At 39.8% G+C, this 122500-nt stretch overlaps 4 protein-coding genes across 6 annotated transcripts in view; all 4 read right to left on the reverse strand.

Annotated features, from left to right (window-relative positions):
* Positions 1-15309, reverse strand: part of prtga (protogenin homolog a (Gallus gallus)) — a 46546-nt gene extending 31237 nt beyond the window's left edge. For both annotated transcript variants that reach the window (XM_053234715.1, XM_026927384.3), the window contains exons 1-2: positions 15125-15309; positions 11914-12216 (exon numbers count right to left, since the gene is read on the reverse strand). In XM_053234715.1, coding sequence (XP_053090690.1) covers positions 11914-12216; positions 15125-15185 — 364 coding nt within the window. In that variant the 5' untranslated portion in view covers positions 15186-15309. The remainder of the gene's footprint in view (positions 1-11913; positions 12217-15124) is intronic.
* A 7133-nt stretch (positions 15310-22442) lies between these two features.
* nedd4a (NEDD4 E3 ubiquitin protein ligase a) lies at positions 22443-72966 on the reverse strand. Of its 2 annotated transcripts, XM_053234888.1 has the most exons (30): positions 72725-72966; positions 70419-70492; positions 64035-64113; positions 63906-63944; positions 54511-54564; positions 49271-50326; positions 41420-41470; positions 40971-41032; positions 40648-40750; positions 38279-38442; positions 36337-36451; positions 36019-36171; positions 34625-34690; positions 34284-34403; positions 33564-33803; positions 32242-32319; positions 31990-32044; positions 31839-31897; positions 31363-31428; positions 30327-30556; positions 30049-30170; positions 29748-29818; positions 29459-29554; positions 28413-28486; positions 28227-28287; positions 26989-27048; positions 26765-26872; positions 25802-25898; positions 25571-25643; positions 22443-24134 (listed from the first exon to the last, which is right to left on the reverse strand). In XM_053234888.1, exons 1-30 carry the CDS (start codon positions 72782-72784, stop codon positions 24032-24034), a joined length of 3789 nt encoding a protein of 1262 aa, XP_053090863.1. In that variant the 5' UTR covers positions 72785-72966; the 3' UTR covers positions 22443-24031. The 2 variants fall into 2 exon arrangements, with proteins under 2 accessions (XP_053090863.1, XP_026783093.2); XM_026927292.3 differs by lacking the exon at positions 49271-50326 and having other exon boundaries at positions 72725-72961.
* Positions 72967-81266: 8300 nt separating this feature from the next.
* On the reverse strand, positions 81267-85840 carry LOC113534652 (uncharacterized protein PF3D7_1120600-like). Its single transcript, XM_026927600.3, has 2 exons — positions 84512-85840; positions 81267-82974 (listed from the first exon to the last, which is right to left on the reverse strand). The coding sequence occupies exons 1-2, from the start codon at positions 85487-85489 to the stop codon at positions 82948-82950; spliced, it is 1005 nt and encodes a 334-aa protein (XP_026783401.3). The 5' UTR covers positions 85490-85840; the 3' UTR covers positions 81267-82947.
* A 7928-nt stretch (positions 85841-93768) lies between these two features.
* pepd (peptidase D) overlaps positions 93769-122500 on the reverse strand; it is a 61343-nt gene continuing 32611 nt past the window's right edge. The window contains exons 9-15 of the mRNA XM_034305155.2: positions 121317-121363; positions 98788-98856; positions 97636-97713; positions 95633-95781; positions 94925-95109; positions 94564-94755; positions 93769-94415 (exon numbers count right to left, since the gene is read on the reverse strand). Coding sequence (XP_034161046.1) covers positions 94281-94415; positions 94564-94755; positions 94925-95109; positions 95633-95781; positions 97636-97713; positions 98788-98856; positions 121317-121363 — 855 coding nt within the window. The 3' untranslated portion in view covers positions 93769-94280. The remainder of the gene's footprint in view (positions 94416-94563; positions 94756-94924; positions 95110-95632; positions 95782-97635; positions 97714-98787; positions 98857-121316; positions 121364-122500) is intronic.

Below are 122500 nucleotides of genomic sequence, written 5' to 3' on the forward strand. Positions count from 1 at the left end.
AAAAAAAAATCTGTAAAAATATTAAAATTGACAAATTTACAAATTTTAAAATTTATGTTAAGTTTTAGCATCACACTAGTGTTTTCCAACCAGATTGTAATTATTAAAATAAAAATAACTATCTATAAAAAAAATCATAAAATCGTATTATGACATTATTTAGCAAGATATCGATCACCCAGCTCTACACTAATGCACAAAATGTACACTTTTACACAACATCATCAACTGCTTCCAGTCAGTTTGTAATTATTAAAATAATAATAAAAAAAAGATAGCACAATATCTCGTGTGTTGTTATATAATTTACCACGATATGGATATTATATCGTCATATCGTCCAGCTCTGCGCTGAATCCAAAAACCGTCTTTAATCCACGTGATAAAGTGCTTTTTAAAAACACACACACCTGAGAAACACGACTGCGGTTCAGATCCGTATAAAGAAATCCACTGGGTGCTTAAACCAAGCAATCGAGAAACACTGAATACCTGTGCAGGTGTGTTTCATAGCTGGAGGAAAAAATATGGTCCTTTTTGCTGTTTTTTTTTTTTTTGTAAGAAACACTGATTGATTGTTGCTGTTTAGCTACAATTTAAAGATGCCGCAAAGGCTGGCATCTGACACTTTAAAAGATGTCGTTTAACAACCAATTTTTACAAACAGCAGCTAATAAAGACGTCTTTAACTAGCAAATACGCGCAAAACTAGCAATAATCAGACATCACATACTTGTTTAATTGACGGCTGATTTGGCTAAAGGAAGAGAACGCAGACTTTAGAGTAAACAGATTCACCTGTGGCTAAGAGCTACTTCCTACTTTTAGCCTTATCAGGTTCGAGAGCTATAAAACCCCCACTAGCCATTAGGACCAGTGCCTCCCTGCACCACCTCCACCTCCACCTCCACCTCCATCCCCACCATCCCCATCCCCATCTCCACCTCCACCTCCACCTCCACCTCCATCCCCACCATCCCCATCCCCATCTCCACCTCCTTTTCCTGAGTCTAGCTGGTGTGACGGAAGCCCTGGTCAATGATTACTTAACACAAATCAATGGCGGTGCAGCAGCTGATAAAGACGACACTATGACTCACATTTGGAGATGAGTGAGATGAGTGAGATGTTTGCCTCGAGCTTTAGGATGTGATAAATGTAATCAGTGCTGCTAGCCGGGAATCATTACATAAGTTAAGAAATAAATTACTGGGTTTCATCAAGATTAAAATGGTGTTTTTTGCTCAAAGAGCCTGAAACTCGTGTTGAAGTCACAAGCAAGCAAAGCTGCGTGTGCGCAAACTAAGGGTGAGCGATGTGACAAAAATATCACATCACGATATTTAAAACCGTTTCTATGATACATGATATGCAGGATAGTATTTACTGAAGCTTTGCTAACAAACTACAAGTAAAACAGTGGCAATGTGTATTTTTTAAAAAACTGAAAAAAAAACCAAAACTAATCAGCTGCTTTCGGTCTGAGATTGTAACTGTTATAAAAAAAATTAAAATACAGTATGAAAAGATATCACGATATCACAGGAATGTGATGTGATTTATCACAACATCGATATTGTATCATATCGCCCAAGCCACGTTTATCATCAGTGAGTTAAATCACTAAAACTATATCCAAAAATATTATTTCTAAAATTAAGAGTGATTCCTGGAAAGGCATTTAGCTGGTCTAAAGGATCAGAAAAAGTGTTTCACGTGCGTGTTTCACATGTGTTTGTGTGTCTCACGTGTGTTTGCGTGCGTGTCTCACCTGTGTGCATTTGCATGTGTTTCACGTTTGTGTTTGCGTTTGTGTTTCACGTGTTTGAGTGTGTTTCATGTTTGTGTTTGCGTGTGTGTTTCAGCTGTGTGTGCTTGCGTGTGTTTCATGTGTGTGCTTGCGTGTGCGTTTCGCGTGTGTGTTTGTGTGTGTCTCACATGTGTTCGCATGTGTGTTTCAGCTGTGTTCATGTGTGTGTTTCATGTGTGTGTTTGTGTGTGTTTCAAGTGCGTTTGTGTGTGTGTTTCATCTGTGTGTTTCACCTGTGTGTGTGTTTGTGTGTGTTTGCGTGTGTTTCACCTGTGTGATTGTGTGTGTTTGTGTGTGTTTGTGTGTGTTTCATCTGTGGGCATTTGCGTGTGTGTTTCACCTGTGTGTTTGTGTGTGTGTTTCACCTGTGTGTTTGTGTGTGTTTGCGTGTGTTTCACCTGTGTGTGTGTTTGTGTGTGTTTGTGTGTGTTTGCGTGTGTTTGCGTGTGTGTTTGTGTGTGTTTCACCTGTGGGCATTTGTGTGTGTGTTTCACCTGTGTGATTGTGTGTGTTTGTGTGTGTTTCACCTGTGTGTGTTTGTGTGTGTTTCACCCGTGTGTGTTTGTGTGTGTGTTTGTGTGTGTTTCACCCGTGTGTGTTTGTGTGTGTTTGTGTGTGTGTTTGTGTGTGTTTCACCCGTGTGTGTTTGTGTGTGTTTCACCTGTGTGTGTTTGTGTGTTTAACGTGTGCAGGCGCAGACTAAACACAGCCCGGACTCTTAAAGGCCTGAGTGACGATGATGAATGTGTGTTTGTGTGTGTTTGCGTGTGTGTTTGTGTGTGTTTCACCTGTGGGCATTTGTGTGTGTGTTTCACCTGTGTGTGTTTGTGTGTGTTTCACCCGTGTGTGTTTGTGTGTGTTTCACCCGTGTGTGTTTGTGTGTGTTTGTGTGTGTGTTTGTGTGTGTTTCACCCGTGTGTGTTTGTGTTTGTGTGTGTTTGTGTGTGTGTTTGTGTGTGTTTCACCCGTGTGTGTTTGTGTGTGTTTCACACGTGTGTGTGTTTGTGTGTTTCACGTGTGCAGGCGCAGACTAAACACAGCCCGGACTCTTAAAGGCCTGAGTGACGATGATGAATAGTAAAAAGTTGGCGGATCAGGAAGATCAGTAAGATGCGTTGCTCTGTGCTGATATATGAACAAGAGGAACACGCTGACCTTTGACCCCTTGAGAAGGCATCAGGGCGTTAGACGGAGGGGGAGAAAGAGTAACGAAGTGATGTCACTACTTCTGAAGCATCATTTACCTTCGCAATCGTCTAATACACGAGTAAAAATACGACATGACTTGAACACTTGAAGACATGAGGTTTTGAAAACAAATCGCCAGCCACATTATAAAGATCTTTTTATTTATTTAAAGGTGCGTTAGGTGACATTAGTGGTGTGTTTTTTTAAAATTAGGTCTCAAACAGTTAGACAGGTTCGACATTTGAATATTTTTAAAATCCTTGAGCCCATTCCTGCCCATGTTCACGAAGCTCCGCCCCTCATATCCACGGTGGCCTGTAGAGTACAGTGTCGATAAAATGATTGACAGGAGACACGTCCGAACACAGACCAGCGTTCCGGTTTTCCAAACACGTTTTTTCAGCAACTTAACACACATTTCTGCTAAGGTCACGGCTTAATGCGTTGTTTTTTTTTTTTTATTATGATCTACGAACCTTCCAGGTTATTTGTACAACTAAAGATAAAAAACGACTATTGCACCTTTAATATTGTTACGAAAGCAGAGCTTGAGGAGTAGTGAAGCCCAGGAGCAGAACCCGGCTGTGCGGCTCTGACTGACTGAGTGTGTATGTTCTGATAAACGGATCAGTGAATCTCAGCTGCCACGTGTTAGTGTTTTAAGCAGCAGGGAATCTCTGCGTATGAAGCACGAGCAGCGCGGGGCGACCTGACGGCGACCTGACGGCGATCTGACAGACTCTCCGGGTCTGCACGAGACCTTCTGGTTTGGGTTTCAGCGCTAAATAAACCCGATCTCGCCGAACAGCACGCGTGTGATCAGGATTTCTCGGCATTGTATCTTGATATGATGATATAATATCGATATCGCGATACGTTACGTCACAGTACGCTTTTCTGAGAAAACATATCAGATATCAGATCCTGTAACCAACGGAACTGGACATGTTTCCATATAAACAGACTTCTTTTGTTAGGACTGACTTTATTATATTTACACTTTATTACATTTATTACATTTACAATATACATGATTTTTTTTTTTTGTTTAAATGTGGAATAAAAATAACATTTTAAATAGTAGTAGTTTATGAATAAAACATATTGATTTATATGAATATTGGCTGATACCCAAAGTTTTAGTATCAATACTGAAAAAAGTTAAATTGGTATCGTGCCATTTATTTATTTATTTAAATAATTAAAATCTGACTAGAAGCAGCTGACTTGATGGTAAAGTTTTGTAATAAAATTGTAAAATACAATGTTTGCTTTAAAATTTAAAAAAGTCCCTGATTTAGAGTTAAATATTTATTATTTTTCCTAGTGTTTATTCTCTTTACTTTTTTGAAGATATAAAATAAAAATATTTTTGTAGACATTAAAAAAATATCATCAAACTTTATTATGTTTTTGTTTGCTGGCCGTTTGTTAGTAAAACTATGCATCGTGATACATATCATATATAGTAGAAATGAGAATCGTGACGATATATTCATCACATCACCCCACTTATACGCGCACATGTGTGAGTGTGTGTGTGTTTGTGTGTGTGTGTGTGTGTGTGTGTGTGTGTGCGTGTGTGTGTGCGTGTGTGTGCCTATAAAACAAAATTTTATTTCTTCTCAAAACATCTTCAATTAAATTACGTCTAAGCAGCTGATCCACATGCTGGCGGAGCTGCAGTATATAAACTAAGGAAAAGACACTTCTGTGTGTGTGTGTGTGTGTGTGTGTGTGTGTGTGTGTGTGTGTGAGTGTCGTTAAACCCTGCTACTGTGAGCTTTTTCAGTGCTCTCAAAGCAGAACCCAGAGGAACTGGTATAGTAGAGACATGGTATACTCTCACTCTTTCCTCCATCCTTCTCGCTTTCTCTCTCTCTCACTCTCTCTCTCTCTCTCTCTCTCACTCTCTCTCTCTCTCTCACTCTCTCTCTCTCTCTCTGAGGGCTGAAAATGGCAGCGCTGTCCTTCTATTGATTGCTGGAGAAAGGCTGCAGTGAGAGCTGAAGCTGAGCTGCAGGGGGTTTGGAGCTGGCTGTGAGCTTTGTATATATGCGTGTGTGTGTGTGCGTGTGCGTGTGTGTGTGTGTGTGTGTGTGTGTGATGGCTTTGTGTTTCCTCCTCCCTCCTGGAGATTACATTTGAAATTGTATTGTGTTTAGTTTTAACACGACTCTAGTGGAACAGAACGTGCTGGAAATCAATTGAAAACACGATTTCGTTATCGTGGACGTTCTTAAAACCAATAAGCAGAAACTAGAAACCGTTTCGACCAACAAAAGATGCAGTTCCTTCATCCCTTTAACTTAGTTTAATATAAACGTTATATTTATTTACTTTCCCCAAACTATCACTGTATTGCGCCTTCACAGCTGCTCACATTGGCGATCTGGCCATCTGCCCCTTCCTTTGACCAGCCCCATGACCTCTGACCTCTTCCAAATCTAGGCCAGCACTCTGCGTATCCCAGGTTTGCTCAGTCATGGTCAAAACTGACCAATCAGTATCAACCGCTAGCGTAGCCTCGGCAAATCAGCACTAATTCTGCATTCGACTTACCTCAAAATTACAGAAATTCCTACCATCGTTCTTTCATGCTGCAAAGTTGAGAAAAAAAAAACATGGCCGTCTCCATGTTCGTCTTTTAGTTTTTATTAGCAACAAGCTGTGTACTGTATAGTCAGTGCTATAGATTTAACGGGTGAATGTGTCTGTATGTTGATCGTATATAAAGAGTAACTCATTTACAGGTGCTGCTGTGTTTACTGCTCATGCTGCGAGCGGCCATTTTGATTTGACGTCACTTGCTCAACTCGGGGTTGAGGAAACCGTCCTGTGTTCCTGAGCAGGAAGCTGAGGAGGTGTTTTCTTTGTTTTTTTCCTAGTCGAATGAAGCATAATCAACAGAACAGCATTTCTAACCTGGTACAAGACTAATTTTACGTCAATATTCGCCTAATCTAGCGTCGTAGTGTTTCATACATCCTGCATTTTGGTTTGCCAATCAACTCAACTCATCGATTTAAACCTGGAGAAAAACACCGACGTGGGCGATCCGGACAGAAATCAAACCACAGAGGAGCATCTGTAAAATAGGAAATTACTCCAGGACCCTATGTAGGTTTAATCGTGTCGGGATAGGGCTACTGAAAGCACAACTCAGGGCTAAGATCAGGCTGAAAATGTGCTGTGCTGTGGCAGGAATGGAGTCGGAGCGAGTGGACAGGGTGAAGAGTGAACAGTGCTGACTACTTCCTCTTGTGACACCTCATTAGCGTGATTGGTGTGTAAGACAGAGAAAGTGTGTGTGCTGAGAGACTGAGTGGGGAAAAGTGCACTTTGGATAATCCTGGGCTCAGTTTTCCTTAAACGCTGATCCTGGATCAGATTGCGTGGACTTGCCTCCACGTCTCAGGGAAAAAAAAACCTTTTTCACCTCTTTCTCTCGCTGAAGTAATGCCAGTGCATCCCTTTATGACCCCTTCATTTACTCTGTCTCTTTCTCTATCCCTCTTTTTTTCTCCTTCAGACAAATATAGTGGTGGAAGAAAAAGCTCTTGGGTGGAGGGGAAAGAATGCGGTGTTGAGAAGCTCAACAAATCAATCAGCCGATGGGGCAGTGAGCGTCCGAAGAGCCTCTCTCTGCAGCCAATCGCAGCCTCGACCCCGGCCCGCTCAACACACACCCTTTTGCCTTGAGCCTTATGGCCAGGAAAGGGGTGGGAGGGGGAGGGGGTAAGAGAAAGGGCAAAAGAATTCTCGGACCCTTATCTGTGTAAATCACTCGGTGTGTGCTCGCACACCCACAGTCAGGGACGAGAGTGTGATCTGCCCCTCTGGCCCCTCTGACCCTCTCAGTATTCAGGGATTGTAGAAGATTGAATTCTTAGCGTGACTCTCTACGCGGTAGGTCACTTTATTTTTTAAAGAAATGTAAAAAAAAAAAAAAAAACTATGCCAAACACAGAAACTATGAAAGACACAAATGTAACCGTGAGCCGAAGTAAAAAGGCAAAATTTCAACGGCACATTCACGTCTCTATTTACTGCCAGGACGGAAGGTTTAAGGAAATTGAAAATAATAATAATAATTTAGCCATCATACAGGGCATGTTGTCACACACGGTTTCTGTCGTAGATAAATGAAAAATGTCCTCAATAGTGTGTACATCAAAACAGCACATATTTCTAAAATTACAGTCACAGAATTTGTTCAAAACGTCACATCCATAACATCTGTAACCTGCTGCGTATCCTTAACACGTACACGAACGTCCTGCTTCAGAAAAGTGGGTTTTCTCAGACACACTTTATTTAACTGCCTACATTTATTTAAATTCATTAGGACACTGACTATTAAAATGACTATTAACATTTAAAACATCACTAAATCTAACCCAATATGTACGTATGATGGATGGAAGAGATACAGGCCAAAAAGCTCAAGCCAACATGCTGTTACTTCTTTTTTCCCCGTCAGTTAGTGAGTCTTTACCCGCTCTACCTCTCCCTCTCTCGTCTCCCAGCACACAACCCCTTGAGCAATTTGCGGTGACCTCTGACCTTTCCGACCGCTGCCTGAGGAAACCATGGAAACCTTTCATGTCCGGCACACAAGGAAATAAAGTGGAGAGCTGCCTGGAGGTCCCGTCCACTAGGAATTGGTCAGACTTTTCATCTAGAGCACAAACTGGCAAGCTTTATCCCTGTTATTACACAGCGTGACTTAAATATCACTTGGCACACACACACACACACACACACACACACACACACACACTGACAGCACAAGCACTGACACTGATGGAACTTTTTCACTCAATATATACATTGAATAACAGTTTCTAAACTAAAAATGTTTCAGGTTTCACCCCAAATTGTGCCTGAAAGTTTTGGCACCCTCTTTCAAACTTTTTTTTTTGAACTTCTAAGTAGTCTTCCTGCAATGTTCCTAGCTAGAGAACTACAACACTGACACGAGTCACACCATTTCCTCAGGAAGTAAACAGAAAAGTTGGAAAGAGGAAAGAGGTCCCGCACGTGACACCCGAGCCCCCGAGCTACAGTTTGCGTAGATCAGGATCGGGGAATGCAGCGTGTTGCTTATCGTACGCCATGACTAGCGCTTTGTCCCGCTCCTCCGTCTAAACTAAGCACGGCCTGTGTTTGTATAATGTAGCTATGTGACCCCTGACTCGGCTGTTTTTATTTAACACGTACAGAAGGACGCTGGTTCCTGGTCAAATTAAAGTGGTATCTTGGGTTACAGATTGTTTTCAAAGAATAAATGTAATACGTTAGAAGTTTATTTAAGTAAAACAGAAACAAGATAGATGTTAGTCTGTCTTCTTACAACTCCTGGTTTAACTTCCTAACTTCTAGTTTCTTTCTGTTTTACATAAATTAATAATAAATTAATAATAAATTAATAAACACATTGGAATAAATTATAAATGAATAAAAGTTGTAATATAAACCACAAGTTTAGGAAGGCAGACTGATTTCTATTTTTTTTTCTTTATTGTAAAGTTTTACCAACTTTTTGTTCACATTTTACTAAATCACTAGAACTGGAAAAGCAACAGCTCTGAGAAGATATCTCTGGTCAGAAGAGTGTGTGTGTGTTTGTGTGTGTAGATGTGTGTGTGTGTGTGTGTGAGGGCAATGGTGACAGATATTTCTTTTGGCTGAAGGTGAGAAGACAGAGGGCAAAAGGTCCAAAAGGTCCACACATGTGGAACCATTAATCTTCCTGTCCCCCTAACACCCCCTACACACACACACACACACACACACACACACACACACACACACACCCCTATACACTCTCAAACTTGTTTACAACATTCCACCAACACTCTTGAAACACAAACTCAGCCCAGATTTGCACTCAACACTGATCTATTCAAATTGTAGTTTGATTTCAGATGAATTTTTCAGGACTAAAAGACGCAAAAACGTCAGTTTAATCCGAGAGAGACGTGTCCAGACGTGTTCTAATCCGGCTTTTAACGTTTCACTTCTCCTAGATCCTTTCAAACGTTCATCGAGGTTTGGTATCGTTTGCATAATTGGCCTTCGGTTGATGAAAAAAAGGCCAGATGTCCCGGGTTTGGTCACTCATCTCTGGCCAAACAAATACCCCTTTAAGAAGAGCTTTTCTTTAGCCGTGGCGGTCAGGGGGCAGTTGAGGGCAGTTGGGGGGCAGCTAAGGGACAAAAGGCTGTGGAGAGAAAGGCTTTTCATTTGTTCTGCTGAGCAGCAGAGCAGAAAGCAATTGCATGGAGACCAGTAGCTCCTTTCACTCCAGGAGCACAATAAAGTTAGGCATTCGGGGGCAAAGACACACAAGGGAGAAAGAAATCGTGTGTTTCTATTTTAGTGATCATCTCTACGATCTTCTGCCACCAACTTCGTCTTAAACTTCTTGAGCATTTCTCAGGTAGCTGTCAATTTTACGAGCACTCAGCGAGATAGCGGTTCCGCTCTAAATGTCCCTTTAAAACAAGCCAGTAAACAGCGCTGAGTGTCTTTACTGCAGCTCCACCTCATTAATAAACTGCAGCTCGCTCAGGTAAGGTGATCACTCAGCACACGTGAACAAGAGCGGCAGAATCGCTCCACTGTACTCCACCGTACTCTACTGTACTCTACTGTACTCCACCGTACTCTACTGTACTCTACTGTACTGAGAGGGGATGGGAGTCGTGTCGTTGTTTTTAAACATTTGTTGCTCTCGCTGAACTGTTACGCAATCAGAGTCTCACTGCTCCTGTTTTACAGCTTCGACTCCCAACAGGACCTGAGGGTCTGAGTGTGTGTGTGTGTGTGTGAGGATCACCCAAGAAAACCATACACTCAAGAAAGAACACACACACACACACACACACACTATGGATGAGTGATAAACCAAACTTATTACATCGCTATACATGTATCGATGTAGTTTACTACGTATTTTGCAATTTAACAAGATGGAGCACCAAAACCCGCCAAAGAAAGCCATACAGCCAAGAAAGGACACACACACAAATACACACACACACACTATGGATGAGTGATAAACCAAACTTATTACATCACCATAAATGTATCTATGTATTGCAATTTAACAAGATGGAGCACCCAAACACCTAAACTGAAATAAACAGGAATAAAATCAAGCAAAGGTTAAAATAAAGATAAAGATATCGTTTTAGCCTAATCCAATCAGCTAATTCTTAGCCTGATATTCAGCAATGTTGTTATTGTGGACAAATATCAGGACGATTTTTTTGGGAGATTTGGGAGACGTGTTTCCAGAGAGGGTTTTATTTTATTTTTTTTAGAAAGTCTCGAGACTTTCATTAAAGACACGACGTAGGGTTCTGACGTCCGCTTCGTATCGGGCTATATCGCTCCACATCCCGAAGTGTTTCTTAAACCACAGCAATCTGCCAACTCTAACAATCTTATTGTTTTGTTGTCATGTTACAGAGAAGCTCCTCTATCCTTGGAAAACTTACAGCTTTAGCATTGACACTGGAGACTCCTTCCATCATTGCTTAATAAACATCTTCTCAGAGAATCTGTTTAGGTGGGTTTAAGTTCCTGTGAAGGAACAGCTCCACCCGTATCTTAAACTGTTATAGAAGGTGAAGTAATTAGTGCCACATAGTTTGTCATCACTTTGCATAAATGGCCCTGGAAAGCACATTCATAAGTTTTGTGAGAATGATGTCACATCACACACACACACACACACACGCTCCTAAAAGCAAGGAAGGATGACCATGCAGCAGTGACTTAAAAGGCTCTAGCTGCTGAATAGCTCCTAACCAAGCTCCCAACCTTTCAAACCTGCCCACCTTCATTTACACACCAATGGAGGCTTTCTCTCAGGATCTACCCCGGCTTTTAAACCGCTGAACTCATCCCTTCCCCCCCAAAACTCTGGTACTATCTGCAGTACCAGAACTAACAGAGACTTAGTTTTCAGATAAATTCTATAACAGACTGTGTTGTAAAGTGTTCTCCATGTTAGATTATAATGTGACTACATTCTGCTTACGTCAATCGGTATAAAAAAGCGATATGAAACATAGACGAGTGTTGTAGCAGCGCTCGCACTCTGAGATTTTAATTAAACGTTCTTTGGTTGGGGTTAGTCAACCAGAACTAGCCAATAGTGGAGCGTCTGTGAGCTCATGTATGCGGAAGAGGGCGGATAGCGAGTGTGTTACGCTGCCATGTGATGCAGCATGATCGGCAGTGCGTTTGACTGGCTTCACGTGTCTCGGAGGAAGCACGTGTTAGCCTTTACGTCATTGGTTACTAGCTGTTGTGTGACAGGCCAGAGCTGGCTGGGGGATGGGAATTGGTAGGTGACCAATTTGGGGAGAGAAATGGGAAAAAAATTCGGACTCAGTTGCCTTTGGTTGGTAAATTGGCGTAATGTGTTCTAAGACCACGGATCTCAATTTTTGTCTCTGGGCACAAATCCGTACAGTGTAAACTCGACTTTAACAGACTCTTACTGAATTTTACAGAAAACATAATCCTACAAGGTGCACTGTAATAATCGTCTTGGCTATTCTGCGCACAAGTCACAGATCATGTATATAATAAAACTCTCAGCAGGATACTAGGGTTAACATGGTGCAATGTTGCATAGTGGTTCAAAACTAATGTTCAAAACAATTTAAAAGCTTGCACTGATACTACACTCTTCTCCATGAAATCTGACCCACAGAAAGATGACACGGAGATAAAGAGGGACTTTAATAAAGCGTAATCAAACTGTGTGCATTTGGCGATTCAGGAAAATCTGGACTGACCTGATACGGTATCATTGATACTACAAGGATTTCAGAAAGGACCACTAAGGACCATCTCGAGGCCATTACAGCAAGAGGGCAAGAACCTGAACTTACTTGCGATAGTCAGGCGAGCTTTCTGGCTCAGGATAGCTCCATATTTGTTCTGAGCAAGGCACTGGTACAACCCTTCATCTGATTTCTCTCCTTTTCTGCTCTCAGTCTCTGATATGAAAAGCGATCCGTTGGAAAGTTGGTAGACACGGTCTGACTCGACGATAGGAGATCCATTTTTCAGCCAACGGATCTGGATTGGAAGCTCACCCTGAGCCTGGCAGTCCATAAGCACCACGTCCTTACGCAGGACCGTTGCATCCCGTGGCTCCTTAACGAAAAATAACTCACTGAAACACAACACACCTGAAAAGATAGAGAGAGAGGAGAGTTACATTGCTGAATGAGTGATTAGACTGAGAGGTTTCTATTCTGTTGTGAGGAACAGAGGTTCAGAGGAACATGGACATTCCTTGGAAAGAGAACTTCCATGGAAACGTCAATGGAAAGAAAAGTAACTCTGAGAAACATGATCGAAGAGGAACATAAATTTCAAGGCCGTGGTTCTCAGAAAAGTGGGGTTTGTAAAGATTAGACAAGATGATTTTTCACAACCCACCAGTAACACTTATTCTGTTTATTATTGACTTGTTATAGTTACTAGGTGATTACCTGGTCCCTTGATTTGAACAGATTTATCCCAAACTTCAGTACCTCAAAAACTAGTCACTTATAAATAACTTGGAAATTTAAAGCATTATGGCTTCAATAAACAGCTGAAATATTACCATATGCATTTAAATAATGTACCTAATATTTAAATAGTTCTGTTTTTAGGGGACGATGGAATTTATTTCACAGTTTAGGAGATTCCTGGCCGCGAAACCTGAAAATCTAAAGAACTTTGCAGAACTTGTTCTCAAAATAACATGGACTCAAAGGATCATGAACTCTGAAGCACTGATTTGGCCGTGTTTCTGTGATCATATGTCTTTGCGGATTACACTTCACGCTGGTCTAATCCGGTTATTCATGCCTCCTAATGTCGGGCACCTGGGAGGAGAGTGACTCTATCCGTCTTTAAAATGATTTATTATACTCTTTGCATGAAATCTGGTAAGCCACTGATCCTACACTAGCGAGACGCCCGACACAAACACACACAGACTGAGACCTTCACAATATTACACCATCGTCAGCTCCTGTAGTTTTGAAGAGTACTTTCTGCAAATGTTCATAGCATTCAAAATCCTAAAAAAAGTGAGACACCTGTCAGAGTAAGATGTAAAGTTAATGCCTCTGTAAATAATATCATAATACATCTATTCTGAGACATAACTCTGATTGGAAGCTGTTGATTTGATGATAAAATTGTGTACTAAATCTTGAAAATTGTAAACAATTTGTACAGATTTCTTTATTAATTAATTTACTCATTTTCAGTGTTAAGTAATTTATATTTGTAAACATTAAATAAACCATATCATTAAGAGTAAGAGTAAGTAAGATATTCCTTTATTTGTCCCGCAGTGGGGAAATTGCATTAAAGTATCACTACCGGTTTGTTGGCAGTTTATGAGCAAACTTATACACATACACATATATACTGTATATTTTGAACAGTGTAATGTCTTAAAGTAGTTTGATACGATATTTTTGCCACACCTGCCACCCTTGAAATACGCCTTGCCACCCCGAATGCCACCCCGAATCCCATATCTAAGAATTTTATCCATGTTACACAGACAATAAATCCTAACTAACACAAATATAGTTTATTTAAATAGTCACTGTAGGTGTGTACAGGTAGTTATTTCACCAATTAATCATTTCAGCATTACAAACTATGAAGTAGTTAAAAAGCCAATAATAATGTAATTACGTGGCCATTCACTGTATAAATTGGATATTCTGCAAATGCGAATTGGTCCTATATAAGCTTAGGTGTTGCCACACCTTAGCGAGCTATTTCTGCTTCTTTGCAAGATAGTTTTGGAACAAGGTTATGGATGGAAAAGCAAGTCTGCAGATAATGGGGCTTTTTTGAGGCTAGTTTAAAAATAGTCTATCAAAATCATATGTTAAAGCAAATTAAATCGAATCAATTTCAGCAGAGATAAGCTATGGCAAACAAAGGGAAAGTGTAAGTGGGGATAGTGTATCTACTGTATGGAGTACAGAACCATTTCTGTTGTATAGGGAACTCTATAGAGATTAGACTGAATGTTTTTTGTGTAGGTAAACAAATACATCTTTACATCAAGGAGAACATTTTAGTGAAATGAGGATGTGTAAATGGTGCAGGTAAAATTAAACATTTAAATAAAGAAACAAGCATTTCAAGGCAGGTGAGTAAAACAATTACTATATTATAAACTAAACTATACTGCCACTGTTCTCATATAAATGTCAATGTCAATTAAAATGCCAAAAGGGGATAGTTTCAGGTGTTTTTGTGTGGTTTCGAGATGTAGTTGGCTGGAGATTTGGGTCTTTGCCACCCCATGAGTAAAAATCTGGACATGTCACTGAATATGGATCATATTTTATATCAATTATGTGGTTTAGGATCTAAACAGAATAAAAAAAAAAACAAGCTGAGAAAACCCTGTCAAGTCCAGGAAATGTGGTACTAGCTATGGTAAGAAACAAGCTAACTCTAAATAAAGATACAATAATTGCAAAACTACTTCTCAACTATTTTTAAATAAAAAAAAAACATGTAGAAAGGTGAAACAACTTGATCGTTGTACTCTTGGTAATAAAAAAAATAATAATTCAATTAAGCAAATTAGTTGAAGGGGACATAAAAAGACACCTAGCGGCCTGAGGAGAGAAAAATGCTAGCGCTTTAGCACAACGGTTGTTTTGAGTCGCGCACGTGCGACGCGCGAGCGCTCAAAGAAAAATCCGTTCTCGCGGATGATGAGTGATGTCACGTCGAAATTCAGCACGCGCGCCTTCAAATTAAATTCAAACATCAACGGACAAAACGGTTCCTTTCACAGCTACGCTATAAACACTGTTATATTAAAGATTAGCAATTAAACCACTTATATATGTGAATTATGTAAATTATGTAAATCACATCACAGTAAACATCTTTGCTGAATTTGGTATCAACACCCAGAGTGCTGGTATTAACTTTTTTTTTCCTGTGTAAACTGTTATATGTTTTCTTTATTATTTTAGTCAAAGTTGACATTAACTGTCACGTGATTTAAACACCAGCATTAACCTCATGTGTAATACAGCAGTTATTAGGATCTCTTACCTGGCACAAACACTGCGAGAAACAGCAGCGGTTGAAATAATATCCTTTTAAAACGCGCCATTTACTGGAGTTGTTCGTGCATGCTAGCTAGCTCTACACAGCTCAGGCTGCTAACACAAGCTCCTCTCTTCTCTCTCTGTGATACACTGACCCTCCGTGTGAGCTGCTGACCAGAGAGCCTGGGGACTAGTTTCTCCGGCGGATGGACACTTCCTCCATTCCTCCATCCATTACACTCCCCCCCCCCCCCCCCCAGCAGAGTACAGTTACCTAGGTAACCACACGCCCCGCCCTTAAAACTCCTAATCAGCCAATCCCACTGACTCCTTTCATAAACCTTAAATAAACGTCTCCTTCCAGAAAGCAATTTGACTTTGTTAAATAAAACACTTTTTAATCCATTTTTTACCATTAGGATTAGACTCTGTGTTTACTCTGAATGAACTGTTACTATAGAAACTATCAAGCGCATTAATAAAAGGCTACTTATAACCTAACTGTCATAGAAAATTATTAACACCTTCCTGAATCTGACCAATTAGATTCAAGAATTCAGCCAATTGTGTAACTGATCAGGAAAAAACTAATTAATCTGAAAGTTTATTTGTTAAGAGAAAAATGCTAATTGATGAATAATTAATTAATGAATAATTAATTGTTAATGAATGATTAGTTAGTAAGTGATAATTAAGCATTTAAATCCTGTTTTTGAGTAGACCTTTAATAACAAACAAAATATCACATAAAAATAATGTTATTTGTGATTATACATTACGCTGAGCTGTTGCTATGGCTTAACTTCATACACTGATCTCAAACTTTTATTTTAAAAAAATGTAATTATTTTATTGCACCACAAATCTATTAAGTTCAATCTTAAGCATTTAAATCCTGTTTTTTAGAGTAGACCATGAATAACAGCAACAACAAAAATACAATTAAAAAATAATGTTTTTTTGTGATTATACATTACGTTGAGATGTTGCTATGGCTTAACTTCAAACTTCTTTAAAAACTTCTTTAAAAAAATCCTAAATATAGCATCAAGACACAAAAGTCAATAAGTAGTAGTATCTATTTTTTTAGTAGACCTTAAGACACACACATATAAAAATAATAATAATGATATTTGTTATTTTATATTACATCAAGCTATTGCTTTATTGTATTAAGCCACAAATCTATTAACATAATAATTATATACATATTTATATCCTGTTTGTGAACAGATCTTCAAACCTTAAAAAATCTGACAAAAAATATTATTTGTACTTTTACAGTACATCAAGCTGTTTATTACAGTTTTAAAACATTTAAAAGTCTTGTGGAAAATCCCACATATTGAATTAAGTCAAAAATATTTTAAGTTAGTAATTAAATATTTAAATCCTTTTTTTTTTGGGTTGACCTTCAAACACAAAACAACAACAACAACAACAACAACTAATTGTATTTATATTTTGTATCTTAGATCAAAAATGCTTTACTTTTAACATTTATCCAAAACTCTCCTTGAAAATCCTAATTATCGCATTAAGTCACAAATCTATTAAGTTAATTATTACGTTTTTTTTATAAGTACATCTTCAAACAAACAAAACAAAACCCCCAAATTATGAAAAGCAATGTTATTTGTGATTTTACAGTACATTAAGTAGAGCTGCTGCTTTATGTAAATATTTATCCCAAAGTCTTGTTGAAAATCCTAATTAGACAATTAATTAGATTTAATAATTATCTAATAACTGTTAATTAGATTTATTTATACACTGAGAATTAGGGTTGCACAAGATGAGCAAAATTAGCATATTGTGAATACACTGCTCTATTAAAACCAAGGATGATCTTACTTTTTCATTTTTCAATAAAATATAGATATATGATAAGAAAACAACAACAACAACAACAACATCAAACTACTGAACCAGTGATGCGTCATGGATAAAAAATTTTTCCAACAGTTCATTTGACCAAAACTGTTTTTTTGGATCATGTACATGTGTATATTATTATGCAAATGTGAATATTTTCTAATACACATGATTCTGAAAACTACAGAGTTTCATAAACTGAGATATGTTTCTCTTTTGCTTGTATCTCACTCAGAAGTAAAGTTCTATCACTTCCACTGAAAGACAGAGCACCTAACTCTACATTTATAGCCTGATCTACTGATGGAAAAACAACATTACTGACAAACTGTAAAGAACTTTAAGTTTACAGTATGAAAATGAGTTCTTATTTTGATCATCATCATCATCATCATCATCAGTAAAGTCACTAGTCACATCACTGGTGGAGTTTAAACACAAGCCTCATCGTCGTCTCTTCACTCCACCGATCTCTGTTCACGATAACATCAGTGACGAAATAATCACTGACTCATTCACTCACTTCTGTTCTTTTGGATCAGTCTTTTGTTATTAACATGTTTTCATTCAATCATGAGCACATTTTAAAACTTTGCCTGCTGCCGTCTGTTCAGAGTGTGTAAGTGCTCTTCTCTGTTTTGATGATGACGTGACGGTGTAGGAGCATCGCGGACATCAAGAAAATCATGCTAGCTAGCAAAGTTTTAGACGTCTTTATGCAGACTGACAGCTTTTATTGCTGTGTTTGTTAAACTGATTTCTTACACAACATGCATATTTACAGGAAGATGCTGAGGTGTGGTTAGAAGTGGTTAGAAAAACAAAATGTTGGTTAAAACGTGACCTTTCGCTTTTTGCATTTTTTTTTTTTTGCCTGTTTTCAGGAAATCAGCCACTTCAACATCCAAAGCGTTTTCCCAGACAACCACACAAATCTGATACCCATATCAGAGCTCTGAGTATCAGCTTATACTGCTCCGATACCAGCGTCCTCTTAATAGCCGAGCTTCTGCAAGCTTCTGATGAGGAGTCAGCATATAATCCTTCGAATAAAATACATCAGGGATTGTAAAATAAGTCAAGCCTGATCAGATACTGGTCCAGCATTGTCTCAGGCACCAGTACTCTGTATCAGATCAGTACAATCTGAATTAAAACAAAATCATGAACCTGCTGTGTATCGTAGGTAAAGACCATTGAGTTGACCATTTTTTCTGCCGTGATTGAACGACACACCCAATTCTAAATCCTCTCCAGAATCTCTGAGATTATCTGTGTGATTATCAGTATTACAGCGATGTCATGCAGACCGAATGAGAAGCTATATAACCTCATTTCAGTTGTAGCTATTGATATGAAACCTCTATAATTTCCATGCTTGAGTGTGGGAAAAGGGTGTTTTCCTCTCGTTTTGCTGAACAAACCTCACAGCTGGGCTTTTGTGTGGTGGGTCCGAGGGTCCGGTGGGAGGTCAGGTCACTCTCCTCCTCCATACGGAAAAAACACGAGGATCAATAATTTTGTGTACTGTCCAGCTGTCCAGCTCTCTCTTATCAATGCTCTGATTCAGAGCTGGTTAGTTTGCTGATATAAACACACACACACACACACACACACACACACGCACACAGTTTTCACGACCAGTTAGGCTTCTGTATTTGTTCGTGATGGGAACTGCTGAATTAAAGGCCAAATCTGAGACTTCTTTAAATCTTATGTTTAATGTATACGATGTTTTAAGTTCGTTTTATGTGTCGAGACTTAAGTTTTAAGTTCTGCTGTCGATAGTCTGATCTGGGTCAAAAACTCAAACACGACTAAACAAGCACGTAAATTGTGTACTTGTGCGCTAAAATGTTGCTGTAGCTAACATTACTTCCTGCCTTAGTTTACACGAACAAATCATAAACTTCAGCATTAATAAACTTTAAAACACAGCGCTCTTGAATTATCGAATCTGATTGGTCAGAAGGTGTTGATTAGTTTTCTATAACAGCAGCTCTGACAAGAGTGCAGCTGCAAATGACAGGTTTATATTAATGCGCTCGCTCTAATACGTTATTGATTAAAAAAAATTAACAGTATAATTGTTGATATGGTGAAGTTTTCTGTATGGAGGTGTTTATGTAACATTTATGGAAGGAGTCTCCAGTGTTAGCACTTTGTAACAGTCAGAGGTAAAGCTGTAACTTTAAGTAACTTTTTCTGGCATCTTCAAGACAGATGAGTTTATGCTTTACAGTTTCTTGGTAACATGACAAGCTACGTTTTTTGTCTTATTAACTTCAAGAGAAAAAAAAAAAAGAGAGGCTGGTGTTAGCTCCTGTTAAGTAGAACAGGAACTCACATGTTTCATGAATTTTCCACAACATTAAATGTAACTATAAATGGATAAAATATGATGTGTTGCTCTTTAATAAATAACAAATTGGAATCATTGGCAAATTGCTGTGGTATGAAAGGAATAAAACACTTTATGATGTGTTGTTATAGTGAATTAATCAGCTTTGGGGTTGTAACAGTGACTCTGCTTCATCACATCACCCCGTTCCTCAGTATTTTCCAATAACAGCGTGACATGGAGTGTCTTATTCTTCACGTATGAAATCTTCACAAAGTAATAAATACATTTACACATAAAGTGCTTTAGGTAATGTTTACGTAATCCATGACTAGAAATAAGTCTATATAAATTAAAATAAATTAAATCACGACATGTTGATAATCAGGTCCGTCAATATTTTCTAATATTTGAGAACATCTTAAACTGAAGAATATTTGAGAAATATTCATAACATTATAACACACCTGAGGGTTAATAATTAGAGTCATGCTGCATTTGACTAAACTCGGAAAGTGCTCCCTCAACCTGGAATTTCTAATCGGAAAGTCGGGAAGGTGTCCTCAACCCTGAGTTCAGCAAGTGACGTCAAATCAACATGGCCGCTCAGAGCATCATCAGTAAATAACACCACTTTAAATGTGTTTATAGTAGTATTTACTTCAGATCAATCAACATGGACACTTTAGTTGGTTCACTCTGTAACACTGACTGTACAGTACACTTAGCTGGCTAGCTTGTTGCTAACAAAACACATGCTTTCATGGAGGCATCAATGTTTTTTTCCCACTTTGTTGATTGAAAATGATGGATATTTGATTTTTGAGTTAAGTCGAATACAGCTTTCCAACAAAGTCATGTGTGGTAAGAATCTAACTGATGAAGTGAACAAATATTGCAGGTATTTAATCATTATTCATCACCGTTTCCCCTCTGTGTGTGTGTGTGTGTGTGTGTGTGTGTTTGTTTGTTCCACTCTGGCCTCTCGAACTGCCAATATGCAAATGGAGTCGGGTCAGAGGTCGCCTGTCGATGGCAGATCAATACAAGAAAAAGTCATAATCACGATAGGAAAGGAAAGAAGATCCGGCATTGGACAGGGATGATATCAATCAGCACACAAAGTTGTTCTGGAGCCCGGAGCCCTTCCCCCTTTGACCTTTCAGGGTCCGAGAGGCTGAATAGGATGGTGTGTGACCTGTCACCTGACTTCTGGGGTGGAGTGGAGGGGAGAAGAGAAAAAAAGAAAGGAGAAGGGGGATGGGAGAGGAGAAGAAGAGAAAACAAGATCTGTGTCACTCACTACTTTCATAAAAAGGGCCTCCTGCTGCTCTGAAACTTTCAGGTTTCACTGAAGTTACGTTCCTTAGAGCAGAAATTCAGCCAAAAATAAAGTGAACAAATGAATTTTATTTCCATTTTTTACCCTGAATGCAGTTAATTGTCCAAAACATGTACATTGTCTGACTTTAGACCAAAGACTTTGCATCCAGGTCAGCGTTTACGCTCCCTCTTTTACCTAAATCGCCAATTAAATGTGTTTGTGATTAAGGTTCTTTGCTATTTTTATTTGTTGTTAATTAAATATTCTACTTAATATACTTGCTCAATTGATTTTTTTTCAGGTTGTTTAAATGTTACCCTCACTCCAACCAGACGTGAGTTTGAGCATACAGTCACGCCAAAGATGAAACAGATGAACGAGGAAACTGACGATGGAAAATATATATGGAGTGTATGATTTAGACATACGAGTTTTACAAAACTAAACATAGAAATGTGCACTACATACATTATATTACTCATTATACTCATGTATTATTACAGATTAATTAATATCATGTATTGTTTTCCCCCAAATACTCAATCAAGTGTAATCATTTATTACTCATTTGTTACTTATTAATTAGCGTTATGTAATGCTTTACCCACGAATACTCAAACTATCAAGTGCAATCGTTTATTACTTATTATTATTTATTACTTACAATCTGATATGTTATTGTTTCTATAGTAACAGCTCATACACAGGGACTTTTACGGCGGACTCTCCTCTTAATAAAATACTACTAATAAATGGATTTAACAAAAAAAAAAAGTTGTTGAACAAAGAAATACATAATTGAGGACACATCTGTATCACATTTATGGAAGGAGTCTCCAGTGTCAGTGCTTCGTAACAGTCATGGTGCTTTGCAAAGGTTCTCAGCACAGAAAAGTCTTCAGGACAGAGAAGTTTATGCTTTGTGATTTCTCTGTAACAAGTGAAATCTTGTGTTTTTTTTGAGAGAGAAAGAGAGAGAGAGAGAGAGAGAGAGGCCGGTGAGGGAAGGACTGTTTATTGTGGCTATAATGTAAGTGAGAACAGGAACTAACTTGTCTCTCGGATGTCCCACAACTTTAAATCTAACTATAAACCGTTAAAATGTGTGATATTGCACATTAAATTAAAGATTGTAATCGTTGGTAAATCGCTGTGGTATAAGTGGAATAACACGCTCCAGACCAAGCTGTTATATGAAAATAATATTCCTCAGGCTGGTCCGCTTCGTATTCTGCCTCATCACAGCGTCCCGGTGTGGATTATTCACGTCTAACCCCACGGTGTTATTCCTTACTTAATTAACATCACACTGTTTCCCCAAAATACTCAACAGATCAATCACTTATTACTCAGTTGTTACTTATTAATTAATGTTGGTTTTACTGTGAAGTCCTTTATTACTATTTATTTATTATACAAAAATGGAAGTAATAAATGATAAATGACGTAGCTTTTTGTAATTTTCAGTGTTTAGCTTTGTACAAATCACACATTCACCTTCAAACACGCTGGCTGTTATACATCAAGGTTAAACATAATGACTACTGAATAAAATGATGGGAGATTCCAAACTTCTGAATGGTAGTATATGTGTGTGTGAGTGTGAGTGTGTGTGTGATTTAATAACCACTTCACTTAACATGTAAGGCATCTACAAACCACTGTAGTGCGTGAATATGCTGCAGTAAAGCGCCCTCATGTGGTGACACACTGTATTGACCGAGTCACTGTGAGAGGAAACATGAATCACCGGAAACAAAAAACTGCACAAATGAGGAGAGATATTTCCATTTCTCTTTATTTGTTTCCCCAAAATATGTTGCCAATAACACTGGCACATAACCCGATTAAACCATTATGATTTATATTCCAGATTAAAGGCATGTTTTCTTTTATAATAATTTTATCCCCTTATATTGCTGAAAATGGTGGACCAGAGCGGGAAAAAAATAAAAACAAAATAAAATTAATAAAGAAACTATAAATATATTAAGAAAAAAAATAAAAAAGGTGTATGTATTCCTAAATTTATTATTTATTATCAATTGTTAATTCATATAAAATATTTCTATTTATAAAAACTGATAGGCAAAAATACTACTCAGGATTTATATTTATGTAAATATAATTTTAATTTGATTGACTATTTATTAGCAACTAAGGACTATAATTCTTAAGATATTTATTTATTATTTTATTTATTTTCTTTTTTGCCCCCTGGTCCTCCACACAGTAATTTTGTACAAGTGCTGAACATTTGCTCCTCTGCATAAAGGGTGAATATTCTGATAAAATTCCTAATCAGTTTAAGAAAGAAAAAAAAAAAACTCTAAACAACATGGATTTGTTTTAACATGGAGCAACAAAACAGCTGATCAGCTGATCTCACAGATAGACGCGGGCACTGAAGTTTAACAGTCTGATAAAACTCTACAGTGAGAAAGAGAAAGTGCTTACGCTCAGCATGTAAACATATCCGAGAAACAGGCCAAGCTGAGGATTTCTTCCACAAATCAAACACGAGGACGAATGAGCTCGTTGGCCGAGACCCAGACGCAGATTAAGACTAATTCTGTTGTTATAAAAGACCCTCTGAAGGTGTTAAAGTACAAAATTTGATATGAAGAGAAAAGATTTTAGACCTTGCGTTTCCTGAAGCGAGCCGCTGGTAAACCAGGTTCACGTAAACGCCGTTTTAAAGCGTGTCGAAGGAATAAATCGAGAAAAAAAACCCAGAAAGGAAAGATAAAATAAGACAAAGACACAAGCGTCTATAACGAATACTGCCACCAAACCCTGAGATGGAGGCAAAACCGTGTCAACCCTTCTTCAAAACACCAAAACACTGCTGATGAGTATTAATATCAAGAGCGATATCGTGATTTATACATTTATAGGCAAGTTTATAATCCGTAGAATAACTGCAAATGATACAGTGCATTATACAGGCTGTTAATTCATTAAAAAAACACTGAATATACTGTCCGAGAAACCGCAGACAGTTCACTTCAAAAAGCTTACGCAATTGTGCAATATAGATTCTGTGTGCTGACGGTAAAACCTGCAGGTGTTCATTAAGTCTACATACATATATATCGTTTATTTGGATCGGTGTACAGAAACGTACATTTGTGTAAACGTCGTAGAAAGCCGCGAGCTCGTGATGCAGAGCTTTAAGCAGTGATAATAATAGCATTGTGGGATTTTCTGTAGATCAGGCTTCCTCGACACCTTGACTGCAGAAAAAAAGTGTCTTCTCTGACAGATATGTCACTGCAACACGAGCGTGACGTGAGCACCCGACGTGCCTCGTACGCCCGCTACACCCTCCGTGCCTTGTTGTCCATGGTAACACCGTCGCCGTGACTCCTCTAGTCGACTCCGTCGAAGCCCTGAGTGTTCTCAATGGCAATGTTCAGCTTCTCACGGAGCTCCTCGAACGACTCGTACGGAGGCAGATCCAGACGGTTAAAACTGAGACAGAGAAAGAGGAAGAGAAAATTATAAAATGTGTAAAAGTTTTTTTATGTGATTGCATAAGTATTCACCCCCCAACTGCTATCAAACCCCTACATTAGTTCTGGTGTAATCCACATTAATTAATTAGCTGAAGGATGCAACCGGCTCCGGATCCATTGCTACACTGACCAGGATAGAGAGCTTACTGAAGATGGATAAATTAATAAATTAGATGAATTTCATCGATCTGTGTGCAGTTAAAGCACCACATGATCTCAGTATAAATATACCTGTTCCTGGAAGAACTCAGAGTTTGAACATTCCTCAACAAACAGCATCATGAAGACCAAGGATCTATCAAAATAAATTCTTGAACTGTATCAAGCAGAGTTTGGGTTTAAAAAATATCCCAAACTTCAAACATCATACAGAGCACCATTATATCCACCAAAATGAGGCTGTCTACCAAAAGTCAGTGAACAAGTAAACAGGGGATTAGTCAGAGAATCAACCAAGAGGCCAAGGGCAACCCTGGAGAAGATGGAGAGATCCACAGCTTAGATGGGAGACTGGACTTTATGAAAGAGTGGTGAGAAGAAAGCCATTTTTAAAAAAAGCCATATAAAATCCCAATTGGAAACTCAGCAAATATGTGGAAACACGTGGCACAAAGCTATAAACTTGACACAAACCCAACACCCTGAAAACACTATGTCTACTCTGAAGCAGGGTGGTGGTAGCATCAAATTCTGAAAATGACTGTCCTCCGTAGGGACTGGGAAACTGGGTTTCATCAGCAGGGACTGGGACACTGGGTTTCATCAGCAGGGACTGGGACACGGGGTTTCATCAGCAGGGACTGGGACACTGGGTTTGATCAGCAGGGACTGGGACACTGGGTTTGATCAGCAGGGACTGGGACACGGGGTTTCATCAGCAGGGACTGGGACACGGGGTTTCATCAGCAGGGACTGGGACACGGGGTTTCATCAGCAGGGACTGGGACACTGGGTTTGATCAGCAGGGACTGGGACACTGGGTTTGATCAGCAGGGACTGGGACACTGGGTTTGATCAGCAGGGACTGGGACACGGGGTTTCATTAGTAAGCACTGGGACACTGATCAAGTTTGAGAGCAAAATAGATGCAGCCAAATTACAAAGCAATCCAAGAAGAAAACCTTTGAGTCTGCAAGAGACTTTAGACATAGACCATGTATTGACCTATTGATAGGCGAATATTTATGCAAATTTTTTTTAAATTACCTTTGCATCAATAAAACAAATGTTTTGCACCTTAGATGTTAGACATACTGTGAGAATCAAATGTTAATCATCCCAGTTTAGTCCCTTTTAATTACAGTACAATATGGAAAAGTTGGAGGGGGGTGAATACTTCTGTAAGGTATTGTATGTATTACACATGCAGGCTGAAGGCTGTGTGTTACTCACCATGTGTGAGCTCGGGGCAGTTTGTCTCGGGTTCCCCACTGCTCGATGGTGAATAACTGCGGCCCGTTGGACCCTAATCATCCACAATAAACACAACGACATTCAGCATGAAACATTTCACACACACGCTGTTCACTAGGAACATTTATTAACTCTCATCTCTGTTCCTTCACTCCTGCACTGACAGCACACCAATCACTGCTGTTAAAATGATGAAGGGGCGGGGCTTACCATAGAGCTCAGCAAAACCGTTCATCGGCACGCGAGACGTTCCCGTCACAAACTGCAGCAACCGGATTCGCTTCTCCGCATCCATCAGCAGCACAGCCTGGGAGAGAGAGAGAGAGAGAGAGAGAGAGAGAGAGAGAGGGAGAGGGAGAGGGAGAGAGACAGACAGACAGCCACAGACAGATGAATAGGAACAGAGAGAGAAAGAAGGATAGAGAGACAGAAATGATAAACAGACAGAAAAAGATAGACAGAGAAAGAACCAGAACAAACAACAGAAAGAGACAGAGAGAGAGAGACAGAGAGCACGAACAACAGAGAGAAAGACAGACAGCACAACCAACAGAGAAACAGACAAAGAAAGAGAAAGAAACAGAGAGAGAGCGAGAGAGAGAGACAGACAGACAGATGAACAGGGCCAGACAGAGAGAGAAAGAAGGATAGAGAGAGACAGAAAAGATAAACAGAGATACAGACAAAGATAGACAGAGAGATAGAGAGATAACCAGTACAAACAACAGAGAGAGAAAGAGAGAGAGAGACAGAGAGCACGAACAACAGAGAGAAAGACATAGCACAAACAACAGAGAGAAAGACAAAGAAAGACAGAGAGAGAGAGAGAGAGAGAGAGAGAGAGAGAGAGAGAGAGAGAGAGTTTAGTTCTGATGTAGCAGGCTTTCAATCAACTCTGCTCATTAGAATATTAGGCCACGCCCACTGGACAGTCCTAAGATCAGTCTGATCAGCGAGTTCAGCTTGTACTGGAGGAGAGTTTAACTTTTTTTTTTCATTTAAACTTTGCCAGATCAATTGTAATCTCATTGTCTAACAAGTGTTAAATACTTTAATATTTATTTTCTTCGACTTGATCTACTGCACAAAATCACTTACCCAATGTTAAACCTGTCAGTACAGTGAAGTCCTGATTACACATGGGCTTAATCAGTACAAACAATCCACACTCACCTTCCAGAACCACTGGATGACGGGCTGGTTGGGCCCGTAGCCGTTCTTATACTTGGTGTTTTCTCTCCAGTCGTTAACGTCCACGTCCCCCAAACCACACATCAGCAGCTGCGAGCAGAACAAGCGACAGGACACAGAAATTACAGACAGAAACACATGGATTTATCAGACAAATATAAGGATTTTTGAGACCATTATGATGTTTGAATGTAAATAAAACTCACCTCCAGCTCGTTCTCATCGAAGATCTTAATCAGATCCTGCGGGATGAGCTCGTAGAAGCCCTGTGAGGAAATCAGATACTAAATTAACATCAAGGCCTTGAAGGAGATACAATAATCTCCATCTGGCCTGGAAGTACAAGAACACTGTGCAAAAGTGAACACACACACACACACACACACACACACACACACACACACACACTGCATTACACAGCTCATGTGTTCCACAGTGTAGTGTTGCTTTTCCACTCTGTTCCCTAAGTAAGCAAAGTAACACTCAGTGTTGTGCTGTAAGGGTTTTATTCCACTTCTTCTACAGAAATTTACCAACAATTCTATAAACTGTAATTAATTAACGAATAATGTCATACTTTTATTCATTTATTATTATACTTAATATCCACGACTCAAGTTAGTTCCTGTTCTCACTTCCATTATAGCAGCTGTAAACAGTCTTTCCCTCACCAGCCTCTCTTTTCTCTCTCTTTTGAAATGAATAAAACAACAAAACTTTAAGTTACAGCTTTACCTCTGACTGTTACAAAGAGCTGACACTGGAGACTCCTTCCATAAATGTGAAATAAACCTCTCCTTACAGAAAATCACAGATTGCACAGGTTGTTTTTCTTCCAAAAACTTGTTTTTAAGATACCTAAGATATTAAAACGAGTGCATTAATATAAACCTGGGACTTGCAGCTGCACTACCGTCAGAGCTGCTGTTATAGAAAACTAATCAACACCTTCTGACCAATCAGAATCCAGAATCCAACAGCGCTGTGGTATAAAACAGATTACACCATGACCACAGTTAATGCTTGTTTCTGACTGGATGAACAGTGTGTTATTTTTTTATATTAGAATGCCTTTAATGTCAATAAAATTTAATCACAGCTGCAATTAAACATCTTGGAATGTAGCCATGACAACAAAAATAGATAATGGTTCAGGCTAAGTCTGTGTCTATGCCATCATTTCACTAAATGACCTGGGTTTACACAAAAAGTTGCAAAGAATAGAGCGAGATAACGTCTCCTGAGATGTAACCGTAACAATAACTGTGGTTGAGGGATGGGAAAATCAGCTCCTTAAAACGACAACGAGTTAGCAAAGCGTATACAAAGATAAGTAGCCATGCTAACAGTCCTGCTACACGTAAATGACCGGACATTACAACACAAAGATATGACATACAGCTGAGTGAAAATTCAATTCGTTGTGTGAAATGTTTGTGTTTACCTCCTTGAAGGCGGACATTTGCTTCTGAACCCGGTTCACAAACCTCCACTGCATCACAAGGCTACGAAACAGAACATAGTGCATTAAATACGTCTGAAAAAAACAAAGCAGCATCTTTAACCGCACTCACAATACTGCAGATTTCACATAACAGCGTTAAACGAAAACGTGCTTCTGGGAACTTACTGGATGTACTCTTTCTTGTTGGAGTCGGTGACGACGATGTCATCGCCGCCTGGCTTTAACTCGTGCTGGTGCGTCTACAAGAAACAAAAACACATAATACAATTAATTAGAAACACAGTCACTCGGAAAAAACTCAACCGTCAGTAAGTCTGTCTCTGTAACCACACCTGAGCTGCGCTCTTAAACCTGCGATCATACATGCATCCTGTTGCACTTGACAGTAAAATTCACATTTTAATTAAAATACAGATTGTTTTACATACTACATTTCTTTATTTCAATTTTAAGCTCAATATGCTTCCATAAAAGAGCAGGTATTCCCTGGAAAACACTTTCCAGTTTTCAGTTTTAAGAGTTAATTGTTACAGGGAAGTGTTGGTGCTCAACATGGACGCCTATCCAATCCTTTACAGACCTAAAAATATACGGAGATATATTCGTAAGCCTATATTCGTAAAAACTTTGTCATATTCTTGCCAATTATTAACTGGAAAATAAAATAAAACAACACAAAAATAAGAGGTGAACAGTAAGAAACATACAGTAACACTACTTTTTTAATATAAACCTTTTACAAGTTGCTTGTCTATGCTTGTGCATGTCCTTAGTGAAACAGCGAAAGGTTTCTGATCATCGCAGGAGAGCAAAACAAACAGCTCTTTAAATCACGATCAGTGTACATGTTAGATTTGAACAGTTATTGTAGACCTATTTAATCTTTGTAACAGAACAAAGACAGAAGCGAAGGCGCTGGGTTAGAGCATCTGTCAAGCGGAGAGCTCCAAACACCCACACAGCTGTCAATCATTCTGTATTCATGTGTCCATTGGCTCATCTGCTGTTTTTATTAGGGAGAAAAAGAAGGCTGCTCTTTTGGCATATTTCTGTGATCTGTTTTCAAAATGTGAAGCTCCTGAGCAAAACATGTAAAGGTTGTCCTGTCTGAAATGGTCATTTAAATGTTTATTTTTGGGTATTTCTGCTCTAATTTGTTGTTTGAAAAATTCTGAAATAGCTTTTCCAAATTTGGACTGGTGTGAGATCACCTGTCCAAAGAGCTCCTCGTCGATGGTGAAGCGGAGGTCCAGGTCAGTGGGGTCGTTCTCCAGGATCCATTTCAGAGAGTTAAAGTACTCGCTGTCCTGGAGTGGCACACACACACACACACACACACACACACTTAGGCAATGACTGTGCAATAATCTGGCACAACAGTTGCATACCAACAACAGTTAGTAGTTATATAAATTGGGGCTTTCCTATAATAAAATCCAAAAACATATTTTAATATATTAAAAGTTTTAATAAGACAAAGATTATAATTATGCCACTCACCACAGATTCCATGTCCTGTAATGTGATTGGCTTCTGCAGCATCATCTTGTAGAACGGTCGAATGAAAAATGCTGTAGAGAAACAGTAGCATACAAATAAATCATTTTTTAAAATTTATTAAAGACTAACATGCCATTTTTATCCATTTATATGTACATTTAATGTTGTTTCACAAGTTTGTTCCTGTTCTCACTTACACTATACAGTCAAAGTGGACATCACACCCATACGTGTTAAGAGAAATGAAAAATGGCTATGTTTGGAGAAACGGTTACGTATCGAATGGCGAGCTCACACGTACCGTCCAGCAGCTTGCCGTGGTAGACGGCCATCCCCGCCACACGCCCGATGAATTTGAAGTAGGAGAGATGATCCTCGTTGCAGAGGCCTGAGTTTGGGTTGATCTGCAGCGTGAAGTTGTCCCTGTAAAACCAGCACACTGCAGTTAAACATTTACGCCTGCACGTCACGTCTTTACTACGAGCGACATCAAAAAAAAAAAAACATCATGACATCATCCTGTGTACATTTCATATTATACATATTGTTTTATCTACACCCAGAAACGTATCATCTTACAGAGCAGAGTACTCAAACAGCCCGTAATAAGGGTTGAACATCTCCTTGGAGATGAGGAAGAACCACTCTCTGGCCACGCCCCCGTAATCCAGCCCCCTCTCCCCTGCAAACTCCACCCAGAGGCGGGCCTTGAGGAGGTCGGGTCGTTTGACGGACAGGATGCGGCGGTACGAGTCTTCCAGAAGAGCATTCCGTCTCACGGACATCTCGAAACGATTCGGGATGTCTCCCTGCAGAGAGAGAGAGAGAGAGAGAGAGAGAGAGAGAGAGAGAGAGAGAGAGGTTAAACAGAGAGAGAGAATATGATGAGCTGGCTGCCCAGAGAGAGCAGGTTACTGTAGCCAAGCAGTGTTAGAGATAGAGCTCCACTTCTTATCCACCTGTCCTAACTATCACCAAATTAATTCCAAAACTATTCTATCCCAAAGATGAAATTATTTGTCCCGACTTCAAAAAGCTGGAGAATGACACACAACTTCAGTATTTTCTTGGAGAAAAAAAGAGACTGCATTTCACTAGTGGCATGGTACATCGATGCCTGCCATGAAAAGAGGGAAGAGTCCCCACACACACACACACACACACACACACACACACACATATACACACACAGACTCACACACAAAAACACACACCACTCATAGCCCATAGACTGTACTTTTTTTTGTTTTGTCTTGCTTTTCCTTCACTTGTTCATCTTATCATTTGTTCTCTGTTCAGGTTTTATTCATTGCCCAGATAAATGCTTTGGCAATTCATTGTACAATTAGTCACGCCAATAAAGCTCACATGAACTGAACTGAATTGAGAGAGAGAGAGAGAGAGAGAAAAGATAAACAGAAAGAAAGAGAGCGCGAGAGAGAGAGACAGAGAGCTGGAGAAAAGAGAGAGAGAGAGAAATGAAGAAGGACAGAGAGAGAGACAGAAAAGATAAACACCGCGAGAGAGAGCAAGAAAAATGAAATAAAGAAATGAAATGAAACAGAGGTTCTGTAATCTACAACTGAGATAAAAAGAAATAGTACAGCTGCCTTACTGGTTTCTTGAGCTTCTTGCGGAAATACTCGTACTTCTGCTTGTAGTCTCTGGAGTAAGGCACGGCCTGAAACAGAAAGACAAGCGTGAGACTAAAACTCATCCCGCAGGTCTACATACACAATACCGACAGACTGAAGAGAAATCGCAGCTCGTCATGTTACCGAGAAACCTCAAAGAAGCGGAAACTCGTCTGTCCTGAAGATGTCGGAAAACTTGGAGTTACAGCTTTACCTCTGACTGGTACAAAGCGCTGACACTGGAGACTCCTTCCATAAATGTTAAATAAACATCATCTTACTTAAAGAAAACAATTTTTAACATCCCTTTATGTGGAGCGTCTCTATATACGAGTCTCAACAGCGCTGTGGCTGAACCAGGCTTCTGCAAATTTAATACCTGCCCTTCAGTCGTACTAATTTTCAAGTTTGCATGTGTTTATTAGCAAACTCCAAATCCCAGACGAACGGTACTTACTGGTCCGGTAATGGCAGAGTTCTGCAGTCTGGGATCTTCCCATTGCGTGGTCTTAGTATCTGTAGAAGAGACATTTCACTTCATTATATCTCTGTTCTATACGCACTTCCCCATGCTGATTGTGTGTGTGTGTGTGTGTGTGTGTGCTTACTGTGATCGATGTAGAAGATTCTTCCGTCACTGTGAACCCTCTCCTCCCAGCCAGGCTACCAACGAAAACACACAAACACACACACACACACACACACACACACACACACACACACCCCGAGACACACACACACACCCCGACACACACACACACCAGTTCTTGTTCACTGTCAGCTTCATATGCAAGTGTAAAATTTTCAAGGTTTAAAATTTGAGCATTATTTCCTCCTGTAACGCTAACCCTTGCCCTTACCGGCAGCGGGCCGAGGTCGTTGGGGTCGAGCGAGGCTTGTTTCCTCATGTGAACAGGAATCCTCAACCTGGGGTCTTCCTGTTTAGACACAGGAAATGGTGAATCAGAAACAGGAAGTGGTGTTCATTACTGATGCTGACGGAGCCATTCAAGCTGATACGTTATCAATTTAAGAAAAAAATGTATGATGCAACATCAAACTTTTAAAAACACAATAAATGACTTAGTTAAGTTTTATACTTGAGTGTAGCAGTAGTGCATAAAGCTCAAAAAGTGAAAACTGTGCTCCTTTTTTTATTCTTTACAGAAAGCAAAACTGTAATGTTTTTTTCTAAAGCATGGGCTCTCAACCTTTTTAGCCCAGTGACCCCTTAACACATCAGTATAAAAACATCCCATATGACGTCTAATTTTTATACATAAAAGACGGAAAGATAGCACAGGTGTTCTTTTTATTTAAATGTTTAACGTAGCTTTTATGAATCTCTGTGTGCAGGAGCTCTGCAGTAACTGCAAATAAGGAGTGGACTGGGATTGTGCGGCGCACTGCAGCGTATCAAAGTCAAGAGATGAAGTCGAAAGCATGCATCTCATCTCCACGGTTACATTCAGCCTAGATCTCTGCTTCGATTTAATGCCCTGAACTAGGGCTGTCACCATATTAGATTTTTCACACCACGGTTATTGTGGCCAAAAGAATTCACGATACCGATATATCGCGATATCTATAGAAACCTTTAGGGAAAAAAACTTTATCAGTCAAATTATTTTTTACTTTATTTAGTTTTTCTTTTTTATCCATGCAACGAACATAAGGATACAGATAAACAGGGCACATGCATTTTCACTTCTTACATCAAAACTGATACTTTAACCTCCAACCTTTTAACTTGCGTACCCCTATTTTAAGCTCTTTAACGTATGGTTGTGCTGGCGCCACCACAGATGAGGCATTAAGTGCATGGCACAGCGACAAACTTAGAAGAATCACCCTTTATTTAAATAAAAAAACACAGAAAACTGCTGTTCAAAGCTGTCGATATTTCATGCTTTGAATATCACGGTTATCGTCAATACTGGTATATTGCGACACCCCTACCCTGAACCCTGCGTCTCATAAGTAACTGCTTATTAGCAAATGGTTGGGTTTGTCAGTTTAGTCAAGGTCACATGTTGCATTTCACAATATATGTTCACTTTACACCAGCAGGAGAGTATGGAGCGTTCTTGCACTGATTTATTAAATATAACATGCTGATAATTGATAAATGATATCACTCAGTAAGTCTCACACACACTCACACACACTCACACACACTCACCCATGTAGTGCTCTTGGTGTTGTGGTCGATGAAGAACGGCCGTCCGTTTGGAGCGCTCCGGACCTCCCAGCCTGGAGGCATGGAGCCTGTGAACTCAAAGTTGTGTGTGTGCTGTGGGCCGGGCGAGTGCAGGGGCGAGGCTTGGGGCGAGGCTTGGGGCGGTGCGTACACCGTGGGGCTCGGAGAGCGACCACACACTCCTGCTGGAGACGAGGCAGCTCCTTCAGCCGGCTGGATCAACTGCAGGAATTACCACAAAAAACAAAGTGTTATAATAACCGTTCCATAACAACCATTACAGCAGGAAGTAAACATGCTACGCTAGGCACGTCCAACACTTTTTTATTTTTATTTATTTATTTATTTACATTTCCTTGCACAAATAGAAAATTTGCATGAAGGCAGTGTATTGAACAACACACAATATGCATCATGACATTTAGGTTTGCAAACAAACTGCAGGACAAACAGTAGTGTCGCAAATGTAAAAGATTCAAATAAATATAATTATTTAACAATTAAAATTAAATTAGAAAAAAATGTAACATTGTACAACTCAAGGACGAGTTTGCAAACGTTTTTTTAATGTACAAGAAAACATATGTGCAATATCCATATGTGCAGTCTGTGCTGTGATGCAATTTATCATGCTATCAATATTATACTCATACTGCACAGTTGTAGTGCATGTGTGTGTGTGTGTGTGTGTGTGTGTGAGACCTGGACAAGTGGCCTGGTCCAGGTGGTGGTTCTGCTCTTGTGGTTGATGTAATAAACTCGACCCTTACTGTCCTGCTTCTCCTCCCAGCCAGGGGGCAAACCCGGAGTCGTGGGCAGCATCTACAGAGAGAGAGAGAGAGAGAGAGAGAAAGAGAGAGAGAGAAAGAGAGAGAGAGAGAAAGCAACAACAGCCCCAAAGTGTTTTATTTCTCTTATACCACAGCAATTTGCCACCTATTTGAATGTATTATTTAATTAAATAACATCCCGTCGTACTGAAATAACTTTATTGTCAGTATGAGTAAAGTTCTAAACTCGTATTAAAATTCAAATCGTCTCACCACAGGATGAACCGGATGCTCCTCTACAGTCAGCAACGGCGCGCTCCCTCTGCGACTGCCATGGCCCTGAGGTTAGCGCAAACACACACATGCACAGGGTTAGGAACCCAAGAGAAGGAATTCTGCGATCAGCGTCCACTCGAGAATAATAATAACAATGATAATAATAATAATAATAATAATAATAATAACAAAGATGTGAGAGTATCACATTATCTGAGGTTATCATCATTCTAACAAATACAGCTAACTTCTGTCGAGAGTGCCGTCCTGAAACGTCGGGGTGGTTTCTGCTTCGAGTTAATGTATGTTTAATTTTTTAATATAAAAATGATCTCGTGTTTGTTTTGGTTGTTAAAATGGCACAGGACAGTCACTGCAGTTACTGGAATATCTCTGCCATTTTTTTTGTCATTTAAACAAACGGAAGAAAATATCTGAAGCTGTAGTGTTAGATCTAAAGGCTGAACTGACTTGGCGTGGCGCTTTAAACAAACTGGGGACAAGCAGATAAAATAAAAGAGAGAGACACAGAAAAACTTTTGAGGAGTGGCACAGATAAAAAAAAAAACAGCCTCAGCACACTTGCTTTGCCTTGTAAATAAATAAATGTCTCTTTTTTCCACTCTTTTTTTCACTTACATACATTTATAAGCCTGAGTGGGAAAAAAAAAAAAGCACAAGAAGCAGAAGAAGCAGAACTCAAAGCCAATGGCTGTGTTTGCCAGAAATACCCTTAAATACATCAAACAGGAAGGAAGCTACTGAGTAAAACTATTTCAGACATCTGACCTTGCTGTGACCTTGACCCTGTTTGGATCAATTCCAAACTCTGATCAGTTCATCTGCTGGTTACAATGATCATTCCACATAAATCCTATAAACATTCAACCACTCGCTCTCGAGATATCGAGTTAATGAGAGTCTCGGATGGATGGACAGACAGAAAACACGAAAACGTAACACACAACCACGTCAACAGCCATGTTAATGATTAGATTTATGAAAAAAAGGAGATATTACACCATCCTCGCCGGAGTTAAGCGAAATACTGAGAAATCAATCGAATCTTTGTTGTTGGTGAATCTAGAGAGATAAGCATGAGGGGAAATCATGCAGGATGGAGAAGAACATGAAGAGCGAGTGACGCAAAAACAAGCCAGTGTTCTCCACATCTTCACGAGTCAGTTTATTTTTTGCTCTTTTTGCTCTTTTTGTGTGTGCGCGCGCGTGTGTTTGTACGTTTGGTAATTGTTCTATTGTTTTAATATTTTTAGTCAGTCGCCCAGTTTGTTGTTGGTTTGTTGACCATGGGTTTCAGAAAGGCACAATTTTAATTAATCTTATTCTTCTTATTATTATTAGTGTGTGTGTGTGTGTGTGTGTGTGCTCACCGGGACAGAGGTGCGCCTCTCGCTGCCTGTCTGTAACCTGCAGAACTCCTCGGAGAAAGTCGTGTAATCCAGCGGTGAGTGAGGAGGAGGGGGAGAGACCTGATTCTGACTGCTGTACAGAGTGCCCTCATCCTCAGTGATGATCTCCCAACTCTACACACACACACACACACACACACGGGCCAACTATGCTGATTATATACATCCAATATATGCTTGAGATGAGCTTGACCATGCACGTGCTTATGTGAGTTATGTAAGACAGTGGGTAAGTGTGTGTGTGTGTGTGTGTGTGTGTGTGTGTGTGTGTGTGTGTACCTCGGGCGACTCTCTGCGCTCGTTGTTCTCATCATGGTCAGAGATCTGTCGGCGTGTGATGAAAGGAAGCTGTACGTGTGTGCTCTGCCTCTGCTCTGCCTCTCTCTGCACGTCCCTAAACAAACACACATTTGCTTTCACTTCTTTTTCCACCATTACTACATTCTATAGTTTATTAGACTCAGAGTTATTAGGGTTTATTGCGTTTATCCTTGACGATAAATACAGTAACGCTTATTCTACATGTCGATCGCGCAACTGACTGAACAAACTCGAGCTACGTCTCAAATCACACACCTGTGTATTGATTTCCCTGTTAGGGTTAGTGCGCGAATTTCACAAATCTCTCATGTAACATTCTGAAAAGTCTGTTATACGTACCAACTTCCTAAATCATGCAGGTTAGTAAATAATTTTAAACGTAAGGTCGTACTTTTCTCAGTAAAACTTCAACAATGACGCAGGCGTAAATTTTTAAACAGAAACCAGCCTATGCTTCTGCACAGAATAAAAAGTTAGCATGAAATCGCTGAACATTTTTCTGGTCTTCACAGAAACCTCAATGTACATAAAGTACGTAGGCGAGCGTGTGTGAACATTGCTGCTCGTGTTGCAGCTCGTTCCTCACAAGCCCGTGTAAACCTGGTATAACACACACACACGTACAGTATACAGAAGCAACTGCAGGACAAGGCTGTAAGGACATACTCCACCTGCAGGGGGCAGCGTCATACTGTGAGTGCATTTTAAACTTTCCAGACAGAGTTGCCAGTTTATCAGAAACACAAACCATATATCTGCGCTCACTGAGCCACCCTGGTGGCACCTCTCCAATAGTACAGGGGTGCCAATACATTTTACAGCGCAACAGTCAGTAACTGTACACCTAATTCTGTACCTAATAAACTGGCAACCTGGTGTCGCTTGTTACCAGGAAACTGGAAAGTGTGAATTCCTCTGTCCTGAAGATATTGTCTTTTTGCACTATTAGTCTTAATAACGAGCTGTTGCTATAGAAACGATAACGTATTATAACGAGCGCTCAAGAGAAGCAGGAAGCTTGTTTACAACACGTTTACAGTATTTACAGTACGATCATACATATTCTTTTATAATCTTTTAGATTCTATATATTCTTATACACTTTTTTTAATCCCTGCATATATTTTATGTATATATTTTTCTTTATATTTAATATTTTTCTATACTTTCTTATTTTATATCGGAACAAGTGTATAAAGCATTTCACTGCAAGTCGCACTGTGTATGGTTATGCATGTGACAAATAAACTAGGAATTTGAATTTAAAATGAGTGAATAAACACATAAAATGAGTGAATGATATTAAAAAGCCAAAACCCTACATGAGCACTCTACATGAGCTATAAAATATTTTATAGGGGACTACACGGTACTTTTCCTTGTCACTGGAATGGTACCATCAAGCGTACACCTTCTGTACCTTTAGTGTGTATCTTTTAACTAGAAAGGTCCATGTAGTGTACCCTTAAATCTTTATTATTATTATTATTATTTATTTATTTATTTATTTTTTTTTTACAGAATCACCTTTTTTGCCAAGTACCTTGGTGTGCTGGTGCTTAGTATAACAGTAAAATACAAGAAATAATAAGAATATTAATAAGGTAAACAACTATGAGCATAAACACAGAAATATAAAAATTTAGGAAAATAAAATAAAAATAGAGATATTAACTGTACATTAGCGCAGGACGTGCCAAAAAAAAAAAAAAAAAAAATGAATGTACCTTAAAACCATTTTCGATATGTAAATATATCTCCATTTCAAGGTGAAAGATGCATATTAAGCTATTAATGATTGATTAAAGGTACCATGTCAGCAACAAGGAAAGGTACCTTTTAGGACTATTTTTGCTTAACAGAGATTTTTTTCTTGTTTGTTGCTGTAATGTGCTATTACTGGATAGTGGGTCTGTGCCACTGTGTGGTGCGGTTCTCGTGGTTGACGTAGTAGGTCCTGCCGAGGTTGTCCTGCCTCTCCTCCCAGCCAGGGGGCAGCGCGGGCAGCTGGTGAGGCTGGCACGGCCCGCACACATCCTGACTCTCCAGGAACTCCCAACCGGGCTGCAAAACAAAACGTGGACCAGTGACTTACACTCCGCTGTACACAGGCAACACGCTGTGACTCTCATTTGATTTAAATGGCTGAAGAAAGACAGCTGGACACATCTGTTTAACCTTGTGACGTATATCAGAACATACAGTATCTACTGCACTAAAGAAATCCCATAATGCACCACAATGCCCTTCGGTGCTTTCACACAGAATACCCACAATGCACTGCTCTTAAAGACTCCCAAAAGCATTTCAGATTTCTGCTCACTCATTACAACAAAACCTTGTTTTGTGGAACAAACAGTCTTTTTTTTTTTTTTTTTTTTTTTTTAAGACTGCTTAGCATGCTTCCTTTTTAAAGTTGTAATATATATATACACATCTACATTTGTCATATTATTGTTATTATTAAAACTAAAATTCTGTTTTTTATTTTTATTTTTTTAATAGACTTTTATTTTACCATCGCTCATTGTTTTATATTTTATTGCTTCAACAACTTTACATTACACAATTATGACAACTAATCAACAAAATCTATGCAAATCGCTAACGAAAGCAGCTGGCAAACATTTCCTTCTCGATTACTCGGACTGAGACTTCACGCAGACTGGAAATGCTTTTGATTGAAATGGTGGAACAACAGAGAAAACCTCCTACACTGCTCTCTGGCCTCATGACATAACTTGAGTTTTCATGTGAGTAATATTTTGATTTCTAATCATTTGTTTGTGGAAGTGTGAGAAACAGAGGAAGTGTGATGTGCCTGGATGGACCATGCTCATTATAACCTCCTAGTTAGCCTCGCTTATCTGGTTTTCTAGCTGTAATCATACGCTTATGGTCATATTTATCAAAAAAAAAAAACAAACAAAAAAACAAAACAAAAAAAGTATTGTGATACTCCGGCCAAAATGTCAGCGCTTTGTGTAATAATTTGGGTCGAAAATGAGTAGTGTGTCGTTTTCTTGGCATATAAAATACATATTTTTGGATAAATAAATGTTGTGTTTCAAGCTTGAAATCTACGAGTCAACTTTGGAGTCGATGCCCTAAACGGAAAATGATTCGTCTCATGCGCAAACACGCAGGCGAATTTAATTTCAGTGAAATCCGTCCTAACAGCACTTGCGTGTGATACAGAATAGCGAGTGCTATTTCTATCCCCGGCCAGGCGACATGTCTTTAGCTCTATGGTTTTGCGGTCAGCTGTGCAGATTTCAGACTGGGTGAAGTGTACAAGGGCAGCGGGGTCGAGTGGATCCTCTCCTGGGGCTACAGGGCAAATATAACTCCACTCTCACAGGAATGGTGACTGGTGCTTCAAAACACAGGAGTCACTGTACAACCAGCAAGCTCGCTTTCACGCTCTCTCGCTTCATTCCCAGAAACCTTTCACTCGAGTTCGACTACGCAATCATGGAAACATGAGCCAAAAACATACCAGGAAGCTGTGCCTCATACACCTCTGTTTTATCAGCTTGTGTGTGGAACATTACAGAAGTGAACACAGTGAAGTGTCTGTTTACTGGACAACACTGACAGCGAAAATAGTACGGCATGAACACGAAACGTGTGAAGAAAGGAACTGCAGTAGTGCAGCTACAAATCACACGTTTATACGCACTTAACGCGTTACTGTTTCTATAGTAACAGCTCGTTCACAGTGACTTGTACGGCAGATGCTCCACATACACAACGTGCGTAATCGTTGTTCTGTTGTTGAGGAGACGTTTATTTAATATTGATGGAAGGAGTCTCCAGCGTCAGCGCGTTGTAACAATCAGAGGTAAAGATATAACTTCAAGTTTCATGACATTTTCAGGACAGAGGAGTTTATATGACATGACAAGCGTTTTTTTATCTTATTAACCTCAAGAGAAAGAAAAAAAGAGGCTGGTGAGGGAACGAATGTTTGTAGCTGCTATAACGTAAGTGAGAACAGGAACTGACCTGTTTCACACGCTTTAAATGGAACTGTAAACAGATAAAAATCACGATGTTTCATTCTGTAATTAAGTGAATGGATGTTTTACGTGCGTGTCTCGGTAGCGTGCGTGTTGTAACGCGCTCTTGCGATGCGTCTGTGTGTTTTATTGTAATCTCAGTGAGATCAGGTGTATAAATAAAGGAAATGCAGCGTTCATCAGAACGTGACGTTGTATAAACATGCAGTTTATAAACGCGCTCATCTAATCCAAAACAGCAGCTTACGTCCACTTCCTCGACCTGCTCCGTCTGCTCCTCCTCAGAACCGTTGTTCTTGGGCAGGTAGGTCATCTTTAGCCTCAGGTGACCTTTGACCCTTGACTTGTGGCTGCATGGAACAAATGATATTTAAAAAAAAAAAAGATTATAAAAGAAATACAGACAATTTTCATATCTTCTGGTTCACATGAAGTGAAAAATGAACCACATAATTGATAAGTTAATATGAAATGAACAGCCTAATGACTAGAGCTGGCTTTTTCTGCACAATAAAAATATCACAAAATGTATAATTAATTGTAATAAATAAAGAAAACTATAATAATAACCTTCTTGGATGGAGCAGAAAGTCTTTAAATGTGTACGGTCTCTCGCTGCCCATTGCTTCTGTCTGGAAGAAGAAGAAATAATCGAGTTAAATACAGAGAAATCTAAAAATGATGACTGTGCTGGTGTAAATATTTATGAGTGTGTTGGTCATGACGACCACACGCGTGATGGATTTTCCCATTTACAGCAACAACACCAGCTCTGTCTATGAAGCTGGTCTAAATAAGGGCTTTAGCAGCTATAAATACAAGCTGAGACTAAAACCACACATCATCTAACTGCAGTGCTTTTTACACACTTAATAACACACGTGCAGTCACGTGCAGTCACGTGCAGTCACGACAGACCTGAGAGTGATACATGACTATAGAAAATTCTGATTCATAAACAGTTCACTGAGCAAAAAACAACAGCAACAACAACAAAAAATGGAGTTTCAGTCACTCACTGGGATCTGATGCAGAGGAACGTCCACCTGACCCAGAAAATCATCACGCGTCTGAGGAGAGAGAGAGAGAGAGAGAGAGAGAGAGAGAAGAAAAAGATGGGGGAAAGAGAGTGAGACAGGAGACAGAGACAAGAGAGAGAGAGTTGAGTGGAGAAAAAGATGAGAGGAGAAGAGATTAACAGGAGAGAGTGAGAGAAAAGAAAAAGATGCGGGAATGAGAGACAGAAGAGAGAGATAAGAGAGAGAGAGATGAGAGGAGAAAAAGATGACAGGAGAGAGAGAGAGAGACAGGAGAGAGAGATGAGAAGAGAAAATGATGAGGGCGAGAGAGAGACAGGAGAGAGAGATGAGAGAGAGAGATGAGAGGAGAGGAGAAAAAGATGACAGGAGAGAGAGAGAGAGACAGGAGAGAGAGAGATGAGAAGAGAAAATGATGAGGGCGAGAGAGAGACAGGAGAGAGAGATGAGAGAGAGAGATGAGAGGAGAAAAAGATGACAGGAGAGAGAGAGAGAGACAGGAGAGAGAGAGATGAGAAGAGAAAATGATGAGGGCGAGAGAGAGACAGGAGAGAGAGATGAGAGAGAGAGATGAGAGGAGAAAAAGATGACAGGAGAGAGAGAGAGACAGGAGAGAGAGAGATGAGAAGAGAAAATGATGAGGGTGAGAGAGAGACAGGAGAGAGAGATGAGAGAGAGAGATGAGAGGAGAAAAAGATGACAGGAGAGAGAGAGAGACAGGTGAGAGAGATGAGAGGAGAAAAAGATGAGAGGAAAGAGAGAGACAGGCGAGAGAGATGGGGGGAGAGAAGATTTTACAGTTATTAAGAAGACGAATGAAAGGAAATGTTCAGGTTTTCAGTCTCTTTCCGTGACACATCCGTGCTGAAACACTCCATCACTCGTCTGTTCCTGGAATGACCTGAAAAGATCCGGTTCTGGTGTCTGTTTCAGGTCTCGTCTGAAATTCCACAGATTTGTCCTCATGTCAAAAGTAAGGCACAGACTGAGATTTACAAAACCTGAAATTAACCTTGAAGCTTGACAATGTTCTCACACACACGCAAACTGTGAAGTGTGTGTGAGAATTCTCCTGTGCACCGGTACGCCAGCACACACTCGTTTCTGCTCGGCTGGAGTTCTTCATCAGCCAGCCATTACATGAAGGAGAAGTTAAATTTAAATTAAATTTAAAAATAAAAATAAATACAAGAAATAACAAACAAAAGAAAAAAAATCAGGAAAGAAAAGAAAAGAAAACACAAATAATAAAAATAGAAGAAGAAATAAAATTAAGGAAGAAATTAAACAAAAAAAAAGAAAAGAAACAAAGGAAAGAAAAGGACAGAAGAATATAAAGAAAACAAAAGAAAACAGAAAAAATAAAAGAAAAAATGAAAGAAAAAAAAAGAATAATAGAAATAAAAAAGGAAAGAATAAAGGAAAGAAAGAATAAAAGGAAGATAGGATGACAGACAGGATAGGCGTTTTTATAGATTAAGTAAAGGTGTCTGTCCATCTCATTGAAGGAGGCATGGCCTCTGTGTGTCAGTCTCAGTAAAGGAGGTGTGGCCTCTGTCTGTCAGACTCAGTGAAGGAGGCGTGGCTTCTCTGTCTGTCAGTCTCAGGGAAGGAGGCGGAGCTTCTCTGTGTGTCAGTCTCAGTAAAGGAGGCGTGGCTTCTCTGTCAGTCTCATTAAAGGAGGTGTGGCCTCTGTGTGTCAGTCTCAGGGAAGGAGGCGGAGCTTCTCTGTCTGTCAGTCTCAGGGAAGGAGGCGGAGCTTCTCTGTGTGTCAGTCTCAGTGAAGGAGGCGTGGCCTCTGTGCCTGTCAGTCTTCATGGCCTCCTGAAAGCTAAAACGTAAACTGGCTTTTCTATTCTGGATCACTGTGTACCACAATGTAACAGCCTCTCTACTCACTTTCTGCTTTAAATTTATTTCTCATATCAGATTTTTCATCATGTATCACGATATGCATCACATTTCACCTCAGATGGAGAGACACGAGTAAACGAGCGCTCAGGAAAAGTACGGGCTGCTTAAACACAGTCACACACATTTGCTGTGTTTATATTTGTGCTGGTGGAAATTCCACATGAGACACGCATTAAATAATTTTACTGGAAAAAACTGCAAAGCAAAAATGTTTCAGAGCTGAACACACACAGAAACCTGAGCTGCTTGTTTTTTTGGAACAAATAATATCCAGTTTCGAGTTTTTCTCCCCTCATAACACACGACAAAAACTACCTGCAACTACTAAACTTCTCAACATGTCGGTACTGTTAATGTCTCTCACAGCACAAACGAGTGTTACATCAGTGCAAACACGTGTTAAAACGTCGCACTGTGCTCTCTCTGTACTTCACCGTCAAAACACACAAACACAAGCAGACTAATGAACGTATTTCTCCAGCAGGAGACACAGGCTTAACTGAAGATGTGGTTTTCTTGCTTTTTGCTCTCAACGTGTCCTTTTTTTCCACAGCAGGCACACATTTGCTCGAAATTAGGGTCTCAAACCACAAAGCATCAGGAATGCAGTCTGTTCAGCTCTCTCTAGCAGATTTGAGTCACATTTTTCAGCTCGGAGCCGAGAATAGCACAAATGAGAACAAGCAGAGAGCTTATAAACGCAGCACTGCTAAACCCTCATTTAAAGCTCATTAATGTTCAGGATCCTAAACGAAGGCAATGGTTCACTAATTCTGTTGTTTTTTTTTTTTTTTACAGAATTCAGAACATTTAACAATTCGAAGCTCTGAAAAATGTTCTGACATTTAAATCACATGCAAATATGTATATGTCTTAATTATTCATGAACACTAGGTTTAATTTACATGCTTGTGCCATCCAAATTACTCAGCCATCCCCATCTATCCATCCAATCATCCATCCATCTGTCCATTCATGTATCCATCCACTCAGCTGCCCATCCATCTGGTCATCCATCCAGCCATCCATCAGTCCATCCATCAGTCCATCCGTCCATCCATCCAGCCACTCAGCTGCCCATCCATCAGTCCATCCATCCAGCCAACGACCCAGTCACCTGCCCATCCATTCAATTTATTCGATATTGGCTCTTGTGGCATCCAATGAGTGATCAGAAAACCTATTCATCCATCCATCCATCCAACCATCCACCGACTCGACCATTCATCTATTTGCCATGCCTCCATCCATACATCTGCCCATCCATATACTCATCTATGCACCCATCCATTCATCTGTCCATCCATCATTAATCTGATCAGCTACCCATCCATCTATCCATCCATCCAGCCATCCAACAAGCTATTCATCCATACAGCTATCCTTCTAGTTGTCCATCCATCAATCTGTCCCAAAATCTACCTGCCTATCTATCCGTCCATTCACCTATGTGCCTAACCATCATCCATCCATCCGCCCATCCATCCATCCAACCAAAAAAAAAAAACAATAAATATATTACCAAAAAGCCTTCCAAGCCTTTTATATGTGTTACTGTCAGCTATTTTACAGAAAACACAGCTTTCCCACTCGACACAAGTGCTTTATCAGTCACCTCTCAGACATGGTGAGCAATAACAGCAGTGGAAAAATGTTCAGCATAATTATCCGGAGCGGTTCAGCCTGGCTTACGTTAGTGAACACCAGGGGAAAAAGTCAAGTAATGCCAAATCTTTGAAGCACAAGCTCTGTGGTGTGCGCTTAAAGAGAACTGACTTTGATCATTAAGGAACTTGATTTCTATTCACCAGCTCTTGGGCTACAGCGGGACAGCATGAACATTATCCTCAGAGCCGAATCAGACGAATCAGGTCAGGGAAAAGTCGAAACCGTGCAGCGCTTTCACCCTCCAGCACTGGAGCTGGGTATTCTCTAGGTGGAGCTGTGTTGTGGTTCATTGGGCTAATCGGTCAAGCTGGAAAGACTCCTCTAATCTGATAGAGAAAGCTGTGAATCATGGGATACGGTAAGAACATTGGTTCCAGGCCACCAGAGTAAATAATATTCCTGACCTGCTCCATTCTGTTATCGGTAAAATAGCATTTCTAGCACAAACAAACAACTCAACACCGCTGCAGTAAAAAAAATAAATAAATAAAAAAGTTTATTAAAACACAAAACAGCACTAAACTAGCAGTTCATTTTCAGCAGTAAAGAGCAAAGAGCCATTGAAAGTTAGTTTGTTTGCTGAATCCGAACCAGAGTTACTAAATGTTATTTAAAAAAAAAAAAAAAAAGTTAAACAAATTTAAACAAAAGTAAAAAAGTTACCAAAAAAACGAAAACATCAAAAATCTTCAGAAAAAATAGAAAAAAATCAAATCTGAGCTGAACACAGAGAACACTGAGCTTGTGCTCAATAAATAATATAAATAATTATATAAATGACTCACTTCATACATGATACGTGTCACATCTAATGTTTATCTTCTTTTCGTTCGTTTTGCCGATTCGAATCTCTAGAACACATGGCATTTCTGCAGCTCTACAGCTCTGTGCTTTGGTTCAGTTTAGCATCTTACACCTTTAAAACAATGCTGCAGCCCAAAACACACAGCATAATTGATTCACTTCCTGCAGGTGAGTCGATTCAGAGTCGAATCACTTTCCCAAGCGCACTGAGAGCACTGCAGTCTAGGTAGTTTAGTACGCTTTATTTCTTTCTCTGGTTGTTTGCACACATGATAATGTGTTTGTGTCAGAGAGACACGTGCAATGATCACAATCCTTTTTGACAGCTTGTCAATCAAATAAGCCACGCCCTGAGTTTACGTTGAATATTTAAACTATAAACATATATTTAAATGAATATTTAAACTATATTCAGTGTAAAATATTTACAGGTTCAGATCAGTTTTGCTGCATTTTCATTTGCATTGTGCTTTACTTTATGCACTTTAGATCAAAGCGTATCCAAAACTAACAAAAGTAAAATGATTCGTAATGTCAAGCTAGTGCGAAAGGCTTTAAGTTACGTCTACTGGATTTAATTTGGCATTTTTAAAAACCAATCCTGTGGTTTGCCCTTTTCATACCACACTCGTTTAAACTGTGTCAGCTGTGCAGCTGGTGTTTTGATGCACACACACACACACACACGTCTACAGCGCTCTGTTCGTTGAGGGCCATTACAACTGCTAGGAGGTATCCCATGATTCAAAGCTTTCTCATTCACAGGCACCATCAGTGGCAGACATCAGAGAATTGCTTCCAGCTTGAGTGACAAGTAAAATCGTTCGCAACGCAGCGACGACAGCGGAAAAACAAACTTGGAGGAGGTTAAAATTTACACACACACATCTGCTACCTATTTACATCACAGTGACTGCTCTTGGCCTTTCAGAAAGCGTACAGCCATGCACAGACCACTTCTGGAGTGACCTTGAAAACAAAATGTGTGGTACTGAGAGTCCAGATAACATGTCTAAGTTTTCCTGGAGTGCAGAGCTGAGGCCGCTCTGTACGGACGAGGAGTCCCTGCCTTAACGACCGGATCAGTAATAATTAGAGCCACTAATGCGCTGAAATGTGCCATCTGCATAAGCCTTCTCTTAAATCTACTGTTTATGGGAACATCATTCTTGGCATACAATCTTAAGTCTCGATCTACAACTGGGCTTGTCTGAGGAACCCCATGTGCCCTTTAAACCCTGACCTGAAACCAATTTAAGTTGCTTAACCTTTCTAATTTCTTTCGCAGGATCAGCAGAGGATTAACAGTCTGCGCATTCAAGCAAATAAAAGTAAAACAACAACTCAAATACAGTGACTTAAGATTAAATCTGTGACATCTAAAACACTATGGTAATATTCCTATCCTTCACAGCAGCCCATGTCTAAGCATTAAAATATTACTATACCACAGAGCTGTTGAATTCTCAAACCTGATTGGTCAGAAGGTGTTGATTAGTTTTCTATAACAGCAGCTCTGACAGTAGCACAGCTACAAATCACAGGTTTATATTAATATTAATGCACTCGTTCTAATACGTTATCGTTTCTATAGTAACCGCTCATTCACAGGGACATGTACAGTGGACGCTCCACATAAACAGAATGTAAAGTAAGTGAGAAGAGGAACTAACTTTTCTCGACGATGTTCCACGTTAATCGTAACTGTAAATGGAGAAAAAGTGCGATGTGTCATTTAACGCGTCACAAATTGCTGTGGTATAAAAGAAAGAAAACACTTCGAGACGTGCTGTTAGAGGAAATAATCAAATTCAGGGTCATAACAGTAACTCCGCTTCATCATCCCCACCCAGTCGTTGATTATTTTCCTATAACAGCACAACACTGAGTGTTCTTTTTTCCTTACATAATAAAAAAGAAAGATTAAAGTGGGAAGTTTTAAGTGGTTACGCTTAGAGCGTTTTAATTTTGTTTGCTAATGAATCATCACAGAATTGTAGCCATTGCTTCTTTCTTCTAATTAAAAAAGTATTCAGTATCCTTAAGCCAATGCTAAGGAAAATTACCGAGCTACTATGAGAAACCGCATGAACTCTTTATTAGACAAATCTAATTTTGACTCTAAGAGTCAGTCATTGTCCAAGGTTCTTCATCCCTAAAATAAATAAATAAATAAATAAATAAAATAAAAGATTGAGTTTTTGTTGGAGATCACCAACCATCTCTGAGCCACCAGTTGAGAACCACTGAACTACACAAGACAATCATATCTTGCAAATATTTCTAGATTGCAGAATGTATAAAAATTAAGGGGGCGTACAAATACACACAGTATATATTTAAAGTGCGTTTAACTGTTTAAATGTTATATAGACCTTATACAGGGAGTCGTGGACAGGAAAAGCCTGCTATTATTAATAACAGAGATGTATTAGAGACTAGAAATAGGGACGCAGGACGCATTAGAGACTAGAAATACCCTGTCAGACACACACCACACCACCCCACCCCACCCTACCCTACCCCCCCGAACCCCAGCAGCTGACTTCGAGCCATGTGCACTCCTCTCAGATCATGTCGTTAAATCTGAGTCGCTGGCGCTGGGCATTTCAGTGCCGAGGCCAGACAATCTGGAGACAGGCAGCTCCATATTTATACTCCTGCAGGAGGCCCTATCAGCTATCTGCTATAATTAGCCCCAAGGTAAACAGTTAATAGGATTTCTCATAGTGCTAATAGAATAATAAAAATGGAGGAACCCCCTGCCCTCCCTTTACCATATTTGTATACAAACACACACCCACACACTCAGGGTTTGTGTCTACACACAGAACAACCTTGAATCTTTTTTTGAACAAGTGCTTCTGAACACTGGGGGTTTTACCAAACATGTTGTGTGAATGATTTCTCAGAAATATCAGCTCCAGAGCTGAGAGAGATTGAGTAAACACGAGTCACGAGCAACGGTAATCAAGAGCATGATTATATGTACTGAAATCTGTACAATCAATCAGACACACACACACATCCATACAAGTGGTGATTTTTAGCCAAGCTATTTCTTATAACAGGTTCTCTACAAGACTTTGACTTGGAAATGAGCAAATTCTGTATTTCATTGTTATAAAAGCCAATTAAGTTTCATACCAAGAGAGTATCCCGAATAACTAATACATCTATTTGCATATATATAATACACATTAAAGAGAAGAGTATAAATGATCTGGTCTTGTAAAGTTAAAGCATCTCATAAAAGTAACAAATATTAAAAATAAGAATGAGCAATACCAGACACTAAAGTTTAGGGTCAGGTTTTGAAATCTAATATTTAGGTCATGACAGCTCTTTTCAACCATCTATCCCACATTAACAGCAAACAAAAACTAACAATCTTCATGCATTACCTTTTTTGCTCAACCGAGAACCCTGGAGGATCAGAATGCTTACCCCAGAGTTGGTAAGAGCCTGCTCCTTTTTATCACTGGTGCTGGTATCCTTTGGCGAGTCGGACGCTTTCACACCATTCCCTCGAGACACGTGTATATGCACATGTGCCGCTCCATTCATGCAGCTGAGCTGTTTTGTGTTGGACAAATGGCATGATATCCCAGTGTTCAAGAAGGGCACCTCGAGGGAAATACTCCTCTGCAAGCCTCGGTGAAAACCGATTTCCTGAGGTGCGTTCGATTTGCCGATAGTCGGACATGTGTGGTGTCTCTTCTCCGTGAGAAGCATGCAGGCTGAGGTGCTACGGCACAGCTTCGGATTACGGTTCCCAAGTTTAGTGTTGGCTTCCTCTGACTTTTCCGAGGCTTTAGAGCAGTCGATGTTGACCACAGTTCTGGCCGCGTTTCCTTTCCCAGGTGGAAGCGGGGGCTGGTTTGCAGAGTGCACCAGGACACTGGAGTGCCTTTCGGGTTGTTCAGATCTTATTGCCGAGTCAGTCGAAAAGCTAAAATGCAGGATGGGCCTGGCATCCCGAACCTCAGCGGGCTGACAGCTACTCTTGGAAAGTCTCACGCCATTCACCGCTGAGGCGACTGAGACCTTGGGCTCGTCCAGAGACGAATCCGTTGCAGACAGCTGCAGCTGGTGCGAGGTCTGAAAAGGTCCTCGGGTGGACGGGGGAAGCAGAGGAGTTGCCACGGGACTGACGGGTGAAGCCGGCGGTGTGTTGCAGGGACTACGTGGGAAAATAACCAACGAGGAGCAGCGGCGCAAGGGAGCCTTGGTCCTCCGACGGCATACGCCTTTATCATGGGACGTCTTACGCTCAGCAACGTCCGAATCGAATATGCTGTTGCTGCTGCAGTATCCAACATCACTAGCTGTGCTGCTGCTACACGACCCCCCATCAGAGCTGCCTCCAGCACTGCCATCGCAAATCCCAGGGTCTGTTTCCTCTCCACCGCCACCGCAACCTTCTACATCCAAATTCTGCCTGCTGGAAGAATGCAAGGAAATCTGCAGCGTGCTCTTCCTGTTCCCGCCACTGCTGTTCACCTTGGGTACAAATACAGTAGTATGGCGTTGCAGGCTGCCATAATCTGGTGACAGAGGTGGCAGACCGAGAGCCAGCTGCCCTGGAGTCACTTTCATATGAAATGAGTTGGGGTGAGTCAGGGGCTCTGCAGGGCTCCGAGCAGGTGTCCCAAGCCCGTCCTCCACCTCATGGCTGCAGCTTTCAGACAGAGGGTCGGTGTTGCTTCTCCTCGCGGCAAAATGCAGGCGCAGACGGCGTGCCATTCAGCCTGAGCCCCTAATCCCATACAGGCATGGTGAAAAAAATTGCTAATTGCAGTTTAAAAAAAATAAATAAAAGAAGAGAATAAGTGGCAATGCAACTGTTCCGAGTCTCACGCTATGATTACAATCGTTAACGCTTGCACATAGCCAAAATAGCTCCAGTGACAAGCTGCATTCCTCTTGAGGTTCCTCCAATGCTAATGGCCAGTGCAGGTCAAATGTGCTGCACGGAGAAGTGCTGCACAGCCTATAGCGCTCCACCGTCTGACAGCGAACTCCCCGGTGGTCGTTCTCTTTAAGGAGCTGAAACAAATTCCAGCTTTGAGTTTCTCGGAGGCAACCGCTACGAGTAGGCACAAACACCCACTAAGTGCCCCCTCCTTTCTACAAAACACTCCACAGGCAGACCTCCGTCCTGCTTTAACTGCACCTTTGCAATTTTGCAAGAACATATCCAGAGCCCGGGGCCTTGCCCCCACCCACTTTAAAAAAAAAAAAAAAAAAAAAAAAAAAAAAAAAACCCAGCTTCTGGTCAGCACACTGCAAAAACAACAGGCTTCTGTGCCTGACGGTTTGAGAGAGCTGCAACTTGCCTGCCTCTGTGCCAAACTCTGATTCCCTCAGAGCTGCTGCCTGCTCATATTTTTACCCCCGGTGGAGTTAAATTACAGCAAATAAAGCGGAATGGGTTTCGGACTTAATTCTGTATCAAACTGAGGATCAGGTTTCCTAACTGCCGGGGTTGTGGAAATATTTGAGAAGCCGGCAGTGGGCTTCTATGCACTACTAAAAGATAGCAAGTTTACAAACTCGGTGCCTGACTTCAGCAGCTTGACAGCTATTAAAGCAAACACTAAAAAAAAAAACTGCTGAAAAGAATCATTGCTCTGTTGAAGAAAAGAAACCCGAACTTGCCTGGAAGCTTGCTTGAACTTTCGATAGAATGTCTTCTATCACAAGCGTCTTTTTATTAAGGTTAAGGTGTTGAAGAGGGCCTGGAGAGCCCTCTTACTCACATGGACTTGTGCCACCTTGCTTGTCATTTGAGCTATGCAGCGGCAGCCAATGATGGCCTTTAAGCCTGTTCATCTGTCAATGCCATTCCACCACCATCAATCAGAAACAATTGCACGCGGAAGAGTTATTCCAGACCTTCCGAGTCAGTAAACAGTCCCTCCGCATATTAAATTGAGAGGAACAATAGTCGGGGGAGCACTTTAATAGATCTTATAAATGACTTCTGTGAGTCACTTATAAGACTTCTCATAATGTTGCACTATTTTTGCAGACGTCTCGGCTAAAAGGAAGTTATCAAACCCAATTTGTAGTCTAATTACTGATAATTTTGTTTTACAACAAACAGAAATAAACTAGAATATCGTTCATTAATCGTTATTGCAATACTGATGTGGCAAAAAAAAAATAAAAACCCTTCTATTATGCAAAAAGAGCCCTCTAAGTATTGTTCTGTGCATGTTTTGACCAGCTCATGGATTCAAGATTTCTAATGTTATTTTATATATATTTTATAATTTGATGCACCACAGGTCTACCAGCTTTAATATACACCAAGGTCAATCACAATCGTACTTTATTATTCTCTACATTTTACCCTGAAGAGAATCGGAAGTGATTCATCATTGCTCAGTGACCAAACAAATTGCATTTCCAGACCTGCTACCCCCAAAACCCAAACAGGAATATTAACTGATACATACACTTACCGTCCACTTTTGGTGGTGTATTTTGAGCGATAACTCGTATATTTGCTGTGTTTTTGAGTGATAACTCGTACATTTGCTGTGTTTTTGAGTGATAACTCGTACATTTGCTGTGTTTTTGAGTGATAACTCGTATATTTGCTGTTTTTGAGTGATAACTCGTATATTTGCTGTGTTTTTGAGTGATAACTCGTGCATTTGCTGTGTTTTTGAGTGATAACTCGTACATTTGCTGTGTTTTTGAGTGATAACTCGTGCATTTGCTGTGTTTTTGAGTGATAACTCGTGCATTTGCTGTGTTTTTGAGTGATAACTCGTGCATTTGCTGTGTTTTTGAGTGATAACTCGTGCATTTGCTGTGTTTTTGAGTGATAACTCGTACATTTGCTGTGTTTTTGAGTGATAACTCGTGCATTTGCTGTTTTTGAGTGATAACTCGTGCATTTGCTGTGTTTTTGAGTGATAACTCGTGCATTTGCTGTGTTTTTGAGTGATAACTCGTACATTTGCTGTGTTTTTGAGTGATAACATGTACATTTGCTGTTTTTGAGTGATAACATGTACATTTGCTGTGTTTTTGAGTGATAACTCGTACATTTGCTGTGTTTTTGAGTGATAACTCGTAAATTTGAGTGATAACATACATTTGCTGTGTTTTTGAGCAATAACTCGTATATTTGGTGTATTTTGTGTGATAACTCATGGTTTTTGTGTAATCTTGAGTGATAACTCGTACATTTGCTGTGTTTTTGAGTGATAACTCGTACATTTGCTGTGTTTTTGAGTGATAACTCGTGCATTTGCTGTGTTTTTGAGTGATAACTCGTGCATTTGCTGTGTTTTTGAGTGATAACTCGTACATTTGCTGTGTTTTTGAGTGATAACTCGTGCATTTGCTGTGTTTTTGAGTGATAACTCGTGCATTTGCTGTGTTTTTGAGTGATAACTCGTGCATTTGCTGTGTTTTTGAGTGATAACTCGTACATTTGCTGTGTTTTTGAGTGATAACATGTACATTTGCTGTTTTTGAGTGATAACATGTACATTTGCTGTGTTTTTGAGTGATAACTCGTACATTTGCTGTGTTTTTGAGTGATAACTCGTAAATTTGAGTGATAACATACATTTGCTGTGTTTTTGAGCAATAACTCGTATATTTGGTGTATTTTGTGTGATAACTCATGGTTTTTGTGTAATCTTGAGTGATAACTCGTGCATTTGCTGTGTTTTTGAGTGATAACTCGTACTTTTGGCATATTACTGACTGATAACTTGTAGCTTTGCCGTGTTGCCTCACAGCAGCATACTCCAGTGTTAAAATGTTGTGCTCCTACTCAAAATGTGTAAAGGTTAGCAGGTCTACATTTCCATTTTTGTAGCAGAAACCTTTATTTTATATATATATTTCCAATACCAATGCACCGACTTATTTAATATGTTTAATTTTCTACTACCTGGCAACAGGTGTGCCAGAACTCTCCCTCTCTCTCTCTCTCTCTCTTTCTCTCTCTCACACACAGACACACACACTTATCAAGGAGCGCTGCTGTTTGTGAAATGGAACACTAGTCTTATTATTCAGGAGTTTGTTTGACCTCCACTGTGATTTAGAGAGGAAACCATTCACAAGCGATTTAACAAAAAAGCCTGTAACACTCCACCAACTTTTATGGTGTTACTTTCACCCTCTTAACGCTGCCCCTGAGTATATTTAATTTCCAGTCCCTGCGGTTTATAATAGCAACTTGCAAAAAAGGCATCCTTGTCCATTCACTGCAAATTAGGGCTCAGGTAGATGCTTATTATTCAGGCACGAGCCCAAAGTTAACAATAAGCCTGGGCTTTAGAGCTGAACTGTACGCTTTTCAGCTTAAAGAGGTTGATCTGCGATCATTTTGTGCCTTTCACATAAAAACGAGTGTGGGGTGGCGGATCCTGGATCAGCATCGGCGCTCTTACTTGATAAATATTGACTGTGGTTTTACGTTTTACTGCTTCTAACCTCGCGTTTCACCTTATTAAAAAAAAACCACGGTACAGTATAAGGGACACATTCATCAGCGGCGAAACCCGAGGTAACATTATAATCCGACTCCGATTCATTTACGATGATTAAATCGCAGTAATTCAAACAAGCGCGCATACACAAGGAGTCGACGTTATCTCACCTTTCACACCAAAGTAAATGTGGCAAAGTTATAGCGTGGAAAACACACTTACCAAACGATTCTCATCAAACACTTCGAGCAGAAGGCGATGCTTCCTTGGATGAACCTGAGACAGAGACAGAGACAGAGACAGAAATCATCTCTGAGTAATAAAGTTCAGCCGTACATGACAGTTTTTGTTGTTTCTTCATAAAGGATGATGAAATGTAATAGACAGTAATTATACAATGTTTTATTAAAGGGACATCTCACTGAAAATCTGAAAAATCTAATTTACACAAATTAAATCTTAATGATGTCACACAGACTTGCTAATCATTTACTGTAATTGAAAAAGAACTTTTGGATTGGATCACTGTGTAGATCACATGCTCTCACTTCATGAGAACGGCCATCTTGGACAAGAGGACTCACAATTACGATTCAACTTCCCTCACAGGCTCCGCCTTCCAAAATCTGAAGAAGGATTTGTACAATGGTTCTAAAAATAACAATAGAGTCATGAATTGACTTACAGTTTTATGAGAGTTTAAACAGTGCCGTGCAGTTCAAGGACTTAAAGATTCGAGCATGCGTTTATGTCATATATTTCAGGTGACATATTAACCTTGTAGCTGCAGCTTAAAATGAAAGAAGTAAACATCGGACACTTAACTGCTTGGCTGATTGACTGAACCAGGGCATTAAGCTAAACTGTCTGATAACTAGCTGAAAAATCAACAAGGTTGAAAGTCAAGTGTTGCTGCAAAAGTCAAGCACGGTACTGCCTTTCTATGAAACACACTCCTGATTTTTTAAATTTTTTTCAATCAGTTCTGGTACATAGTTTGGCAGATGATAAAGCTACTCAAGTACTCGGCTCTAAACACCTCAATGTTTTATATTGCTTTAATCAAAAGGGATTGAAACATTACTGTTTTTCACACAAAAACATGCTCTCATGCTGTGTGTGTCTTAAAAACACTGCTCAAGGTATTATGACCAAATCCTTTTGACCATCATCTTAAGCATTTACATACAAGGTTGTACTTCAACATCACTGACAAGACACAAAGCGACATAAACGGTTCTCCGTCTCAGCCAATCAGATGTGCTGTAGCAGTGAGCATGACAAATCATGTCTCAGGAGTTTTAGAAACAAAGACATAGATCAATATCACACCTAATTTTTAACGCTGCTAACAAACACTGCAAGATTTACCTTGAGGAGAATACTAGACTTTTTGTTAATAGGTACATTTATCTATATTTGATTAAATATGTGATGAGCTGGTGCAATATTAACTGTAAAAGCATTCACATGCCTGGGCTAACTAATGACTTTATGATTTGTCTAGTTCTTCAGCTTTTTTTTTTTTTATTTTGCTCACTTTTGATTTTATTCACTGTTTCACATTTTTAAGAGGAAATTTTGTTGAGTCACCAGAAAGTTGCTGCCGTTTGCAAAGTGTAGAAACACATCTAGAAAGGCAACCCGACTTAGGCTGATTTTTATTTCAATATTTTCAGAAACTGCATGAATCAACATTTTCCGTAACTAATTAATTATTTGATGCAACACTTTGACAAATCGTGTTTCAGGGATCCTTTAAGGAAGGGGTTTGAGAATCATGGACATAAATCAAACGACAGAATGAACATGAAGCCTGAGCATCATTAGGATTAACATAATTAACATATTGTCCATCAATGTTAAACCATCGAATCATAATGACGCCTCAGGACTGGATAAATCCAGGAAGAAAGAAGAGAATAAAACAGTTTATAATATCAGATCAACTCTCAAACAAAATAAGGAAGAATAAGAGAAATTTTTGAATTATTATGAACATCATAATTATGTATACAAAAAAAAAAAAAAAAAAAAAAAAAGAGACAGAGGCTAGCACTGAGCACTAGGATTTGATTACACTACAATTTGAAATGTGTATAAATGTGTCAGTCATGGGGTCGGTCTATGGTTTCATTCTGTAGGGAGTGTTTAGCCTTAGCTGATGTGTGTGCGTGTGTGTGTGTGTGTGTGTGTGCGTGCGCTGTAAATGGACAGTGACTCATAACAACACTCTGTAAAGTCCACCAGCAGACAGCGTCGAGTCTGTTTTAGCTCTGTGGTAAGCAAGGGGTGACTCCTGGACGGTCAGAGTACAACACGTTTTTACTGCTACAAAAATAATTAGGTTATTAATCGAGCAGCACAAGTGATATACGATTTGTTAATGCACAAGCATGCTTTTGTACACGATTCCCAACCCTGAGTCCGGAGGATATAAATTAATTAGGGCTGCCGTGACAGTAAGTGCAAAGTGGGACCTATGTGTGAAGCGGTGCTTGGACCCCCGAGGATTGCTCTTTGCGGCTATTATTGTTTCATTACTGAAAACATCTGCATGCTTATACGGAAAAACAACTAGAGTACGTGCAAAAACTAACACAAATAACATATTATTCCTGTAATTATTATGTGTATAGAGATTTTGGAAAATATATGTAATGCATATGTAGAAAATATACGGAATACTGACTTGAACTTGCACTGCTTCAGTCATAACTCTCTGTATTGGGCATAACCAGGGTGGAGTCTGGTGCCCAAGACAAGCATGTTTGTTCAAGATATCAGTATTTATTTAGCATTTTGCGCTGGATAAGTGACTCAGCAGGCTGCTGAAGTGGTAGACGTCAGCGTTTTGTTTCGTTCTGTTCACCAGGGAGGAAAAAAAACCCACTCCCTGTTAGCTTTCTGTGGTCTGATATTTATTTCTGGGTGTAACACACTTCAATTGATTCATATACAGACAAACAACAAATTAATGGAAAAACCAATGTAAGGTGTCTTAGTAAGGTGCTGGACCATCTTACTGTTTTTTTTTTTTTGTTTTGTTTTTTGCTCATGTATGGCACTAATGCATTACATTACACTCACTGAATGCATGCTTTCAATAATTTTCAACCCTGAGACTGATGGATTTAAATTAATAAAGGGTGCCATGACGGTAACTGAGAAGTGGGACCTATTTGTGAAGTGGTGCTTGGACCCCCGAGGATTGCTGTATGCGACTATTTTCTATTACTGTTTCTTTTATATCATAGCAACTCACAGCTTGTGATGTTACTGAGAAAGCACAGAGCGTAAACTCCTCTGTTCTGAAGACTTTCCTGTAAAAGAAAACTTACACACTGTTTCAATGTGCTGACACTGGAGACTCCTTCCATAAACATTAAATAAACATCTCCACATCACCTAATCAGCAAGTGTTTATTTTGTTAAATAACAACATATTAAAAAAAAAACTTTCTTAGATTATGTAGATATAGATAACATGAACATTCTGACCAATCAGCTTCAAGAATTCAGCAGTGCTGTGGTATAAAGTATGATATTATATAAAGGCCAGCCTGTATTAATAAGCTTCATGAGATGACCAGCTTTTCACTCATATATTTAGATTAAATTATGGTTGCTGTTATGTTTTAGCCCAGTTAATGTCACTAGCTACTGAGTTAACATTTTATACTATAATATTATATAATATTAACATGTGTGTCTTGTTAATTTGCAAGGTTTGATATCAGGATTTGTTTGTTGGCTAAAAGTTCTGGCTGCAATATTAACTGTACATTTCCAAGCAACCCAAATATGGGATTTTTTTTCCTCAGAGCGGATTTGTTTATTTGTTGCTTCAGATTTTTAAGAGAAAATGATGCTGAGTCACTATGAAGTCGTTAGTAACAGCAGCACTAAAGTGCTGAGAACATGGAAAGAAACGTACAAACGCATCTTGCATTACGGTGTGATGTTTATTTCAATGTTCGCACATGATTTCAAATTTGCTGCTAATTAACTGATTCATTCATTCATTCATTTGGCAACGACCTGAAGTGACCTTTACAAGAGTCGTGTAAGAGACACCCCACATCCAAAGTTGTCCCTGCAACTGAATGCCTCAACCATCACATCTATGACCTGACCTTTGACCCCTGAGACACAGGAAAGGAGGTCTCTATCAGCGGGAGGTCAGGAATAAAAGTTTTCTACTGCGTAATCCATTTCTCCAGTCTCTGGGTCTCTGAGTGTGTGGAGCGTTACCCCAGACCGTAACCTCACTCTCTCACACACACACACACACACACACACACTCTCTGCACCTGCACAACATGATTTCACAACACGGCAGCAGCACGCAGGGCCTCAATTTCCCCTTACAAGGACTGGAAACTTCCACTTGTACACTCTAATTATAACCCCGTTAATGCGAAACATGCATCTCTGGCAACCCGGGCTGGGGAAACACGTTCAGAAACGGGATATGCTGACTGGCTACTTGTGAATATTGCGTTGTGACTGATGAATTAACTACCATGATCTTCACGAGTGTTAGAGAACTGGGGCAAAATCACATGACAGTGCTCTTCCCTGTAGCTGAGGCTTGAAGAGCGCAGGGTTTGTGGGAGCTGAGATCTTCATCCTGGTTCAGAGGTGATGCACAGACACATGCTGAAGCCTCTTCCTCTTCCTCTTGCTAGTGAAATAAAGCTGCAGACTCGACTGCTTCCTGATAGATTCAGGAAAGACAATGAGGACAGTGCTGTCCCCTGCTGGGAGCATATGGTATACAACACCGGGAACACAGTACTCCATCATAACAGTACGGCTTTAGCATTAATTCTATTTTTATGTGTGTTTTGATGATGAACACATTGAGAAGGGATGCGATAAAAAAATATTAAAACAAGTGTCTGGAAAAACCAGAACCAGGATCGAGATCACAGATTTTTTTCGTGAATCACTGTGAAAAGTGACAAGAACTTAAGTAAAAAGTACGATTACTCCACGATGCACTCTCAGACTAATGATCAGGAAGGCAAGACAGAAGCCAGCAGTCACTCAAAAAGAGTTGCAGGATGACCTGAAAGCAGCAGGAACAACACTTACACATAAAACAATAAGCAATGAACTGCACCGTGATCATCTCCGTTCCTACACCTCACACTAAACTCCTCTGCTAAACAGGAAGCACTATACTCTGGTCATATGAAACAAAACCAGAACTTTTTGGCAAGAGGGTTTGGAGGAAGAAGGGCTGTGCCTAGGATCCCAAGAATCCCCACCATCATACCCACAGTGAAGCACGGTGATGGGAGCATCATGATATGGAGCTGGAAACGGTACTTGGGTATTACACGTACATGAATGGAGCGATGTACTGGGACGTATTAGAGGAGAATTTAATCTCATTAGCCAAGAAACTGAATCTGGGGAGAATACAGACATTTCATCAAGACAACAACCCCAAACCTATAGCAACAATAACTCAAGAAGGCCTTGCATGTCCTCGCCAATCTCCTGACGCAAATCCGAGTGAAAATTTATGGAGGATTTTGAAATTGCGAGTCCATCAGAGGGATCCTTGTAACTGTGGGGAATTTAGGATGATTTGCCAAGAGCAAAGGAACCAAAATTAAACCCCAATGCTGAAAAAAGCTTATGACCTCTTACCATAGACATCACAAAGCTGTAACTGCCAACCGCAGCTTTTACTAACGTCAGTAATTTGCGGTGTCTAAATATGTTTTTGGTAAATATATATATTTTTATTTATCAAATTCATTTTTAAACATATGTTTATGCTCATGAATACATACTTTCATATTTATTTATCTATTACAGAACAGAAACAAAAAGTGTCTGAATCCTTCTTTCCCCTCACTGTACCTTTTTTCTGTGTATGAGTTGGCCAGGTCTGCAATGTATTTATGTAGGGCATAATGTGGCACACTTGAAATAATTTTAGGGAAGTTCATTTTCATTTACACAGCTGAAAATCCTATATTTAAAATGTGACTACAGATTTGTAACGGACGTACAAGAGCAGGTGCTGAAATCCGTCAATAAACCTTTATACAGAGCGCATTTCACATGAGTCCTGATAGGAGCTATAGTTAGAATATTGCTAATGCTTGCACATTACCGGAAAAGTGCCACAATTAGCAATGCATTGTTAACTGTATCACATCCTCCGCGTCAATTCCTAATTGGATCGAGGCCATTAGGCAGGTCAGGCTCTGGTTTCACGAAAGCACTGCACACTTTAGGAGCTAGGAGTTCACTGTCTTCCTCTGCCCTCGGGGGAGGAAAGCTCAATCCTACATTTCCTAATGCAAAATTCTTTTCACCGGGCTTGCGAGAGAACAATTTAATCATCTGGACATGATATTACACTGTCCCGATATCCAGTGACGTGTATTCCGATTATATTACCAGACCAGATCAGACCTGCCCAACTTTACGACATTTAAACGTACGCAAGAACTAGTCATCAGCTAAAAATACACATCCTCGGTTTTCTTTCTGTCCCCAATAAAACGAGAGATGAGTCAATCTAGGTGTTGATAAAGTCAAATCTGGCCAGTGTAGATGTTTTAAACTCTGCGATGACATGAGAGCAGGTTAAGAGGTTAAAAACTCACTTTGGCCACATGTTTGGTTTCCCAGATGTTCATTCATTATCAGGTAAAAAAGTTTATGCTAAAATTTCAACAGTGATTGAATTATGAACAATAATATATTTGAAATGGATAAACATGTGAGAATGTGAGACTTTCATTCCACCTGCTGACTTTTTCCAGATCTCCTGAGCTGTTTTCTACCCTGTTTTCTTCCACTCTTTGGACTCTGTGTCTGTGTGTCTTCCATTTCTGAATGGTTTTCATTACTGACTTCTGATAACTTTCAGTTCTGGATAGGATTTCATTACTGGAATCTTCTCCAGCTTCATAAAAGCGCAATATTTTCTGTTTTGCTTTGGATCATGTGATTGCTGTTTTCCTGATTCTCCATGATGCTAAATGCTTGAACGTTTGAACTTTTCATGCCTTAATTAAAGCTTAACAAAGTAAACAATGGGTGACTGCTATAAATAAAAAAATCATTACATTATCCCATTTTAAAGATTTCTCTACCCAAAACCAAGAGGGATTATTTTACTGGAATGTACATGAAAAACTGTTTTGTTTTTACGCTTTGCCGTCGCCATTAGCGTATTTTTTAAGACCGCTGGTCTCAGCTCACGAGCAAAGAATTTTTTTTATGACTTACAGCAAATTCGGGTCAGTGTAAAGTCGGCTCAAGGAAAAGTTCTACTTAATTATTTCTAGTTTCTGCCAATCAGACATTAAATTTAAAAATCCCACCTGAGAGACATTTCATACTCCTCTCTTTCTCTCTCTGTGTATACGTGTGTGTGTGTGTGTGTGTGTGTGTGTGTGTGTGGATGCAGGTGCAGCATGAGGTAATAAAAAGTTACAATCATTACAGTGAATTATTACGAGCTATAACCTGACCAATGGCCCGGTGAAAAACCTGGCATAACTCTAGCAGCACCATCGAGCCTCATTAACACACCTCCTTACAGTGCTCGGTTTAACATTTAACCAGGCCCTGTTTACTTTATCTCATGCTTACGTGTGTGTGTGTGTGTGTGTGTGTGTGTGTGCATGTCTGTGTGAAGAGATAAGAGTATGAAGGCACAGAAAAAAAAGCACTAGAACAGCCCTGTGAGATTATAATCAGTACACAGCTGCGAGCTTGTCTTCCTGCTCGTATGCTGAGAGCTGATCTGAGGTCAGGTTTGACTCTCTGTCTTAGATTAGAGGATGAGAGAAAACTGACTCCGGGTCAGCTTTAGTGATGTATGTATGTGTGTGTGTGTGTGTGTGTGTGTGTGTGTGTGTGTGTGTGTGTGTGTGAGATGCGAGTGGAAACTGATCCGGTAGATTTGCAAATACTACACAAGCGACTCTGTCCTGAAATGCTACATTTTGCAAATGATACTGTGGAGTGTGTATTTTTAATGTTAGCTGTTACCCGTATAAATAATATGACTGGCTAGTTTTATTTTCTTTCACAGTGCATAAAAAAAAAAACAACAACACTGCATATTAATCTTCATAATTAACATGAGATCATCATCTAAGATTTATTTTAGAATAAAACTCTGAGTTGACTTTTTGGGTTAAACTTTGCTCATTGACGTTGACGTTGCTCTATTTTCACTTTGGCTAACTGGTAATTGGCATCTACGTTACCCACAATGCCGTTCACGGATAATGGTGCTGTGGGATTTAGCCCTAGCTTCATCTCTACCTGAAGAGAGCGATGCAGCGGCGCTTTACTCCTTTAGTCGGTCCGGCTCCCCCACCTCTTCAAACAACTTTCACACTAACACCAACTTCAACACCATCGCGTTCGTCATCTCGCAGATCTCTAACTAGCCGAGCTGAGTCTCTGCTGTCGTATAGCCGCATTGCATTCTGGGACTTTGAGTCCAGTGTTCTCATTAATATGACGCTGAACATCGGTGGAAATATTGTGAAAAGCAGCTCTCGCACTTTTTCTGTTACGAAGCTTACATGGAAATCTGATTATCACTCAAGAATAAGATTTTTTTTCCTCATGTTAAACGCCATGGGAAGCGCGCTAGCAATAACACTGACCCCCTGTGACATCAGAGCAACGCACAACCGCTATCAATAAACTAGCTTCAGAAACACTAAACCTGGCTCTAATAAGCTAATTTAAAGCCAATTTAATCATTTAGGTGAGATTCTAACCAATTTGTCTTCTGTACAGTTACACAAATCAGAATGAAACAAGTTTTTTCTAGAGTTTTCTGTAGATTCTACACAAACTTTCCCCCCGCTCATATGTGTGGTGATGTCTTGTCGAGCAGGAACTCTGTCTAAGTGAAAGATACTCCTGCCCGATATGACACAAGTCATGATTTCAAGCAGTCTTAAAAACACGCCTACATCTCATCAGCTTCAGCCACTTTAACTTTTGTTAAATCTTCAGTTGAACTTGTTTTACTTTTTATTTAAAAGACAAATTCACAAATTCTATCAACGCTAAGAAAATTAAGAATATACAGAGCACTTTATATCGATGATGAAGGAAGTGTTCATGTCTCAGTACTCAGTGCTCGCAGAAGAGAACTACATTGTTTTTAATTCATTGTTAGGTCGTACGTTCATATCTTTTTATGCTCGTACGTGATACTTAAGACCACAGGATGCTTCTTGCGAGGTCTAGCCATGATATGTGCCTACCGCAGCAGCACATGAAGCCCCGCCCCCTCAAGAGCTTTTCAACAGCCGCGTTTCTAGTACAATCTTAACGCTAAGTATGATTAACGTGGTCTTAACGTAAGACATCACATCAGAGAACACGTTCAAAAGTTCAATTACGTTCATGCGTGGGAATTCTACTGTGCATCAATACATGAACAACATTTTTAACAAGTCACTGGGGACAGTTACCATGGTTACCACGCTAACTTGGGATAAAAAAATCTCAAGTCATTTTAACTCTTATACATCTTATATGTGCAAGTTTACAATGCAATCAGACAACTGCTCATAATATAACGTCTATACACAAAGACCATTACTTACTTTGAAGTAGAATTCCTCGTTCCACTTTGGATCCAACGTCTAAAAGCGAGAAAGACGGAATAATTAACGTGATAACGATAAACAGGAACTGGACGTTGTCTCGGCGTGTGAGTATAAAAGGTCTCTCACCTTCTTGATGGTTTTAGTTTGAAGACTGACGAGTTCTCCAGTCACGGGGTCGTACAGAGAAAGTCTGGTGTATGGGTCACTGCAGAGAATAACAAGAACAATCACAGGAAGTCTACACACACACAAGCGTTTAATAAACACACTGCAGCTGTTACGATCTTCTAAACACTGGCTGGGATAATAACGCAGGAGAGACACCCAACGGTCACGCTAGTGAGCGACAAGGCGCTTGTAGCTTGTCTCTTGTGGGCGTGTACTGATGTCACCGGTGGGCGTGTACCATCCAACCAGCTCAGATGAGAAACAGTCACGGCCAAAATTACTACGATTTACTACACTGTATGATTTACTTATCTTTAAAATGTACTTAAAATAGGGTGTAACATTGTAATAAAGTGTAAATCAAGCGTGAAAAATCGTTGCTTGACGCATGTTACGTGCCAGACGTTTTCGTATTAGCGATCAGCAGCACAAGCTAACTGTACCTGCAACAAACACTCTTCAGAAACACCAGTGACCTTTATTTATCTTTGGAATGTCTCTATACACAATTAAAGAGAGGGCTTTTTTTTAAGTCGAGAAGTACAGAGCAACTAAAAGATGGTAGGAACTAAAGCTGTGAAAGAGGGAACGAGAAAATGTACCACACGCGCCATGTGATTGGTCCGAGGAATCATACGAGCCAATCGTTTGGATTTATTGCTTTACCGTGTCATATCTAATTTGCATAAAGTTGAGAAAATGTTATCTGGCACGTCGATTGTCTCAGTCACTGAAATCGCGGCTCCGTGTTGCGTGCGTCAAACGAGAATGAATGTTCGCTTTGTCTCTCGCTTGTGTGAACGTATCTTTACACAATAACAAATAATAACACTACAATTATGATCACAATTACCGTGTGCAGTACAGAAATCATCACTTAGGCAATTCAGGAACGAAAACATGATTACTGCATGCGCGCCGAAAACAAAGTGTTTCAAAATGTATTTTCTTTTAAATCTCTGAATCAGAATTAGACTGCTCCTTATTCACCGCAACTAAATGCATCTTTAAATGCAGGAAAAACACACAATTAGTCTCAGTAGAAAGAAAGAAAGAAATATTTTTAATATTTTATTTTTTTGTATTTAATATTAAAAGCAAAACAATGCATAAACAAACAAACAAACAATGTTTACTGCTAAATGAATAAATACACTATATTACCAAAAGTATTCGGTCACCCATCCAAATGATCAGAATCAGGTGTCCTAATCACTTGGCCTGGCCACAGGTGTATAAAATCAAGCACTTAGGCATGCAGACTGTTTTTACAAACATTTGTGAAAGAATGGGCCGCTCTCAGGAGCTCAGTGAATTCCAGCGTGGAACTGTCATAGGATGCCACCTGTGCAACAAATCCAGTCGTCAAATTTCCTCACTCCTAAATATTCTACAGTCAACTGTCAGCTTTATCATAACAAAATGGAAGAGTTTGGGAACAACAGCAACTCAGCCACGAAGTGGTAGGCCACGTAAACTGACGGAGAGGGTCAGCGGATGCTGAAGCGCATAGTGCAAAGAGGTCGTCGACTTTCTTCACAGTCAATTGCTACAGACCTCCAAACTTCATGTGACCTTCAGATTAGCCCAAGTACAGTACGCAGAGAGCTTCATGGAATGGGTTTCCATGGCCGAGCAGCTGCATCCAAGCCACACATCACCAAGTGCAATGCAAAGCGTCGGATGCAGTGGTGTAAAGCACGCCGCCACTGGACTCTAGAGCAGTGGAGACGCGTTCTCTGGAGTGATGAATCACGCTTTTCCATCTGGCAATCTGATGGACGAGTCTGGGTTTGGAGGTTGCCAGGAGAACGGTACATTTCGGACTGCATTGTGCCGAGTGTGAAATTTGGTGGAGGAGGAATTATGGTGTGGGGTTGTTTTTCAGGAGTTGGGCTTGGCCCCTTAGTTCCAGTGAAAGGAACTTTGAATGCTTCAGGATACCAAAACATTTTGGACAATTCCATGCTCCCAACCTTGTGGGAACAGTTTGGAGCGGGCCCCTTCCTCTTCCAACATGACTGTGCACCAGTGCACAAAGCAAGGTCCATAAAGACATGGATGACAGAGTCTGGTGTGGATGAACTTGACTGGCCTGCACAGAGTCCTGACCTAAACCCGATAGAACACCTTTGGGATGAATTAGAGCGGAGACTGAGAGCCAGGCCTTCTCGACCTACATCAGTGTGTGACCTCACCAATGCGCTTTTGGAAGAATGGTCAAAAATTCCTATAAACACACTCCTCAACCTTGTGGAAAGCCTTCCCAGAAGAGTTGAAGCTGTAATAGCTGCAAAAGGTGGACCGACATCATATTGAACCCTATGGGTTAGGAATGGGATGGCACTTAAGTTCATATGTGAGTCATGGCAGGTGACCGAATACTTTTGGTAATATAGTGTATGTTACTGCAGCACGCAATTAATTGTATTTAGGTTCGCTAACAAAGTGCTGCGTGTTTAATAAACCTGCTAATCCAATGATGTTTATTTAACGTCTGCAAAAATATATTATCTAAATTAAAAAAAAAAAAATACAGAGTGGTATAACTGGTATAAAAATACAGAGAATCCATGCCAAATTTTTTTTAAAATTGTGGATTTTTTTAAATAAATGAAAAGTAATAAAAAAATAGCTATAAATAAATAAATAAATAAACAAACAAACAGCTCACCAGTAGATAAGATTTAATCAATATAATTACCTGTGCAATAATAATAATAATAATAATAATAATAATAATAATAATGATGAAGGGTAAAGTGTGAGTGAGAGGATGGAGATAATTCTCAGGCGTTAGTGATATTGAGTCATTTCCTACAGGACAGTATGTGGGTTGAGTTTCTGCTCTACAGCCATCACACTCGCTCTAAACACACTCTATAAAAGGTGCTGAAAGCCGTACACACTCGCACAGCGTTAACACAGCCTCTGGAGTGGGCTACTACACCCACGTGTTTTAGCCAAAACGTGTCCCTTCCTTTCCGCTGAGGATAGAGTGTGTGATACAAATCGCTGTTTCCACGTGGTGTTAAAAGCTCCTCGGTTAATAACGTGTGGATCCAGGCGGAGTGTGTGTTAACCGTCCGTACCCATACGCAAGACACAAGAACCGAGAACGCCCTCAAAGACACGAGCGTCTACCGACAACGCCGCCACCTACTGGACACCAGGGTTCCACGCTCACGTCACCGGAGCTGGAGAACATCCCCAGAGGTCAGGACGGGAAATCATAAAACCGCGAGTGGCTGTTTACGGGAATCACGCAGATAGTACAGCGAGTCAAACCATAACGCGAATCTGATCTGAACCAGGACCTGATTACTCCCCTGGTCTTCCAAACACCACGCTACAGTCCACTGGCTTAAAGCACTGATTTTACACCAATGATCAGGTCAATCAGAGCATCTACATGTCTCTTAATCCACATCTTCTTCACCATGTGGTGCATGATAGTGAGATAAACACCACAGTCGAGAGAAAAAAACACAGCAAACGAGAGAAAGAAAACACTGCAGTCAATATAAACTAAACACCGTAGTCGAAAAAAAGAAAAGGCCCTAATCAAAAAAAAAAAAAAAAAACACTGCAATCGAGAGAAAAAAACACAGCAAACGAGAGAAAGAAAACACTGCAATCGAGAGAAAAAACCCTCCTCAGTCAAGAGAAAGAAAACAGCACAGTTAAAAGTGTTGAAAGAAAGAAAGAAAGAAAGACTGCAGCTGAAAGTGTTGAAAAAATACTTCAGTTGAAAGAAAGAAAGAAGGAAAGAAAGAAAGAAAGCATAGATTAGAAATCATAAAAATCAAGAAAAAAAAGACTAGAAATCATAGAATGAAAGAAAGCGTAGAAAGACTACAAAAGAAAGAAAAAAAGAAAGAAGATTCTGTCCTCCTCATAAGCAATGTCTCCTCTGACGCCTCTGTTTTACTAAAGCTCCGCCCCTCTGTGTGTCACTCTGACGTAACCTCTGAGTAGCGCTTAAGTCTGTGGTTACGTCTGAGGCCTGAAGTGTTAACTGATCTCTTAACTCAGAATACTTAGTGGTCTTGGAATTACGAGGATCTAACTCGAGAGAGACAGATAGAGAGAACAGCAATAATGTTATCTACGATATTTGCTTTCTTGTGTGCTAAAAGTGCTTGGACATTGGAAAACCCGTGAGAAGTGTAGAGCAGGACCATCGAGTGTTCGGATATTTTACGTAAAATCCATCTCCTTTAGTGTGTTTATTTGTGACGTGATGTAAAGCAGCTGTCGAAACGCCACGTCACAGATTCGGTAACTCCATTAGTGACTCACTCGGGGAGTTTCTGCCGTTATCACACTGCTGAAGTACACGGACACGTGCGTGGGATGAATAATAAAAATAACTTCAGATAATATCGAGTCATCAGAGGATCTTGTGCACGAGCATGTTCTCACTGTACTGTAAGACTAATGATCAGTTGTGTAATGGAAAAACACTCAGCTGAAGCCTCCACACATCAGAATATCGTCCAGGTGACGTGATGTTGTATATTTCATTACACTGCACTTTTATTTGCATCTCATCTGACTTCCTGTTTGTTCCATTTCTTTTGTTCGTGTGTTGAAATAAAATGTTTCCTGTTCTTGTGAAAATGTCCACTGTGATCTTTAAAGTTAGAAAGTTAGCTCATCTATAAATGCTTTTTTTTTTTATTTACAGTGTTACAACATTACACAATATGATATTGTGATAAAAGCAGTCCCTTTAGCAAACTGGGTTTAATATATTCAAAAGTAATGGCACCCAAGTGGCTAGGAACCAACGGGGCAGAACTAGAGGTGCTCTGTGGGTGGGAGGGGCTTACTCTCTCTCCTGTCAATCACAGCGACACTAGCCGTTTGTGGCCGTCTGTGAGGTCATGTATGCGGAAGAGGGCGGAGAGCGAGTATGTTAGGCTGCCCTGTGACTCAGCAGTTTGAAACAATGTGGTTGGATGGCTTCACGTGTCTCTGAGGAAGCATGTGTCAGTCTTCACCCTCGCCAGTATGATAGGAGAGAGCTGGCTGAGGGAGGGAACTGGGTCACAAACAAATTTGGGGAGAAAGATTGGCAGGGGTGGTTTAAAAAAAAAAAAAAAAGAAAAAGTAATGGCTCTTGAAAAAGTCATGAATCTTGCATGCACAGCCATAAATATCGGTACAACCTCATGAAACCAGACAGATCAGACATGACAGGCTGCACTTAATCCTTCTAATCTCACGCAAGTTAAAAAAAAAAAAAAAAAATACTCAACATTTTCAGTCAAACTGTCTAAATCTTCCCAAAGCTGTCATTCCAACTAAGCGCTGTTCTTCAGAGGTCTGAGAAAGTCCTGTGCTGGGCCTGGTGGAAGGACTGAGTCCTCCATATGCGCACGTGAGATTCATCCCGTGAGCCTGGCTTAATGTTGTCAAAACACATGAAGCGAGCAGCGGCGATGTGGAGATGAGGGCAGAAGAACAAACCAATGAACAGGATAAACCCAGAGGTGGAATCATGTAAAAATATTCCCCGCATGATAGCTACACGACTCAATCACTACGTTTTCCAAAAGAATAAACAACTGTGTCATGTTGTTATAGGAAAATAATCAATGACAGTGGTTTTTAAATGAAATTGTCTTGGATGCTGGTTGAATCTTTTTGAATCTTTTACCACTAGAGGGAAAAAAAAAGCTAAATGATTATGAATTGTATGAATGTGAATATATGAAAATGTATGACCAATTTGTTACTTTAAAACCATTTTACCTTAAAATTCGTTACCTGAAAAATTTGTTAGCTAAAAATTACAGAAAAAAATTATCGATTTGCTACTTAAAAAGGTTTACCTTTATATGTTTACCTTTTTATATTTTGACGTAAAAACATTTAATATGAATTTGTTACCATTACCAAAAAAAATAAATTAGGGACCTCTACATAGGAATTGAGTTTGTGAGTTTGTTGCTAAATAAGCTCTACAGCCTCGAGTCAATCATGGCTCGGTATGCAAATGATTAAAGATGGCGTGACAAATGGAAATTTTTGTTCCTAGGTGAATTTAAATACGTTAAAAAGTAACCCAATGTGGTTTAGAAATGGAATTTCAAGCGCACCACATTTCCATTGACGGTATAAATAACTTTTTTTTTTCCCCCACTGTGTATGATGTTATTGATACATCATCCCACTCCCAGTGCAGTCCAGTTTCACTCTCGAGCAGCGAAGCAACGTCAGCTCTGGTGATCATGTAGGAAAAGTATCTGCGTATCTGCAGTAAGTGCATGATCTCTGATTAACAAACACTGAGCAGAATATGTGACAACGATAAATCGTGGAAATGAAACTCACCTAGCACCAAGAATATCCTTCTTAGCCAGTCCAATCCCAGCGATGACTTTTACTCTTAAGATCCTGCTTTCGTCCTGTTGGAGGAAAAAAAAAAAACACCAACAATAAGCCACAAGAGGATGCAGTAAACTTCCTGAAACGTGTGGCAGCAATCCAAGTTATCAGGTTTCTCAGTCAGCGAACTGTGCGAGTGTAAAGTGGTAATTACTCGCACCGTGACTCGTAATCACATGACCCGAGTGAACAGAGGGCGAGAAAGTGACAATGAGCTGACGTTTCTCAAAATAACACACTAGTAAACTATTTAAATAATATACACGTTCATTTCCTTTAAATATAACGCTGTTATCACAAAACAGATAAAACAATGCAAATGATCTCTCAGTAGTGGATGATTTCATTATGATCCATCACTGATATTGTGGTAAAAATTATATCAAATACTTTTATACCGCAGCATTGTTGAGCAAATTCTGGATTCTGATTGGTCAGAAGGTTACTCAACTCACGGGTTTATATATTAATGTGCTTGTTCTAATACGTTATCGTTTCTATAGTAACCGATCATTCCCAGGCACTTGTACGGATTTAAAAGCGTAAGTAATGGTTGATATGGTGACGTTACCAACAAGGAGAAGTGCATGTTCACCAGACTGATTAAGAAGGAGTCACTCTTTTACAGGAGTGACGCTGGATTCACTGCAGGTGGTGTGTGAACAAATGGTAGCCTGTACATCACACACACCGGCTAAACAGAGAAGCTCCTTCAGTAACAGATCAATACACCGGCGCTGTACTAAAGAGCGTCATGCCAAGTCATTCAGTCACTCAGAGCAGCACAGACCCCTCCACTGTCCATCCAGAACCTCGACCACAACGCACACGTGCTGACTATTCCACTACTATTATTATTATTATTATTATTATTATTATTATTACTTGTAGTTTTTGTAGTAATAGTAGTAGCGTTGGTGCTACTGTTACCGCTATTATTATTATTATTATTATTATTGTTATTATTATTGTTATTATTAGAGGTGGCACTGATATGAAACCCAAGTGCAGTACTGGGCCAGTAACACTTTATTATATTTGGCATGTAAGAGAAATACCAACAAAAAAATTGTGTTTTTTAGCTATGCATTATTTTTTTTTTTTTTTAAAGTGCTTCCAAAAATACAAAATTAAATTTTAATCATTTTAATGCTTAGCTAAAGAAGAAGAAGAAAAAAAACTAGGTATAAATGTCAGCTGATACTCCAGATATTATTACTGAAAAAGATACAGTGGCATCACGCCGTGGCTAATTATTATTATAATCACTATTACCATTGTTGTTGTTAATAATAATAATAATAATAATAATAATCATCATCATCATTATTAGGATTATTATTATTGTTGTTATCATCATCATTATTATAATCATTATTAATATTAATATTATTATTGTTGTTATTATCATTATCATCATCATCAGCATTATTATTAATATTATCATTATTGTAATCATCATTAATGCCATTACTACTACTGTTGTTTTTATTATTATTATCATTATTACTACTATTAATATTATTGTTGTTATACTCATTATTATTATTACTATTATTATCATCGTTATCACTATTAATATGATTGTTATAACCATCATCATCATCACTATATAATTATTATTATTATTATCATCACTATTATTATTATTATCATCATCATCACCATCATTATTATTATTATTATTATTATTATTACCTCCTCTATCCCACGCCATCCTTTTTGATTCGACTCATTTACACTTTCTTGCACACCTGACCAACATTTAAGTGTCTTGTTTACATTATTTTTGCTGGTATATTTGTATAGAGACAAGTTCTAAAAGTTTACAGTATCTCCCTATCTCTCTGTCTCTCTATCTCTCTATCTGTCTGTCTGTGGTCTGGGAGAGTGAGCATTAGTAAGTGCACTCTTCCTTCAGGGTCAGCTGCAGAAGCCTGGTCAGGAACAGAGTGTTTCTCTGAGCTGGAGTGCAGGATCAGAGCTGGAAGCCAGTGTGTAGAGAGCAGAAGTGAAGGAGTTAAAAAGGAAGAGCTCCATCCATCCATCCATCCATCCATCACACCTCCTTCCACCAGCTCATATGAAGCAAGTTGTTAAGTTTGTGTCCCCTCACTGTTGCTAAGCAGCTGAATTTCTGGACTAAACTGAGCTGATTTATGCCACAGCACAGGTGAAATGATGATGATGATGATGATGATGATGATAGTAACATGTCGGTTACAGTGTAACATTCAGCTGATGTTCTTTACCTCGTCGACATGAAGTCCTCGGATTTCTGGTACAAGTGCAGCCATGTTGTTATTATTCATATCCTGATATCCGCAGCAAAAGTACAAAGTAAGCCGCAGGAAGCGCTGTAGCTTGTGGAAGTGGAGCTCCTGCTGTAGCTCAGGCTCAGGCTGGGGCTTCAATCACCAGACGTGTCGTAGTAACAACGCTGCCATCTTCTTCTTCTTCCCGTCCACTTCCTTCCGCTCGCCACGCCCACTTCACTTAACCACGCCCCTTTCCTCATACCACGCGCGCTCCGTAGGGTTGCCAGTTTGCATTCTTTTCATTCCTCCAACCAAACTTTTGTTTTTCAAAGGTTTTTTCCAAGTCTATCCAGTCTGAGCTAATGTATTACAATATCCATCAGCACACTTACTCTCCTGCCTAAATTCTTCCTTCATAAATGTAAATGGAGTAATAAATATCCTGCATGTCCTAGTGCTTGAATTTTGTTTATTGGTCCTGCTGTTTGTAAATCAGAAAACAGAAGGTGTTGATTAGTTTTCTAGAACAGCAGCTCTGACAGTAGTGCAGCTGCACATCACAGGTTTGTATTAATTCACTCTTTCTGATAGGTTATTGTGTCTAGAGTGATAACTTACACAGGGACCTGTACTGTATACACTAATAATACACAGATGAAGAGGTAAGGTGTGGCCTGCGTATGCTGAGGTATGGCATGAGTATGAAGAAGTATGGCATGAGTATGATGTAATATGCCACTGTTGGGCCCTTGAGCAAGGCCCTTAACCCTCTCTGCTCATGGGGCGCTGTATCATGGCTGACCCAGTGCACTGACCCCAGGTTCCTAACAAGTGACAAATAAATGCTTCTTCCTCTTCTTTTTCTAATATGGAATGCATATGATTAGATATGGCATGAGTATAACAAGGAATGGCTTAGACATAATGTAATATGGTATGACAAGGTATTGCGTCTGTATGATGTCATATGGCGGCGTATGACGAGGTATGGCATCTGTATGATGTCATATGGCGGCGTATGACGAAGTATGGCGTCTGTATGATGTAATATGGCGGGGTATGACGATGTATGGCGTCTGTATGATGTAATATGGCGGCGTATGACGAAGTATGGCGTCTGTATGATGTAATATGGCGGGGTATATCGAGGTATGGCATCTGTATGATGTAATATGGCGGCGTATGACGAGGTATGGCATCTATATGATGTCATATGGCGGCGTATGACGAAGTATGGCGTCTGTATGATGTAATATGGCGGCGTATGACGATGTATGGCGTCTGTATGATGTAATATGGCGGCGTATGACAAAGTATGGCATCTGTATGATGTAATATGGCGGGGTATGACGATGTATTGCGTCTGTATGATGTAATATGGTATGACAAGGTATTGCGTCTGTATGATGTCATATGGCGGCGTATGACGAGGTATGGCATCTGTATGATGTCATATGGCGGTGTGTGACGAGGTACGGCGTCTGTATGATGTCATATGGCGGCGTATGACGAAGTATGGCGTCTGTATGATGTAATATGGCGGGGTATGACGATGTATGGCGTCTGTATGATGTAATATGGCGGCGTATGACGAAGTACGGCTTCTGTATGATGTAATATGGCGGGGTATGACGATGTATGGCGTCTGTATGATGTAATATGGCGGCGTATGACGAGGTATGGCATCTGTATGATGTAATATGGCGGGGTATATCGAGGTATGGCGTCTGTATGATGTAATATGGCGGCGTATGACGAGGTATGGCGTCTGTATGATGTAATATGGCGGCGTATGACGAAGTATGGCGTCTGTATGATGTAATATGGCAGCGTATGACGAGGTATGGCGTCTGTATGATGTAATATGGCAGCGTATGACGAGGTATGGCGTCTGTATGATGTAATATGGCAGCGTATGACGAGGTATGGCGTCTGTATGATGTAATATGGCAGCGTATGACGAAGTATGGCGTCTGTATGATGTAATATGGCGGGGTATATCGAGGTATGGCATCTGTATGATGTCATATGGCGGCGTATGACGAGGTATGGCATCTGTATGATGTCATATGGCGGCGTATGACGAAGTATGGCGTCTGTATGATGTAATATGGCGGCGTATGACGAAGTATGGCATCTGTATGATGTAATATGGCGGGGTATGACGATGTATTGCGTCTGTATGATGTAATATGGTATGACAAGGTATTGCGTCTGTATGATGTCATATGGCGGCGTATGACGAGGTATGGCATCTGTATGATGTCATATGGCGGCGTATGACGAAGTATGGCGTCTGTATGATGTAATATGGCGGGGTATGACGATGTATGGCGTCTGTATGATGTAATATGGCGGCGTATGACGAGGTATGGCGTCTGTATGATGTAATATGGCGGGGTATATCAAGGTATGGCATCTGTATGATGTAATATGGCGGCGTATGACGAGGTATGGCATCTGTATGATGTCATATGGCGGCGTGTGACGAGGTACGGCGTCTGTATGATGTCATATGGCGGCGTATGACGAGGTATGGCGTCTGTATGATGTAATATGGCGGCGTATGACGAAGTATGGCGTCTGTATGATGTAATATGGCGGGGTATATCGAGGTATGGCATCTGTATGATGTAATATGGCGGCGTATGACGAGGTATGGCATCTGTATGATGTCATATGGCGGCGTGTGACGAGGTACGGCGTCTGTATGATGTCATATGGCGGCGTATGACGAGGTATGGCGTCTGTATGATGTAATATGGCGGCGTGTGACGAGGTACGGCGTCTGTATGATGTAATATGGCGGCGTGTGACGAGGTACGGCGTCTGTATGATGTAATATGGCGGGGTATGACGAGGTATGGCATCTGTATGATGTTATATGGCGGCGTATGATGAGGTATGGCGTCAGTATGATGTTATATGGCGGCGTGTGACGAGGTATGGCATTTGTATGATGTCATGTGGCGTGCGTATGATGAGGTTAGGCATCTGTATGATGTTATATGGCGCGCATATGACGAGGTATGGCGTCTGTATGACGTTATATGGTGTGCGTATGATGAGGTATGGCGTCTGTTTGATGTCATATGGCACGCGTATGATGAGTTATGGCGTCTGTATGATGTCATATGGCGTGCATTAGACGAGCCATGGCGTCTGTATGATGTCATATGGCGCGCATATGATGAGGTATGGCGTCTGTATGATGTCATATGGCGCCCGTATGACGAGGTATGGCATCTGTATGATGTTACATGGCATGCGTATGATGAGGTATGGCGTCTGTATGATGCTATATGACGTGTATGACGAGGTATGGCGTCTGTATGATGTCATATGGCGTGCATATGACGAGGTATGGCGTCTGTATGACGTTATATGGTGTGCGTATGATGAGTTATGGCGTCTGTATGATGTCATATGGCACGCGTATGATGAGTTATGGCGTCTGTATGATGTCATATGGCGTGCATTAGACGAGCCATGGCGTCTGTATGATGTCATATGGCGCGCATATGACGAGGTATGGCGTCTGTATGACGTTATATGGTGCGCGTATGATGAGGTATGGCGTCTGTTTGATGTCATATGGCGCGCATATGACGAGGTATGGCGGCTGTATGACGTTATATGGCGTACGTATGACGAGCCATGGCGTCTGTATGATGTCATCTGGCATGCGTATGATGAGTTATGGCATCTGTATGATGTTATATGGTGCGTGTATGACGAGGTATTGCATCTGTATGATGTGATATGGTGCACATATGATGAGGTATGGTGTCTATATGATGTAATATGGCACGCATATGACGAGGTATGGCATCTGTATGTCATATGGCATGTGTATGAAGAGTTATGGTGTCTGTATGTCATATGGCATGTGTATGAAGAGTTATGGCATGTACTTGACTAGATAAATCGTGCATATGCTTTATATTAAAGCACTTGTTCTAACACGTTATTGTTTCTATAGTAACAGCTTATTTACAGGGATTTGTACGGCAGATGATGAAAAAAACATGTAGCAGTTGATATGGTGAAGTTTTCTGTAAGTAGATGTTTATATAACATTTATGGAAGGAGTCTCCAGTGTCAGTGTTTTGTAACAGTCAGAGGTAAACCTGTAAGTTTTTTTTTTTTCCCAGTCAGGGACACATTTACCTGTAAAATAAAATCCAAGGACCACCTCAGGACAGGTTTATTATATGACCATAATTCAATAATCAAATTTTTAAGTTTTTACAATAATATCAATAATCATTTCCTTATTTATCTTCAGTAAGCACTTTATCATGTTCAGGGTTGCTGTTGATCCAGAGCCAATCCCAGAATATCAACACCTAGGAACAAGTTAGCTTAGCCAGTCCACATACTGGGATGTTTTTGGGAGGAAACCAGAGAACCCGGAGGGAACCAGAGAACCCGGAGGGAACCAGAGAACCCGGAGGAACCAGAGAACCCAGAGAACCCAGAGGAAACCAGAGAACCCGGAGGAAACAAGAGAACCTGGAGGAAACAAGAGAACCTGGAGGAACCAGAGAACCTGGAGGAACCAGAGAACCCGGAGGAAACCCACACTGACAGTAACCCCAAGCTCCTGCTAATGCCAGTTGCTTCCAATAAATAATTGTTACTAAACACCAGAGTTTCCATCAAATGATTTTATAATCCATCTTCTAAAATAAAATTGTATTGTTGAATTGGAAAAAAATCTAGTGTATGTTATGCTATTTGGGGCAAAAAACGAAGGGCCATAAACTGAACTACTGACAAAATGTGTTAAGGAAGATAAATATTGAACATATAATCCCAGTTAAGTCCATTTCAGGTCCTGGCTGTAACACTACAAAATGTGGAAAAGTTCAGGGGGGGTGAATATTTATGCATATATACGTGAACACATATACATAAGGCATAGTGTCTGTGTGCATTCAGAACACTTCAGTTAACACATTTTAGTGGAGTTGTTGATGTGTTATTACACTAAACTGGTTTAATTTTATTTTGTTTTGGCTTTTGGGCCAGCCCACTTTTTACTGGACAAAGATGATGGCGCCAGCTACTGGCCAAATGTGTGTACATTAAGAAGAATCAAACCCAAGTTCCTGAGGTTCTGTAACAACATTTAATAAAATGCACTTTATTGAATGTTTATTAAAATTGAACATCAAATGTTATTAAATGTTTATTGAATGTAAGAAAAAGACAGCACTTGGAAATTATATTCTAAACTAATATAATAATATAGTAAGTTTTAATTCTGTTTATCGGCGTTATAGAAGCAAGCAGGTTGTTAGACGTTATAGCAAACTAAAAAAAAAAAAAACTCAGAATGCATAAGTACGTTTAAATCTAGTGGTGAGTCTTAGCTAAATTAAAATTCATTTCTTCTATAAATAAAATGATGAAGTATAAGTATTCATGCACCAGATGATGTGTTAATTCCATTTTTAAGTATTCAGTGTAGGTATTTTGAAAATAACTACAGTTAATAATATATTTGTAATAATATATTTATGTACGAATTGATCCACTCCCACTGAAGTGATGAAAGGAGACCAGCGATAAACGGGCTTTGGGTGTGGACCTAAAAAACAACAACAACAACAACAACAACAAAAAAGAATTACATTATATTCTATCCACTATACACATTGTACACATACATACACACATATACACACGCATACTATACATATGTATATATATATATATATATGAAATTAAGAACCTGTAACTTTCCGAAGAAGTGTGTGTAAGAAATGACACCACCTCTGTGTTCACTAATGTACAGAAATGTCAATAAATGAACTAATGTATACAAAAAGTCACATTAAAATTAACTTTAAAATGTCTGCTAACTAAAAAAGAGTTTGTGCTAGGGGAAATGTTACTTATTTCAGAGAAAAAGATAGAAATATCTGTATAACTACTGAAACTTTAGGCTATTCACTTTACCTGGTGATGGATTAAACGTGTAGCTTGTTGGTGTTATGTGAAAACTAGAAATGGTTCCAAGTAGAACCTTTAAAGAACCCTTGAAGAACACTTTCTCCCTAAATGTACTACCAGCCTCTACAGAAAAAATGCTATATTCATTTTAGAAAATGCAGGAAATAATTACACAAAATAATAATAATCCCAAATTCAGGTGAATGTATAAATATTTAGGGCGATGTATCCCTCATGGTAAGGTTGTAATGATGTATTTAATATTTTCTCACAGAGTTGCACACATCAGAAACATTATCATGTTGGATTGTAGCAGATCACAGTTGACTAATGCACCATTTTCCAGTACCTCAGTAGGACACATCCTGGTTTGATCACACAGCTATTGCTTCCGAAGCTTCTTGATTTCCAGTTCCAGCTCCCTGATTCTCACTTTGAGCTCCTCAACTTCATCCTCTAGGTTGTTCTGAGCTGCTGCTCCTCCATCCTGCATGTTTTTCATGAACTCATCATAGAGCTGATCAAAATCCTGACAGAAACGGTCAAGGTGCTCCTGAGGGCCAGACATGGAGATTTTGAAGATGTCATTTGCAGAACGTTTCCTAGTCAGCTGAAAAGACAGGTTAGTAATTCTGCTCTGAATCAACCTCATCCACTCCCCAGGGTCACTCGGCCTGAACATCACCATATGGAGTCTGTCCTGTTGATATATCCTAAAGAGAACATCTGGATTATTTTGAAGAGTCCTGCCTATGTGCGCCTTTTTTTCTGCTTCAGTCATGTCACCTGGATTAACTCCCTCATACATGTCCCTCACCCGGTTCATGTCCTGGTTCTCTGCCATGTTCTTCTTTCTCTGGTGTCCTGAGCAGCTTTCAGTGAAACTGTTCATGGAAACATGTTGCGCAAGATCCAGAGGAGGGAGGAAAGGAAAGCGAAACTTATGGCTCTAACAGGTCACGTGACCTTAAGGGGTCAAAACGGTGTTATTATTACAGGAGACAGGAGACTTTTCATAATAGTTTCCCCTTAAAAAAAAAAAAATAAAAAATCACATACAAATCACGTGATCATGAGCAATATTTGTCAAATGATTCATTAAGTGATTCGTCAAATGATTCATTACGTGATTCGTCAAATGATACATTAAGTGATTCGTCAAATGATTAATTAAGTGATTCGTCAAATGATACATTAAGTGATTCGTCAAATGACACATTAAGTGATTCGTCAAATGACACATTAAGTGATTCGTCAAATGATTAATTAAGTGATTCGTCAAATGATTCATTAAGTGATTCGCCAAATGATTCATTAAGTGGTTCGTCAAATGATTAATTAAGTGATTCGCCAAATGATTCATTAAGTGCTTCGTCACATGATTCATTAAATGATTCGTCAAATGATTCATTAAGTCATTAAGTGATTCGTCAAATGATTAATTAAGTGATTCGTCAAATGATTCATTAAGTGATTCGTCAAATGATTCATTAAGTGATTCGTCACATGATTCATTAAGTGACTTGTCAAATGATACATTAAGTGATTCATTAAGTGATTCACCAAGTGATTCATTAAGTGCATTGCGTAATCACAACAATATCGTTAATAGTAATTATGTATCTGTAATCATTTTAAAGGTACACTTTATTCACATTTCCAGGTAACAGATCCAATATCATGCTTTTCCTCTTGACCAGGCTACTGACCATGCTGTAGAGCTGACTTTACTGTCATTTCAGCCATATACAGCTAGTCAGTGCACAGTGAAATGAAACAAGGTTCCTCCAGGACCAAGGTGCTACATAAAACAACAAAAAAATCTGCTCAGATACCTTCAAAACATCATCCACTCAGCATCCACAGAAATGTACAACAACCTGCTCAAAGCTCATCCTCTCTTTACTCTGAGAAGCTAAAAATTCATAAATTGATTCAATAAATGATCCATTAAGTCCTCTTTTTGACTTGATTTACAAATAAAACACAATTCTGCTAGTTAATGAAAAACCCTAATTTGAGAAGAACCTGTAGCTATATAAAGAGCCCTAGAGGAAGAGTGTAGCAATTATAGTTAAATACTGAGGGTGGAGTAAGAAAGTGTGTGTATGAAACAACGCCACCTGTGTTCACTATTGTTTTGTTTTAATATACAGAAATATTAATAAATGAAGTAATGTATGCAATCAACTTAAAATTAAACATCAACCCACTGTCAGCTAAGAAAAAGTCCCAACCAAAGACCAGGACGAGTAAATATCAGTATAACTATTGATACTGTTTGCATTATTGGCATGATGCATTAAATGTATATTTTGTTAGCTAGGGTTCCAAGGTTCCTTAAGAACCATCGAAGCATCTTTTTTCACAAAACAACCAAACAAACAAGCAAAAAAACAAACAACAACAACAACAAAAACATTATAGCAATATTAGTTCTATAATTTATTGAAAAAATCACAAACATCCTGATATCATTTAACTTATATTAATGTTAATAACTTAATTATTAATATATATATAAAGTTATATTAATATTAATAAGTTAATATTAAAAATGTTTTTGATTGTTCATTCCTCTTGAAGAAATGGAGATGAATTTGTAAATGTTTAGACAGATTTATTCCTCTTGAAAAAGGTTGTAATGTATGTATTTTTATATTTTCTCACATAGTTACACACATCATAAACAATGATGTATTGGATTTCGATGCTTCTCCACCAACCACTGCATCTCCTCCGCCAGTATCTGATCATCTGCAGGCTCTTGTGCTGCTCCTCCACCATCCTGTGTTTCCTCGTCCAGTAATTCGAACTGTGATTATGAGATGATAGATCAGAAAGACACAAAGATGTCTTCCATGGACGCGCAGCAGCTACGTGGGGATGGCCTGAGGAAGCATGGGCCCTAAGGCTCTTCCCTTGTTGTTATGGGAAGTCCAGTTTGTCACCCAGCAGCTCCTGTCATGTGCTCAGCTGGAGTACCAGGCTGTGAGGAAGGCGGTGCTGCAATGGGTCAGCCGGTCCCTGGAGGAACATTGACAACGCTTGGGTCCAGGTTGGCTGCTGTTCATCTTCGCGTAGTAGCTCAACAACTTCTGTTGGTGATGGATGCTGGCTGAGGAGAGGGATGACGAGGGAATCCTCGAACTGATGGTGCTGGAGCGGTTCATCGCATGGCTTCCGGCAGAAACAACAGAGTGGGTCCATTGCCACTGACTGGCGTCCAGAAGCCATCCAGCTAGCAGAGGATAACCTGGTGGTGTCTGCTATGGCAGGCTGCTTTCCATTCTCTCTCTCTCACCGTCTCTCTCTCACTTTCAACAACAGCTGATGAGAGAAACATTGTGACATCAAACCCCAATGACATCAACAGCAACCTCTCCAGGGCAGGGGAGAAGGTATCACAATCCACCCTCTGAAGAAGACTTTGAGAGCAGAAATATAGAGGCCATACCACAAGATGCAAACCAATCATCATCAGTAAGACTCGGAAGACGAGATTGGAATTCACACAGAAATACAGAGATGCACCACAAAAATTCTGGAATGAAGATTAACCTCTACCAAAGTGATGGAAAGGCCAAAGCATGGAGATAGAAAGGACCTGCTCATGGGTCAAGCAATGTGGAGGTAGTGTCATGGCTTGTGCTTGCATGGCTGCTTCTGGAACAGGCTCACTAATCTTTATTGATGATGTAACTAATGATGGTAGCAACAGAATTAATTCAGAAGTCTACACAAACATTCTGTCTGCCAATTTACAGAGAAATGCATCCAATCTAATTGTTCCTCTTAGTTCCTCTAATTGGGAGGAACTTCATCATGCAGCAAGACAATGACCCAAAACACACTGCCAACACAACAAAGGACAAAGGTTTTAGACCGGCCAAGTCAATCACTAGCCCTTAAACCAACTGAGCAGCATTTCACCTCCTGAAGAGGAGACTGAAGGGAGAAACCCCCCAAAACAAACAACAACTGAAAGAAGCTGCGCTACAAGCCTGGAAGAGTAACACAATAGAAAAATGCAACAGTTTGGCGATGTCAGTGGGTCGCCGGCTTGATGCAGTTATTGCAACCAAATATTAAGTGTTATTTACTTTAATTTACTTTAAGACTATCTGTTCCTATACTTTTGTCTTCAGTGTATAGCAAAAACAGAAGAATTGGCCTTGCTGTTCCAATACTTTTGGAGGAGACTGTATGTTTAACTTTATCCACTTCCACTGCAGTGATGAAAGGAGACCAGAGAATCAGCGTCCTCGGCTTTGGACCTCAGCCTGTAATAATAAAAATAAAAAAAGCACATTTCTTTACATTTCTTCAACAGTTGAGGCCATAAATATTTGGACACTGAAGTTACTGATATTGAGCTGTCTACCACAGTATATTGGAATTGAAATTAAATAATGAATCCGAGCTCAAAGCGCAGCCTTAATCTCAGGGTATTTCCATCCAAATCAGGTGAACGGTGTAGGAATTACACTTTTTATATGTGGCCCCCCTTTTTTAAGGGACCAAAAGTAATTGGACAAAGTAACACAATCATACATTAAATCATCATTTTTAATACTGGGTTGCAAATCCTTTGCGGCACCAGACGCTGGGTTTCTTCCATGGTGAAGCTGTGCCAGGCCTTTACTGCTGCTGTTTTCACTTCCTGCTTGTTCTCAGGGCATTTTGTCTTTGATTTGTCATATCATCAATAAATTCAAGGGAACCAGTTCCACTGGCAGCTGTACACGTTCACGCCGTAAGATGAAGTGGTATGCTTCAGATCATAAGCAGTTCCTTCCCTTCTCCATTTTCTTCTCTTCCCTTCTTTCTGGTACAAATTGATCTTTGTCTCATCTGTCCATAAGATGTTGTTCCAGAACTATATGGGCTTTTTTAAAACATGTTTTTGGCAAACTCTAATCTGGTCTTCCTGTTTTTGAGGTTTAGCAATGGTGTACGTCTTGTGGCAAACTCTCTGTTTTGACTCTGGCAAAGTCTTCTCTTAAATGTTGACTTGACAGAAATACACCTACCTCCTGGAGGATGTTCTTGTTCTGGTCAACTGTTGTGAAGGTATTTTTCTTCACCTTCTGTCATCCACAACTGTTGTTTTCCATGGTCTTCTGGGCCTTTTGGTGTTCCTGAGCTCACCAGTGCAGCCTTTCTTTTGAAGAATGTATCAAAGAGCCACATGTAGTGTTGCTGCCATCTATCTGATGGATTTGTTTTGATTTTTCATCCTAATTATGGCTTGCTTCATTTGTAGTGACAGCTCTTAGGACTTCATGTTGAGAGTTAACAGCAAGAAATTCATATACCACATAAACTACATATACTTAATTTTGTATTTATTACTGTTACTACATGCTACACATGTTCACCCTTACTCTCTATGCATTTTCTCAGCTGCCGTATCATATTTTGTAGATTTTGCTCAACATATTCCCATTGGTTCTAGCCTTTTCAGACACCATGTATGTTCCTTGGTTTGTCCTTTGTTACATAGAAACTTACTACAGAGTGTTTGCCAGTTGAGAGAGCTCTAATTTAGAAAGTGAAGAACTTGTAATTATCCAAAAACACTTGAGGAAGAGTGTAGCGATCACAGTTAAATACTGCAGATAGAATAAGGAAGTGCGTGCATGAAACGACACCACCTCTGTGCTCACTATAATATTGTTGCAATGTACGGAAATATTAATAAATGTGTAATAACACACACATCATAAACAATAAATTGTTGGACTGTAACAGGTAAGCATTTACAAATGCACCACCTTCCACTACCTCAGTAGCACATGTCCTGTTTTGCACACATACCAGTCGCCTCAGAAGAATGTCGATTTCCAGTTCCAGCTCCCTGATTCTCACTCTGAGCTCCTCAATCTCAGCTGCTATGTTCCTCTGTGCTGTTCCTCCTCCATCCTGAATGTTTTCATTGACCTCATTGTAGAGCTGATCAAAATCATCACAGACACGTTTAAGTTCATCCTCAGGACCAGACATATTTATAATTGGTAAATGACCATTTACAGCACGTCTCACAGTCAGCTGAAAAGACGGCTTAGGTGGAAACCTGTTCTGGATCACCCTCATCCACTCCTCATTATTAGTCGGCATAAAGAGCAGCACATGGAGTTTTTCATGTCGATGTATTCTGAAAAGAACATCTGGATTTTTGTGAAGAGTTTTGTCTCTGTGCGCTTTTTTTTGTTTTTTAGTCATTTTACCTGGATTAACTCCCTCGTACATGTCCCTGACCCGATTCGCGTTCCTGACCCGATTCATGTTCCTGATCCGATTCATGTTCCTGACCCGATTCATGTTCCTGATCCGATTTGTGTTCCTGATCCGATTCATGTCCCTGACCCGATTCATGTTCCTGATCCGATTTGTGTTCCTGATCCGATTCATGTCCCTGATCCGATTTGTGTTCCTGATCCGATTCATGTCCCTGATCCGATTTGTGTTCCTGATCCGATTCATGTCCCTGACCCGATTCGTGTTCCTGATCCGATTCATGTTCCTGATCCGATTTGTGTTCCTGATCCGATTCATGTCCCTGACCCGATTCATGTTCCTGATCCGATTTGTGTTCCTGATCCGATTCATGTCCCTGACCCGATTTGTGTTCCTGATCCGATTCATGTCCCTGATCCGATTTGTGTTCCTGATCCGATTCATGTCCCTGACCCGATTCGTGTTCCTGATCCGATTTGTGTTCCTGATCTGATTCATGTCCCTGACCCGATTTGTGTTCCTGATCCGATTCATTTCCCTCACCGAGTTCTCTGCCATGTTTCTTCTTTCTCTTCCGCTCTGAGCAACACACTCAGCTTTCCTACTTTTAATGGAAACATATTGCGCAACTTCAGGAGGAGGGAGCAGAAGAAAAACGAAACCTTATGGATCATAAAGGCCACATGATCTTAATTAAACTTTATTCTTACAGGAGACGGTGAGACAGGAGGTGGTTATGTTATGACCCAAAACTGCACATGTGAAAGCATGAATAATATCACCATGAGAGAATATCACATGTGAAAAATAACACGGTAACAATGGAAGTTGAAAACAGATAGGTGAATCATTAAGTGATTCATCAAATGATTCAGCTGCTGTAAAGTTGGTTTAATATTAGACCTTGGTGTGATATTCGGTCTGCTGGAATGTATTTACAGTATCAGGTACAGATGAAAGAGTGCGTAAAACTACAATCACAATTTTATGCCTAAGTCTAAGATTATATTCTTTTATTTGACAGAAATGAAAGAAGAACAAACTGTCTCTCACTGTATGTAGTCGCCCTGCCACTGCTGAGTTAGGGACCGTCCTAAAACTACCTGAAAGTAGATAAGTGTGTGTGTGTGTGTGTGTGTGTGTGTGTGTGTGTGTGTGTGTGTGTGTGTGTGTGTGAGAGAGAGAGAGAGAGAGAGAGAGAAACTTTTCAGACAAGAAAAAACATAATGAAGCCTGCCGGGTTTCGCTGCAAAAAAAAAAAAAGAGCTTTGCAGCAGTCAGAGTCTCCAGAAGAACTGTATCAGATTCTCCAAGATGTTAAAAAAAAAAAAAACACTGACCAGCCAATTTCCTTATAAAACTGCACAATTACACCTGAGACTACTACTTTATTTTTTTTAAAGCAAAGGGTTGTCTCACCAAATACTGACTTTGTTTAGTTTCTTACTGTTAACTGCATTTCCTCTAGTTCCTCATAGTATTTAGTTTATAATATTAAAATATTTAGTTTATAAAGTATATAAGCTTTCACAACTAGCTTTCAGCAGGAATTTCAAACAACCAGCAGTGAGCAAGCGTCACATAACTTGATAAGTATATTCATCTATAGTCTCTTTACTATTCTGTGTGACATGGCAGTTATTATTATTATTATTTTTTTTTTTTTCCACAGTTCATATTATTTTCCCAGTTTTCCACAGTTCCACAAATGAACATTTTATATACTGTGGAGGTTTTATACTGTTTATTGGTGTTATTACAGCATGCAGTTTTTTAGACATTACAGCAAAGTATTTAATTCAGTGAAAATAAAAGTAGAATGCATAATTAAGCTTAAATCAAGCGTTGAGTCTTAGCTAATTAATTCATTAATCTCTTCTAGAAATAAAATGATTGAAGTATAAGTATTCATGCAACAGATTATATATGATGGGTAGATCATTTTAAGCGTTCAACATAATGATTTTGAATATTACAGCTAATATTAGATTTTTAATAATATATGTGTATATCTTTATCCAGACCCACTGCAGTGATGGAAGGAGAACAGTGAATGATGGTCCTCAGCTTTGTGCCTCGTCCTGTAAAAAAGACAATACATTACATTGTATCTACTATATACACACTGTATATTCAACCAATTCATATAAATGGTTCAGTTTGTCCTGGGTTAGGTTCTGTTACACTCCTGTGTTCAAATCCTGGAAAAGTCCCCAGGTCCGTTATGTCCTGGTCTAGGTCAGGACGCAACATACAAAAGGAATAAAGGGGTGGTGAGACCAGGATTTGCATTTGCTTTCTATTTTTATTCTCATTCTTTTCAGAAAGTACTTTTTAAGCTTCAGAAGCTGATCAGGCCAAACTAATAAACATAATTCCCTCTAACTCTACGCAGAATGAACTAACTAACCTAACCAATAAAAAGACACAAAAATACAATTTCTTCCCTCACTTCCTAACTAACCCAAAACATAGAGGAAACAGATTCAACATAAATGGCGTCAACTTCCTACTAACCACTATTTATATACAGTATATATACAGTGGGGGAAATAAGAATTCAACACGTCAACACTTTTTCAAATTAAACACATTTCCTTTTCGCATGAAATGTAGACCAGACACTGGGATTAACTCAATAAAACTACACAGCTAAAGAAATTATAATATTTCAATCCATAAAAAAAAATCTATGTCCAATAAAGTGGAATGACACAGCAAAAAAAACCATTGACTACAGGCTAACTGAAATTTATTTAACACTCGATGGAGAAGCGTTTGTTTGCAATGACAGCTTCAAGAAACTTCCTGTACAACGAAACTAATCTCTAAGAGTGTTCAGGTGGGATTTTGGCTCATTCTTCTATTTTGAAGATTCTGGGGAGCCTGCTGGTGGATGCAGATCTTCAGTTCATTCCACAAATTTTCTATTGGGTTTAAGTCTGGTGATTGACTTGTTCATTCCTACACCTTTATTTATTTATTTTTTTCCTGTGGAGCCAATTGAGAGTCTCCTTTGCAGTATGTTCTGGATTGTTGTCCTACTTGAAAGTCCACCCACATCTCATCCTCAAGTGGATGGCAACAGATTCTTCTCAAATAGGCCCCAGTGCATGACTCAATTCATTTCCCTTCCATAATTTAGGCTCCGTCTGTACTATGAGAAGAGATATGGCCCCATACCATGATGCTTCCACCTCCGAACTTCACTGTACGTATGCTGATTTTAGGGTCATATGTACAGCCATTTCTCCTCCAGACATTGTGGTGTCGTATTGTTGCAGAAAAGTTAGATTTTTGTCTCGTCCGAGCACACTACATTCTCCCAGTAATCTACAGGCTTCTCCAAATGTCCTGTTGCAAACTTCAAACAAGCTTCAACATGCCTTTTCTTCAGTAATGGAGTCTTTCTTGGGTGATCATGAATGGAGACGTGGTGGTGGAGTGCAATGCCTGTTGTTTTCTCTGTGACTGCTGTACCTGCTGCTTCCACGTCTTTCTAGAGCTCTTTTTGAGTGGTCATTAGCTCTTGGGCAACTCTTCTGACTATCTTTCTGACTGTCTGGTAGGAACTCTTGAGAGGAGCTCATATGAATGGCAGGTTGATGGTCGAGTGATGTTCCTTCCACTTGTGGATAATGACCCCGATGGTGCGTATTGGAACATTTAGTAACTGGGAAATCCATCAGTATCCAGTGCCATTGCTATGCTGCTCAACAGTCTTGTTGTGAAGGTCTTGAGAGAGTTTTTTGCCTCTACCCATCATGAAATGTTTCCTGTGTGAAAGCTTGGTGATTTATTTACTTGCATTCAGAGTGGAAGTACTAACTTACCAACTTGCACTAACTCAGCTGGTTTAGTGCTTTTTCTTACTGTGTTCAGTAATTTTTGGCCTGTGTCATTCTACTTTATTGCACATAACTTTTTGTATGGAGTGGAATATTACAATTTCTTTAGCTGTGTGGTTTCATTGAGTTAATACCAATGTCTGGTTTACATTTCATGTGAACAGCTGCACACACAAACAAAACAACCAAATCCAAAGGGGCACAATCGAGACACAAGGGGTGAAAATCGAGTTCAACAACAGGCAGTGGGTCATACACAGGGGAATTAGTCACATGAATCAAAATACACAAGAGACAAAGCAAAGACAATGATCTGCGCAGGGATGTAGGATGACAAGCTTTAAATACACATCTAGAAAAGTCCATCCAACCAATCACACAGCAGGAGGCAGGAGCAATGTGTGTGAGATTCATACTCATCCAATGACAAACCAGCTGCCAGTGCATGAAGTGTTGCTGGGGGCTTAGCCTGAAAGGGGAGCAGGCAAGAGACACACAGAAAGCACAACGAATAGACAGAAATAGAACCAAGGATGTAAAAGGCTCAGTGTAGAAATGTACAACAGTGTTTGTCTATTGACAGTGCTCCAATTTAGGAAGTGAAGAACCTGTAACTATCCCAAGAACCCTAGAGGACGAGTGTAGTCATCACAGTATAAGGAAGCGTGTGTATGAAGCAACGCCACCTCTGAGGTATTAATAATATTAATAAATGATCTAATGTATGCAAAAAAGCATATTAAAATAAAAATCAAGACACTGCAAGATCTGACAGCTAAAAAACCTCCAATCAAAGACCAGGATGAGTTTGGGCTAGGGCAATGTAAGTTATTTCTGGGAAAAATGACCGAAATATCAGTATAATTATTGAAACTTTAGGCTATTCATTTTATCTATTGATGAATTAAACATATAGTTTGTTAGATGTTATGTGAAAACTACAAATGGTTCCAAGTAGAACCTTTAAAGAACCCTTGAAGAACACTCCCCCCCCCCCCCCTCCCCCATATGTACTACCAGCCTCTACAGAAAAAATACTATAGCGATATTCATTTTATAATGCAGTAAATAATCACAAGATGATATCAATGATACCATACAATGATATCGTTTAGGTTATACTGTAAATTTAATAATGTTTTTGATTCCCTCCTGAAGAACCGGAGGTGAATGTATAAATATTTAGGGCGATGTATCCCTCATGGTAAGGTTGTAATGATGTATTTAATATTTTCTCACAGAGTTTCACACATCAGAAACATTATCATGTTGGATTGTAACAGATCAGAGTTTTGCACACATACCAGTTGCCTCCGAAGATTTTTGTTTTCCAGTTCCAGCTCCCTGATTCTCGCGATGAGCTCCTCAATTTCATCCAGTTCTGCCTTTGGATTCTGCACATATTTTCTGACCTCATTGTAGAGCTGAGCAAATCTGTCACAGATATACTGAAGTTCATCCTCAGAGCCAGACATGTTTATAATTGGTAAATCACCTTTTACAGCACGTCTCACGGTCAGCTGAACAGATGTGTCAAGTGTAGTATGTTTATAAATCACCCTCTTCCACTCCACAGGATGAGATGGCGTGAAGAGCAGCACATGGAGTTTTGCTTTTCGATATATTTTGAAGAGAACATCTGGATTGTCTTTAAGTTTTTCATCTCTGTACTGTTTCTTTATCTTTTCAATCTTGTTTTTGTCATCAATACCTCTTATTTTTGTTTTCAGATCTGCCTCGTACATGTCCCTAACCCGATTTGTTGCCATGTTTCGTCTTACGCTTGTGTTCTGAGCCGCTCCCTGAGCTTTTATACTTTTCATGAACACCTGTTGGACAACATTAAGAGGAGGGAGGAGAGGGAGGGGGGAGAAGAAAAACGACACTCACGTGATCTTAAAGGGAAAAAACTGTTCTTACAGAAAACGGAGATGGTTATAACATCATTCCCCATTACTGATAAAAAATCACAGAGATTCCACACAGAAATATGTGACATCACACGAGCAATATGTGATAACATGGAAAGAATTACTCACATGAGAAATATCACATAAAAGAAACATATTCACGGTCATGTTAGGGATAATCATGTATCTGCACTCATTTTAAGGTATCATCTAGATACCTTAAAGAAATCATCCACTCTCAGCATCCACAGAAATGTCCTTATGAAAACTGCAAACCTGCTCAAAGCTCATTCACTCCAAGAAGATAAAAATGCATTAAGTGAATCGTTAAAAGATTCATGAAATAATTAGGTTGCCGTGAGTCGTCTTTTTGAAATCTGCTTGATTAGAAAATACAATATAATTCCGCTAGGAAGAGGAAAAGGCTAATTTGATTAAAACCTTCAAAATCAGAAGATTGCATTCACAAAACTTCTTCTAAATATCTCACAGTATATTTCCACAAAGATCTTTCCTAAGTGCTACTTAAATTTCCTAGCTAAGAGTTTCTTCTAAGAAACCAGTCGTGTAACAGCTGAGATAAAGTTTTACGAAAGATTCGTAGGAATTCCTCGTGTACATTTTCGTGTCAATGCCAGAAGCGGCGTCACACTACAATCCCCCAAAAGCATCGTGGCCTACAAAGATATGCACCAGGGACTACAACACCTAACACACACACACAAACTCTATCATGTTCTCAGACATAATCATACTAATCCCACACTCCTGGACTTAATCATAAACACTCCTATATAAACTCACACAAAGCCACGGTTCTTTGTGATGTACCTGCTCAGTGTCTTTTTGCCTGACGTTACTGAGCTTTATATCAGTGTGTTTTTGATATCCTGGTTATTGATCTGCTTTCTGGTTCTTTGATTCTCGTGCCTTGCCTGACCCTTGCCTGTTTGTGACTATGACCTTGCCTTACGGTTTGGACTTGTTTGCCAGTTTATTAATTAAAGCATTCTATCAGCTGATTTATGAGAATCTTCAAGAGTGCAGTAGCTGTCTTTTCAAAAAACAACAAAAAAAGACAGCTACTTCACTCTTTGACGATTCTCATAAATCAGCTTGAGACACGTTTTGTCTCTTTATAGTTTTAGAACTCTGCTTTTAAGCAGCTGAATGGCTGAGTGCGCTTGCAAGTAATGTGATGACAATCCTTGTGTAACACAGGGCAGAGGAAGGATCCATATGCAAAAGGTTTATTACCAGGCATTTTTATAAGTCCATATGGCATCAGCTGGTACTCACAGTTTCTTGTGTTCCCCTCTCTTATGTCACTCAGGTTGTAGGCACTTTGTAGGTGGAGTCTGGTAGAGTTTCACTCCTCCTACCTGCTTAATGGAGGATGGGACCAGTGATAAGGGATAGCGATACTTTACTGTGACCACACTCTGTAATCAATACTGACTGCCATCTTTTTCTCCCCACAAAGAAGAAGCCAGGTAGACAGGCATATGTAGCCTTGTGCCAGGGCTTCTGAAATGTATTTCTCCATGGTCTTGGTTTCAGGAAGAGAGAGGTGATAAACTTGCCCTATAGGGGTAGCAGTAACTACCATAAGGTCAATGGTGCAATCCCAGGATTGATGTGTTGGTAGTTTCGTCACCTTGGTCTTACTGAACACTTCTGTAAGGTCAGTGTAGGGTTCAGGGAGTGTCATTTCAATTTGGGTTTCTGGATTTCTTACAAAGGTGGATTGACATGGGAGAGATAGACAACATTTAAAGCAAGCTTTACTCCAGGCCACAAGCTCACCTTGTTTCCATGAAGTCAGTAGGTCATGAGTGGATAGCTAGGGGGAGTCTAGGACGATGGGATTGTGTGGTGATTTGATGACCGTGAAAGAAAGAGTTTCCACATGTAACATGTCTGAAGAGGGACTGTGTACTTAGAGACCTTCCCCTCCCAGTGGAGTGCCATCAAGCACTTTGACAGTCACTGTGCCTGTTAGTAGAAGGAGAGGGATATTCTGCCATGGTCTCATTTAAAAAGAGTCTACCAATGCCAGAGTCAACACGAGAGGGGACATATCGGGACTCGGGAAACCAGGACAGTTTAACAGGTAAGAAGATGCTTTTACTTTCTATCATGAGGTAATGTGGTGGATCACCAGCTCTGGGTTCTTGTTCTCCAGGCTGAAGGTATGGAGGTGTTTGGAGGTGCCCTTTATTCCCACAATAGAAGCACAGGCCGAATCATCTGCTGCGCTCCTTTTCCATGGATGACAGACTGACTTGGGTGACCTCCATGGGTTCTGGCTCGGTCACTCTGAGAAGTAATGAGGAAATGGCACTGGAGGTGGTTCTAAGTTTGTGGGGTCTGAGCAGGTTGTCTGTACGACTGGTGAGATAGATTGGTTGAGTGACAGCGCGTCATCTCTGTATGCTAGTTCCATTTGCAGCATGTTGCTGAGGCCTTGACTAAACACCATCCTTAATGCTGGTTCGTTCCATCCACTTTCAAAATCAGCAGCGGATTATTTTTTACCGTGTTTTATTGAAAGCAGTCTTTCTCCAGCATCTTTTCCCATTTCTGCATGGTCGGATATGTTTCAAAATTCTGGATCAAAGCTCAAATAGGTCTGGTTTAGTGTCATGGGGTTGAATGTAGCAGTAGCCCAGGTGAAAAATGAAAAATGTGCAGGAGCACTAGTGAAGAGGGTGGCAAATTACATGGAAAACCAAAGGAAAACCACGTTATTTTTCAGACCCAAAATAGTCTCTGTGTCATTAAACACTCGGCTCAGACAGTGTAGGATTGCAAGTTTTAGAGCCAAAAATGCTTCGTAATTTCCTCTTAGACTGAAATATAATTAAATTCATTTAAAAAAAAATAAAGTTGCTCCCAAATTGACCAGTTAAAAGCCTTAAGATTTTCTGTGGATTTGTGGACGAGCCTGTATTCGCTCCTCACTGAAGTACGGCTTTAATCTAATCAGACCTGATATCAGCATGTAACAAACATCTACAGGTGCATTTTTCTCATTTCATTTTATATTATACATGATCTACAACATGACAGAACCCTCTGAAGATGCAGGAGAAATTTATTTTTTCATGCAATAACTGAGGTTACATGTGCACAAGAACAATAACTGAACAGCTGATACAGAGTGAAATAATGATTAGTAAGAAGTCATTATTTTTGAGGAGGTAATGTAATACTTTCAGGATGTAAACTGGTTTAGAAATTTGCACTTCATCATCAGAGAATCGTTTTCCCCCCAAACATCAGAAAAAAATGGAAATGTGCAAAAAGTATGCTGTTCAGGCAAATTTATGTATCGAGTAGAAAACGTCTCCAGAATGCATAAAAGGAAGTGACACATCATCGGATGTTAACGGGTGATTCATCAGTTTAAAAACAGCTGAAATTAATGAATAATTGCAAAAAAACGAGTTGTTATTGTGAGCTAAATGTAACTCAGTTAGAGAGAATATGATTGAGAAGCTGACACATGCACTGCTTTTATAGAATCAAACTCCTTCAATAAATGAGAGCGGAACTGAGAAAAGCAGACGAGGAAACGATCTGTATGGTTTAATCTTTCTGGCAGCTGAAGGATTTCTCGCTCTTGTCTGCCATGAAGGCCTCGATCTCTTCCACGGTGCGCGGGACGCAGGTGAGCAGCTCCACACCGTCCGCCGTCACCGCGATGTCGTCCTCGATACGCACCTGCCAGCACACAAACATTCCGATTGGTCAGATGATGTTGATTAATTTTGGGTGACAGTAGTGCAGCTGCAAACCACAGGTTTATATTAATGCATTCGCTCGAACACGTAGCTGTTTCTATAGTAACAGCTCGTTCACAGTTTCTCACCCCTCCGAAGTTGCGGAAGCGAGCGAGCACGTCTGCGTTGATGAAGGCGCACTGCTGTGGTGAGGCCAGTGCCTGATCCAGCAGGTGGTGGATGAAGTAGATGCCGGGCTCGACGGTGAGCACCATGCGCTCCTGCACCACACGGCCCATGCGCAGGCTCCTGAGGCCCGGCTCGTCAACGCGCTCCACTCCCTGAACAAGAGGCGGAGCAACATAAACTCAAATGAATAAAAATACACCCAATTCTTAAATTACATCAAAGTTTAAGTTACACTGTATTCCCAGTGCAGGTTAAATGCAAAATATATCCCATTATTCAGGAATATAAATATATTTCTTTCTCTCTCTGGTCGTCACTGACCTCTGGATATCCTCCAACATCGTGCACGTCGATGCCCAGCAGATGGCCCAGTCCATGCGGCATGAACACAGAACCCAGGTGGACCTTCAGCATGTCTTCCACGTTCCCGCGCAGGATGCCGATCTTAACCAGCTCCTCCAGGTGAACCCGGTCAGCCAGGCGGTGCATGTCGGTCCATTTCACACCTGCGGCGCGAACAAAGACTTCTGTTAATCCATCAGGGGGCCAAACAGAGCAATAAACTACTAATAAAGTGTGCTAATGAAACATAATTCTTCATTAGCAAGCTGAAAAGTTTAAGCTGTAACCATGTCTCTTTTCAAAAGGACTAATTTACAGTGAAGGGAATACTTATGCGATCACAATTCTTACATTTTTTAATTTGTAAATAATTTAATCAAACTACAGTGATATTTCCCACCCCCCCACTTAACCTCTGAAGTGGTGTTAAATTTCAGTTCAACGCCACAAAGTTCTAGAGGGGGGTGTGAATACTTATGCAAGGCTCTGTATAATATATTGTGGAATATCAGGGCGCCATTTTGACACCATTGATTTAGATCGTAGAGTAGATAATGCTATTAATCCATCCAGTTTGTACTTATTAGTCGTTCTGGATATCAAGTTATCATACTGATGTCACACTGAACATCCTGAGTTGGTGTAGGATGATGTTTCCTCCTGATGAAGAACTCAGCGTACACACACCTGGTTTGATGGCGGCCATGACGGCGCGGGAGGACTTGAGCACGGCTTCATAAATAGCTTTCTGGTCTGGAGTGAACTTGCCGTTGGCTGGGAAGGAGCAGGTGATGTCGGAGGAGTAGCAGTAATATTCTCCACCCATATCGAACAGACTGAGAGAAACAGAAGATCAGGTGATAGAGAACGTTGTACCATTTAAAGCATGAGAACTCGAGGTATAAACCACCCTGAGTCCTGAAAAAACCTCAAGAGGGAAAATGACCTGAGTATGCAGAACGCAAAAAAAAAAAAAAAAAAGAGTCACTGTAGTGGTTTAGATAAAGATAAAGGATCTCAAAATCTCACTGGAAAATCTGAGTTAAGCATTTAACAGTCAGGTGTTACTGCATCATAAAGTATAAGAGCCAGTCATGTTCTATTATGCAAATGATTTAAGCAATTTTCAAAACAAAAATATTTGAAAGACAGAGATTCTTAACTCCGGGCCTTGAAATCAATAAAACAAATCTTAATAAATTATTGAAGGAGATTAATGAGGAAAATTCTATTATTCGATTAAAATAAAATCTTTTATTATAACCTTTTAACCCGATACCTTACTGCTAACACATTATCTATTTTTAGTTTTTTTTTATTTTATTTTATACAATGCTTAACTAATCATTACTCTTTAATTAGTAACATGTGTATTACCTGATTACAGACATTATTACCAAACCTTAAAGTGTTACTGTTTCACTAATCGCGTTTTTAATCACTACTTTGTGCTAAAGAGGAAATGAAAGTAAACATTAAGGCTGATGGACGTTTCGTCTCATTCAGGGTTTCAGCAACATGACATTAACACCACAATTCACAGAATCCTCACAAAACTGAAAGTAACACAACATGAGCGCAAATCCATGTCGCTTATTTTTTATAGAAACTTTATTTTGAGATTTTCAGCTGCATAAAACACAGCCCACGCTTCAGCCACCAGGGGGAGCTGTTCTACTGCTAAATACAGGACCTGAAGGACTGCACGTGACTAACATACTGTGTGTGTGTTCTGTGTGTTGTGTGTGTGTGTGTGTGTGTGTGTGTGTGTGTGTGTGTGCGCGCACTCTGTCCTTTGTTCAGATTTAATATACATGGCAAATAAGTTGGTTACTGCATCGTTCACACACACACACACACACACACACATACACACATACACACACACACACACATTTGTTTTATATTACATTTCTACAGACCTCAAATCTATAAAGACGTGCTGTTATTGGAAACTTCCTGCTTTTATGATATTGTTGTGTTATTGTATCATTATGTTCAGGTCATAAAAGGCTAAATCACACGCACCTGCAAAAAAGGACAAATAATACAAAGCAGGACAGAGGACACACTCAGCAGACGACTCAAAACTAATTCATTACAGTTTTAAAAGAATCCGCTGAAGACGTATTTTGTACCTGATGCTGAGGAGGCAGGGGGTTTAGGGCGTGTTTATCAACAGGGGGCGCTGCTTATGTTTCAAAAACTATTGTTTTAAATGAGTTACACAGGCAGAGATGTAAACAGGAGAAATCTACATTTATAAGAAATAAATATAAGTATTACATCGTAACCTAGACTCAGCTTTGAGCTAAGATTGGTGAGATTGAGGAGTTAAAGGTGCCGCCATTTTGTTGTGGCGACTTTCCAGACTTTCAGAGAGTCCAGGAGGGTTTCAGTGAAAATCCCGGTACGTGGTGCAGCGTTTCAGTCTAACAATCACTGACACTTCAGATCAAAACAACAACGAATCACTTTCACAGGGCGCTGATCTACAGCGGCTAATGTAGCACCCACCAGCGTTTTACTGTAAAATGCGAGTGTATTTTTCATTTTTTTTTCCCCTGATCCTCAAGAACATTGTGACACAACAATCTCTAATAATTAGAGAAAATCTGGAAAAAAAATAATTTGATGGAGGAAAAAAAAAACCAAAACAAATGAAGAGTTTCTTTGTCATTTCCACTCACCACATGTCTCCATCTTGGATGGTTTTGTCATTAGGAGCTCCAGCGTGACCGTAGTGCAGAATGGACGAGTTGGTGCCGCTGTGGAGAAAAAAACAAACAAACTGACCGCACCAAATTAATAATAAACCCTGTCTCTACGGATTTACTGGAAATGAAGCTGTTACGGGTCCGTGCTAACGTCTCAGCTCAGGTAGGGAGAAATACAGGACAAATGTACAGATCTATGAGGAAAGAACTCCACCCACATTCGCCGTCCCTTCTTATCTAAATGATCTGTCCCCTTTTACCGCAAATGTAGACGTTTACGTCCAAAGTTTGCTTCTTTGCTGGAACTATGAAGCATTTTAAAATTTAACAAGTCACTTTTGTCCCAGTCGCATGACATCAAAGCTTCAGCTGCGTGTTCTGGTGTTGACCAGAATTTATAAAACATTAAAAATGTGCGACAATTTCAAACGTTATGGACATCGCCATCTTATTAAGCATGAAGGATTATTATTATTATTATTGTTATTATTATTATTAAGCTTATAAACTGTTTCCTTTCAACACTCCTTAATTAGGCTTGCAGACATCCTTTACATCCTAACAGACACCAGACAGCTGAAATCCTACAAAAACACATTTAACATGTTTAACCACCTCACTGCTGCTGATCTGATACAGACAGGAAGTTCCTGCAGCCAGAACTCGACACGTCACTGCGACCAGACATCCGAAAAATAAACCACGACTTTCTCTTTTAGCTTTCAAACATGCTGGGGGAGGGGGAGGGAGAGGCAGAGAGAGAGAGAGAGATGCAGAGAGATCGAGATATACAGTATATACTGTATATATATATATATATATATATTGAGAGAGAGAGATACAGAGAGATTCCTGCTTTAAACTCTCTCTCTCCCTCTCTCTCTCTCTCTCTCTCTCTGAAAGGAAATAATGATTTTACTTTTATTGTACTACCAAGTTATTGAGGTGTAAGCACCTGTAGTGTTTGTTGAAGGCTGGCTATTGACACATCACAGTTATTGGTAGTAGTGTTCTCTGCGTGTGTGTGTTTGTGTGTGTGTGTGTGTGTGTGTGTGTGTGTGTGTTTTACACCTCACTGCTGTAGAAGTGTTTAATGAAACAAAGCTCCAGGAGATGAGACTTTACCTTCCACAGATGCAGGTGTACGAGGTGTGACGCATCCCTCCACGCGAGTAGCAGTAGTGCCTAAACAGACTGATACACACACACACACACACGCACACACACACACACACACACACACACACACACACATATTAAAGATTACAAAAAAATGGTTAAATAGAGTGAGTTAGGATATTCATAGAAAAAAAAAAATCTAAATTTAGTTTCTATATTAATTTTACAATCTGTGTTTCTTTTTACAGAATGTGATATTTATTTATTTATTTATTTATTAATAAATAAATAAATAAATAAATAAATATTCCCTAAAACCCTGCCTCATATATTTCACATCCAATCTTTTCTCAGAAGTGTTTGGATCGTTTCAATTATAACATTCACTTGAATTTTTATTCTTTTATAATATTTTTCTGTAGCTTTTTCCTTTTTTTTCTGATCATTGTCTTGTTTTATCTTGAACATCTTGGAAACATTTCTCCCGAAGCAAGTTACAAGTTTCAGGTTCATTATAAAAAATGCTGGTTAAAATTCAACAAGAAAATAATGAATGATTAATTCTGCAGTTTATCCTGATGATTTCAGCACTCACTCTTCCACAGTTTTAGAGTAAACAGCTGGAAATGTATTTAACCATGTAAAAGAACATTACAGACAAATCTCTTCTTTAAGTTTTTAATAGTTGAAGTTAATCAGTTAATGAATCAGTTAAAAGGCTGATTTTTTAAAGTAAATGATTTCTTTCAGGGATTTCAGAGCTTTGTTGTCAGCTGAACGCCTTTAACCTAAATTATGTGCCTTCAAAATACTGCTTGAAGATTTCAAGAAGTGAAAATTTTGTGATAAATGAAAAAAAATTATATATTGTTAAAATCCCCTCAAGTCTCACAAATCCCCTGCATTTGACCACGAATAGCAGAAAACTGTTTGAGACTAAAACTTCATGTTTATGCAGCAGATGCTCAAAAACATGAACATGGAGAGTGAAGAAAAGCCGAGTCGTATATAAACCATGAACATGGAGAGTGAAGAAAAGCCGAGTCGTATATAAACCATGAACATGGAGAGTGAAGAAAAGCAGGATCGTATATAAAACATGAGACAGTTGAGCTTTTCCAACGTATCTGATGACTCTCCCAATTCCACGGCTGAATATAAATAACTACAAAAAGCAGAAAGGCTCGGCTGTCAGGCACAAGCAAGAATAACGGAATCATCCAGAGATACACAGCGCAGAGCTATGAGCAGTGAGAGAGCGACACAAAGAGAGTTAAAGAGACAAATACAGAGCGAGGGAGAGAGACGGAGACGTCTCATGTGAGAAATGTGGTCAATTAGGCTGCAGAAAGTTCTAGCAAGTTCTAGCGAGTGTGTGTATACGATATGTAAGGAATAAAACCCTTTGGGGTGTTATTTCTTACATATTGTATACACACACTCGCTACATTTGTGTTTATTAAAGTATAACACACACTTTATCCACTTATAGTTACATTTAACGCTGTGAAACAGCCACAAAACATTGTTATCTTACCAGCCTCTCTTTTTTCTCTCTTAAAGTTAATAAGACGAAAGACATATACTGTAGCTTGTGACGTTCCAGACAAACCACAAAGTGGAAACTCTTTTGTGCTGAAGATGTCAGAAAACTTTTCTTTATCTCTATAGAAACATTTAGAAAAGTTAGAAAACGTATAGAACGTATAGGAAAGTTACTATAGAAACATTAATGAGAGCATTAATATAAACCTGCTATTACTTTCAGTAGTGAGCTGCTGTTATAGAAAATGAATCAACAGTTTCTGACCAATCAGAATCCAGAATTCAGCATGCTCAATAAACACAGTCTCATAACTGAAACCGTAATCTTATAATTCTTAATAGTATTTAAAAGCCTCGGCCATGTGCAGTCAGTGTGTAAAATATTCACATTTCAAAATACAGTAAGAGAAGAAACACACCATCACAGATCAAAAGCAAACTTCTCAAATCGAAAAAGTGGTTCAGACCCGCTTCTAGACCTCCATGCTTTAAAATGTCATCTTTACTTTCCTGTGTTCGTGTGGAGGTGAAGCTGATCAAACGCCTGAGTGTCTCTGAGAGCTGGGAAACATCAGACAGGATCAGGCCTCATGTAGCCTCATTTCAATATTCAGTATTTCCTCAACATTACAGTTAATGTCTGAATTTTAAAAACCTAGTAAATACTTTGGGATGTAAAGGCTGACTTTTCGATTTGAGACACAGCCCATGACAACAATCCCGAAGATGGTGGAGAGTTTTAAAGAGAAACAGAGCAGGTGAGTGTGTTTAACATCTCTGTGCATGAAATCGATAATCAGGGATGTTCTGGCTGTGACGTGCAGGCGAATATGTGCCTCAGGCGTTGCTGCTGCTTCTGCATGCTCATGGAAAGTCATGTGTCAAGTATAAACAGGCCTTAAGGCCCTTGAGCAAGAACCCTTAATCTTTATCTGCTCAGCTCAGCTGTAAGTCGCTGTGGTTAAAAGCATCAGGTAATGTAATATAAATGTAATGAACATGTTTGCGGAGTCTGAGTCAAAGTGAAACTGATACTTTTGGTTCATTTGCTATTTGTTGGCTGAAGGGCATGTAGAGCTGAAAACATTCTTCTAAAAGATGGATTTATTCGTCAAAAAATATGGTGCTTTGACCTCGTGTGCGAGGTGGAAATACACCCTGGATAGGCGAAACTTTGAAGGAAATATAGGAGGAAACTGGAGAACAGGAGAGGAAACGCAAGGGGAGAACACGCAAAACTCCGCCCATACAGAAACCCCGGATCAGGCTCGAACCCGGGACCCTGGAGCTGGGAGGCAGCAGTGCTACCTTCTGGACCAGATATTTACATAAATAACTAGTTTAAAACATTTTGTGTGTTGCATCCAGTGTTTATTCTCTCTTTTTGTTTCAATTGGTCCAAATCTCCAGAACACACGTCATTTCTGCTACAGCTCTGTCCTTTGGCTCAGTTTAGCATCTCACGCCTAGAAATAAATCTCAAAACATGTTTGTTTGATTCCCTTCCTGCAGTCAAGTCTATTCAGAGTTGAATCACTTTCACACTGGAGCACACTCCGAAGCGGAGTGAGATCAGCTCGCTCAGACGCTCACGGACATGAGAGCTGCTGCGTTCTCACCTGCACAAACAACCGCACTGAGGTGGAGAACCCCAAGGATTTGTTCAGACACACTAAACACTGCATCCTAAAAGTGCAAATGCAAATTTAATATAATTGTTAATTCATGTATTCATGGCCTTTTCCTGAGGATATGGTATTTCACATTGATTAGGTGCTTTTGTTTACCACGACGTTCACAATATCACACGTTACTAAAGGCTCCGGCTAAATCAGGAGCACAGCACAAAGCAATTATCGATTAAGTTCTAATTAATTTTCCGAGACCTTTAGCCTATCCCAAAGAGAGCTCACTCAAACTCGGAGTGAAAAGTTCATAGCGAGAGGCAGCAGCCCTGAAAAGGTCAGCTGCATCCTAACTGGCAGACCCTTACATGGTGATCTCCTCGCAGGCAGAGGTCTTGTACATGACTGATTGGATAGTCTGCCTCATTATACATCCAGCCACAGAGGTATGGAACGCTCGGCTAGTGATCGAGGATAATGGCATTTAAGGGTTTGTCGAACTGAAAGTGATAGCAGCGAGCATATAAAAATGGAAGTGCCTGAAATTCTTGACTCAGAAATTAACCACATTCCTGTAAAAATACCTCTAACATTTAACGTGATCAAATTACCGCACAACATGCAATCAATTTCCAAAGGTGAGGAAGGGGGGGGAAAAAAGACCAGGAGGCCAAGACACTCGGTTCAGTTCTGTAAGCTAAGCCTTCGCTAACAAAATTACGGTAGGAGGCTTAAACGCTTTGAAAAGCAAAGGATAATTACAACATCAATCCGCTGCCATGTCAGCAGTAATAAATGACAAGCACACAGCAATTATCACTGAGCTCTGAGGCCTAGCTTCTGCACAATATATGGAAATTAACTCGGTTTAAACATGTAATCAGCAAGACTTCAAGCCCAGTTAATTAAATTGCTTTCCAAATTAAGACCTGCATATTTTTAACTAAGCACAGCTTCACCCTAAATGGATGTAGTTCACACTGAGCACCACACCAGAATATCTGAATTCTTAAAGGTTTAATAATTATCAAAGACAAAAAAAGGTAAAAGTAAATTTGACATTATCACATGTAATTATCATTTCCGAACGCTGGGCCTCATTTATCGTTCAGTAACGTTGTGTGTAAATGTTTTTGTACCCAAACAGAACTAAAAACGTTTGCTTTTGTATGTGTGTATATTGATAAACACCAATCACTCACATAAATAAATTACCAATTGTGTTCACGCAAACATTTACACTGAGCCACGCCCACAAATCTCCATAAAAGGCAAAGCTTGCAGAGAGCTGAAAATGATAAAATGATGACTAAACGGCTTAAGAGCGCCTCCAAATAGGGTGTGTGCTATATCTTCCAGTAATGCAGCTCAGCCACTGAAGCCATAATTTATGGATTTATTTTGGATTTCTTTCTTTCAACTCTTATAAACTTGACAGCGTAATCCGTAAATAAAATCGCCGTAACTCATTGATGATTTGAAGCCGATCAGTTGAGGTTGACATTAGTGAGTCTCCTTAGAAGTATAGAAAGAGTAGGATATGAATGTGTTTCCAAACAAGCCATATTTCTTGCAAATAACTGACCAGAAAAGTTGGACAATAAGCATCAGACGCTCTGTGCTCTGAGATTAGATTACAGTGCTTCAGTATTTGTCCTCTAATACCTGGGAATATTTAGGGCTCATTAGTACTGCATCTTGCTTGAACTTGGCGTTGAGGGAACCTGGTCCTCGGAGCTTCCGAGCTCAGATTTTATTTCCCAAACTACTTCAGGGCACAAATTAGCATCCCCATGCTGGACTCTCTAAATACCAGAGGACAAATACAGTGACTGTAAACCACCAAGACATACAGGCCACCCTATTTATAATGATCAACTACGTAAATACTAATAAATGGAAAAGACTGTTAAAAAAAAAAAAAAAAAAAAGATAGCAATAAGGAAACAAAGTCCCCAAAGGCAGAGCTGAGCTATTTCACGTAGGCTGGTGCTAACCGCACTGCAGCGAGGCTTCTCCTTGAAAAGACTTTCATCCGCCCACACGGTAGCGCTCAGATCTGTCTCGGCATCGGCGTTAGTGTGTATCAGTGTAACAATGCCAATCAGTGCCAATCCACTGCAAATACTAATACCACGCTGCTAATCTCTTTATTAATGTCATTCTGAAAAAAAAAAACATGAGCGGCACGACCAGAACTGGGCCAGAAGACAAGATAAAGACGTCTACAGTAGAAATCCGGTGAAAATAACCTGCAATCTGTCTCACACACACACACACACACACACACACACAGTCGCACACTTGCCCTGCCATCTTTTTCTTCCTTCCTGATTAATGTCCCACCAGAGCAGGCGTGGGGGCGGTGAACACGCAAGATACGGAGAAAGAAATGCAACCTTGCGTTCACAGCATAAATAAAGTCAAATGAACGTTCCAGAAGTCCCTAGAGACAAGGGCAACTACATATATATATATATAAAGCAGAGTGTTGCTATTAAGTTGCTTCACACTGTAATTGCGGCAATATGGCTTCCAAAATAAAAGCAAACAGGTGAACCTGTAATGTGTCACGGTTAAAGACTGGCCTAGATTGTTTTAATTAAAATTAATTGGTACTGGATCACATCAATGACATAATCCATCTAAATCCAAACAGAAAACTGATCTAAGATGGTTACAGCGCTCAATACAATATGGCTTATTCATGCTCAACCCCAGTTCTCCAAATTAATTCAATTCGGAGAACTTAAGACACTGGAAATTCCCAACGCACGTTTTTCCTCGCTTTGGGATCCAATTAAAGGAGTGGACTGTGTGCCATATGTGAGCTAACACACCTACAATTAGCTAGCTTACCCTAATAACGTACCCTACGTTTACACTAGCAAGTGGCAAGTCACTTGTGTTGCTTGTAGTTTGTCTCTTGTGGGCGTGGCCTGTCCACTGTCTTTAATGTCTGATGAGAAATAGTAGTAGCTATATACTGTAAAGCATATACACAGATGAAATAACGCACTAATCAGTGTGTAAATATATTAGCTTATTTGGCAGATTAGCAAAGCATACTAACTGTACTAGCTACGCACACTCACCAGAGGCACCAACGATCTCTGCTCCTTCCTTCCGAACTTTATTTCTCTTCGTAATGTCTCCATACATGTTTAATAATGATACAAGTTTTTGTTTATGATGGTTAAAAGTTGGTCTTCCATTGTTGTGTATTCAACAGTAACTGGAGAATAAGTGCAGGTTGTGAGCGGGGAACTGAAGAAATGTCGCAGCACACACACCATAGGATTGGTCCAAGGAATCCTTCGAGGCAATCACTTGGATTTGAAACGAGAAAATCTGGATTGAAATGCTGTTTGTTGTTGAAATCATGGATCTGTGTCAAGCACGTAAACAGAACAAGAGCAATCGCGTGTCACTATGGTGCTAGGTCAGGATGGCGAGGTACTGTTGGGATTTAAACATGTGAGCCCCGAACAATTGAACATAATCACAAAACAAAACTGTCCATATTACCCTGCCCAAAATAAAAGCACTGCTATTAAACTCGATACAGTTGTATGCAAAAGTTTTTTGGCCAAATTGTATATTTTGTTGATTTTTTTTGATAGGAAAAGAAGTAAACTCAAGCTCCGCCGCAAACTATTCTTTAAAAAAAAAAAAAATAAATAAATAAATAAAATTGTTCTGCAAATATCTGTGCTAATTTATTCTTTTAAACCTTAGAAAAACAGAACAAATAATAGAAATTTTTATTCCAGTTGTAACGTTTGGTCCTCGTTAGGTAACTGACTCATTAGCACTGGTTAAGCAGGTCAAGAATAATTGGGTATTTCCAAGTGATTCATCACTACTTAGCAGGGTGTCCAAATTTTTTGCACACGCCACAATTAACATTTTATTTTTTCACCAAATATAAATTACCTGTGCATTAACATTTGCAGAAAAATGTTTTTTTTTTTTTAAAAAAATAGCTTGCTATAGCGGTTGTGTTTACTTCTTTGCACTAAAAAAAGGATCAATAAAATATGTAGTGTTGTCCATACCTTTTCATACAACTACACAGTATATAAACATGACTAGTCATTGCTGTATATCACTTTATACTCATCAATTTACATTAAGTGACTCGTGCATTGACTGACACTGACCTTCTTTCCCAAAGAAACAAAGCCTCTCTAACTGGCTGTCCCTCTTCAAGGCCAAATGCTTGTTTGCTTAATACCCCTCCATGACTGACAAGCGCTTAATAACAGAACTAAAATAAGTCTGGCAGATGGTGTGGAGGAAGGGCAGGACAGAGCCGCAAATCTGGGAAAGCACAGATCCAATCAAATTCTAACCTTTCAGCAGGTTAAAACCACATTTCCTCTCTGCCTAACATGAGGCAGCTGTTCATTAGCACGGAGATTTTCCTTTCTGGGCCAATCGTCAATTCGTTTGCGAACCAGCTTTCATATTTCATCTGCTTTTATCCACTGTCAGTCTTATTTTATTGAAAATACATATGATGCTAAATCCACAGGTCTTCCCACGCATAAATTCTCTCGCTTATTACGCAACAAAATCTTGACAGGCGGCTCTGCAAAATGCTCATCTGTCCACTAAATCCCATCACTGAGGATCCTGAGGATTTGTGATGAATAAATACCAAATGACAAACAATCCAGACTTCACTTGGTGATTGGTTAAAAGAATCACAATGCATTTTATGTGTAATATCAATATTTGTCAAAAAATAAAAAATACAAGACAAAACTCAAACCGTGTTGGTCGATGATTCTAATGTTCACAGCACTTGGTAGTAGGATTGATAATGTGTCATGGTTGCTTGGTTAGTCACGGTGTTAGTCACTCGCAGTTGACTCATCGTTCAAAATACGGATTAAAATGCACACTAGTTCGATTTTTTTCTTCCTCTCAGCTCTCAGACACTCTCTCGTTCAGCCTGTAACGACAACGGGATGTATACTGACAGCGCAGGAGATTTTATGAAAAGCCTGATGTCAAATATATTTTTAAGAAAGAAGAACAATTAGGGCATTTGATCATTTTGTTTCCTTTTGGGATTGTTATATTTGTACACACATCGATGCCCAAAGACACTTTTTCCTTTAATTTTCATCATCACGCACTTGCATGCTTTTAAACTCGGTAGTGACCAGATCTCATCTTCATTTATGAATCACGGCGTGGAAGTTTTTCCTACTTAGAACTGCGTTTTTCCACTCTGTTTTTTACACCACCCAAGCCAGATACAAATATGGCCAAAAGTATGTGCACCCCTGACCATCACACTCATATGTGCTTCTTCCCCAAAATGTTGCCACAAAGTCAGAAACACACAGTTGTATAGAACGTCTCTGTGTGCTGTAGCTTTACAGTTTCCCTTCACTGGAACTAAGAGGCTGAAACCTGTTCCAGCATGACCATGTGCACAAAGCGAGCTCCATGAAGACATGGTGTGTGAAGGTTGGAGTGGAAGAACTCGAGTGTCCTGCACAGAGCCCTGACCTCAACCCCACTGAACACCTTTGGGATGAACTGGAACACCGACTGCACCCCAGACCTCCTCGACATCCCAACATCAGCGCCTGACCTCACTAATGCTCTTGTAGCTGAATGAACACAAATCCCCACAGCCATGCTCCAACATCTAGTGGAAAGCTTCCCAGAAGAGTGGAGCTTATTATAACAGCAAAGCGGCACCCAGTGTACCATATGTACAGATCCATGCGATCCATTGATCATGGCATTCCAGAAAACTTCTCCATAGCTGTTGGAGATAATTTTTAATGTTTCTATGACTTCTATGAGAAAGTGAGGGAATGACTGTTTACAGCTGCTATAAGATACGTGATAAAAGACTAACTTGTCAGAAATAATGGTTGTTCCACAACATTAAATGTAACGCTTATTGGCAAACTACCATGGGAAAAGGGGGAATAAAACACTTCAAGGTGTGCTGTTACAGGAAAAGAATCAACTTCAAGGTCATAACAGTAACTCTGCTTCACCACACCTCCCCATTGCTGAGTTTTTTTTTCCAATAACAGCACGACATGGAGTGTTTTATTGCTTACGTAATTTTCTGTTAGCCTGTCACATGACCATAAATCACGTTAATTTACACAGATAAGTTGAACACACCGGTACAAAGGAACAATTTTTTTAAAGATAGTGCTTCTATTTAATCTTTCTCTTGCACCAGTGAATTAGATCAATGATGCCTCTCGAATAAGAGTCAAGGTGTCTTCGCCCTCAAGTCCAGTTGTCGATGACTCACGTGACTGTATAACATTTTATTCCAAAATTGAGCTGTATCATTTTCGTTCTGTTATTCTGCTCTCATTCTCTCTCCCTCTCTTTCCACTTCCTGACATCCTTCCAATATTTCTCTCCTTCGTGTCCTCTGAGAAAAATAAACAGACTGAGCTATCATCTTAATGAATGACTCTGAGGGAACCCAGGCTTTCATCACCGTTTTCTGGGACCCGGTCCTTATTTTAATCAGCCGCAAATGTGTATTTTAAAGGGCATGTTTATGAGACAGCTCTGTGTTCACGTAAGTGGAGGATGGTGCTTTAATGAGAGGATCAGGCCGACCTGAGAGAGCAACGAATACAGCATGGAGGAAATTTAAAGCCCGATAAATTTATTAATTTGAATAATGACTGAAATTGGAGCTGTAGTACCGGAAAGCATGGACACCCAAACAGCCGACTATCTGGACGATTCTGCAATATATCTAAAGCCGCTGGTAACTGTCTCACTCTTTTCTTTTCAGTACATCACTTATAAGAGAAGTGAGAGAAACAGGATAGAATGGGACTTCCTTTATGATTCATACCCCTGACTGACTATTAACATCGCTTCCTGCATTGCTTAATCTCCTTTTTTATGGTTTCTGCTAGTCCTATTGTCCTCTAAAATATAATATACACTCAAACACAAGTCATTCATAACACAGTGGTGAGACATGGAACTACACAGGAGAGCACTGCCTCTGAGACTCAGTGGTTTGTGTTACAGAAGCAAGCCTCAGAGAGCTCATTTTAGCAGTAGATCCATCCAAAATGGAGGAAAAAGGAAGTGTTATTGAATTTTGAAAGATCCGTCACGAGCCAGTCGGCATCCTGCCATATTGCTGAAAAGGGTGGAAAAGCAATGCTAGTGATGCATCAAGTAAGAATTTCGTTTTAGAAATCTCAAAAGTCTGAATGCGGAGCTAGTTGTAGAAGTAGAAGATGGTTGGTGAACACAAGGCTTCTTTAAGCTTGTTAGCTCTGAAATTCTTGCTAGCTACATCAACCCTTGGGTTTAGTGTGAATCTCTGAGTCTCGGTAACCATTTGTTCAAACTAGCAAGCAACAAAGCAACAGGTGTTCGTTCAGTTTTTATGTAAAAGCATATGACTCTGTAAAAAAAACCAACTTTTAACTGTGGTTTCATCTGATCTTGTCATATATGACCTCTTATTAAATGTGTACAGAAACATTACGAAGAAAAATAAAGCTCAGAAGGAAGTAATAATAAACTTTATTTTATATAATGCCTTTAAAAAAGGCCTCTCAAGGCGCTTTACGTAAGAATAGAGCCTCTGGTGAGTGTATGTAGGTAAGACCGTTTAAGTTCTAGGCAGTCCAAGGGGGCAAATACTTATGCAAAGTATCGCTTAATGAAACTCTAAATAGCAGGCATCATTAGATCTGTCCAAATTCTTTAATCAATACTTCTTGTCTAGTAAAAAGCACATGATTATTCAATCAAAAATGTGGAAAATATACAGCAGATTAGATACAGTATCAGAGTCTAATCACAGGTTTGGAATATCATGAGCCATGAAAAGTTACAAATCTTCAAATGCTCAAACTCGCATCCCAACACTGCAATGTATCGTTTCCTTTCTTACTTCAACTCGCAGTGCTTTCAGCATTATATCACGCTAGACTAAATTAATTACAGTGTTGCAGTGAAGAAACAGTGGCAATCTCGGACAGAACGCTGCCAACACCGTGTTTCTATTTCTGATAACAGCGACCTTGGCCTGCATTGTATAAAGCTTTGTAAAAGAAGTTTCTTTTCGTGCCAGCATTGCTTCAGCTGGCTTTCGTGAATGTAAAAACGAGCCTTTCTTTCTCCCACCACAGCAAGGGGAAAAATAGGCTCAGTTCATGCTATGCTATGCATAGATTATCACATTTTCTAGTTAGCACTTATCAGACAGGGGATAATATTCTTAGATGCTGTTCTAGCGTCTATTTCTGTGTCAGTGTGTGCCTGGATCATTAAATGTAACGCTAGGGATCTCATTATTTTTTTATATAACAAAAGTAATTATTAAGCTACTGGAGAAGATTCAAGAGCATTTCAAGGTGAAGTGAAAAGAAACAAGTTTCATCCAAAGGGAAATGCATGTGTTTCATGACAAGCACTTTTTATTACTGTATGTAATAGTGACAAGAAGCCTTTACGTCCAAAATACTGTTATTGTGCCAAGTGCATGTTGTCATGCTAATCAACAGGTGACAGGAAGTGACAGCGATCTAGACATATTCATGCCAACCAAAGCAAAGCAGACTGCAAACTGTGCGCTGAGGAGGAACTACAGCATCTTGACACAATACCTGCAACCTGATAAAACATCGTTATGGTGTTTTAAAGTGAATCTTTAATAGAGAGCATGTGCAGTAAATTGAAATGGTATTGAAATGAGAAATGCATGTTAGAGCACTTCACTTCTGCGAGCACTGAGCACTGAGACGCGGGCTTCCTTTACCCCTCCCTTCCTTTCATGGCATCTTGCTCTCATTTGTAATAACCACGCTCACTGATACTGCTCAGAGCGCTCAGCTCGGCCATCCTAACCCTCCTGTTTAAACTCTGTATCAAATCAAAAAATGGATCCCTGCTCAAATGTATATTTTTACAAAGTTTGAACAGCTGAATAGCTTAAATATGTTAGGAATGAATTAAATGAGCTATGAGCTGTATGTAAGGCATCCAGTATCACCCAGAAGAGGATGAGACTGGTTCCTGTCAAGTTTTCTTTCTCAAGTCGTCTCACTGATGATCTCTTCACCACTACTACCTTTGGCTTGCTCATAGGGAGGTTGTGGCCCAGTGGTTAAGGCTTTAGGCTTCTGACCGGAAGGTCGTGAGTTCAAATATCAGCGCTGCCAAGCTGTCACTGTTGGGTCCTTAAGCGAGACATTTAACCTTCAACTGCTCAGTTGTATCCTGCCTTGTTCTGGATATCAGCCAAAGGAGTAAAACGTCAATGTCAATGTCAATCTAAATCTACATCTGGATTTCTGTAATGTATATTGTTATAATCATAACAGTGAATTGAATTAAGATATGAAGAAAAAGAACTCGGACTCAAGCCAACCCTGAATCAGTTAACACTGACTTAACTCTGCGTTGGAAAAATGAAAAGCCTGGGGAAAAAAATCACTGCCGTCCCATCCACCATGCAGCACACGTCTTCAAACAGATAAATCCTAGCACCGTAGCTACACATTAACATACGTCATTGCAGAGCTGAAAAGAAACTCTCGTCTGTCGTATCCCGAGTTCTGCACATGAGATCCTTCACAGAAGAGGAGAAGAGAGGAGAAGAGAGGATGGCTCATTATGTCGCAGGTCTCAGCAGGGACGTGCGATGTAACACATACGAGAACGTTCAAGCTGCGAGGGAGGAAAAGTGTCTTTGTAAATTACAAGCCTTTCTCAGGGCCAGAGCTGCATGGAGGCTGATAGCGGAATTGAAACTTGACTCTGTCCTGGGAGCTTGCGGCGGGATGCTACTGGAACTCCGTCTCCTCTGCCAGGCCGCATGCTGAGATACACACCCACTTTATAGATTTTGATTGAACGTCCGCTGAGAGATGAAAGAAGAGAAGGAGGAGGAGGAGAAGGAGAAGGAGGAGACTGACAATTCTCACATAGGCTAATTTTTCTCAACACCTGATGACATGAATAGACAAAACCAAAGCGCTTTTCCTGACACTCCGGTGGTGTCAGTGCACCACGAGCAGAGTCACACAGCGGCTTTTTTAACCTCCTCCTCCATATGGACCTCACAGAAAAAGAAAACAATGCATGACCGTTATCTTCTCTGCACTGTGCAGCCTTATCTCTCAGCTCTCAAGTTGAAACCACAGGCGCTGTCTCTTCATTAAAACCTCGAGCTGCTTTGAATTCCCGTTGTACGTGCGTGACACTGATGCCAGGCTCCAGAAACTGCATAAATTGATGCCCAACTTCATCTTGCCTGATATATCTCACATATATATTTATATCACAGTGCTGTTGAATTCTTGAGGTGTTGATGAATTTTCTATAACAGCAGCTCTGACAGCAATGCAGCTGCATATCGCAGGTTTATGTTTATTAATGCGCTTGGTCTAATACATGATCGTTTCTATAGTAACAGTTCATTCACAGGGACTCGTATATAGAGGACACGCCACATAAACAGATTAATAAATGTGTGTAACATTTAAGGAAGGAGGTTTCAGTGTCAGCACAATTTTCCTCCTTGGGAAGGTCTTCAGGATAGATGAGTTTACACTTTGCACGTTCTGGGGAACATGACCAGCTGCGTTTTTTTAAAACTCAATTAACTCAATAACTCCTTAATAAGAGAGAAAGAAAAAAAAATGCTGACGGAGTGACTTTAGAGTTGCTCTAATGTAAGTGAGACCTGGAACTAACTTCATGAACATTAAAGGCAACTATAAATGGATAAAAATATGGCATGTCATTCTTTAATAAATAATTGTTGGCAAAACATAGGAACTATAGGAAAATAATCAGCTTCAGTGTGGTAAGAGTAACTCGGCTTCATCACTTCACTCCGCCGTTGATTATTTCTCCATAACAGCACAACACTGAGCGTTTTGTCCCTTAAATATATAACATGGAATGGTATGAAATTCAGAGCATGATAATGCTAGAATATCTGAAATGAATTCGTTTGTAAGGAGATCAATTGGCACTCATCTAACCTTCAGCGGTTTCTAAAAACATCAACATCTTTAACATACATATGCAAATGATTGATAAGTCTAATTATTCACGACCATAAGCACGTGATTAAACCCAATAAAGAAGATCTGGGAGAAGTCTTATGGAAGAAGCCACCGTGTGCGGGGAATTTGCACTAAACTGTGAGATATATTTCAGATTCACAATTCATCCTTTATTCCTGGCTCCTCTGTCACCCCTGTGCTCTATTTATAACTTGTAACCATAACAACAGCTGCATTTCTTTACTAATCTAAGAGATTGCCTGTCAGTTCGTGGGGTATTTTTTGTTCCCTGTGTGAAGAAGCTCTGCTTTAAAGAACCTGGTGAGAAGAAACAACAAACAGCTGCGTCAATGGCGAATATGAACGATAATCAAGTTTGACGTTTGAATTGTTATTCAAAAGCCTTCTTCTCAGACCTAGAAGAAAAGAGAGACAAATCTTTGGAAGTAAGGCATCTGGGAAAATAAGAGACATTACATGTGTAATGGCGCAATATTTAAAAATCTCACAGCATTAAGCAGGTATCTTTCGAGAAAATGGTCCTCTAGTCACTGCCAGGAACATTTATGGAAGGAGTCTCCAGTGTCAACGCTTTGTAACTTTGATACAGAGGAGTTTATACTTTGTGGTTTCTCTGTGACATGATAAGCTGTGTTTTTTTTGTCTTATTAACTTAAGGAAACAGAGAGGCTGGTGAGGAAACAACTGTTTATAGCTGCTATAATGTAAGCGAGAACAGGGACTAACTCGTCTCATGGACGTTCCACAACATTCAAGTGAAGGAATCTCAGACAGACGGGTAACCGCAAAACATAACGCCTCCACCACCACCATCAGAACTGCTGTAGTATAAGAGTAATGCAACACTTCGGGATGTGTTGTTGTAGGAAAATGATCAACTTCAGGGTGGTAACAGTAGCTCTGCTTCATCACTCTCACTCAGCTGTAATCAAAACACTTTGGTCATTTGGCACGACTCTGATAAGCCACAAGCAAGAATTTAATCTCTGCTATTAATGTTTCTGACTGAAACTACATGAAACGTGAGGCACTGATATCAGATTTATGTCTTTAATATCATATTGATTGTTATATAAAGGAAAGAGAAGCCTGTATTTTTTTTTTCTTTTAAAAAACATTACATTTCCAGGTCCTGACCCACAACAAGTGCAGGTCCTCTTTATAACAGAACTGCTCCCAAACTGGTAGTGTGCTGCTGCTATAAACTGCAAAGCCAGCTCTTTAGTTTACAGCAGAGCAACAATATGTACAGATAAGACGAGAGAAACTGGGGCAGTCGTGGCCTAATGGATAGAGAGTCGGACTTGCAACCCGAAGGTGAACCTGAAGGTTGTGGGTTCGAGTCTCAGGTCCGGCAGGGATTGTAGGTGGGGGAGTGAATGACCAGCGCTCTCTCCCACCCTCAATACCACGACTGAGGTGAGACCCTTGAGCAAGGCACCGAACCCCCAACTGCTCCCCGGGCGCCGCAGCAAAAAAAGGCTGCCCACTGCTCCGGGTGTGTGTTCACGGTGTGTGTGTGTGTGTTCACTACTGTGTGTGAACTTGGATGGGTTAAATGCAGAGCACAAATTCCGAGTGTGGGTCACCATACATGGCCACAAGTCACAAAATTAAAAAAAAAACAAATTACTAAAACTAAACCATCGCAATAAAAAAAAAAAAACTGCTGTACTTTTCCCACCTGTGACATCATCACACATGCCTATAGTATTGTGTTAATGAATGAACCAAATACTTTGTGTAGTGCTGTTACAGGAAAATAATCAACACTGGGGTCTTATGATGAAGCGGGGTTACTCTTACCACCCGGACGTTGATCCTATAACAGCACATCCCTATAAGTGTTTCATTCCTCTTCTTCCGCAGCAATCCGTCAGTGCTAACAATGTATTTTTTTTAATCAAAGAATGACATACTTTTTGTCCATTTATAGTTACATATAATGTTGTGGAACATCCATGAAACAAATTCCTGTTCTCACTTACGTTACTGCAGCTATAAACAGTCATTCCCTCAGCAGCTTTTCATTTTTTCCATCGCTGGTACAAAGCTCTGACACTGGAGACTCCTTCCATAAATGTTAAATAAATGGCTAATTACAGAAAATTTCACCGTATCAACGATTACACGTTTTCTTATCCGTTTATACCGAACGTCCACTATATACAAGTCCCTGTGAATGAGCTGTTACCATAGAAACAATAGCGTATTAGAGTGGGCGCATCAACACCTACTGACCAATCAGAATAGAGCACTTCTGTGGTAAGTAATAGACCATGTGTCTGATAAAAGCATCACCATTTATGGCATATACTGTAGGTATAGGACGTATAGTTTATACGGTGTAAGAAGTTTGTTATACGGGAGCTGTTCTTTCCAGAATAAATCAGAGTTTCATGAGATTTTTCATAAATAAAGGGCATTGTAAATCTCTGTGGATATAAGGTACTGTGACACTTGGCAGATGCCACTAGTTTCGATTCCAGCCATTTATAATGCAAGGAAACAACTCGGTCTCAAATCCAGAAGACTCTTTCAAACAAACCCTGAAGTGTGTCTGAACACCAGAAGTTCTCTGCGATTTCAGCATCAAGGCATTCGTACAAGTCTTTATACCTACAGGGAAATACTCCAGTCTGTGAGATTATTTGTTTAAGACCTTATTCAACAATATCTGACGTCTGAAGTCACTGCAACTCCACCAGGGAGTGTGCATCATTTGGCATCGTTGTCTCACCGCCGAGGCTTTCGGTGACAGATTGTTATCCTCATATGACTCAACACCAAACGCACACACTTACAGCCTCCATGCTGCAGCGAACATCTCACAGGAGATAAGGCAGACTCGGATCCAGGGTGACTCATGGTGACTGTAAGTGATGAAACTTCAAAGTCTCTGCCCTTAGATGAGAAAAATATCTCGGAAAGAAGTTTCATGGTCACGAATTGTGTTCTTTATACACACTTTGTGTGTTTACAAGGAAAGTTTTTCATCAATCTGAGTAGATTTATTCTGACTGGCCATTCCAAATAAACTGTTATTGGGCAATCGATTAAAACTCTCTTTACACACTCACACATTGGATGTAATCGGATCCAAAATTACACACACGCAGTGTGCAAGGAGCATTATTCAGTATCAACATTAGCATAACAGCGTTGCATGTGACTCCTGTCAGAGTGTTGCTTCAAAATGTTAGCTGGATTCTCACTTGTCTTCCTTGTTTTTCTAACATGGCAGGCTCAGCAAAACCTCCTTCAAATGCAAGATGAAGAATTCAGGTCTTAACTTAGTTACGCTAACTTAACTAACTATTCAGCTAGCTAAATCACGGAAGCTTAATTTGCTCTTGTTAACTCTGGGCAAGCTGTAAGAAAATATCCACATCCCTAAAGCCATGCTATTTTTGTCCGTGTTCGCAAGAGGACGCTCTTGTCTACGTCTTCATGAACAGATAAGTAGATGGCACTTTTCCCATTCTAGGGTTTAGCTGTTCTTTCTAGAAATTTCTATCCGTTTTTTAATTTGTTTCATGGCTCTCAAGAACCTGTTAGCGTTCATTTGTTCAAATCACTGTTCCAAAATTTTCGACCATGCTTTTAAAATTGATTTTCTTTTAAAGTTTGAATCACATACTTTGTTTCTTCTGGGGATGAATTTCTTGAACTATCAATCGGACTATCAACGGATTATTAAGCAGCATGTAAATATAGTTATTGAAAATTGGTCACAATGTCCTGGTACACATGCAAGACTGGATGACACCATGCTCATTCGACAGTGATTTATCAGCTACACTTTCCCAAATCCAGGCCTGCATAGTTTACCCTTTATGTCTGATCATTCAACAGTGTCCGTGTCCCTTTCGTGCTCTTTCTCATAGCCGCTGGCCTTTTTTTAATGACAGATCACTTGTCATTTGTTCTCTGATCCATTTAATGATGCACACCGCTGAAGATCTGAATATCACTTGCACACAATGTCCTTAACCCTGACATTAAAACCTACTGCACTTTATCCCTATGACCATCCATCTGACGCACACTTGTATGCAAAACAAAGTGCAGCACGAAATCAGAGCCGAGGACATCGATAAGAGGAAACGAGGAGCCAGAAGCGGATTTGCCCTCCACCATGCATCACATTACAATAAAATAATTACATTTCCAGCATTACTGCTGAGTCTCTTCCTCAATGTTCACTCACTGCAACGAAATTCAATTAGCAGCCATCCAAAGTTTCCAAAGCTGCAAGACGACTCCCATAAAACTGTGGCTGTTAATGCATAATCAATGACGACTCCTACAATCAATCGATGCAATCAGCGTCATCGATTCTAAATGAGGTTTCAACATCATGCTCATTTGCACTGGTTCTAAATATACTGCATTACCAATACTGCCTTGTCAATGTCTGGATTTTAGTGTTAAACAAATTATTTGGGGAAGTCCAATTTAGACTGACTACCCACTTAACCCAAATGAGGTCAATTAGCCAAGACATTTTTCCATGTTATCATTTTGTTTCTTCAGAAAAACATTAGTGAGGATAATGTAGTTGTCCACGGCAGAAGCTTAGGAGCACCAGAGCTCCAGAACAAAATGAAAGAGATAAAGTTTGATCAAGTACATCTGAGGTAAGTGGAACATCCGTGTAAAGTAACTTACCCCACCAAACATTTGCTAACAGAGGTAAGGTTTCAGAATTTCATACACACTCTCTAAGTTTAGGTGTAGACTTAAGACTCCCTTGTTCAGGCACTATACAGCTGAATTCCTATAGTCAAAAAGAGTCAAGATGGTGGACCTGAGGTTTTTGGTAAAAATGTTTGTGCTGTCTCTGTTCTATTTACATGTGATCACTCAAGCTTCTTGACCATGAAAGACTTGCTTATGTTGGTGTTGCCTTGCACTAATGGAACAGGAACTGGTTAACCAAGACAGCATCTTTTAGCCAGTCCTAAGGTGTATCATGTCATCTGTATGGGAAGGTGATCACTCGAGTTTCTTGATGATGAAAGATTTGCGTAAGCACTGAAGATGCTGTACTGACATCTTCTAAAATATTATCACTGTGTCTCTCTCATACATGCAAAAGTTTTTTCTTTTCTAATCTCTCCTGCTACCCCAATGATGGGGTACCTTAGGCATATATTCCCATCTGTCCAGGTCCCTTTTCATTTCTTAAAACCAACCTCCTTGTTCCTGAGGCCTAAAGCTTTAGCTCATGTCCAGATCTTACTTCGGAGATCTGCATGTCCCAGATTCCAACTGGACCCTACTCTTATCATGCCGAGGTCAACAAGCTCCTTCGTCTTCCATCCTGAGGCATACATGCTCTTGCCCCTGCCCACATCCTTGGTTATAGAAGCTGCTGCTCCCATCCTAAACGTACTCCTATCATCTTGGTCCACATCTACATCCCCAGGCTCCTTCTACTGTCCAGAGGATGAAAGCTCCTGCAACCACCATCCCGAGGCATACACGACCCTGCCAATGTCCCTGTTTTTATACTTAGGTATGAAAGCTTTTGCTCCCATCCTGAAGTCTACCAGCTCCTGCTTCCTGAGGCTTAAGGCATCAGCTCATGTCCAGATTTTACTCCTGAGGTCTACAAGCTGACTCCTATCCTCGTGAGCGCCACAATAGGACAAGAAGCTCCTGCTACATCTTCCCTGATTAAGCAGTGACTATGATCAACTTACATCATTCATCTTCATTAAGTTACTGGTTCCTGTCACAGCTGAGGTACTGATATCCTCACCACCAACCATAAACTCACATTTAATATTAACTTCCTAAACTAAAAAATAACTCACGACACATTGTGCCAGCTGGAGTAAGGTGGGCTTCCCCTTCAACCATGATTAAAGTGAAAGTGGCATTTATGCAGGCAACTTTGTCAATACATCCTTTCTCGAGTGTGCTTTAAACTTCAAGCAAAGCAAACAACACAGGGTGATCTTAGAGGACAATGCCAACGGCAGGTTAAAGGAGGGAATTGACATTTTGGCTCATTATGCTTGCTTTCAGTTCCCAAGGGTCATCTAACTGGAATTGGATTCTGAACTGGAGAGATCATTGCAGGAAAATCCTACTCAATCCCGGATGACTTTACAGCTACAGGTTGGAAACAGAAAGTGGGATCTTTTCTTCATCCCTACGGTGTATCATGTTACCTGTATGCCATAATTAGGATGTCACCCAAAATATCAAGTTTTCTTTAGCTTAGGGTGAACAAGCCAGCATCAATGGGTAATGTTGGAGTAGGAGAACAAGACTTTTCAGCTGCTGTGGTTCGTGATAGGTGCTTTCAAAGCTACAGCATTTCATTACATCATTAACATTTCATCATTTAAAGTCACAATGAGAATGGTAAGAAATGGGGGGGAGGGGTTAGACACAGATACAGAATGGTATGCAACAGAGATACCATGTCTAATAGAAGGATTTTTATCTAATAAAAAAGTTGCGTAGAAAGTTTTCCCATCCTGAAGGCCAAATTGCATCAGTGAGATGATTTGCTACCTTACTACATTGTCTTATTATAGCACATATTGTTGTTGCTGCTGTTATCATCAGTGCCACCTCTTCTATACCTGGTTGTCTGGTACATTTATATCATTATTGATTGCAGTGTTGCTCCACAGGGCCATTATATACGCTTGAAGCAGGATGAGGCCAAATCTCTACAGACTCCCAGAGCTTCAGTAAAGTAAAAATGGAAAAATGGTGAGTTTAGAAAGTGAATGTGAACACTTTGGTGAGCCTTTGAGCAAAGAGGAGCAGTGAAGGAGCTCCCCTTGACATACATATGAAAAGGATACACACAAAGAAAGTAGCATTTCACTTTGTTTAATATTTTACAGACTATCGTAAGAAGGATCAAATGCCACAGTGGCAATCCGAGCCAGCCGAGTGGTCCATCCGGTGCAGATCTTCCTCAGGGCTACAATGACCTTGCTATCTGACTCACACAACCTCCAGACCATGAGGAAGACGAACGCACATGTGTGCGCACACACACTCCATGACACTTCTTACTGCCTAACCATTAGCCAAACCGCTATCTCTAACAGCTTCCTTTGATTCAGGAAGTGCAAACCATTATCTCATATTAATATTCCTCAGCAACCCTTCAAGCCTGGAGTCGTGCACCAAGGAAATGAAAGGATGAGTGTGGAATTAGAGAGCGGATCTTCTGAAGAACTGGAGATGAAGATGATCAGATGCTAATCTTGTTACGGCTCAATCAAGGAACTAACATGTCCAGTGGAAAGTTTAGTAGCATTATTCTGATGAGCAACGACAAATCTCCTGAAACATATCCGAGGTTTCATGAAGAGAAGCAAGCAGAGACACATGGTTTCCTCTGGAAAACTGCCTACTCAAAACTTCAATATAAGTCTAAGAACATATTTTTAGAAAAAACACATTTTTAATAGTAGGTATTTTTTTAAATTAAATCTCTGGAAATTCATCCTTTCTGAGATGGAACTGTTTTAAAAGGGAAGAATTGGTGTTTTTAAGCTCTGATGCTGCACAGACACCACAATACCTTCATGAAAATGGAAGTAACTCCATGACAGCAGATTTGGTAAGAATTCCAAGTCTGTCTCATCGAAAATTTTTATTTTATTGTATTGGGTAACTGATAGTCAGAAGATGTTGATTAATTTTCTATAACAGCAGCTCTGACAGTAGTGCAGCTGCAAATCACAGTTTAATATTAATGCACGCGTTCTAATATGTTGTCATATATCAAGTAAAAACATAGTTGTTGATATGGTGAAGTTTTCTGTGGAAGGAGTCTCCAGTGTCAGTAACAGTATTTATGCCATGGGAAAGTGTTTAGAGTTGTTTACGCTTTGCGGTTTCCTCGGGAACACGACAAGCTATGCTTTTTTGTCTTATTAACTCCAAGAGAGGGAATAATGAAAGAGGCTGGTGAAGAAACGACTGTTTATTGCTGCTATTGTTGGGAAATTGCTGTGGTATAACAGGAATAAAACAATTCGGGATGTGCTTATAAACCCATAACTGATTATTTTCCAATAACAGCATGATACTGAGTGTTTATTCGTCTTATATGAAGGAATTGAACAGCTGCCTTAAGAAAGTGAGTTTTGGGTCAACTTTTTTCTGTGTGTGTGTCGTCCATTTTGCTTAATCACACATATGCTACATATATGATAAATTAGGATTAGCTTAAAAAAAAGCTAGAGTTTCCCTTTAAAACACCCATCATTAATTGTTCATCTTAAACAGCGGCGTAACTACATCACACTCTTACCTTTCCATTTCATATTCTTTGTGGCCAGACTTGATGTACTTCATTATCTGCGGAAGAGAAAGAGATAAATAAATAAATAAATCCATCCATACATAGAAACAGACAATCTGTGTGTGTGATGAAACATGTGATAGAGGCTCTGGAGCGCTCGGCTGTGTTAAGCGCTCTCGGTCCTCTCCATGAGAGCCGTGTGACTCAGCTCCTGGCCAAAGGCTAATAAACACCGTCTCAATTTCCGACAACAGGCGAAGAATCGGTTGGGGAATGACAAACAACTGGCCTTCAAATTACACTCTATTTTTCAAATTGCACATCCAGCTGATGAGATAAGTGCAGCCGTTCGTTATGTGGAGAAAAGAGGGAGTGAGTGGGGAGAGAGAGAGAGAGAGAGAGAGAGAGAGTATGATCGTGGGTTATTCTCGGTGTTAACATTGAGAGTGTTGGTACAACCAGCAATAAGCAGCTGCAGCTCATAGGGGAATCCTGTGGTTACTGTAAGATTACAGCAGATGGGTGTGTGTGTGTGTGTGTGTGTGTGTTTTCCATGTTAGTGTTAGAGTAAATTGTGTCATCAGGCACCACAGCTTGAACTGAGTGGACAATATGAAACTTTTTAGCCATATTCGCATCTTTGGCGCAAAAAACAAACAAACAAACAAACCAAAAAACAGTAGGACTGTCTACCCTGAAAATAATATAAAACCTGAATATATAAAGCTTGAAAAATATACAAAAACTTGTAACACTAGCGACAAAGAGACAGATGAGAGATCATTTTCTATTTACTATAGTTATTTTCTTCATAATGTCTCTATACACATTCAATTCGAGGTAATTTGGATTTGTTGCTTACGCAAGTCATATCTAATTTGCATACAACGGAGAAAAACACAGTTCCATTGTTGCTTGTTGCTAAAATTGCAGCTCTGTGTCGAGCTCGTAAGCAGGCGACATGTAACTTGTTGTTTGTCGCTCGTGGGCGTGGCCTGTCCATTGTTTATTTTTATTTATTTATGATGAGATGCAGTAGTAGCTATACGTATACCGCTTCTAAAACAAACTAGTTAAACACAAACTGACTAACGCACTAATCAGTGTGAAAATGGTTTGTTTGATTCACATGTTACGTGCTCGGCTTCGTACTAGCTGCGTTCTTAGATACAGGTACGTACTCTCACCAGAGA

This window comes from Pangasianodon hypophthalmus, chromosome 6, assembly GCF_027358585.1.
Source record: "Pangasianodon hypophthalmus isolate fPanHyp1 chromosome 6, fPanHyp1.pri, whole genome shotgun sequence".
NCBI classification, from domain to species: domain Eukaryota; kingdom Metazoa; phylum Chordata; class Actinopteri; order Siluriformes; family Pangasiidae; genus Pangasianodon; species Pangasianodon hypophthalmus.

Excerpts from the sequence above, each read along its gene's own strand:
- nedd4a (XM_053234888.1), bottom strand. The coding sequence starts at position 72,784 with ATGAATAATAACAACATGGCTGCACTTGTACCAGAAATCCGAGGACTT. Across the intron at positions 30,171-30,326 it reads CTGTTTGAGTACTCTGCTCT|GGACAACTTCACGCTGCAGA; the intron begins GTAAGATGATAC and ends CTGGTTTTACAG. Across the intron at positions 26,873-26,988 it reads TCGATGAGAACGAGCTGGAG|CTGCTGATGTGTGGTTTGGG; the intron begins GTGAGTTTTATT and ends TTCTGCTCGCAG.
- LOC113534652 (XM_026927600.3), bottom strand. The coding sequence starts at position 85,489 with ATGGCAGAGAACTCGGTGAGGGAAATGAATCGGATCAGGAACACAAAT. Across the intron at positions 82,975-84,511 it reads ACATTCTTCTGAGGCGACTG|GCTGAGGTCCAAAGCCGAGG; the intron begins GTATGTGTGCAA and ends TTATTATTACAG.